Source organism: Gymnogyps californianus, chromosome 14 (genome assembly GCF_018139145.2).
Source record: "Gymnogyps californianus isolate 813 chromosome 14, ASM1813914v2, whole genome shotgun sequence".
Lineage (NCBI taxonomy): Eukaryota > Metazoa > Chordata > Aves > Accipitriformes > Cathartidae > Gymnogyps > Gymnogyps californianus.
In genome coordinates, this window is record NC_059484.1 from 8,455,328 (window position 1) to 8,599,506 (window position 144,179).

General features: G+C 41.4%; 1 protein-coding gene across 1 annotated transcript; it reads left to right on the forward strand.

The window, feature by feature from the left end:
• Positions 1 to 22,111: 22,111 nt before the first annotated feature.
• ATP10B (ATPase phospholipid transporting 10B (putative)) lies at positions 22,112 to 87,244 on the forward strand. The gene is made up of 24 exons (XM_050905602.1): positions 22,112 to 22,159; positions 26,410 to 26,553; positions 31,429 to 31,722; positions 32,785 to 32,979; positions 45,602 to 45,806; positions 49,297 to 49,382; positions 52,135 to 52,241; positions 55,879 to 56,010; positions 58,722 to 58,849; positions 59,993 to 60,245; positions 61,163 to 61,398; positions 68,763 to 68,942; positions 69,496 to 70,081; positions 70,612 to 70,718; positions 71,458 to 71,584; positions 73,082 to 73,266; positions 76,624 to 76,936; positions 78,138 to 78,214; positions 78,747 to 78,872; positions 80,234 to 80,434; positions 82,257 to 82,337; positions 82,447 to 82,551; positions 83,002 to 83,189; positions 86,737 to 87,244. The coding sequence occupies exons 3-24, from the start codon at positions 31,448 to 31,450 to the stop codon at positions 87,242 to 87,244; spliced, it is 4,401 nt and encodes a 1,466-aa protein (XP_050761559.1). The 5' UTR covers positions 22,112 to 22,159; positions 26,410 to 26,553; positions 31,429 to 31,447.
• Positions 87,245 to 144,179: the final 56,935 nt, after the last annotated feature.

The following is a 144,179-nucleotide window of genomic DNA, read 5'->3' on the forward strand; positions in this document are numbered from 1 at the left end:
GTAAAACACCATACTTGTCCTTATTTTTGGGCCATCCAAAAATAGTCTTGATAGCTTTCAATGTTGCTGTCTTTCAAGCCTCATCTAAAGAATCATAGAATCATAGAATGGTCTGGATTGGAAGGAACCTTAAAGATCATCTAGTTCCAAGCCCCCTGCCCATGGGCAGGGACACCTTCCACTAGACCAGGTTGCTCAAAGCCCCATCCAACCTGGCCTTCAACACTTCCAGGAGGGGGCAGCCACAACCTCTCTGGGCAACCTGTTCCAGTGCCTCACCACCCTCACAGTGAAGAACTTCTTCCTTACATCTCATCTAAATCTACCCTCTTTCAGTTTAAAGCCATTCCCCCTTGTCCTATCGCTACATGCCCTTGTAAAAAGTCCCTCTCCAGCTTTCTTGTAGGCCCCTTTAGGTACTGGAAGGCTGCTATAAGGTCTCCCCGGAGCCTTCTCCTCTCCAGGCTGAACAACCCCAACTCTCTCAGCCTGTCTTCACAGGAGAGGTGCTCCAGGCCCCCGATCATCTTTGTGGCCCTCCTCTGGACTCGCTCCAACAGGTCCATGTCTTTCTTATGCTGGAGGCCCCAGAGCTGAACGCAGTACTCTAGGTGGGGTCTCATGAGAGCGGAGTAGAGGGGAGAATCACCTCCCTGGACCTGCTGGTCACGCTTCTTTTGATGCAGCCCAGGATACGGTTGGCTTTCTGGGCTGGAAGCGCACATTGCCAGGTCATGTTGAGCTTCATGTCAACCAACACCGCCAAGTCCTTCTCCTCCGGGCTGCTCTCAATCCACTCATCACCCAGCCTGTATTTGTGCTTGGGATTGCCCCAACCCATGTGCAGGACCTTGCACTTGGCCTTGTTGAACTTCATGAGGTTCTCATAGGCCTGACTCTCAAGCCTGTCAAGGTCCCTCTGGATGGCATCCCTTCCCTCCAGTGTGTCGACCGCACCACTCAGCCTGGTGTCGTCGGCAAACTTGCTGAGGGTGCCCTCAATCCCACTGTCCATGTCGCCGACAAAGATGTTAAACAGCGCTGGTCCCAATACCAACCCCTGAGGAAGGCCACTCCTCGCTGCTCTCCACTCGGACATCAAGCTGTTGACCACAACTCTTTGAGTGCGACCATCCAGCCAATTCCTTATCCCCCGAGTGGTCCATCGGCCAAATCCACGCCTCTCCAATTTAGAGACAAGGATGTTGTGTGGGACAGCGTCAAAATGCTTTGCACAAGTCCAGGTAGATGACATCTGTTGCTCTTCCCTTATCCACCAACGCTGTAACCCTGTTGTAGAAGGCCACCAATTTTGTCATGCACAATTTGCCCTTAGTGAAGCCATGTTGGCTGCCACCAATCACCTCCTTATTTTCCATGTGTCCTAGCGTAGTTTCCAGGAGGATCAACTCCATGATCTTGCCAGGCACAGAGGTGAGACTGACTGGCCTGTAGGTCCCCAGGTCTTCCTTTTTTCCCTTTTTAAAAATGGGGGTTATATTCCCCTTTTCCAGTCAGCGGGAACTTCCCCACACTGCCGCGACTTCTCAAATATGATGGACAGCGGCTTAGCCACTTCATCCGCCAGTTCCCTCAGGACCGCGGATGCATCTCATCAGGTCCCATGGACTTGTGCACCTTCAGGTTCCTTAGATGGTCTTGAACGTGATCTTCTCCTCCGGTGGGTGGTTCTTCATTCTCCCAGTCCCTGCCTTTGCCTTCTGCCACTTGGGCGGTGTGGCTGGAGCACTTGCCAGTGAAGACTGAGGCAAAAAAAGTCACTGAATACCTCAGCCTTCTCCATGTCCTGGGTAACCAGGTCTCCCATTTCCTTCTGAAGAGAGCTCACATTTTCCCCAGTCTTCCTTTTCTCACCGACATACCTATGGAAGCTTTTCTTGTTGCCCTTGACATCCCTGGCCAGATTTAATTCTATCAGGGCTTTGGCTTTCCTAACCTGATCCCTGGCTGCTCGGACAATTTCTCTGTATTCCTCCCAGGTTACCTGTCCTTGTTTCCACCCTCTGTAGGCTTCCTGTTTGTGTTTGTCCAGCAGCTCCTTGTTCATGCACGCAGGCCTCCTGGCGTTTTTGCCTGACTTCCTCTTAGTTGGGACGCATCGCTCCTGAGCTTGGAGGAGGTGACCCTTGAATACTAACCAGCTTTCTTGGGCCCGTCTTCCCTGCAGGGCTGTATCCCATGGTACTCTACCAAGCAGATCCCTGAAGAGGCCAAAGTCCGCTCTCCTGAAGTCCAGGGTAGCAAGCTTGCTGTGCGCCCTCCTCGCTGCCCTAAGGATCTTGAACTCCACCGTTTCATGGTCACTGCAGCCAAGGCTGCCCTTGAGCTTCACGTTCCCCACCAGCCGCTCCTTGTTGGTGAGAACAAGGTCCAGCATAGCACCTCTCCTCGTTGGCTCCTCCATCACTTGGAGAAGGAAGTTGTCATCAACGCATTCCAGGAACCTCCTGGATTGCTTTTATGCCCTGCTGTGTTGTCCCTCCACAGATATTGGGGTGGTTGAAGTCCCCCATGAGGACCAGGGCTTGTGAACATGAGGCTGCTCCTATCTGTCTATAGAGGGCCTCATCCGCTCGGTCTTCCTGGTCGCGTGGCCTGTAGCCAACCCCCACTGTAATGTCACCTGTCGCTGCCCTCCCTTTAATCCTGACCCATAGGCTCTTGGTCAGCTCCTCATCCATCCCCAGGCGGAGCTCCATGCACTCCAGCTGGTCATGGACACAGAGGGCGACACCCCCTCCTCATCTCCCCTGCCTGTTCTTCCTGAAGATGTCATAGACCTCATTGTGCCTTAATGTTTATTGCTTTTTTTTATGGTAGAGGAACTGAAATGGATTATCAACATCTAACTTTAAAAAACCTTTTCTAATTATTGATATCCATTCTTTTCATAACAGTCTCCTTAAAGTTGTACAAGTAGTCTTCAGCAGTGCATCACTACCATAGTATGGTGCAATAGTGGAGGCTTCTTGTTTGTTTTTTTCACTTGCTGAGATTCTGCATGTGAGGTTATCCAGCCAGGGCAGTAACCTGGAAGTCCGTATGTGTTTTTTCAGAATGCTGGGTTTTCACTGAAATTTATCTGCAGTGTTTGAGCAGCATATATAATGTGGCTTTTTTTCCATCCCTGCCATTAGCAGAGACAAAAAAATGCAAAAAAAAAAAAAAATTCTTGTTAAAGCTAAGTAGTACTGGAATTTAGCAGGGAATTTATAACAGCTAGTCATAGGGGCTAAGCACCTCCTGTAGCCCATGCAAAGAGAGAGAGGATCATCCCGCTTCTGAACAGTATCTAGTCTAGTGCCTAGGTAACCTTGTCTAAGTTAGGTGCTTGCCCTGGATCTTTCTTCATAACTATACCGTAAATCTTTATGAATTTAGCATCCTTACCCTCTAGTGTTCAAAGTAATTAATTTTCAAATGTTACAAGCTGCAGTGCAACTGTTACACTTACTTATATTCAAAGTATAGTTTTTGCCTTTACATTTGGGGCTATTCCTAGCCAATTCCAGGAGATCCGTTACTCTCCTATCTGCATATTACAAAAAGTGTGAGAAAACCTCTTTTAACTGGTTTTCTTCTGAAGTGCCTAAGCAGATCCTTAGAGGCTGAGGGAAAAGCAGGAACACTTGTGGTGCAGTTGAGGTGGATGGGTGAGGATGCCTGAGCCCAGACCCTAAAGGTCCAGAGGGGAACCCCTGAGATGTAAGTGTGATTTATTCCAGTGCTGTTTTGGCCCAGTTCAGACAACGCATACTGAATCTGTCAGTATGACCTAGAGTGCTTTACTTGTCTTACCTCAAACATATTTATAGAAGAAAGAAGAAATTTTTTTGTCTGAACTCAGCACTGCTTCATCTTCACGTAAATACATTAATTGGTTAACCACTACTGAGAAACACCATCCAGTGTGTATTATACATAACAGAAAAGACTTATCGGCTGTTCTGTGCTGAAAGATTCTCTCTCTCATCAACATGATGCCATCTCTCCCGAGAAGATCTGATTCCCACTCTTCTGTATTCTTTGCCATCTTTAAAACGTTCTTTTAGATCTCCACCAGCTCTAGAGAGTGCTTGTAATGGCAGCAGCGTGTTCTCCCGCTTCTCCTTTGAAGTCTTCACTTAGTTACAATCTTAAAAGACATCGTGTATTTTCACTGCTCTGGAAGGCTCCTTCCTTTTTCAGATCCTCAGCAAGGGAGGGACGGGGTGTGCTGTGTGTCAGCGTCTCCAGGTGGCTGAATGGTGTCCTGGGGCTGCAGAGCTGTACAAGTTGCAGCAACTGAGAGATTTCTCACTTGCTGCCGAAAGTATTAGGAAGCTGTGTTAAACATCCAGTCTTATTCTCCCTCGCCTCAAGTTCCAGTCCTACTCGTAGGGGGCTCAGCAGGGCCGTTTGCAGGAGCTGAGCTGTTTTAAACTAAGCCTGGTCAGCTGAGGTCCTGGGTTTGAGTTCCTGCATGGAAGGGCAAGTTGTAGGGGAAAGCAAAGAAGGCAAGTTGCTGAGAGCAGCAAAACACCTTTTCAGCTACGTTGCCAGCGTTTGAACGCCTAAGAAAGCCGCGCTGACTGCTGCTGCTGCTGGGGTGGGGGCCAGGAGCGAAGGTGGCCTGCACTTCGGGGCAGGCAGCCTCCCAGCTGCAGCTGAAATTTATTCTCCCTCTTACCAGAACCGCTCCCTGCACAGCAGCACCAGGATGGGAGGGACGTACCTTCATACGGTCTTCCTAAAAGACAGACTATGAAATCTACTCCAGCTTAAATGTCTCAGGGTCCAGAACAGCAAATGTGTTTTCTATCTGGAAACAGATACTTTTTTTTCCTCACACAGTTAGCGGTATGCCGTGCCTTACGTCCACTGACTGTCCCATTTTACATTTGTAGACTCCTCCTCCTCAAAATGCAGTTCAGATGGGGCTGTCATTTAACTAGTTGTTTAAGCTCTGAAGACATTTGATCCCAGCTCCCAGTGTGGGGTTGCTTACCCCTTCCCCATTGCAATACCAAAAATTTTCTGAGCTTTTGCTGAAGATTTACAGCAGTGTGTTTGCAGAAATGAAGCTCAAAGAAGAGCCCTTTCCATCATAACTCTTCCTGCCTACCTGCCCTCCCTGCCTAGTGCATGCTCCAAACTGTCTTGCTCTTTGTAAAAAGCCTCAGGCGAGTGAGATCCCAGGAGACAGGGCTGCCCAGGTTGAGGTAATACCGACTGCCTAGTTTGCCAAATTAGTCTATAATAATTACATTCTTAAACTGGTCCATTTTCATGGTTAATTTGGCTGGCAGAAAATGAAGGAGCTATTTTTGCAGCATATATGCACCATATGAATATAATTACTTGGAAGCACTGCAGACTCCAGGATTGAATGCTTTTTAAAAAAATTTTCTAATGAGCATGAGCAGGCCGTGCTGTTTGCAGTTGCCTGGGTAACTGAGATCAGACCTTTACCTGGCTCATTCTGTTACAAGTGGAGGAATAGACACTAATTCTGATATTTGGGCTCTGCCCTAAAGTATTTTATGGAGATAGGAAAGGTCAAAAAACATCTTTAAGCCTGCCCCTACTGCATGCATCAGAGAAAATGATCAAGCAATTGATCCCTTGCACAGGAGAGATGTGTGTGACTGGAATAGAAAGGAGCTAGTTCCCTTTGCTTCTGCATCTAATTGCAAATTCTGTCCTGTGATGAGAGGCACAAGTACAGCATCGTGGGTGTCTACACTGAGTCTGATTGGACTTTCAGAAACAGTTCTGAATCCCAAGCATGGAGATTGCAGTTTTTTCTATCCACACAGTCAAGAGGTCTGCAGGACCCCACTGCAGGAACCCAGGCTTTTGTGGCCCCCAGCCTACCTCCCTGAACAGGGCTGACTCTGCAGAGCACTCAGAAACTTCGGTTAATGCAGACAATGTCTATCTGCTTTCACAGTGTTCCTTCCTGCAGGGAACATATCTTCTCTGTGCAATTCAATGAGCTGCTTGAAATTTCTAAATTACTTGTGTCCCAGTAACCTTGGAGACTACATTCTTCCTACTGCTACAATGAAATTGTTGGAACCAAAGTTTAGTGGCCTTTGGAGCATGCTGCAAGGCTGGATTATCTGGATGTTTGAAAAAGGGAGGAGATTTGAAGGTGAAAATGGCACGGTACATCGGTACCTCCTAGATGTGGTAAATAGGAAAGGCAATCCAATCCCTCATGTTGAGATGTGTTATACTGCATAAGGCTTGTACAAACACAGAAGAGAGGTACTAGACCATGCAGAGGAGGGATTATCGAAAAATCCCACTTTTACCAGGAGGTAGAAAAGATGGATAACCATTTTAAGAAATGTTCATTTAAATTTTACTTTAGCTTCTTCCTAACTTGGCAGTTTTGACTGAAATAAAGGCTAGAATATTATTAACTATAAACATGCTGTTTTTTCCTGTGGAATAGTCAAAGAAAATCATTATGCAATAATTATGCCAGAATAGGTTACGCTGCTAGAGCTCTAATGGTAAATCTCCCTGTGTTGACAAGTTCACTGGCTGCCAAATAGACACAGAGACTCTGAAGTTATTGCTGCCTCTTTCTGCTGCAAGATGTCTCACAGAGGGTTTTCATAGATGAGAACTGAGAATATGATGTGGATTTTAAAATACTTAATTTTTTAAATGGTGGGAGGGGTGAACAGAGAGCCTGACATTTTTCTTCTAATTAAGTCCACAAGATTTCAATCTACTACTTAAGAATAAAATCCCTTTTCTCTAAACAAATCAAGAGAACGGTAACTCTGAAACATCCTTATCTGCAGCCTCTCCAAACTGCTTGATCTGTCATTTAACCTGGCATTTTTGTTAAGTGCCATTTTCCAGCTGTATCTGTAAAACTGTGATTGTGTTTTTCAAGTTATTTCAGTCAGAGAGCTTGAGGACAGTCATACTAGATAACATGAAAAAAAGATTTTTTTTTCTTAGGAGAATGAACAGAGTGTCCATATATCACATAAATCCACTGAGACACAAATCTTCATGTCAGAAAATCAAATGGGTGTCACTGCTGTCATCTTCCTTTTTACCCAGGCATGTGCAATGGAATTTTTGCTTAAAAGGGCCGTTACTGAGCCTTGTGTTAACACATTCCAGAGCACAAGAAGTTCTGTGTAGCAGAGTAGCACAGATGAATACATTGACGGATGCCCAGGAAAATGAAGTGGCAGCAGCTCATAAGATTAGCCTGCTTGCAAGTTCACTTTCATTGCTCAGAAGCACCTTCTTCTTCTGGTCTTCTGCATCTGGAGAGCTTGAGAACTAAAAGGACTATTAGGGACCACAGGTTTCATAGAGAAAACAGGAAAAGGTCAGGAAAGCTGCTGTTGCCATTCTGTATCTTAGTTTCTCATATCTATTCAGTTTTCTGATCTCTTTGGAGAAAACAGAAGGGAATGTATTCTGAATAATCCCTAACAGGTCATCAGTTTTCTGCAACATGTTACCTAGAAACATTGCTGAAAACTCAACATCTTTCCTTTAACTTTCTTCTAACCACATTTGGGCTGCTGTCAGGTGAATAATGGTGAGTGACTAAGGTATGACAGATTTCTTCAGAAAATCTGTCTTCCTTGGGAAGGTAGCAGATTGTCAAGAACTTGCCTGAGACTCCGTTCTGGGCTCTGTTGGAAATCTGCCTAGGAGTTTCTCAGCAAGAGCCACACACTGCCAAGAATGCTTGAAAATATGGCTTCAGTTATAGTTTCCTGATCTCCTGAAACGCCTGGCGGTAAACTCTGCTGAAACCTGATTCACCACAACCTGTACAGCAGCCGGAGACAGGCCAACAGATGCCCTGTGAGCTTCCCGTGCAGCTCTCAGGCTGACCTGTAACATCTGGAGCTCATCCCCAGCACAGATTGCCAACCATGCCAAATGCTGCTGCTGTTTTATGACGGAAACTCCTATTCTCTGGGTACTTAAACAAGAGCTCCTGTCCAGTCACGTTCCCTGAGTGACCTAAGCAGGATTTGACCTCTAGGGCTCTAGATGGCAGGTGCTGATGTAGCGCTTCATCCGGGAGTGTTCTCTTGCAGTGCCACTAACAATCTTTTGTTCAAATGTGTTGCTTGGCTACAAGTCCTTCTTTCCATTTGAAAGCCCACATAAAAATCTAAAATGTTTAAACTGACTTCTCTGGCAGTGTTGGCTGCTGAAAGAATATATTGCTGTGCAATCAGGAGCCTGAAAATGAAAATATCCTATAATGCTTTGCTTCCTTGCCACTTAGCCTGTTCAAACACTTGTACCATCCTTTAAATAAAATTTAATAATAAACAGCAGCTGGAATAATTGATGCAGAAAATCACACAGCATAGCATTCTGTATTTATTGTTCGTCTTTTAGTGGCACGGACACTGTTAGTTTTAGTGGACTTGATAGCAGTTCTTCCAAGTAAATGATGTAACATAACTGTGTTATGACTTCTTGCTCTCCTTAACCTAACTCTGCCATCACAGTTTTTAAACATGGGCTCTCTTAAAAAATTGGTTCATTTCCATCAGTGATATGGTGGGCAGTGAGGAGGCAAAGTACAGAATACACTGAGATGGCCACGTCTGGTTTCTGCTTGAGTAGCTGGGGTTGTTCAAGGAGCAGGGGAAAAGATTTCTGCCAGGAAATGACGAGAGTTGTACTGCTGTAGTTTGAATAATTTATCCAGTATGTCTGAGTGTAGCTGTGGTTCTTGTTTGCTTACAATCAAATAACAGCTTAAAAAACCTCAAATGATTTATTTGGCACTTATTGGGGTGGGGGGGTTAGCTTCGCTTTTAATCCTTATCCTTACTACCAATTGTGTCGGAACAGCTCACCGCCCATAACGCAGCTTAGAAACCTTATGTTCTAAGCTCCCTTTGGAGCTTTGGCGTCTCTGTTGTGACACGTACTCTGCTCTCTGCCAAAGGTGGACAGAGTTGGCCTGGCTGGATCTCTCGCAGTCTTCTCTCATCAGGCCTGGGGTCACCAATCCTTACTACAGCACCACAGCAATGTGTTACAATAGAAGATGATTCAACCTCAAAGGTTTCAGACAGAGCTTTCACAAATCTACTATGGTTTTAATGAAAAATTCATAGTCTTGATTTTGCTGACCATTTTTTGTCAGTTTTGTCAGACCTGAAGTCTACGCCAAGCTGATTTGGATCATATCCTGTTCTGAGTATACAATTTCAGATTGGTTGTGTCCATTAACTGAGCTTTCAATTAAACTCATAATTAAAAATTTAGCAGTCTGCTTCAAAAAGGATGTTTTTAGTTAAACATAATGAAAACGTTGTTGTCAAAGGAGTTGCATTAAAGACATTGTTGCAGCTAATTTCTGAATGAAAACAAGTATCATACTTTCCTGAATGTTAAATTTTGATTGAGTAAATCCTTGAATCCAACAAAACTGCACTGAATCATTCTACTATAGCTTAACTGCTTTGTGTTGGAAATAATGTAGGTGTCTCACTTCTAATGCGGTAGCTAATTAAAGACATTCTGTCAAGGTTAACAGCCCTAAAACATGTATTGCACTGATAATTAAAAATAAGGGCACCCTACCCATAACAAACTAGAGTCATATTGCGATCTGGCTGCAGAAAAGTTTGCCCTTTAATCTGTACCTCTCTGGAGCATGAATGGATTTTACAATGCAGAGAGAAGAATACCTGATTTCTTCTCCCATCTTTTTTCTACTACCTTGTCCAATTTCAAGTGGCTCTAGTAAAAGAGTTACTTTAAAAGTTAAGTTACTTGAATAAAAGACTGTAGCTTTCAGGTCATGCCCCCCTCTCCCAAATCACCTGTATTTTGCAGTTTACATTGTGTGTGACTGGCTTGGTTGTTTGAAGCAAGGAGGGCAATATGAAATTGGGGAGATTTCTAGATATGTTTATCAGTGTCATTTCTGGATAACCATAGTGCTACAGTAATAGTGGATGGTGCTGTTTTTCCTAGGTTTTCCTGATATTTAGGAAATTGTTATTTATCCCTTGCTGGATATTTACACCCCCTAAGTGTAGACACTTAAAGTATTGACCTGATAGGTTTATTTCCCTAGACAGTTTACATAATTAGAAGAGACAGGCTCCTTGTATTATCATAGAATCATATCATGGAATCAGAATGGTTTGGGTTGGAAGGGACCTTAAAGATCATCTAGTTCCAAGCCCCCTGCCATGGCCAGGGACACCTGCCACTAGACCAGGTTGCTCAAAGCCCCATCCAACCTGGCCTTCAACACTTCCAGGGAGGGGGCAGCCACAACTTCTCTGGGCAACCTGCTCCAGTGCCTCACCACCCTCACAGTGAAGAACTTCTTCCTTACATCTCATCTAAATCTACCCTCTTTCAGTTTAAAGCCATTCCCCCTTGTCCTATCGCTACATGCCCTTGTAAAAAGTCCCTCTCCAGCTTTCTTGTAGGCCCCCTTCAGGTACTGGAAGGCTGCTATGAGATCTCCCTGGAGCCTTCTCGTCTCTAGATTCTCTCAAATCAGCCTTTGCATGACTGTCACCTTTCCTTTTAGCTAAAGGAAGATTAGAATCTGAATATAGGTATTTTGGCTGTGAGTATCTCCCTAGAACTATTACAATCACAGACAAGAATTGCTGTCCTTACCAGACCTCTGGTCTGCATGTCTCTGAATTTCTTAAGTATCTGTGGTGCTTCTGTCCTTGGAGATATGCAGAACTTGAGCGGACAAAGCCCTGAGCAACCTGATCTAACTCTGAAGTTGGCCCTGCTCTTGTGTGGGGGGTTGGATCTCTTAGAGGTCCTGTTTAATCTAAATTATTCTGTGATTCTGAACTCAACAGCTCAGGGCATAACCTCGCAAGAGTTTCCTTTTAATCTCTCAATTCACAGCAGGTTCATCCTCTGAAGCAGGAAAACGAAGGAGAATCCATAAATCTTATATGTTTATACATGATACAACTGTTATTCTAATCTTGACAGCAAGAAATGTGCTCCCAGTGTATCATACATTTTCCCTTATGAATCTCTGTTTTTTCATACTACTCTTTGAGCTCTAGCCATTCCTTGAAAGATAAGGTGCTGAGAAACCAGCAAAAATCACTTATGCTCTGTCTAGTAAGTCAGTAAGGAAAAGAGTTCAGGATCTGGGAAGGGTTTTACTTGCTCTGCTGTCTACTATGTTGCTCCCTCAAACGGTGCTTGAACAGACTGGATGAAAAGAGCATCATAGACTACAGCACTAACTAGGTGAAGTGATCTGGATGGACTCTGAGGGCTTCTTTCCAACCCGTGTTGCTAACACGGGTAATACGCTTGTCTCCTCAAATGAATAGCACAGTGTGGAGAATCCAGCAGTAGCAGGAAAACAGAATGAGAGCATGTGCCCAGAGGATTGTAGATGGCCTGTCAAGTGCGGAGAACATAGCTTCGAGTGTGTCTTGTTGAAAAGATCTGATTCAGTTGGCACTTGTTTCCAGCTTCAGCAGCATGTCTGGAAACAGAAAACTACTGTGAGCCAAAGCACAGATATAGGCAGAGAGGAACAGAGAGGGGAAAGTACCCGTCTGCTGGAGCTGTCAGAAATGTGTGAGGTTCCCCAGGGGCTACATAAATAAAGGAGCTGTCTGGGCGGGAGGTTTGAAAGCAAGCCAGATGGCTGCAGTTGCTTGCAAGAAGGTTGATATGCCAAATAACTTTTTACATCTCTAATGTGTGAAAAAGGATTTGCCCTTGACTTCAAAGTAACAGGGAGTTTGTCACGCTGCCTGATACTTTTCTGGCTTTTTTCTTCCCAGACAGCAGGGTTTGCTATAACCATCCTGCAAATAGCTCATGAGGTACCTAGTGCTTAATCTGTGATCTGCCTAGCAATCCTGCCGCTGCAAATTGTGGGGAAGCGGTGTTATTTAGATTGGCAGCAAATGCAGAATTCGGGGAGCTGTGTGTATCTGGCTGAATTCCAAATGGATAATTACATTCTGCTTACCTAAAATTCCCCTTATGGCTTTTTGAAATCCCTTGCTCAAAGCTGTTATTATAGTGTCGCTATCTGCTCTTAATTGGTAACTACCTTCCACTCTACAGGCAACCGCATTTCAGTGACAAGTGAGGTGACCTGGTATGTATTGTGGTGTCCCCATCATAAACTGCAAATCCATGTAAAAAAATGTAGTTTTTCACGCATGCCTCACCCCAGCTGCTTTCTCCCCAATGATATATTTCCGCAAAGAGTACTTGTAAAGTAGTTGCCTCTAGTTTACCTAGGAATATCTATTTTTCAGAGTTCTTCTATCATACAGTTACTTTCTGCTGTTTTGGTAATAAGTCTTTGTTACCTTTTTCTTGGGTTTTTTATCATTTTTTCACTATATGCAAGGCGTTACTGGCCTGTGTCCCCTGTGGTTAAAGTGACCTGAAACTCAGTGATGAGAAGAGATTATTCCAGAGCAGGAGACACCCTGCAGAAGCTTCTGGCCATAATGTTGAGTCATAACATCTAATCAGACATAATGAAGTAGTACAGAAGTAGGTAGATCAGTATCAGCACCTTCAGTATTGTAGGGGATTTTGTCAACCCAGTGGTTGGGCCATCCACATTATGCATGAATCCCATTTCCAGGGCCATTTGAAAGCTGATGCTCAGAGCGCTTATCACACAAAGCTCTGAAGTGGGTAGTGCCAGGTGCGGGTATTGAAGGCTGAAATTATACATGTTCTCCTGTATTTAACTGTAATTAAGCAGACACTTGAGTATCCGTTCATCTGTTTCGTGCTTTTTTGGGCTTGCCACCATTCGGTAAACAAATCATTTTAGCTTTATTCCTCACATAAGGTATATGCATGGAAGCGATTAAAAATGTTAAGTTGTGCAAGGTAGACTTCACATTATTCTTGCGGAAAATGTGTTCTGATGCCATTTCCATCCTGTCTCCCACAACCTCCTCTAAAAAAGAAAAAAAAAAAGTCATCACTCAGTTTAGGAGAATATGTTGCTCACTGGCAAAGAAAAGAAAGTGGAACAAAGCCTGTGGAGCACATTGGAGAGTTGCAAACTTGTTCTCAGCTTTTGAAAATAACACCATAATGAGCCTCCCACTTAAAGATCTATAGTAAAAAATGAATCTGTAATGTTGCTGCTAATAACACCATATTTCAGTAACCTGGATAATACCCTTATAGTGTTTATGCTGTGCAGGCTTTGTAAAAACAAACAAGTAGTTGCCTGAGCAGTGCAACTTCTAAAGTCTGGTTTAGGGGAAGAGTAAGTCTCCTGGCTGTATCAGCCACTGCAGAATACCACGACTGCATTTACACCGCAGCCCTTCACTTGGGGGAGGCTGCCTCGGGTGTCTCTCCATAGTCTGGCTGCTTGTTTTCACAAAAGTTGTGGGGTGTTAACGTCTGTGAATTTGAACTTAGTTGATTCAAAATTTCTTGCTGGGGAAGGAAAAGGGGAATGATGAACGAACTGATACCATAACTGCACGTGTTTCCCTTTGCATCCAGGCTAAAAAGAAACATGTTTCCTACAGCATAATGTTGTAAAGCTGAGCAGTAAAGCTGGTTTGGTTCACTCCTATATTTGTTATGGGGAGTCCCTCTGCCCCTGGCCCCTTTACAATGCAGTTTAGTTCAAAGGCACAACTGACTTTGCTTTAACAGTGAAAAATACTGGAAGTCCAGGAAAATGCAGTGTCAGAAGAGATGTGAAATCACTGCTGCATCTACACTTATTTTTGAAAAGCTACTCCGTTATATTTAATATCTCCTGAAATATTTTATGGGCACTTAAGTTGTGCACTTGGCTCATGAATTGGTTCACCTTTGGTTTGAATGTGATATATTCTTCTATTTTCTTTAGACAAACTGCAAAAGACAGTGGCAGTGCTCTCCCTGGCTCCTGACACAGAAGTTTGTGTCAGTCATTTCGTACCCGCAAAACACACATACTAATAACCGCACACAGTCTCCCATAGGCCTGAGGTCTAGCTCTTACAGCTCTACAGTTAGGACTGTGGTACAGCTGCTAAGGGATTTATTAATTTTTAAATGTGGAGGGTTCAGCTAATTCTCCTGGTGATGAAACAGTTGCACTGAAGCCAGTTCAGCTACAGGCAAATAACCACCAGTTTGATCTGCCTGTAGTTCTTGTAATACTTAGAGCATCTGTTTGTTTTAATGTTGGTAGGCTCAAAGCACGTTTGTGGGATGGTAAATGTTGTCACCATGTTACCGACAGGGAAAATTATCCAACAAGAAAGGAACAGTGTATGTTACGGTGCCCATTCAGTCAATATGTATTATTGAGATCTGTATTCTGGTCCAGTGCTCCAACACAGTTGTCATTTAATTGTAGCCCACTCTACTTGAGGTTTCATTCAGGTTTCAGGTTATGTTCAGATTTCTTTTTTTCTTCGCCACTTGTTTATCCTACTGCCCTCCTCAGGGCCACTGGAGTTGTACTTGAGCATGGGGAGAAGCGTTGGTGCTCAATCTCCCACATTACTTATTTGTTCTCGGAGAGCCTATTTCTGCCAGCAAGCAGTCCTGTGAACCAGATTACGTGATTTAATGTTTTACAGGACCTGTAATAACGAGGCAGGTAGAATTGGCCAAAATGGTGCATCTTCCTTTTTGACCAGTAGGTGAAGCTAAGAAGATTTATTGGATAGAAATACTGCCTTCCTGCCATTAATAAAACTAAAGGTTTTGGGTAGTGCTGCGCAGTTATTTCTCCATGTGAATTTATGAGGGCATTCAGGGAGAGTCGTTTTTCTTCTCCTGGTTCCCTTTTCCTCAGAGTGAATGATGGTTGTGCCGCTGCTGGCTGCAAGGCGAGCAGAGAGCAAACAGTTCATAAATGTAACTGCCTCCAGGAGAGCTCTTCATGTGTACAGCAAAGCGCTCTAATAGAGGAAGCAGGCAGGCAGGGTGGGCAGGTTGTAAAATAAATACATTGCTACCTAAAGAGTTGTCTTCACTCTGTTTATACCTCGCTTGCTGCCTGATACAGGCTGAGCGGAGATATTTTCAGCAGAGGTACCTGTGAGCTTTTTCTTAGGCAGTTCTTCTGCCCACCTTCAATGTGCCGTGTCAGTCATCTACTGCCTTTGCGCCTGTTCTGTTAATCTCTCCAGTGCTGCATAATGAAAAAAAATTAAATCTGGGCTGTGAGCAACCAGCAAACTTATAAAAGACATGTATCTAATTCTACTTCTACTCTTACACACTGTATAAAAGGAAAGATTCTTACTATTTTTTGTTTGTTTCTTAACTCCATACAGCTCAGAGAAGAAATTTGTTTAGTTTCTGTGGTTCAGGAAAGGCCCCTTCTAGGTCCATTAAGAAAAAAGGAAAGTTTTTAATAAATTTATGTTCAAAATCTAAGTTAGTAGAGAAGTGTGTTTCTTCTATTAAAATCTGTAGAATTTTTCCCTAGGGGCAACAAGACAAATGGAAATATCTGTTTGCACTAAAATATTAATTTGTTTCTAATAAATGGCACCGACCTACTTCAATGCTGTTACATGTGTAATTGGGGCAAAACAATGTGTTAATCTTTCTTTAAAAATGGGAGTGGCCTGCAAAGCTAAAACATGTAAACATGGAAAAAAATGTATAGGAAATAGAGCCTTGAATCCACATTCTTTGCCTGCTATTTGCCTTTAAAGTATTGTGCCTGTTAAAAATACAGCTGTGAATTTGCCAAGATCTGTGACTTATAAGTTAACCAGCTAATGTGGGTTAACCCAACTTACTCTGCACAATTGTAAATTCGTACCAGCAATTGCTTTGTATCTCTCTGTATGGTGAAATCCTGTTGGGATGGAGTGTAAGGCTGAGACAGTTGTTCCTGACTTTTTGTCCTTGCTGTGACACTAACAGCCATCTTCCTGTTTGCAAAATGGGTGGTTCATTTACATCATCAGATCTTTACAATGGCTGCCTAGTTAATGATTGCAAAACAGACAGAGGGCTTTAAAATAAGTCGTAAACTATTTCTTATCCTGTTCTTATGTTGATCAGAGCCAGAATCCATTGGATATGGCATCATTTCATATTTGAACACTCTGCCTGTTTATTGAAGCTGTCACTAGTTACCAGTTCATTTGTGGACTCTTAGCTCTAATCCAGTAATGGGGTCTGAGGGGCTTCATTTGGACAGAGATAGCCAAAAGCACTTCCCAGCTGCAAGGTTTGAGGGCAAAGCAGACTTGACTGTACATTGTGGTTTCTGTTAGAAGGAAATCTAGTCAAGGGAACGTGGATGGAGCCAAGATGTACTTAGCTGTGTCCAGGGTCTGGGCAACCAAGGAACCACGTCTGCAAAACCCTCTCCCAGGTGTGACAAAGGTAGGTCCTGGGTGATTAGCTACGGTTGTGCAAACCCCTTGTCATGCCTCTCCACTGAAAAATCACTAAAACTCATTTCCTTTTGTAATCTTAGCATCTGTGCTGCTATTCTTTGGGTAACCATCTATATACAGCATAGCATGTGACAGATCTCTTGAGAACTGCCTCATGTTGCACCACTAATCCCAAGAACCACCACCACCAGCTTGCAATGCTCTTCGTTTGCTGTCAGCAAAAGGTGGAACTTCCTATACGATAGTCTTGAAATCGTTTTTGTTCCTTTCAAATTACTGTAGGAAATCACCCTGAATGTGTCTGTATGTGCTATATACCTATATTTTATGAAATTAAGGAAAATATGTTTTAGGAGAGATCCCTACTTTATTTCTTGGTGTTACCAAATCAAGAATTCCATTAGGCACAGACTTATACTCAATACAGGAACAATTTGATAAAAGTCTTGGCCAATGTTGATAGGAAATCAGGCTATGCAATCTCTTGCCCCAGACAGCTACAAAAATAGGAACCCTGACACTTCAGTTTTACAAACAGCTCACTTTTCTCTTACCAATGGAAATACAGCTCCTTGGTAAAGACTGCACTTGTGAACAAGGTTCCTAGGGTGTATATATTGTCTTTCATACTAGTGTTCCCTGAAAAAGGTGCTCAGATAGTATAGATTAGTTAGACTATTGTGTAATGACAAGATTGACCAACGTGACCTATGGTTTTTGTCCAAGGGGAACCTACTCCTGAAAATAATTTCTTTTATGGAATTCACATGATATCATAACAAACCTCGTCTTGAGGTACTGCAGTGCACTGATGAATGAAAAGATGGTATACTAGCTACAGAAACAGATGGTTTTGCCAAAAGAGTTTGTCTTCTAACTGCTAAGGAAAACAGTAAAATTGCTGTGCAGTAGCTTCTAGTTTAGACCAGTGTAATAGTAACTATAGATTGCAGTGGTTATGTTATAACCTTCTCCCACCCCAGCGATGGTGTCAATTAAAGTTATTACAAGCAGCCTATGAATGTCGCACCTTTATTCCAGGGGATGTAACTCCCAGCACCCTATGATATTTATAACTTTATTACATGTTGATGTAATGAGAAGGGACAGCAGGATCAACACCCAGCACAGTCAAGTGAGAGAAAATATTTAAGACACAGAAAAGAAGAAGGAACACAATTTAAGTGTTTGAATCTATCTCTCTGAATTTAGAGGAAAACAAATTCCATTGTTTTCAGCAGGTCACCTGGGCTTACATAAGATAACTACTAAATGAGCAAAATTCCAGGAAGTTTGACTACTTCACAGGCTCATAGCGTTGCCTGCTCAAAACCAAGCTGTTAAACAATTACAGTTTCCATCATCCACTTCAGGGTTACAGCTAAACCTAGCTCAGTTAATAACTGGAGAAGATGACTGAGTCAAGTACCACGTGTAACAGCAGGTTGTAATCAACTTCAGTGTGAAGTGATAAATTACAATCAGGTGCTTTTAAAAGCAAAAAAGTCAGCTTGAAATCACTGTGGTGACACACAAGTAGACTGCTCTGACAAAAACACAGTCTTTGAGTGCAGTGGTAGAGAAGCTCTTTCACACACTCTGCGGGACCAATTGTAACACTTCAGATTTTGTTAGGAAGAGTTGGCTGCAAGTCTCTCTTGTGCCAACAGTATGAGCAAGAAGAGGATGAGAAGAACTTTTTTTCCTTGGACTCAAAAACAGATTCGTGACCCAATACAATTTCAGTGGAAACTATTGTATGTAAAAAGTCAGCCTAGAAGTGAAGTCATTTATACATCAGACTCAAACAGCATTTAAGCTTACTAATACTTTTTGTGGTGTTTGACTTTGAATGTCATCTGCTTGGGTTATAACGGAATGAATGAATAACCAGTCTTTCAATTTGCATCAGAAATCAGCCACTGTCATACTTTAAAGGCAAGCAAAAAATATTTGCTGTTTTTGTTGAAACAAGCCTTGGCTACAAATCATCAGACTGACTGTATACTTCATGTTCTGCTTTTTAATTACATAGTAATTAAAACCTGAATTTTGTGCCAGCGTTTGTGTTAGTATAAAGTTCTCATGTACCACAACCAAACAAATAGCCCTCAGGATGGGTGAACAAAACAGCTTTTCATGTGTTAGAATTTAGGTTCTTAAACAGTTTCTTGGATATTTTAGTAATTAAAACAATAATAGCAGAAAAGTATTTTTTGAGGTAATTTAAGGCAATTCTTCAGAATGTTTTCACAGTCTGATACTTATCATTCTGCTTTAAAGGTACGTTTCAGAGTTAAGCAATCTCCAGCAGAATTAAAATTTCCTCATTTCCATTGGTTAGGTAGTAATTAACAACACAGGTTATGATAATATGGTCTCAGATGTTGCAACTAGTAGCAAGTGAAGCTCAGGTTTGGAATTAGATTTCTTAAATTCCTTTTGGTTTCAGTCTTAACACTTGCTGTTCTGATGTCACTTGTGTTCCATTCTCCCTCTCATTTTTTGGAATCAGTCAACTGATTGCTTATTATCATGATGATTTTGCGTTCATGTAGATGACTGCACAAGATGCAAAGCAACAAAAAAGTAAGCCTAGGGAGTCTTCAAGATGACAGATGCATATGTTTGCTTTTTACCTTAAGGTTTCATATGAGGTTTCAGACCAGAAATAAGAATTTGCCAAAGCTTACTTTTCATTTCCTTATAACAGATTTTGTGTTAAACCTTGCTAGAAACATAGAGCTTGAACATAGATTGGGAGAGGAAGTTTGAACTGTGTGTCTGTGCTCCTGAGAGATTCTGGCAAGGAAGTATCTGTACCCCAGCATGAGGAGATGCTCGGTTAGGATAACTGTCTCTGTTAGGTCCAAAACAGTCATGGCATGGAGCATTACAGCTTTATGCTTCCCATCAGCCCATTTTTCTTGGCAAGTCTTTGCCTTGCCTAGTTTTATAAAAGAATTGCACTAACAAATAACAGAGAGGTGCTTCATCAGGTCTGTCCCAGTTCTGCTTAATAGTGCTGATATTTAAATATAAACACTATTTTCTCTACATGCAGCCTGAGTAAATGGAGTAAAATTCATTTTTCTGAAATTTTTCTAGAGCTCATTTTTTTAATGTATTTTTGAGTCTCTGCTTGTGCTACCACACTGCAGTATATCTGATATTCTGTAAATACATAGTTTCTGAAGTGACTGGGTTAGTCGCTCTTGCTTTGAGTATGTATTTTTCTGTGGGAATAAGATGTGAAGTTTCCCAAGATTACTTAATAATCACTGTTCCCTTGCAAAAGGTCTGGCTTGAGTCACCTCACAGTACAAACTCAATCTCCCTTTGTCTCTGTGGAACATTGCCTGTAGGCTACTGCTCCCTGATTTCTTGCTTTAGAAAGAGCCAGAATAGTTCAACTAGTTTTAGGCACCTGTAATAATTTGCATTGTGAGTGGAGCAGCGCTTACCCCCTACCCCTGTCCTCTCCCATCTTCCCCCTGTCACTGCTGCCCAAGCTGGCTGCCTGTCAAGTGACTCATTTTCTTTGGGACAAGGTGGCATTTCCTAAGGTTAATGTTATATCTCTGTGACCTGACAGATGGAGGAAAGAGAAAGATTGTAGAGGAAATGAGATATAGATAGAATAAGGTGGTTAGATACCTTTCTACGAAAACTAGCCTGACTTGGCATATTGTAAATTTTGGTCTTTTAGATTTTATTAACATGGGGTTGGGGGGAAATACCCTGTCGACAAGTGAACTTTTGTATTATACTTTTTTGTGGTCTTATAAAATGGTTTCTGTTGTATTATCCTATTTTATCTATCTAGTTTAATTAAATGGAAAAATGTGCATCCCAGTTGCATTAGTCTGGGGGAGGATGAAAGAGTATAGGAGGAAAAAAGAGATAGGATTGAAGGGAATCTTACTACTGTTTTTAAAAAGGAATTAGTGCTTCCAAGGAGCATTTCACAAGTACATGTTATTATGCATTTTATGCTCAGATTCTTATATGGAAATTTGTGTTGGTCTTCAAGGCCGAGGAAACCTGTGGCTGAGCAGGAAGGGGAGATCAGTTTCCTGCATCTTAACCTAGCTCCATCCTCCACTAGCTGACATGATCCTCTCAATTCTCCTGATGTTCTCAATGTGGTGCACTACTGCCAGGAGTAACTTTCTGGACTGAAGGCATTTTCATGTCATTCTTTCAAAAAGGCCTGAAAAGCATCGCTCCTGACCAAACCAGAACAACTTTATTCTGTGTACACACCTGGTTCACCAGCCCAGGTGTTACTGGACATTCCTTCAACTATACTGTGTGATTAAATCCTGATTAAGCTTTCCCTTGATCTTTGATTGACATGGAGCTGTGACCTACTGAATTGGCAGTTGTTTTAGCCTCTCTGTTTTTCTTTCTGTTTCATATAAATAAGTAACTATTCTCTTTGAGGCACTTTAGTTTAATATTCAGATTTGGAGAATTGAAATTAGAGTCAGCCCATTCTGACAAAAACATAGTTGCATAAAAGGTTTTTACATATAAAGGAACTTCTGGTCAGTTTCCAGTTTATTTTCAATTTTTCTGCTTCCTTTTGGACTTTTTCAGCATTGCTGAGTTCCCACATGAACATCTGCAACATAATTTTGATCATAAGTGCTTTATAATGATACACGCTATAAATATTAGATTGTCTTTTAAAGGCCACTTCACTTTGATTTTGAATATTAAGTGGAACAAACAAAAAAAATATTATTCAGACAATTGCTTTAATTTTGGTGTCCTCATTTCTGGGCTAAAATGCAACTAAATTCTGCCATTGCCGGAGTTTGAAATACATGGTCTTCTAATTAAGTAGTGTGCAGGACCACTCAGAGAGCTAGAGATAGAGACATACATTGGATTGAAACATATATTAGTCTCTTTTGCAATAGTAAACTCAAAAGATTTCTGAATAGCCCAATGAGAGCACAAGGGAAAATTTCCCCAACCTGTGGCAATGAGAATGCTTCTCATGTGATATATTCAGAAAAACAAGAGACAGCTGTGCAAAAAGCTCCCCTCCCCCCCCGACACAGATACTGGGCTGGATGTGTACATTTGCAGTTTACCAAGTAAACCTTTTCTGATTCAATGAGCTTCCAGTACAGCGGGTCTACAATTTGCCTCACTTTGCCTTACCCTAACCTTGACTTGCCTCCCTGACCTGGCATACGTGTCTCTCTGTGCTTTCTTTTTCTCCAGGATCTGGGTGGAGATGGCTTAGCAAATGGCTATGCTGATTGCCACCTGGGTTGTGTGTGCCATGGAAATTACTTTGCTCAAGCAGAGTTTCGGTAGTCATGTTTAATTTACATTTTGGAGGACTTATTGCAGTCTGTTACTCCACTACTGTTTTTAGACTGATTGTTTTGGGCCCAACAAGAAAATGAATAACTGGGCCCAAAATTCTTTAATACTGTTAAAATCCTTAAAGATGGACTTTTCCCCACCATGGAGAGATGTCACAATTGTAGAACCCTGGTGAGGCAGGTTGCTGCTGCTTTCTCTGATTACTGGTGTCTTAAGTGTTTTTATAGATAAACAAGGCAGAGTCCTCAGATGCAGAACTTGCTGTTTACCAAGAAGTAGAGGTGAGCTGGAGATATATGGCAGGTCAAATGAATGAGTGAGAGGCAGTATAGCATATGCATCTTTTCATTTCCTTATCTGGGGTTTTTTTTCTGATAACCAGGTTACTGAAAGAATGGAGATGTAGTTTTCTAGAGCTCAGGAAGAAGGTAAGTCTGGAACATTTTTAATTTTACTTGTTCTTTATGAACTTTATGAATTACCCTTTTTTCTATGAACAAAGAAAAAATGTAATGTTTGCCTGTGTGTAAGAACTTACATGGAGGCTGTTTCCAAAGGCCAGTGGTATAGGCACATACCTTTGTTTCCATTGTATACAGTTTTGTTTAGGCTAATGTATGTTCATGTGGCATAGAAAAATTTTTAATATTATTTAAAGTGAACTGTAAGTATGAATAAGAGCTCCTATATTATAGCTTTTATATCTCCTGGATAAGAGGAATAAAGGCCTGATTTCAGAAAACATCTGTATTTAGGACAGTACCTTCATCTGCATCCTCAAAACTACATACATGCCAAGATGTGTAGTTCTAACTATTTCTTATAATGACCACTCTCACTTCTGCACTGGCCTGAAGCCTGCAGTCTTGTGTCTGGAACTATGTTTACTTGTTTGAAAAGGTACATGCACGTAAAACATTTTTAGGATATATAGTGGAATTCACTGCCCATGTCTGGGCACTAACTTGTAAAAGAAACCTCAAGACCACCTCACTCAAAGTCATGAAAACTACAGACCTGGCTGCCCTTTCAATCTGATGTCTCCAAGTAACACCTTGCCATTTTGGACTTTGTAAAAGCCCTGTGCAAGTATCTCTTCCCAATGTCTCCTCAGCTGAAGGTGTGAGCGGGGCAAATGTAATTACTGTGTTGGAAGGTGGTAAAGATGCAGAAGCTACCTCTGCCTACACTCGTGAAAAGTGCAGTGGGCCCAAATGTAATAAGAATAGATCACTGCAGTATTTGGGCATGCTGGCAGCAATGATACTCATTGCAGCTAGCCAGATAATTTTAGTCTAACTCTTTATTTAAATGAGCATGTAATATGGGAGACCAGAGTAAGCTCCTAATTCACAGAATGAAGCTAAATACAGCATCCAACATTACTGTTTGCAAGTTGGAAACTTCCTTCTTGAATAATATCTGATAATCATCCTTGTCTGTTTGACCCGTATGTCAGCATATGCTGAGAGCACATCTATTTTGAAACCAGTCTTAATAACACAGCTGCAGCCCTGCAGAAGATTGTGCTGCCTGAACATGTCTCTGCACTGCTCAAGCTAAAGGAAAGTTCTGCATCAGGCACTGAAATCTAGTCTGTCCTCGGGAAAGAGTCTTATAATTAACCTATTATTGCAAGATTTTTGGATTTATTCCCCAAGGAAGGAGAATCTAGTCGAGACATGAAAAATGTGTCGATCTAATATAATAATAGAATAGTGAAGCCCTGTGGTCTAATGACGCATTAGATTTATGAAAAGCTCTTGTCTGCTTCTCCCACACAAACACAAACTCGCACTCAAAAACATTATATAATTGTTAATCCATAATACATTTCTCTTGTCAGTTGAATGACAACAGTCTGCAATGACCAGCTTTTTTTTGAATGAAGCAGTTCTTTGGAGCTCTTTTTTCATTTCTAGCAACTTTCTTTCATACTGCAAGTGTTATTTCTCTAATATAATATGTTACAGCATGATTTTAGGCTGTGGTCTGTATCCTGCTAATCAATGTAATTGCCTTCCTCATTCTTCCCAATCTCCTTCCCCTTTTCCATTAGTCTTAACCACAAAATATTTTCTCTGAACTGATGTGACTGAGGAGGAATTTCTATATAGTATCACCAAAAAATGAAAGAGCTTCCTAGCAGATAATTTCAAAACGGATAAAGAAGTTTGTGGCTGAAATTTCTATAATACTCAGCTCACTTGGTAATGTTTATCTCCCCAGCCAAACCTTCCCTGGAATGGCTCTTTTGAATGGATGCCATGTCGTCCATATAGGGCATCAAGAAGAAAAATTGTTGCTGCTTTCAATTAGGAAATACAATAAAAGTTTTGGAATAATGGAATTAAGTATTAGAGGAGACATATTATTTAATGCCTTCTTGCCTTACAGGCAATGTAGAAATGAAAATACCAGGTGAAAACTTGGAAGGACGTTTTCTTAGTCGTAGTTCTTGATCTGCACACATCTTGATCTGCAGATGCACACATCTGCATTTAAGTGCTACTGCTGCATTTTCTCACAGTACCGATTTTCAAAAATAAGCTCCACCCTGTCTGAAATTTTGCCCTGAAGTCAAATTTTCAGAAATATCCAACCAACTTTTGAAAACAAGGTATAGACCTTGTCTTCCTTTGATAGCTCTGAAAGTTACTGCTTTGTATTGTTAGCTTCTGAAGTTGTTTTTACATATGCCTATGAGCAGGATTATTTTTCTTTTAATGTGGATCTATCATCTCCTTTAATAAACAGCACATGAGGCATGATTGTGCAAAAGTTTTTGTGCATGTGCAGGAGAGGCAGGATTCCTTTCTCCAGCTTCTGAAGTCTGGGATGCAGAGATCTGCAGCTGAGCCTGTCGTTTGGCAGGAATGAGGCAACCTCAAAAGAGAAAAAGTTGTTTTCTTATTGCTGACTTTCTGATGAGCTTTCTCTTGCAGTCAACAATACCTTTTTTGAATACAGGAATCTTCAAAAAAGAGATAGCATTTAAAAAGAATACTTGTAAAGTATGTGTCACAACTAATTCTTCCTTGTTAATAGCATTGGCATGGCTCTCTAATGCAGTCTGTTTCTGTCATATAAAGGGAAAGTTTTCTTTAGTGTTGGATGAGATTAAGCAATCACAGGGAGGCTGCTAATCATATAGGCTATCTATGAAAAATCGAGAAGGGCTCTTCCTGTTGTCAACACAAGGATGCAAGAGGAAAACAGTTCCCATCAGTGGGCGGTTGTAGCATCCTTTTTCCAATAAAGGGAAATATTTCCCAAATACTTTTGCTGGCTTATAATTGCAGTACTCACAAACAGAAGATAAGCTCAAAACATTTGGGGATAAAAATGCCAAATTCTACCAACTGCATGCTGGGTTTTATAGTGCTATCTTCCCTCAAGTTTGTTTCTTGTTTAAGATATGTCTCTTCACAAGTTCACTTTTTGTATAAGAATGCCTACATATTCCCACTATAGTATTATATATATAAAAAATAATACAAAAATAAGCATAGGCCTGCCTGAGAGGGCTTGAGACAGATAAGTATACAGTAGTTCATCTCTGATATGCTGAACCATCCAAACATGCTGAAATCCGCACTTGGAAAGGACTCGGCATCATTCCTTCAGTCTCCGCCGACACAATATGCCTTTCAGCTCTTCTCCCAACAAAAGGAATAAATAATTATCCTGTTTCTCTCTAGTTTCCAAATGTGTTCACGTCCCCTGGATACCTTATGTTATGGATACAGGCAAGGGCTACCTGTGAAAGCTTACCACAGTGTAGGCTAAATCACGAGCACACTTTGACTTCGCAGAAGATGTTTAGGGCAGAAATGTAGCACTAATCTTAACAATGGTGACAGTTTTATTCACTGATTAAATGCAGCAAGAAGAAAATAAATGAGGTTTTCAAAACATGAATGGTGGCCTTACGTTTTATGAGATATAATTAATGGCTGCTTATTGCAATAAATACATTCCCGTTGTGTTTATTGCATATGCAAAATCCTCCTTCTGAGACAGGGTAGTCAATAGCTTGTCACAAACAGTATCTTTTTCAGAGTACCATTACAAAGCTGTTAGGCAAAATATGTATCTTTTCCAAGAACAGTATGATGCACTTTTTTTAGTTAATAGAAGTTGGATATTTTAATCCATATGCAAATGGCAAAGAAAAAATTGTTTAATGACATTGTCCCTTTGAATTGCCTGATGATACAAGTTATCAAATTGCACCCCAGACTCTACAGAAAGAGTATGATGTCAGTCCTCCTTTTGTTGCAAAGAAATTCTGATTTTTCAAGAGCTTCCTGATGAGAGTGTGAATTATACCATTTTAATTTACAGCGTATTGTTCACTTCACTCTTTCATCAAACATCAGAAATCTTGAAAACTTTCTTGGACGTACATTCTTCCATAATTTTATGGGAGAGGTGCAAAGGTTTTCACGCTTTGGTTATTGCTTCACATTTCGGAAATTTTGATGCAGGCTTGTGAAATAATGTGACTACTGCGCCTAACCTCCTGTGCTAACACCAGCTTACATATTTCTCATCTCACATCTTAGCGTAACTGGGTGTCTAGCTGACACATTCTGTATGGCTAAGTTACCTTTGCTATAAATAGATAATAGTTTAATTACCTATATGTTGCTTGTCTTGTTTTTTCCAAATGCAGAAATTCAAGAATTGAGATACCTAGACATGTTTTAGCTTTTTACCTGTCTCTTGAGACTATAGTAGCTCCACTGGAAGGTCAGAGAAGTGTCAAAACTTTGGACTGTGGGAAGGAGTGCCTTTCCTAAAAGGAAGAATAAGATAGGTAATGATTCATTATAATTTCATATAATGAATATATGCTGTGGTTGTGGGAACCTTGAGGGGCATCTACACAAGGAGGGGGAGGACTTGTCCTAGGCTAGATTGCCTGACGTTTTCTCCCTGGAAAACCATGTGGGAGTTACAGATGGGAAAAACTTGTCTGCCCTGTTGAGAGCTGCCCACAGTACATCTATCAAAAATGGAAGAGAAAGAAAGAGGGAAAATAGTTTCTTGAGACTGAGGCTTTTTAGGCTGTTGAGTAGGACTCCCTGGGAATGATGGTAATAGCATTAATTGACTGCAACTTCACAAAAGACTGGATGATGAGACACTAAAAGCTTATGCTGCCATGATTATACAGCAACAGAGCGAAATTGTCATGGATATTCTTCTGTATGACTTACCTGAATAATTTCTCCAGGCTCCCTCCCACTTATTAAGTTTTGTGGTTTTAAGGACATAGAAGGGTTCTTTTTGTCCCCTAGTTTCCAAGTCTGACAAGTGCTGAGCTGAAGCACAGCCACATGCTTTCCTTGTATTTCTCGTCATGTTGCACCTTGAGCACTTACAGGTTAACTGAGCATAATGCAACTTTCTGCAGCCATGGCTGGTGCTTCTCTAGCATTTCTGACCTCATCCTGTGGAAAGTCTCAAAATCCCAATCAGAAATAAAGCAGACCACTGGAACTTGCTGATTCCTTTTAAAGGCAAGTATTTCTGAAGTGGCTGACAAAGGGGAGCTTAGGCAAAACAGCAACAGCTCTAATGTGTCAGCACTGGAATTAGCATTTGTTGTAATCTCTACACTGAAGTGGAATAGATAGCAAATCCCGAACATAATGGTGTTGGAAATGTCTGCACCACCTTGATCTTTCCCTTTCAGGATATGTATTGCGGTACTGAAGCTTCACTAGCTAGATGGAAGAAAACCAGTCACTTGGGTAAATGTATGCTGAAAAAAATCCACACTTCAAGGGTTCTTTCAATGATATCTCTGTAAAAAACATAAATCAAATTGGTGTGCACATGTAAAATATTCTAGAATTGCAGAAAAGGGATTTTATGAAGCTCTTTTAGAAAGAGTTGGGACAGACGCGTTAGATATATTGCCAGAAGAATGCAATATTTTTTATTGATTTCCTACCATACAGAAAGTAACTGGCATAACACATCAAAATGCCAGTGTTGGAAGATTCTTGTAAGCAGTTGGCTGAATTATAGAAAATTGTCATCTTACAGAAGGACATATTTTGAGTTCTTTCTTCTTTCCTGCTAGGTCATCTCCTAACGTTGATGGCAAGTTTAGGCTCCTTTTTATTCTTACTGATCTGAAAGAATATGTATTATGTTTGCTTCTGCTATCTTTTCATTGCCAGCACTGAAATTCATATGTCAAGAAAGCCATTAGCTTGCTGCTTTGCTTATGCATCCAGCTACATAATTTACCCCCCATATAACGGTTGCTTAGTTTTGCATGGTTTATGTTATGAAGTCTCTACATCTCCTGCGACATATTTAATTGCATGGTGGCACCAACTGGCCTCTCTCTTCATGGATATGGCACTGTTTATGACCACTGCCTTTCAAAGAAAGCCATGAGGAGAGGGTTCATTTCCAAACTGAATAAAAATAAGTAATTCTTTCACTGATTTATACACTAAGTAAATAGTTAAAGATGGAGTGGGGAGACACCCTATCTTGAATGTCAAGCAGACTTGCCTAATTGTGATTTGTGAAGCCATAGAAAAAGTTTCCCAGGGGAAGTTGTGGAAGACATGCTACTATTTATGTGTAATGCTGCCTTAATTAATCTTGTCTGCTTTTATTTTTAGTAATATGCCTGAAACTATTGCTTTTTTTCATTTGTAATTTCTAAGGAATTTGAACTTACCTTGATGTATCTCAGATACAGAAAGAATCTGGTGCTCTGGTAGGTTGTGTGTAATTCATATATGTAGCTCTGTCACGTGCAACTTATATATATGTATAAAAAATGTGGTTAAAGACATGTGTAGTACAGTGTGTATCTGAGCCACTAAAGACTGCCACTCTTCCGTCCACTGTTCAGATCTTAATTTATGATGTAGCTGAAATCTGAGCTTACTGCTCAGAACAAGGTGGCAAAAGTGTCCAGCCTTTAACTAGCAAACACGAGCTGCACCATTTCACTGTAGCATTTTCACTGAGCGATGGCTGTGCCTTTTTTGGTAACTACCAACAATTGAATTTCTGCCTTTTCATTGTAAAATCTTCCAACACCACAGATTAAAAATTATACTGTAAGGAAGTGCTGGCTCTAAGTTAGTTTATGTTGAATATCATTTTGATTTCAGTCAAAGTACTCATTCATCTGGGCATTGGCAGAGTAGTTAACATGAATTACAGGAGATCCTGTCTATGGATTAAACTACAAGCTTATTCAGTTCTACATGAAGCCATTCAGAGCTTTAGGTTGTGTGTGTTAATGTAACACTTTCAAATGACTGATTTTCCTCAGTAAACAAGCACCAAGTGCGCTAAAATCCAGACACAAAGAAGTCTGTCATCATGTCTGCTGTGCTTCCAGTCCTCCCTCATGTTAGTAGTTTAAATCTGGTATCTTATGGAGGAAAGGTTGCTGAGATCCAAGTCTTGTAAAAACGTTGGCTGTTATAGCTTGGAAGCTATAGAAGGCTTTCCTTCAGTTCTCCAAGCCAGTACTCCATACTTCTTACTGTGTCTAGGTGTCTTTTTTTCTTCTCTTCACACACAGTAAAACAGAATAAACTAAATGCCACTACATCGTGGTAAGAGACAGCTGCTTGTTGGTGTCTTGTCCCAAGGTTCTCACTAGTCCTAAATGAAGCCTTAATTTTCCTCTCCTGCCTATCAACACAACACTCCCATGGGTGCTTGAGGACCGCCCAGGAACACGGCACAAAAGCAGAGTAAAGGAGAATCTGATGCTCAGGTTTAGGTTCAGCACACATTCATCAAATCACTGTCCCTCTCCCATGCAGACCATCTCTGACTTACTACATGTTGCCTACAGTTCATCTGTGGCCTGGGATCCTGCAGGCGTGCTGCTTTTATTGACACTCAGCAAGATCTGGAGATCATTTTTTAAGTACACATGAACCTGTTACCACAATGGCAGCTGCTTTATCTTGCAGTGGCTCATCTTTCAACAGGTGAATAAAGTTATTGCAAACCCAGTGAAGGCATCAAAAATCAAGGGATAAATGTTGGAATTCCAGTCTGTGGAGCACAGCACAAGTAACGGCAAGTTTTGTTAAAAACTCCTTTCACTTGCTTGTTGTGATATTTACCTTCCCTTGCATCTTCCAAGCTTCAACATAGTTTCAACATTCCCTATCAGGGTAACATGACATTAAGTTTAGATTCATTAGGTATTGGGACTTAAGTTTGTGTCAACCGAGCCAGTATTTCTAAGTTTCTGATAGGCATAAATTAGCCATTCTCAACATTGTAGAGGGTCCCCAGGCACTGCTGAGCAACCTGAACTCTGAATTAAAGTTTTTTGAGCAGCTAGTGAGTAATAGTGCATAAACGATACTTGTTGTTTGCTGATGAAGCAACACACTTCAAATGTGTTAGTGAAATTCAGTACAGTGTTTTTTTTTCCCCTTGCAAGACTCAAACATGTACATATTTTTAAATGTGATTTTTTTTTTCCAAAGGAAGTCACATATTGCATACAGTAAAAGGTAGGCTTTTTGGAAGAGGAAGCTGAAAAGCAAAGAGAAACAAAGGACTCACTGGTAATAAAGGTATAAATAATTTCAAGGTTTTAATGTATTTGAAATGTGTTTATTTAGACTTGTACAAACACGTACAGATATTCTCAATCTGCTTCAAATACAGCTGCTATTGAATAAAGTTTAAACCAATTCTTCAATGAATTAATGTAAATGACCATTGTCCAAGTTTAAATAAATCTTTTTTCTCTGTATTTCCCACAGTCTAAGTGAGGTGAGTTCAGTTCACATGTTTTATTTAGTGGAACCTTGAAGTTGCACAAGGCCAGTGCCTTTTTTTTGTTTGCTTTTTCATATTTAGTGCCTCATCGTTGTAAGGCAGCTTCCAGTCCTCAAAATCCTCCTGTTGGATTGAGATTTTAGTGTGTTTAGATTGAGCATAACAGCATATACACCGGCGCTGCTGGAGCCCGAGCGTCCTGCACGCTGGATTGCAATTGTAGTTGCGGATGTGTGAACAAGTCAGAAGACAAGTGTTCAATGATAATAGGATTAGTATCGGGAGATTTAATTCCTTTATCTCTCCAAAAAATAAAACATCCATTGTTTTAGTGCTGGCTGGCATTTTCCATTCAAATCAGATTTCTATGGAGACTCTGGAAAACTGTTACATGAGTGTAAATGAGATTAAGCTGATGCTGCAGTTCTTTATTATCTGAGCTATTAAGATTCAACACCTGAACCGGTCCCTTTGTAAGTAAGTGTGAATAGAAAAAGTGTTGTAAGAAAGTCAGACATTTGAAAAAAAATGCCTGAATAGATTTGGCGGCAGTTTATGACTGAGGAAAATGATACAGAATTTGTGATGGAAAAGCCATTGTTCACCTCTGTTAAATTGGCTTTGTCTATGTTAGTTTGCTGTTATAACACACAGAAAATAGATTTGGGATTTTTTTTTTCCCCCCAGAGATAGAAATAGATTTTTCCATATTGAAGATGTTGTTGTATCTTTTATTCTGTACATTCTCTGCAGAAAGTACTGAGCTCGAAGACTGAACATGAAATGCACTGAACAGGAGTATTGTTTGCTGCTTTAAACCTCTGCTAGCAAGACACGAAGTGAATTTTCTACCAGAATGGAATTGGTTTTCAGTCCTTGTCATGCACTTGTCTTTCAGCCTGACATCCCTGCTGTGAATGGCTTTGTCTGTGGACTCTGCTTTGTACCGTTGGCAGCGACGAGGAGATGAAAGTCCCTCCCAGCCTCTATCAGAATCAACACCACTGCTGTTTTCTGTCAGAGACAAACCAAAACTCAACTTAAACAAATGGAGGATTGTGTTTCCTGACAATGGGAGACAGTGGAAAGACAGGAAACAAGCTTCTACGTTTTATTCTGGAAACAGGATACAGACCGCAAAATACACGTGGTTCACATTTTTGCCCCAAAATCTTTTAGCGCAGTTTCACAGGTAAAAAAATTCATTCAAAGATACATGAGATTTAAGAACTCTCTCTGAAACAGTGCTATTTGAGGGTGATGGAGAAGGGCTGCTTTTGTAGTTGCCACATTACTAAAATTTAGGTGATGATTATTTGTAACTAAATGTCACTTGATTCACACTGAAACGCAGGTTTGAAGCAAGTAAACTCTAGGTGTGCTTAACTGATGCTGTGGCCAGCTTTCTTGTTTGAATGCTGGAACAGTTTTCTATGTAAAAATTTCAAGTTTTTATCTAAAGATCCCTTTGTTTCTGTGTTGAATAAACCTCTAATTTTTAAGAACATGAAAAGACATTCATTGGGTGTCTTGAGACACCTATGAAATTCTGTAGTTTTCAGAGGCTCATAGATTAATTTTGGTACATTTTTAATGGCATGCAAGTGACTTTGTCTGCCAGCTTATAAACACTATACGTGTATATGTAAGTGCTAGATCAGGTTTCTTTCCAAGTGCTGGTTTGAAATTATGTACCCCTCTAGCATAATGAATCATGTTGATAAGATGCCCAGAGAAATATCATTATGATAAAGATAAATGAAAGTTGTATATCCATTTCTAGTTTTGAAATTTTTATTCTGTATATTAGATTTACACTTTCATAATTTGACCTTCCACCTGTGGAATCCTTCATGGATTCTTGATGGGGACATTTCCATAATTCTGAACATATGGGTTTTTACACCCATTCTGTTACATTGGTTTGGTCTTTTAAGGTTATTTGGGCTTTTGTTTGATTTTGTGCTTATTTTCAAGACTAGACAATGAGGGACCATTAAAGAAGTTTTAGCTCCTAGAGATAAAAAGTGTTTGTAATATGTGGAAAAATGGAGGTAGCTATAATATTATGAAAATGTGTCTCACAGGCTCTTCTAAAGAAAAAATTAGCATCTCAGTTAAGCAACTGATTAATTCATTCTGGGAAAGGAAGAGGAGGGTAGAGGAGTCAAATGATTAATGTTCCTTTGACACAAAATGGGGGATGACACATTATAATTTCTGACTGCTTTTGATTTATTTTATACCTTTTCAGGCCTGGTAATCTTTATTTCTTCTTTCTGGCGGTTCTGAACTGGTTCCCACAAGTGGAAGTCTTCCACAGGGAGATTACTATGCTGCCTCTGGTTGTGGTGCTGCTTGCCAGTATGATTAAGGATGCTATTGAAGACTATAGAAAATACCGATTTGATAAGATGATAAACTTCTCTAAAACTAGGGTATATGACAAGTAAGTAAACTAAACCAATTATTTTTCCTTGCGTTTGATGTGGTGGAAACTACTCATCTGATTTGGCAGTAATTCCTTCACTGACCCTTTGGAGTACATTAAGTTTGGAAAAGCTGTTATAAAAGACTTTTGTTCTGCCTTTAAAAATGCCTCATTTATCTCACTTAAGTCACTCTGATATCATTGAAGTTTTGTTTCATATCACAGCGGTGTGTGCTGCTATACAAGTTTTCATTCCAAGTTTCCAAACCAGCTTGCCAACACACACAACATCCTCTCCCGGTACCAGAAGGATCTGGAGGAAAAATGAAACGTATCCAAGTCTGGAAAGGATTACTGGGGCTGTTTAACAAATTGGAGCAATGTCTTTCAGACCTTTCACACTAAAATTATTAATACAAAAATTAATCATCAACTACATTCAAGGTGAACCATAACCAGGAACTGAAAAAAAATTTATAGGACTTCCAGTAAACACAGGTAATCAATACAGCACAGTTTCACTTTGGAGATGGTACAACACCCGCAGTAAGCTGCGATGTTTGCTCAATACTGACTCGGAAGAAATATTTTCATGTGCAATTCTTATTGCAACATTTCAATTTCATCAGAGTTTCTTGTCCAAGTACTAACTTGACTTGAGACTACTTAGCTTGTCACTACATAATGCAATAGATAGGAGTTTTCATTTAAAAGAAGTTTAAATGTTTGGGTCTCTTCCTTTTTTCCCTCCTCCTTAAGCCCAGGCCATAGAGAAAAAATTACTATGGTTTGTACACATCTCATTAGCTCTCTTGGAAATTAGCCCTCATCTGTGCTGACATACTTATGTGTCAGAGGCACAAGGACCAATGGGGAAGAAGAAACGAGAGGCTGGAAAGGGTTACTGGGTGAGAGAGGGACGCTTCGGGTGTCCAGAAGTAGGAGGTCTATCAGAGGAGAAGGATCAGGCTGAGGGGCAATCTAGGTAAACTGCCCTTCAATTGCCCATGTCTATGTATAATTCTCTCAACTACCAAATCCTAGGTTTGCTTGGTTTGGGGTGAGGGGGGTTGTTTGCTTGTTTAATAATCCATGTTATGGTCATGAAAATAAAGAGTAGATAGAGGAAGTAAAAGAGAAATACCGTCTGTACTGAGGTTTATAGCGATCTTCTGTTGACTTCTGGGACAAAGAGCTCTGCCCATTACCTTTGAACTTCCTGGAAACTCCCAGGCTTATAAAGTGATTCCAAAACTCATGGAGAGAACCGTGAAGATTGTGTGTACGTTCTTAGCTTTGTCACTGCTCTGTGTTAAAACAGAGACACTTCATGTGAGCAGATAGTTGATGCTAGGGTAATGCCCTGAACGGAGCCTCCAGGCGTATGCTAACAGGAATAACAAAACATTCAGGATGCTTTTGTCATATGTGAGGTGCAGCCTCCCCAGCAGGCTCTAGGACCCGGTGCAGCTGAGTCAGGATGATACCTGTCCCTAGGCAGCTGGAGGTTGGAGTCGAAGGAGAGGCAGCCCTGGGCTTCGGACATCTTGACTCTTCTCCCCACCACTTGTGAGTTTATTTGGATTATTGAACTCTTCTAATTTTGTTGGCTTTCAATGTGAGGCTATTTTTTGAGAGGAAAACAAGATGTCAAGGAAAAGTCTTCCAGGCTGCTTCTCTAGAATGATATGGAAAAAACATTTTTTCAAGGAAACCTGCTGCCGATGTGGTGCTCCAGACACTGAAACCCAAAATGAAGAGCTGGAGAAGAGAGGAAAAGTAAAGAAAAAAAAGAAGAAAAATGAAAATAAACGAGTCATCATCTCTAATTTACCCTTTGGAAGTAAGAAGTGGAAGGAAAATCCAAACAGATACTATGACTCCAATAAAATTAAGACCACAAAATATACCATCTTGACTTTCCTCCCCAAAAATATCTATGAGCAGTTTCACCGCTTTGCCAATATTTATTTTGTGGTCATTGCGCTGCTGAACTTTGTGCCAGTGGTGAATGCTTTCCAACCAGAAGTTTCTGTGATCCCAATTTGTGTTATAATGGCCATTACAGCCATTAAAGATGCTTGGGAGGACTTTCGGCGGTATAAATTAGACAAAGAAATCAATCATATGGGATGCTACATTTACAGCAGGTGAGTTTCATACAGCTTTTATTACAAAAAAGGTTGGCTTGAGATCTTTTATCAATAGTGAGGCTTTTTGTTTAAAAAAATTAATAGATAACTGCTGGAAAATCAGTGATTAAGTGAAACAGGGAAAAGTCATAGTGACTATATATCAGCTGGTATTTGTTCTGATACAGGGAAAGATATTTCTTTTTTTGTTTAAACCTCATTTTCAGACTGGGAAAGTAAGTTTGAGTTTCATGGTATCGGTGTGGCTATTGGCCTCTTAAACATGGAGTGCAGTGAAAACAGGTGCTTAAATAGCTATGAGCATCTGGATTTCTAAGGAATTTTCAAGAGGGCTTAATGCTATCAATATAAGGTAGCACAGAACAAGATCTATCATGGGACCTATTTGCATTCTTAGGTGCCAAGGAACCTCTTAAAAACATAGCCCTTTGAACTACATTTAATTTTATACTCTACACTGTAGACTAGCTTTCAGTTGTGTTTCTTTTACTAGGTTGTATGTAAAATAAAACTGTAAAAATGCAGTTTAAAAATGGGAGCTAGTAATATATGCCTCTGTTCAGTCATCTCCAAATGAATTAACTACATGTGTTTGTGCTCACTTCTTCAAAATGTTTCATGACCTCTTGCTTTTGGACTTTCAGAAGTTTTAAAATTATGTTTTATTGTATCAAAACTGTTCTCTCAGCAAAGTAGAAAATAACTTCTGCCTGTTACAATATCACATCTGGGAGTCAGAAGAGCAAAACTTTCCATCTCCATGAACGTTGCCTGTCATCCCTCAAATTAATCAACAGTGCTTTATATCATGTATTCTTTCACAAGCAAGATCTTGCAGAACTCTGGCTTTTATCACAGAGTGCTGTCATTTCTGTTTGTTTCTCTTGCATGTGTTTGTCAGATTTTTATTTTTATATCCTGCTGGTTAAACACGAAAACAATGGATTTGCTTGTTTGGAGGCTAAACTTATCCCCACGTATAGATAACTTGTCAGAAACAAAATCGCACTGCTCTCCTTGCCAACTTGTCCGAAAAAGCAGACATTTTACAAGTTTCTAAATATTGTTCATTTAAGATTTCTTCCCTCCCACCATGAAGACCGTCAATAACTGTAGCTCTTTGGGTAGGGTGGCAAAATTGCCTCTTCTGCCTATCTTTGAGATTGCAATATAGTTGGATTTTTTAATCTTTTCAAAGTTGCATTAACCCATGAGGCAATGCATTATTAGTTAATACTTGTTAAAACCAGTATGAAAGAGAATAGGTGGTGCAGTAGGTACTAATGAGTGAATCTGCATAGGAATCTTATTTATTTCCTCTTTACATAAAGTAACCATGTTAATTTATATCGGAAAGCTTTTTACCATGGAAACATGAGAAGTGGGGAATACAATAAAACTTTTTTTGTATAAGAGAAAAATGTCCATCATGGAATTATAACACACGTACAGATCCAGATTCAAGTTATAGCCATGAGTACTTTCGTATGCAGAAACTTGACATGGGCCTGTCTAAAAAATCGTTATCCGATTCCATAAAAGAGACTTTGATCTATGAATAAATCTTGTCTAGAATCTTGTCTTTCACCAAAGTTTTATGGCCCAAAAAGGTGATGTAAGGGAAAGGAAAATGAAGAGGGCTTCAGCCTATAGCATTCATCCTGTCTGGAAAAATCGTAGGTAATTACAATTGCCATCAGATCAGTAGCTACAGCTTATTATATCATGAATAATTTTAATCAAGCTTCTATAGCGCTTTGGGAAGCTGATATTTCTTGTTCTTCTTGCTAGCTGTAAAGTCATGGAAGAGCATGATGTCTTCTAATTTTCTTCCTTATGAATCATCTGCTGTAGGTAATTTTTTAACATAGGTGAAAGTCTTTTTTAAGACACTGCAAATTTTGTTAATCGTGTGGCAACAAAAAAATCTTTCTGAAGAGCAACTGATCTTCCATCTTAAGATGAAAGATTACTTAGATTTTAAGAGTTAATCTTGGAGAGTATATTGTCTTTATTTCAGATTTCAATAACAAGAACTCCGGTTCCTGTTCCAAAAGAAATACGGAGGCAGAACAATCTTTTCCAAGTGCTGAATGTTCTCCAAAACTTTCTTGAAGACTAGGGGAAATGCAGTAACTTGTCTTCTTTCAACATAGAGCAAGGGAAATTGAATTTAAATAGGCTGCCCTGTAAACACATTTCTTCTAATTTTCTTTTCACAGAGATCAGCTGGAATGGGAAATTTAATCTGTTAGTCAAATGAAGGAAAAGACACTTCAAGTAGTGTATTTAAAGAACGTTTAATTGAGAAAATGGGAGACAATTAATAGGCATTAAGGTGTCTTGGGGAGATGCAATAACTTAGATCTAATGTTTGATTGTGGAGATTTTAATTTCTGAACCAAAAATTTTGGAATCATAATAATTGTATACAAACTGTTGTGCTGTCAGAACAAATCACACAACACCAAAAGAAGAGAACAAAGAATTCAATTGCAGATGGTACAGACCTATGTTTAAATGCTTCCTTTCTCCTGGTATCCTTTAAAATATACTTTGTCTGCTTTTACATTTTCCAGGCAAAAGGGCTTCCATTACTACAAAATATGATTGTCAAAGCATTTTCTATGATACTATGCTTTTATTACCCCTCTTTAACTGCATTTAAATTCCTCAAGTCACCTCGTTTCATGTAACCCTAATTAGTTATTCTTCATCCATAACATTTAATTTTAATCTTCAAATATGTGTGATTTTTATCATGTTCATTTTGCTATGCCCAGACACCTTTTCGTCAAGATCTGCATATAGATCACTTTTTTCATCTTTCTTGTCAGTCAGTCCCTCCAAACCTACTGTGGTTACTTTTCTCTGAACTCTCTCCAGTTTGTTATTAACTTACTAACAACAGGGGCCGGCACTGAATGTAGTATACAAACCTGTAAGTGAATGTCAACCCAACAGTTGTTAAAAGCTATCATTTAATTTTCTTGAAGTTCTATAATGTTCAGGGAACTACTTGATATGTAATTAATGTATGGCCTGGATCTGATATACCCCTAGGATTAAGCCATAACAGTCTGTAAATACTCCATAGCATCCAGACAGGTTTTTACATCAATTTCACACTTCTGGAAGATTTAACCTAATTTTTTCTCAGTGTTTCAATAGACACGCAGATACAAATGCAAGGACTATGCACAGTTCAAGGTAGCACAGCAACACACTTGACTCAATACATGCACGTCAGACAGCAGCAGCCATAAAAACATTAACATTAAGCTATTCACATTGCTTAATTTTAAGCACCTAAACTCAGATATCTGAGCCAGTGACTCAGAGAAGCCTGGTTTATATGCTTTGAATCATCCTGTGGAGTTGTCAGATAACTAGGTAAGTCAACAGGCAGCCTAAATGAGATAGCCTGATTACTCTTTCAATAGAAACTTCCTCTGTGATGCTTTCAGGCCCTGTGGTTTTCAAGTAGTTCCAACAAGCATCAATCTCCTCTTCCTCTATAGGTCCACTGATGTCTGTAATACAAAAAATTCAGGCTGGCCTTCTCTGTGACTCTTTATCTGCTTAGTGTGAGGTTTTAGAACATTTAAAGATTTCTGCATCAGCACTAACTCTGGGTTAGTCCTAGAGCAGTGATGGGGAAATAACGAAAAAACAAAGAACTCCTCTCTGTGTTGCACAAAGTCAGAACTGCCAACAGCTGAAAAGCTGGAAGTGGCTTAAGCTAGATTCACTGGTTTGAAAGAGAATTAAAATATTTCAGCCGATTGAAGTTTTGTCATTCAGTGTTGTAATTATCTCTCTGACAGCAATGGAGATCTGCTTGCCTACAGTTTACCATATATATAGTATACTTTACACTTTCTTAAAATTAGGCAAGCTAGGTAGTGAAGACAAAGGCTGCCTTTGTGTTTCAACCTCCTTCATATGCTCTGATCAGCTAGACCTTCTGAAGGGAGGAGAGATTACACCTTCCCTGGATGCTCCCCATGTCTGGGAGAGCAACTGGGATTGGCCAGGGATGCAATGAACAACAGAGGTCTGCAGCACCTGGAATAGAGTGGAGAAGGGTAGGGAGCATGGTTGAAAACAGGAACTGACCTACTGTCAAATCTCAGAGCTAAAAGAAAAAAGACAACTTTTCTCTGGACCCCGGAAACATCATATGCAGCTCATTCAACCCAGGGTGAACCTGAAAGTTTGTGGAGTAGAAAGCAAGATGAGAGGAAAATACCATCCTGCCAAGGGCACAGTAAGCAAAAAGAGATTTCTTGCCAATGTTTCCATGTAAAGTCTTGTTCAGCAGCACTGAGTTTTCATTTGTTAAAGAACCTTTTCTTTCTGCTTTATTATTTTTGTTTTCTAACAAAGCATAACTTTAAAGACTAGGAGCCTGCTGGAGGCTTTAGTGGGTTCATTTCATACACCAAAAAAAAGAGAGAGTCTAAAGCCTGTGGCCCACTTGAAGTCCCATCACATTCCCTCAGGCAAAATTGCAGTCAATTTTCTTGGGCATAGCAATATCAAGACTTCTTTGCCTCAGTGGTGCCTTCTCTGAACAGTGCATGAATTTCATCAGTTGGAGGCTGAAGGTCTCCTGAAGATCTCCAGCTCTTGCATGGCTGAAGGTGCATTCCTATGACAGCCACAAAGCATGAACTTTGATCAATTGAAACATCAATTATTTCATATAAAAGTAGCAGTATGAATAAGTTACAATGACTGCAGGATTATTATGTGCTATGATATTATTGCAACTCACTGTCCATCAGGAAAGATCTAATGCCACTCCCTTGCCTAATGTGAAACATGACTATATTGTTCTCTGTGTGGGACTATCACTGGCAGTGGGCGTCCTCTGCTCTGTCTGCTCTGTCATCCATATAACTTTTGTATGTACTTCAGGTACTATGGAATTTTTGTACCTAGTTTATCTGTGGATACCTGAATTAACAGTGGGGTTTACTGAAGGCACAAACAGTGCCTCCTGTTTGTGCAAGCTGAGGCATTCTTCAGACTTCCAGCGAGCCGAGAAAATGGCCTTAACCAACAGTACACTCAGGTTTGTTATGTCACCATGCAACTGCTTGAAACCAGTGGTACCAAAATAGAGAAGAAATAATTAAAACGTAAATTCATCTTATGGTGAGCATGCTGATTGCGTGGTGAAGAAAAATGTGACATGCTGAACTGACTAAATGTAAAAGAAAAATGTCAAGCTTTCAACACTCAGCTGGTCCAGGCAGCAGCACTTGAAAGTCAAAGAGCAGCAAGCTAGCAGTTCTTGTCAGTCAGTGTGTATTGCTACAGTGAGGATCCTTGTTCTCTGTGGAAGACAATCCATAAATACATTACTAATGCTACCACTGGTTTGTGTATTGCTCTATCAGAGCTTTCGTCAAGATCTATTACCTGCCAAGGCATTTAAAGCTGCTTCACAGAAAAGGTGCAATGGTTTAGCAGACAGCAGCAGAAGCTAACGACTAAAGACAACGGGCAAATAAATGAGAACCTATGGTTTTGGCTCAGAGACCTACAAAATCATGACTTCATAACATTAAGTTCCATCCTAAGTGTCCGAATTTTTAAAACACCATTAAAACCCAGAGAGAAGCAGGTTTCTACCATGTGACGTCAAGAGCTACATGGTCATGTAAGATGACTGTAGCAAAAAAGCTGATCTAGGCTGTGGATTCCAGAAACTTGATAAGTTAATGGGAGTCCTTAGAAACCAATGCTAATGATTAGCAGTCAATAAGTAAGTGACCTTGGAGTTACCTGTTCATTCCAGCTGGTGCCAGGCAGAATCGTACCAATAATATTTTGTTCAAGGCAGTATTAAAAACAAAAATTAGATTTTCCTAAATACAATAATCCATAACTTACAAAATGAATCTAGTGAAGTCTAAGCAAATGCGTTCTCAAAATCCTTTTAACTTATATTTTATTTCATTTCTTCATTTGGTACAGGTCATTATAAAATCGAGTCGGAGATTTAAAAAGGCGAGTTAAAAGAAATCCAAAACCTTGCATATGGACATATAATACCTTTATAAAGTTCTGGTACTTAGTTAAAGTTCACATGAACTTGAATTGATTACAGAAGTTGAATACAGGCTTCTTTTGTCATTGAAAGAATAACTTCCTTGTTAGGATGCTATAGACAGTTTTAGCACATAAAAAGATAGGATCTGTTGCTAGCATTAAGGAATTTGGAATGCCAAAATGGTATAATTAAAGATGTATTTTATTAGACTTTAGAAAAATTTCACTTCCGTTATCTTTAAAAGATGCTCATTGCTGTCCTAAAGTTGTATTCAAATCCTGAGAGAGAGTTTGGGGCTATGGGGAAAGGCTATAGCTGCTTGCTAATGAGGGCTTGTTACACGACCAGCCACTGCTAAATGACATCATTGATGCTGCTGGGCTGATGTCCACGTCACAAAAACAACTTTCCCAGCTACTGTAATGGTAACGTAGCAGAAGCCGGTGATGAATTGGCACGGACGATACGGTACCTTCTCGTGCTCAGATAACATCTCTAGCTCAGGAATATTATCAGCCAAGTTGTGCTTTACTCTGACCTACGGACAGGTTTCAGAATCCATTCCTTTGCCGTCTAGTGCCTTCCTCAAGTCCTAAATCTACTCCTTTGTTGTCAGTTTTTCAAAGTTTTATGGCAGTAGCTCCTAACCATGAGGTCATGGCCATAAAGTGGTCTTTGAAAACATTTTGTGAGGTTTTCCCATACAAAAGCTGGTGTAATCTTTGATAGCATAAAAATGTGTGGGATTTCTACTTGCAAAAATAGACTGTAAAGGGTAAGTAGCCATGTGATTCTACCTGTTGTCTGTGTAGAACTGAGAATCTCAGAACATTAGCATTTTTTATAAAGTAGATGATGCTTGAGGGGGGCCATTTTCAGATATAACATTCTAGCAAATTTACATATGATAAAGTAAAAACATTTGGTTTTGTCTATTCATGACACTGATATTATTTTTTTCTAAGTGTTATAACCTAGTGGCAGTTTAGGGGGTGAAAGGTAGAGCAAACAGTGCCTTTACTTCAAGCTGCAAAGGATCCTGAGATGGAGCTTGCAGTAATTCAAGGAAATAAGATTCACTGAACTAATCGGTTGATACAATACTTCTAGGTGATAAAGATTTCTGAAGATCTTTCTCTAAGACAATCTAGGACTCACAGACATGCTGTGGAGCGCACATGAGAAATGACTTTTATTTAATCTCCTCTGGGGAGCAGAACAATAATTTTTATTTGCTCCCATTCACCATCCATTTTGACCCAGTTTTTGTTTGAGATTTATCTTTATTGAAGCCAAGAATGTACAATGAAATTGTTGACACAAAGTCAATAATTTATTCATGTTCCCCCACAATCTCCAACCACAGCAGGATCTTTTTATGATCCTTTCTTCCCAGAAATGACTTCATAAAGTCTATTTAGTTCAGGCCTTCTGGTCAGATATGATGAGTCCAATAACAAATTCTGGCAGACTTCACTTCAACTGTTCCAGGCTAACTGCCTCTTTTTGTCGGCACTATCCTCTGATGGGCATTGTCATGCTACCCATTATCCCAGGACAGCAAGGGAACACTTTTTAAGTGTGCTGTTGATAAATTGGCTGGTAAAGGAGAGAAGGTACTGAGAAACTTTTATCTTAGATGATGTCTTTGACATGCCACAGCCCAGATATGTCTTTGACGTGCCACAGCCCAGATGCCACATGCGATAAGAATCAGATTTCCAGCTTTCCACCTATTGAAAGTCACCACATCTTGTTTATTTTATTGGATAAATGCTTTTGCCCTTTTGGTATGTTTCTCGTCAAACCATCTTAGATTTATGAAGCTCCTCTGTTTATTTAGCAACCGGAGCTTGTGCTATGAACTTTAATCACTGAACAGAAAATGGGCAGTGTTCCCAGTTACGGGAATTGCTAAAAGGAAACTGCTTCATTTGAAAAGTCTTGTTAGGCAACTGGGCCAGTGCTGCTGTGGGGTGCACCAGGTTCCTTGTGAAGTCCTTTTCTTCCTTTCATCCATCGGTAATTCTCTACTAAGCTGTAGAAAACCTTTGTACTGTAGGAAATTGTTAATCTTACAGCTCCAGCTGAATAGTTCTTTCAGGAAAAAAAAATGTGTTTCTTTACCAAATTCAATGCTCGTTGGGAGAGAGGGGCAGTCTGTTCACCTGAATGCAGGTTTGGGATTCTAGCAATTCCTGAACTCTAGTCCCTGTGCTAAGTAAGGCTTTTCCTCTGATCTGAAAGAGGTCATTTGGCTTTTCTGACTCACTGTCTCCTCTGTAATTAGTGAATGGGCAGAACCTGAAGCTTTATGTGTAATGTATGTTTCATAGGGAATTACTGAAAAAATATTACAAATCTGTGATTTCTGTGGATTATTTTTGCTAACCTGGTTTCCTTAGGCTGATGTGGATGACAGCCAGCTGGGCAAGGCCCTTCTATAGCATTTTATGAGCAGAAAAAATCAGAAGTGTGTTCTATAGACTTCAGAATTGTCCAAGAGTTGACGAACAGAGAGGTAGGATTGCCCTGCAGAAGTCATAGCAAACATTATATGCAAACTATACGTGGCATCCAAATGTCTAGGATAGCAAGTCAAGCCATCTACTTGCTCTAAACTGCTTCTGTACTCTCATTTTTATGTTTTAAACAAACAAATTAAGAAGTTCTACCCAGAAAGTGTTTGACATGGGAAGGATTCATAGTTACTTAGTTGATTTGCTATATTAACATTAGTATCTACTTTGTGGAGCAATAAATACTCAACATGCACCTGCTTAAATACTTTTCAAATAGAAATTGACCTCGATTTTTTTTGAAATGCACAGCAACATCAAATTAACTTACAACAAACCTCTGTTCTTCAGTGTGGTCTTTTATGTCTGTTGTTGAGCAAAAGAAAAAAGGACATGCAGATAAGTAGAGTCAGACAAAAGAAGAAAGAAGAATCAAGAATGAAAAATTAACTTAAGAAGGAAAAATTATTGCTACAATACCATTATTTAGTAAGCACCTCACATCTAGCATTAAAGGGATTTAAATAGTTAGGTTGTGGGGGGGTTGGGGGTTCTTTTTTTGAATAAAAAGTGGATACCACTGGGAAATGCACAGAATTTAACTGTGTGCATAACCTTTGCAGGAAGCTGTTATTTCATGTTGTTTTACAGATAAGGATATCAGCCAAGTGCAAGGGTTTGCCTGACAGCATCATGGCTGGCTCTCCTTTACAGAAGGCCAGGCAAGTAGGTTAGCAGGAAGTAGCCTTTGGCCTGACTCTGAAGCAATGCTTGGATGTGTGCTTTGAACTGTAGCAAAACACTTTATCTACTGTATCACTGCTCCCCTTCTCATGATACAAACATTTAATTGAAAGACAGTATTCTTCAGGCAATAGATGAGGATGATTAAAAACTTAAGCAAAAATGAGACTCTGAGTCATTACAAAAAGCCTTTTACTGTCTGTCGGGTAAAGTGTCACGAGCATTTTCCCTCTTACAGAGCACGGCATAAGATGATTCAATTATTCATCTTGAAAAAATAATTTCCTCTCAAAGAGTTAGAGGAACTGGGCCATTGTTGCCCGTGCAGTTTTCCCGTTAACTAATTTTAAAGCTTATTGTGCAGTTTTCAGTTTGGTTAGATGATTAAGAGCAGTTGAAGGATCAATTATTGAAAATGTAATGGCAAAAAAAGTTTGCTATTTCCTGAACTATTAAGCACTGATTCGTTGATGAAATAGTAATTTCTTTTACTTGAATCCTATAGGCTCTTTTTCCTTTTTTTTTTTTTTTTTTTAATTTAGAAGCTCTTTGTTTCTTACCTTAAGTTTTCCGTTAAACTTGGGCTCTAGTTGCATTTTTTTTGCTTAATATTAAGGGGTCATTTGTCTGCTGTTCTACATTTTGAAGTTGTTTCTGTGCGCTAAGCTCAAGATTTGTAATTACTTTTTGAGAGTTACAAACTGGAAAGACCTGAAGCAAGCGTAGCTGAGATATCACTTTGCTTCTTTCAGGATCTAGATGCTGTTGTTGGAAAGTATCTGAGAAATAGCCACGTAGTCAAAAACAATTAATGTTTTTTAGTGAAATGTCTAAATTTCTTGAATAAGATACTTTAAAACACCTCTGTTAGTCCCAACAACTTTCTGTCTTTTGCTGTGGAGATTATAGGGCTAATGCTAGAATGAAAGAGAACTTTTGTGTAGTTTCTTTTTATTCCATGTGAAGATTTTATTTGAATGTGAAGTGATACTGTGAGAGTATCTAAATCATTAATTTCTAGTTGTTGTGCTATGTCTTTTAAAAAAAAATACAGCAATGTGCCACCACCACCCCTATTTTCTTTTTTTGAAGCCCCACTAACCAGGAGGCCTGCCTTCCTAATGTCACTATTCACCCATGACATGTTTTTAATGCAACAGGGAAGAAGGTGCTTATGTTGAGAAATGCTGGAAAGATGTCCGAGTGGGGGATTTTGTTCAGCTGCAGTGTAACGAGACCGTCCCAGCTGATATCCTCCTGCTGTACTCCTCTGATCAGAACGGGATCTGTCACTTGGAAACTGCCAACCTCGATGGGGAGACCAACCTTAAACAACGACAAGTGGTGACGGGGTTCTCCAGCCAGGTAAGCCTGCTGAAAACGCAGCCCGTGCAGTGCAGGGTTGGTCTGGGCCCATTTGCACGCCAGCTCCAGCCATGAAGTGCACCAGTTCTAATGGCTGGTTGCGCTGATACAGCTACGAAAGCATTTTGCTGTTGGAGCTAACACCCTGTATGGAAAGCAGCAGTCTGTCCTAAAAGATTTTTGTTATTCTGGCACAGGGATGGCTGTATAAAAAAGAAGATTAGCTCAGACAGTGGTTGTTTGCAGCAAACTGCATCAGCAGAAGCTTAAGCAACAACACCAAGTACAACCATTCGGGACAGCAGCAGGTCTTTCCTATGTATAAGCCATCCATACCCCACAGGCTGTCACAGCGCACAGCACATCCCACAGCAAAGCCACTACAACTGGGTGAATTATTTCTGCATAGAAACTGGAAGAGAGCTCATGGCCCCCCTTCCAAAGTGGCCAGGGGCTTCCTTACGGATTTTGCTTCTCTTGCAGCTGACGTACCATTGCTCATTTGCTAGGCAGGTAGATGTATGGCAGTTCAACTAGGAACTGCTCTAAGGCACGCTAAGTTGTAATGAAATAATGGAATCTCTTATAGGAGTATAATAAGCAATTGAACAGGAACTCAAGGTAAATTAAAATGCGAAAAGTTAAATAAAAGTTATATGTTTGACATCAGTTTGATTGTTAGCAGAGATTCAGTTTGAATGCTTAAAATCATCATTTTTTTTTCCATAGGCCGTATAATTTCCTTTTTACGAACACTTTACTGGTATATTCTTTTCACTCATGTTTAATAAACCTGAAGTAAACAAGAAAATACCACTTAGGGAAAGTTGTTCTTTTTACATTTTTAAGTATCTTTTCAAACATAGCAAGACAGTTTTTCAAATAACACAGAACAAGTTTAAGGAGTTGTAGCATGTGAAGAGGAATATTTTGTTCCATTGGAATCACTTCAGCAGACAGGAAATCCAAAAACCTGGCAGGTAATTCTAGGCATTACGTCCATTTATTTAGCCATCAGTAGCAGTGCCATTAGGAAGATCTTTTGGGGTTATCGGTGGGTGGGACACAGCTGCCAGTGAGCAACCAGATTAATTAAACAAAAGTACACCATTTCCATGGCCAGTTCTGGTCAGGTACTGTACTGCAGTGTTGCTTGCTCTTTGTTCAAATGGAAATCACTTTGCAAGCACAATTAAGGACTTTCTCGGGTTGTGGATGCCATAGTATAAAGCATACCTTTTCCAGTGCTTTCCAGTGATGATTAGGGAGAGGTTTTTTTCTTGAGAAACACTGAACATTTTTAATATGTAGAGATTTAGCAAAAAAACAATAAACTGGCTACTTAAATAGAAAAAATAAAAATACTGCATTTGTGTCACATAGTCATAGTTTACACGTTAGGTTTTGTATTTTTGCTTTTAGAGGAAAGCAGACTGCTCTACTATCACACAAAATGCAAACTTTTGCCTCGGTCATTTATAATAAGAGGAAGTCTTTCTTTAAATCAGAAAATCCCCGCATGCCAAATTATGGTTCAGACTGCCTATTCATGGTTATTTTCTTTAGACTTCAAGGTTTTGAGCTAAAAAACCCCAGTGCACTACACATCGTATGTACAGGGTTTAGTGTGCCAAATTCTTCCGTGTTCTTTGAGCTTTGTTTAGTCCTGTGATTTATCTGCTGCATAAAACTTACTCAGATTTAATTGTGTCTATAAAGTGTGACTCTTTAAGGAGGGAGGAAATACATATGAACTATGTACTGGGGTTAGTTCTTTGGTTTAGGATATGCTTAGGAATATTGAATTCACCTACCTGTAAAAGACTGAGAGGAAGGTTTATTATTTTTTTTCCATTTTATACCATTTTCTAATCTGAATTTTCAAATGTAAAATTCTTGTCATCTAAAGAGAAAAATTTGAGAGAAGAATCATCCTTCTCTACCCCTTTTCTAGCGAGAAGCCTGTTAGTTTTCTTCATTAGTAATGAGCTCTCCAGGTGCCTTTTGCATCTTCCTGTTCTCCTGTTGTACAAACATTTCTAGCGCAACCAAATATGTACCGATTTTTCTGTTGAGTTTAGTGAGTTGAACAAGATTCAGCAGAGATGAACAATATCTCTTAAAAGAGATTCTAAAAATATTCAACCACGTGAGTCAGAAGGTATACAAAATGCCCTTATAGTCATCAAGCTTTCATATTTCCTCCAACTTTTTTTTTTTAGATCAGATTCTCTACTTGCTTGTACTTAGGGGTTTTTTTTGTTTTGTTTTTTTTAAAGAATATGTGTATTGTTCAGGAAAAAAAAGAACAGGAGAGAGAAAATAATGTAAAAATTAAAGCACAGTGAAGAAAAAATTGAGACTTGAGGACTGGCAGCGTAAGGAAGTCCTTTTGCAGTCTGGCAAAATTTTTGTGCATTCCAATGAAGGATTCCCAGGATTTGCAGTTTCTGAAGGAGTCTAATCTCTAGAAGTCTCTCTTCCTGTAGAAAAAAGTAGGGAGGCCCAGCAGCAGACTTGATTTCCAGCTTTCCTAATAGGAGGAGTTTGGATTACAGTGAGTTTCAGTTCTTTTAAAGATTTTATGGCACAGCAATGATGATTCTCTTTCACATTTCTCACATCCCATTTTTATTATATTTTCTTAATCTAAAATCAAAGTTTCGTATATTTTTTCAGTTAAGAAAAGAACACCACTTATGGCAGTCAAGTACCTCTCATGCTGTCTGCTTTCTGGACTGCTTCATGCAGTCCAAAACCCAAGCCTGTTTCCTTGAACACAGGGGAAATCAAGCAAAATTGTGTGTCTCAGTTCAGCTCCAAGCTCTTTTTGAGCACTTAGCCTGAAAATCTCTGTCTTGTTTTGTCTCTCCCAGTGGTTTAAACTTATTCTACTGCCTTCCCTCTTGTGGTTTTGTTTGTTTGTTTGTTTGTTCATTTTGGTGTGGGGTTTTTTGGGTTGGGTTTGTTTTTTTTTTCTGTTAGTCTTGCTTTTAGTTTTATTTGAATGTGGTACATTGAGTCAAATGTGTGGGCTCTTATTTTATGATTATACCATCCTGGCCAGTACCGTAACTCTTCTAACATATTTCAAAATCCTAATAAATCCTGAAATTATTTTCATTTGAGCCTGCTTTTGGTTGAAGGCTGTTTTTCTTTCATAAATAATCTGAACTATATTTACATTCACTTTAAATGAAGACAGATGTTTTCACTAATTGGCATCTGTGATGTCTTGTCCAATACACAGCTTTTTCTTCATTTAATTCAACCAGTTATTAATCCAAGAGAGGAAAATCTCAGATCTTTACTCAGCCCCTCTGAAGCTTTCCTTCAGGCTGAACAAGCTAAACTCCCTCTGCCTCTCCTCGTAGGGCAAGTGCTCCAGCCCCCAACTATCCTGGTGGCCTATATTTACCTGCTCTTAGTGTTTAACGTTTCAAGTACTCATTGGATTTGACACTCATTCTCAGTGTGTTTCCTCTTGCAGAATACTTTGTTCGAACCCGAATTTTTCCAAAACACTATCATCTGTGAAATGCCTAACAATGATCTCAATAAATTCAAAGGGTACATGTAAGTATTTGTTATCCATAAATGCATTTTGTATCTGAACTTCAATATTTCTCTTGGAGGAACTGGATGGAAGGAATATATTTTGCAGAAATTGATGGATGTGACTATTATCTATTCCTGGATTCAGAAGTCAATATAAAATGTAGACCGGAATCTGTGTTTTGAGGCAAGGCAGAACCAAGGCTTGACATTGAATTTGCGGTTGTTTCATACAAACTGTTCTCACAAGGTTTCAGCTCTTTTCAGAATTCAGACGTAAGCTCATTTATGTTTGACCTGAGGGTTAGGCTAGGCTAGATTTTAAGTCTAAATCCTTCCTAATGTTTAAAGATATTCAGCTGCATGGCTCTAGTTTCTTCATATTTATGGCCACAGGGAAAAGGTATCCAGGATCTAACAAACAAATCAGATTTTCTTCTTACAGCTAGAAAAAGCAAGCAAGCAAGAAAAATCCTATTGAACCAATGTGTTAGAGTAGTATTACAAAGTGCTTTTTTTTTTTTGTGTGTAAACCAATGTATGTGAGGAAAAAGCCACATCCTCTGTTCCTTATGCCCTTTCTTCATTAAATAATTCTGGCACAGACATAACAGGGAAATCTATACTAGCAAATTTAGCAGATTTAAATCCATTCCCTGGCTATAAGGCCAATTTGAATGGCATGACTCATGTCCTACAATTCTCTTACCCTCCAATACAGGGCAGCTGTTTCCCAAGGCCCTCTTCAGAGCAGTCGTTGGTCCATGCTGATTCCCACACCACACCAGGAATTGTCAAAAATACCTGCTGCCGCAGACCAAATGCATGCCCCACATTATGCAAATAATTTAACTGTATGAATGTGTATGCGCCCCTATCCATGCCCTGGCTTTGTTCAGTTTACTAGTAGCTAAACTAGGAGTTAATGTCTCTGCAAGAATGCAGTGAGAGTGATGCACCTGGAGTAGCTGCAAATGGCCAGATCCTCTGACATGAGTAAACCAGAGGGTTCTCGCCCATTAGCACTGACCGTGTTTAATCTGGTCTTGAGAATTTATGCCCTGTAAGAATGATGCCTCTAATAGCAATGCCATTTCCCCTCTACTGTGATATCTTAAAAGGGAAAAAGAGTTCAAGTTTGTATTGATCACTGGCTGTGGTTGCTGGCTTTGACGACCACTGGGTATAATCTAAATTGAAGCAATCCTTCCAATTAGCCTGCTGTAATATGGCGCAAGAGCACTGAGATTATAGAAATGTAGGTGATATGTCACAAGAAAACAGACACAAATACACACCCTTAGGACCCAGGACTAGCTTCACAATCTTCAAATCTCTATTGAAAGTCTGTAACAGAAATCTCTTTAGGAAATGCCTATTATCTCACCTGCTTGGTGGAATATGGAGTTAGCTGCCTTTCTCTCCCCGCTTCTGGGGTAGATGAAAGAATTTGCCAGTGAAAATTACTTACTAACAGTTAGTGGAGTTTCTGTCTTTGGTCTCCTGTTATTTGAGCTATTGAGCTAAATTACTTGGAGCAGATTACTTTTTTCTCCAAGAACCCTTAATAAATTATTGAGGCTCTATTGCCTTGCTATAAAACGGTAGCAGTACTCTCTCTGCTAAAAACGATAAGAAAGAACTTAGTGACATCCATCTGACATACCTGACCACAGCAAATTCTGCTCAAGGGGATGCAAGAAGGCTTCTATTAAATGAGTTCACCAAGGCTGAATCTAGACACCCAGAAAAACAGATTTCTGTCATTATTTTTTACTATTCTACCAGCTGTAGGTTGTTGGCACCTAAACCTTTTCACTTGTCTAGTTTGATGTCATGTAATCATGTGCAGCTGCACGTAGACATAGGACTTTACTTAGCCCTAAGATAGCACCTAACCTTGCCCTCCATTTAAGTGATGCTGCAGGTTACTGGTAAATGCAATGCCAAATTTCAGATAGAAAGTAGCAAAACATACATATTCTAGAAAAAAATCTTTTCTGATGCTGATATTTACATAACAAAAGCAGGTGGAGTGACTGAAGTGAAAAATCTCAGCTTTGGTAAAGATCTCAGGAGGAGCCTACCAGAGTGTATAATAAAATCTGTGAGCAAAAGTAGGTTTATGCTTTCATTTTCAAAGGCAAGTAACAAATTGCCTGCCTGATGGAGCACTGACCTTATAATTTCCATTAAGTTTTCATTGGTCTGTTCTGCTAGCAGAAGGATCTGGTGTGTGATGGGACATCTTCAGCCAGGATGAAGTGTCTTCCATCCAGTGTGAGAGTGAGGAAGAGAGCCTCAGCCTAGAGACTGTTCAAGTGAACTAAGGTTCACAAAGATGAGAAGCCATTTGTGGCTGACAGAGAGACAGAGGCTCTTGCAGGGTGCAGGTATATTCATCTGAACCTCTACTAGCAGGCAAACCCTGCTCAGCTTTCTAAAAGAATTTCATCTGAATGAAGTTTCATAATGTATCTTGGCTTCATTTATGAGATACAGAATCTGCCTGGTAAGGTACCGAGTGAAAGCCAAATTTGCTTCTTATTGACATCATGATACACACACCATACAAGCTGTCTTTAAAAGAGATGCTTGGACTTCTCTGTAACTTCTTACTGGAGTCTTTATTGAAGCTGAGTGAAATACAAGCAAAGTAGGGCCTTCACAGTTCCTTGATTTCAACCTGAAACAGACTTGCACACAATAATTTTGTTTAATACTATATTAGAACAGAAAAAGTCATTGCTTTATTTTATGTTCTTTCTTCTAGGGAGCAGCCAAATCATGAACGGATTGGTTTTAACATTGAAAGCCTCTTGCTTCGTGGATGTACAATCAGAAATACTGAGGCTGCAATAGGAATTGTTATATATGCAGGTAAGATGTACTTTCTATCTAGGTAAGCATAGAATTTCCCTGTAAATATCCCTGAGTAAATATGTGTAGTCTAATATTGCACCACAATTTGACATTTTGTTTTAAGAACTGGTAGTGCATGGGAAAATTACATAACTTTTTGAAGTAAAGGTATTATTCATCCATCTCCAAAGCCAGCAAGTCCTGCACTGGGTCTCTGGCAAGTGACAGTATCTTTGTGTATGTCAAATATCTTGCTATCTTTGCAATATCTTGCAAAAATATCCAGACAAGTAAAAAATTGCTAAGGTGAGTTTAACTCTCAGCTCTGCAGCTCTGATTATAACGGTAAATCCATCTGGCATAAAATCTACATGGCTGCCCTGAGGGAGGTCTCACTGGCTCCTCAGGGTAGAAATTGATGTAGCTGAAGATCTATCCAGAAAAAAAAAAAAATCATCACAAAGCCAAGCTGTGCCAGTGCCAGCACACAGGAGGCAGTGAGAACAGCAGCTGGAGGTGACAGAAGAGGCGACGGCAGCACACATTTGTGCTGACATAGACATAGTGTGTCCATGCAACCATGAATTTCATGCAGTAGAGACATGAACCAAGCAAGATAGTGTCAGTGCCCAGATCAAATGCAGTGGTGCCAGGTTCAGCAGTGGGTCAGTTCATCTTTTTCTCAGCATCTTTTACCTTTGGAGTGTTACCACTGCTTTTAGTCAGTGAGCATGATTTATCATTGGCTTTGTCAGCTGTGCTCTTTTCTGCTTCAGATAGAGTGCATCAGCTACCCTCTTTATTTGTAGATTAAATAAAAGTCAATTTAAACACAACAATTAATCCCATTATTGGTTATTTTCATCTTTCCAGTAGAGTCATGTCACCTGTTTTATGTCTAATCAGCAGCAAGGGGTTCAAGGCTGAGCCACCTAAGAGAAAAAAGAGGTCACCATCTTTGCAAGAGTCATTTAGCTTAGATTGATCTCCACAGTCCGGATTATTTTACCTGACAACTGACCATATTTTTTTCACTACTGCAGAAGTGGATTCTAAATGACTGTAGCTCCTATATGTTTCCAAAGTAGCCTTCACTTTGTGGGTCTTTCATTGCCTGTCTCTCTGAATGCCCCATGTAAGGATGATGCCTACCAGACAGAGGAGAGCCAGAGCCAAACTCATCACTCATTTTTTTGGAAGTAACTACTATATAAAAATCTCTGTAGGGATCATTCCCTATAGAATTGGAGTAACTTGTCTTTTCTTCTCCTGTTAGGATTCCTATTTTTCTTCTCTTTAGTCAAGATTTCCCAGTATGTTCCTTTGACCACCAGCATAGATCCTAATGTGGATCTCTGTTAATGTTGCTTAAGCTGCTAGTAGCAAAGGTTGGAGTTTTAAAGTCATTCTCAAGATACGGTGTCTTTGATCTGAGTAAGTCTTCAACTCAATTTCCAACTGACATCTTATTGTTAATGTCAGTATAAAAGTTTATTCTTTTTCTTCTAAAATTAGACTCACTTGAGCCAGTACCAGCTTAATTTCTAGGGTTCTTTGACATTGATTATACTCTGGCTTTTAATCACGGTCTGTGACCTTTTCTGAACAATCAAGATCAGTCACATAATAAGATGGCACATTCTCTATTTTTATAACTCTATTACTCCTCAAACTTACTTTCTAATGGAAGCCTTTGTGAAAAGTACAGCCATCACTTAATGTGATTGTTTAGCCTGTGCAGTTCTCATCTGACCCCAATATGGTTATACTTTTCATGGCTACCCAAATGGTTCTACACAAAGCAATAGCGCTAATGCACAAAAACCTCATTACAGAGCGACAGCCAATGTAGTTTTCTCATTGTGATAGGGACAGCAGCAAGAATTGTATGCTTTTCAAATAATAAAGTACCAGAACGAAGTTTTAGATAAGCCCATCAGCATCCAGAAATAGAGAGACAATGTACTAGTGGGGTGGCAGGTGAGGTGCTGTGTTGCACAGCATGTGAAACTGTGAGTATTAGAGGAGAACAAAGGAGTTTATTCCTCTTATTTCTGATATTCTGTTTCTTGCAAGGTGATATCTGTATTACAGATGTGTCCTTTTCCTGTTGGTCAGCTGAAGTGGAAGGGAATGATAGAGCTGACATTTGGAAAGAAATGTCTTCCCATTTTCTTCCTGAAATAAATCCATCAGCATTTCCTTGAGGGTTTTCTGGGAGAGATTAAATGTTTTTGTCTTGTTTTGTTTTCAACACAAAACATTCCATTAAGCCTGACATAAAAGAAAAGTGAGGAACAAGGTTCACACAGCTGCTGGAGGAACAGAAGTGCAGGCAGCAGTACCCTCCTCTTCTGTGTAGCTTGGTGGTTAGAGCATTTGTTCACCGAAGGGAAGACCTAGGTTTTCTTCTCAGTTCTGCCTGTATGGGAGTGAACATACATCTCCTGCTTCACAAGTTGTACCCTGAATACCTGACCGTGCGGAACGAGTGGGTACGTACGTAGACATGAGTTGGAAAGGAAGGAGCATTGGTAGCATAAGCTGGTCCCACTGACATAGCTCCAGGTTGTGTAAATAATTACATATTCATTGGAATAGGAAGCCAGGAGTCCCAGCTCTTGGGTGAATGTCCTGAACATAAGGCTGGAGAGTAATTTTCTCTCTTGCTCTCTGCCTCAATTAATAACCTTTGATGTAAACCTGGAATGAATCCAACAGGCATGATTGAATCGCACCTAACTTCCAGCTTTTTGGTTCAAATCACTTCCCTAGAGAAAGCCAAAAGGTAGCTTGGAAAACAGTCCCTCTCACACACATCACGCACATACAAATGAAAACTAAATACAAGTCTGCAGGGTCTGTATTTTCAGGGAAAAGGACTGTAGAAATAAACTTAAAAGCTACCATTTAGTATAGCAACAGATGGTATCCACATATCCCAATTGTGGAGTCACAGTTTAGATAATATTAATAAAATAGAAAAAGCAATTTCTGCTTCTTGGCTTCTTACAGCACTCCTCTTTTTCCATTACAAATATACCAGCTCAATTCTAATTCAGTAAGTTTTAAGGATTGGGGTTTTTTTTACTTCTTGTCCTACTGTTTTGTTAGCACTTTACAACCACATAGCGAAAAACTAAATAACATTAGTGTCTTTCACTGCTGGATCTGACATGTTGGATTTTATTTAAGTTAATACATGAAATGTGTCTAGTGGCTTCTGAATAGCTGCTGAAAAATATTCAAATGTAGGTTTCAGGAATCTGTATAGCACCTAATGAAGTTGTTTGTAAAATACAAAAATACAATATTATTGTTCTTTTTCCCTTTATTCTCAAGGAGACTAGGCTTTTGAATATTTATATAAACCTTGTGATCCTACTGAATCTGCTGTCTTTGGGAAAGTAAAATGTATATGACAGCTGAAATCTGTAATGTAATGGAGGTCTTTTGTAAACCTCTAGATTTAGTCTCTGATATATTCTGCTATTCAGTCAAACGAGAAGATGGGCAATAAAATTACTGAATGAAACTAGAGTCAAATTAACATTAGTCATGAGCATCCTGCTCTTATTTTGTGAGAGAAATACTTCAAAAAAAAAAAATTACAAAATATTAAATAAATATGATGATATTCATTTGTGTTTTGAAGGTCATGAAACTAAGGCCATGCTAAATAACAATGGTCCTCGTTACAAGCGCAGCAAGATAGAGCGACGGATGAATATGGATATTTTCTTATGTGTGGGACTTCTGTTCGTCATGTGTCTTGTTGGAGCTGTAGGTATGAAGCACTGACAAAAATCTTCTATTTCATTGCTTTTTTCTAAATGGTGGTTAAAATTGATCTTATAGACATGAGTGAGATCAGATCTAGAGCTGAATGCTCTTGGGGTCTTTAGGCTCCTTGGTCTTTCCAGCAGACAAGTTAAAATGGCAAATCTGAATAACTCGGAAGAAAACTCATCCATGGCTATAAATATTTCAGATAAGACTCATCTTCACTGTGGTAAAATATGTGTAAAGCAAGCAAGTGAAAGCCATTGGGTTAATGCATTATAGGAATCGGTACTTGCCAGCTGAGATCTGCTTCCTGAGTGGAAGTTTGTTCCTTGTGTATGACAACAAAAGTAAAATGATGTAGCTTTACCTTCATTTCGGTAACTTCTTCCTCTAATATGTTCAGGAGTCACGTTAGCCAGAGCTACCGAATTTACAACCCATGAGCTGCACATGACTAATTCATCCAGTTTACAGTCTCCACAGCTACCTTCCTTCTCAAAAGCCCCTTTACAGCAGGCTGTGAGAAGGATTAATTGTTTAGGCAGGAATAGCCTGCATTTTTCTGGGGTCCTTGCAAGTGAGCACACTTGAATATAGTAACTGGGGTTAGCTGACTAGAGTTTACTAGATTGCTAATCTCAAAAACATCATCTTCACTGCATGTAAGCACCCGCTTGCCTTCCAGCTCTGATTGCAATCTGTCCCAGGCAGTTCAGGAGTAATAGGATCTCATAATCCTGAGGAAAGGGCCAAATTTTAAGCCTACTGAATTTTGAATGGGTCACTGCTTTAAAGAGATAACAGAGGCTCCCATGGGCGCTTTGTGTTCAAAGCCCCTTTTCTTTTTAATCGATTCCATCTCAGTGATAACTTGCTTCTTCACTATGAGCCTAGTGAGCCACTGGAGCAGGTTGCTCAGAGAGGTTGTGGCTGCCCCCTCCCTGGAAGTGTTGAAGGCCAGGTTGGATGGGGCTTTGAGCAACCTGGTCTAGTGGAAGGTGTCCCTGCCCATGGCAGGGGGCTTGGAACTAGATGATCTTTAAGATCCCTTCCAACCCAAACCATTCTTTGATTCTATGATTCTATGATTAGTGCTACTGCTCTCATTTAGTTTTGTAGCGACAAAGTCAAATCATGTGGCCCTGTCAAGTTTTGCTGAACCTGCCCTGGAGGCATGTGATGTGACATACCAGCCAGTCATCAGTGTAATACCATTAGAAGTAAGGGCCATCCAAAAAAGATGAACAATTGAACTGACTTAATTGCTTTTTTAATTTTACTGCTTCATGCTGCAGTGGGCTTTTTTGGCACAGAAATGGGATTTCAGTTTGACAACTGAGCTCTGTGTGAGGGAGAGAGAGACTTTATTTTCAACGTTCCCTGGCTGCTGTCATGTAGATTTAGAGACTTGTCTTTGTCTGGTGTGTAGGGGCCCTTGAGTAATAAAGTCCTTTAATTGAAGGTTTAAAGCGGTCCCAGATGAAAAAATCAGCATTTAAAGAACATTTTATCTGCTCAGGTTTAAAAAACAGAAAGAATATAAAACGTTCATAGTCTAAGTGAAACATGTAAAACAATAACAAGTCCATTAGCTTTTATCCATTCAAAATGTCCTGTAGCTCTACCATGAGTTCTTGCTTTGCAACCTTCTCTGAATGTTGGGTTCTAGGAAGAAATATCACTGGTGGATCGGTTATCAGGATTTTTCTTGCCCGCAGTGAAAAATTGGGGTAAGAAGTGGCTTGTAGATCCTAGTTGTCCTTGCTCAGATGTGATTGTAGTCTCTAGCAGCCAGAAAGTATTGCTGAAATAATTTGAATTCCTTTGGCAGCATTTTAGTAGGCAGATGCTGCCAAACAACTGCTTGCTTAACTGGTGCTAATAGAAGTTTTATCAGAGCTGGATATGCGAAGTGGACTAACAGAGGTTTGTGGCATCTGGAGCAATGATGCAATGAGGGAAACTGAGTTGTTTGTCCTAGCTCTGTATGAAGTTTCTGATGCTGTAAATTTAACAATGTAACATCCTTGAGCGAAGTTTATTTCGGTAAGGGCAATATGAAAGGTGGTAAACTCATCGAGATGGGATGTTGTTAAGTCCTGAAACGGAGGCTTTGTTGTAGCAGTGCAATGATATCTACTGATATTTAAGACACAGGGGAAGCAGCACTTTCGGGGTATGACTTAATTGAAGGGAATGTAAAAACAAGCTGCCTAGACTGAATTATAGGGGGTCTGTCAACTCTAACAAAGACAGATTGAAATCAAGAATGGTAAGGAAGGATAAGAAAGATTTCAGTTTTTCTATATAAAGGTTATAAGGTTTCTTTCTGTTAGAAAGAGGAATGGGAGTCTTCAGTGCTGAGGATTTTTAAAGATAGGTTGTAGAGATGGTGTCCTCCAGCAGCAAGACATAGAATGAGGAAACATCTGTGCAGAGCTAAGAGCCCTGGGGGATACCTGCTGAAGGAGAGGTGAATAAAAATACCCATGACTGCTCATTTTTTACTAGCATATCAATTCTATGCATGTGCTACAGAGCTCTGCATATACTTTGCATTCTCCAATAGATTTACAGCATTGCTCGGGGACTGTTGCTTTGGAAATGTTCTTTCTTTTTAATTATCACAGCAGTCCATATCTGCAAACTTCAGAAGCTTTGTCAATCACCTTACTGCTCAGCACATTTCAATATTGTATATCATTCCTGCAGGGCATGGCATTTGGACTGGAAACTTCTCAGAGCATCCGCCTTATGATGTCCCAGATGAGAATGGCAATTTTCTGTCTCCAGTTCTTGCTGGTTTCTACATGTTCTTGACAATGATAATTCTGTTGCAGGTAAAAGACAAAAACCTCTCTGTTACCTCTAAGGAAGAAGCTATTCAAAACTGAGTATAATCACTAATGAACAATTAATATCAACTAATAGCTGTGCAGTACCTTCTTAATCCTATTTGACAATATTGCTAGGAGTGTTTCAAATCATCCAAGAGTGAAATATAATGTATCTTCTTTTCTTTTTTTTTCTTTCTAACTGCAGATTTTTTTTCTTGCTGTTGAAACCCCACAAGGATATAGATAAGAAGGAAGCATATTATATCTTTAAATAAATCCAGGATCTCTAGCATATGCAACAAAGAGGATGTTTACATCCAGATGTCAGCTTTTTTTTTTTTCTGCCTATGTCCAGAATTCCAAAATAAGAATGCCACTTAATATCTCACGAAAACAGTGAAACAAAAATTGTCATTTTTGCCAGTGGGGTATAATAACTAGGTATGGTTCAGCTGGTTTACGAAAGAAACTAACTTAGAAGTAGGATGCTTGTATTTCTGAGCCTGATTAAGACTAATTGGGAGAGAATATTTTATGGGATAGGGGAAAAAAAATCACGTTTACTTTTCAGATTTCTTGATGTAACTGCTGAGATTTAAGTGGACAGAATTTCTTTAATATGAATGAAATGTGAAGATAACTTTCCGAGCTGCTCAGAGATTCCTTGGGGGATTATTCTTCATTACTGAAACAGAATATTTGTACATCTTAAGAATTCGTTATTATTTCAGAGCAGGGAAGCTAGTGGGTGGGAAGTGTTGTGTGCAAAGTAATTGCTTGTGAAACTTTTTTACATTAAGAGTTAGTCTGTGCTAGTGCATCCTTTCAGAGTTTCAGGAGGGTAAGAGCAAGCATGCTCCTCAGTCCAGAAAATGTGTTTTGTAAGATCATCCTCTGAAAGACCCATCTTTGCATTTGGTATTCTAGGAATTTTGTCTTAAATTTGTCACTTATTGTCCCTGTTTATCCATTGCTGTTGTATGCAGGACTTTTTTTCTCCCCTGAACTGTTATTATTCAGTCCTACAATATGTTTCTAGGAAGAACAATTTCTCTTAAAATTGTTAGTATACCTGTGCCAGGACATTGCTGACAGAAACAATAAGACTTGTCTCACCCCTCACTGAGAATTTAAACTCTCTTTCAGGTTTTAATCCCCATTTCTCTTTATGTGTCCATTGAGTTAGTCAAGTTGGGTCAGGTCTTCTTAATTCACAATGACATTGACCTGTATGATGAAGAAGCAGATTTGCCCATACAGTGCCGTGCCCTAAATATTACTGAAGATCTTGGACAAATCCAGTATATCTTCTCAGACAAAACTGGGACACTAACAGAAAACAAAATGGTATTCCGACGCTGTACTGTTGATGGGATTGAGTTTTCACATCAGGAAAATGGTGAGAGACTTTTTTTTATACTTGCTTTACTCTCTGAGCAACTGGATGTTATTAATTTAAATATTAATATTTAAACCTACTGAGCCCTCTGACTGAACGTAGAGCTTTGTGGATTTGTCTCCATTTCGTGAGGGACTCCTGTTACGGAGATTCACAAAAGTGAAGGTGTTTTAAATGATTCAGAAGTCAGATGGGAAAGGTTTTCCAGTTCCCTTTGTAGGTATCTCAGGCTTTGCCCTGCATTCAATACCCACTCGAGAGTGCAAAGAGAACATTTTCTCTTTCATTTCTAAATGAATGCCAGCCAACCTTTTATAAGCTCACAAACTGAGATTAGGTAGTAATTAAACTCAGTGGGTCCAAAAGCAATTACTATAGTCTTCTGTGTGATATGAAAGGTATAGCTACACATTTTCTTGAGTCAATCATAGCTGCAGTCCATATCCGAAGTCTCTTGGCATTCGGTGCTCTGAATCTGGGGGTTTGACTCAGGCCCATTCTTGGTCGCTACTTTCTCTCTCTACATAGTGCAAAGGATTTTATTAAGCTGGCAAGCAGCTGCCAAGAAGATGTTTGTGCTCTGTGGCTGAAAACATTAGCAAATTTGTGAATTACCGTATTTCACTCTCCTGTTCCAGTTAACTGCAAAATGCAGCTAAAGAGACCAAGCATTAGCAGAAGTCCATAAAAGTGACTGATCACTTTGAAAATGCATTTTTGTTTTCTTGCAATAATAAACATTGGAAAGTGGGAGTTGCCAGAAACTGAAGTGGATAGTGAAGTTTTTCTGGTGCTGGCTTTTGAGGTGTTCTGGCTTTCGTTTAATTTGTTTCAGTTCTTTTAACCAACCAAGGAACTCCTCCTGAGCAATGCAAAAAACACAATAAGAGGTAAGGTTTCATTTTCTCTTTTTACAGCCAGGCGCCTGGAAACCCACAAAGAGTTGGATTTGGATGATGAGGACTTTGCAAAACTTCAACATTTCACTCTTCCTCCCATGAATACTGAGAGACCAGCCACTTACAATCAGAGGACCATGAGACCTTTAAGGAGATGCCAGAGTGCTAGGGCTCATTTTCAGGGGCATACAAGGAACAGGTCACTCGGTCGTCGTGACAGCAACCAGTCTCAAGTGGCGTTCAGCAGTACCATTGTGAGTACGAACAGACTGAGCTAACACACTTTAAGTTCTCCTTTCTGTTGCATTTTGTGATGGGAAGCCAACAGGTGGACAGGAGAAATCCAAGCCCTGGTGGAGCTAAGAGAGGGAAGGGGGAGACAAAGCATTGGGGTCCTTGCCTGGAGTGTGCAGGCTGCAGTCAGCGGGGAGCTAGGTGAGGGTTTGGGAATCTGGGTCCTTGTGTCAAAGACTGCAGCAGACGAGTCGGGGCACACAGGTGAGGTTTTGTGATGGTTGCTTGATGGGAGGAGGAGACATGAATTTGGGGTCCAAGGATTGAGGCTGTGGTTCATAACAGCAAGAGGTACTTTGCACAAAGCGGAATGAGCTTTTTGTACTGTTCTGGTACACTGAAATGCCAGGGAAAATGAGGTGGGGATTCTGGGCTGGGATTGTGCAAGAGGAGCTAGGGACGCGAGTCTGGGGCCTCGCTTTGCAGAAACAGGAGGCACAGGTCCTCCTGGGAGATGATGGTCGGGAAGAGGGTATGGGTTTGAACTCTGAGTTTGAACATAGCTCAGAAAGCCACAAACTACTTCTGCTACTAGCACTGCAACGTCGTCTCTGTTAAACAAAGTTTAGCCACCCCTGCACTGTGCGTGCAAAATGCCCAAGCTGCACTCTCCAGAGCAGTTCTGGGAGTTTGTTAGTGTGTCAAAAGATAAATATTGCATTTTTCAAGGCAAAAATAAAAGTGGCACTTCTCACAAAGATAATAGAAATTAAGCTAAAAAGGCTTATCAGAATAAGGTCTTAAACCCTGCAAGATGTTGAGCTCTGAAAGATGCTGAAGAACCTTGTCCTCCTTCACTAGCTAGGTGGCCTCTGCCTCACCTGGAGTACTGACTTGGAAGTACATATTGTCTTCATTGCAATTCTAGGAAAATCTTAGACTCTGCTGAATTTTAGATCTGAAACTTCCCAAAGTCTAACACAGCCTAATTAAAGTCAGACTGTTCTTTTCTTCTTGAAAGTTTTTTAACAGACATTTCAGACAAGGCTTTTGTGGACTCTGGGAGAAGGTAAAACACTTTCAAGATTAGAATTCCAATTAAAATTAAATGCCTGGAAAACCCTTCCAAATCTTGATTTAAAAAACCAAATCTAATAAATACAGAATTCTCAGAACTTTATTTTCTGCAGTTTTTATTCTTGGCAAAGTTTTTGACTTGGTGACCTTTTTTTTGGAGGATATAAGTTTAAGTTCATGATAAGATCCTACTTGCCTCATTCGGTTCCTCTGTCATGTAGTAGATATCAGTCAGTACTCCTCCTGCTCTTGGAATATGGGAGTTTTGTCAGTTGTTATCCTAGGATTTTCCGGCCCAGTCCTCATGGGACATTGAGAACCTTTCCATGGGTTCTTGAGAACCCATGGGTCATGACTTTTGAGAACCTCTTATGGGTCATGACTTTTGATGATAAAGAATGGTGATAAAAGAATTTCTTGCCAGTATATTTCCCCAATTACGTTTTTTACTGCCAGGCGTCTTCATTTTCTTCTATAAAAAAACTGCCATGTTATTTTTTTCTTCCACTGTAAAAGCAATATCTGAGGAACTAGTATCAAACATCTCCTTTGTAGAGGAAGATTAAGCTGCTGTCACGAAAATAACCAGCCTTAGCTGCTAATAGGTGTCACTCTATCTGGATAAATCATTTAACCTCTATGACAAATATGAACATGTAGTAAAAATGGAGACACTTAGATATTGCCCAGAGGCTGTCCTGTATGTTGATATCCTTTAAATGATGCATAGTAGTATCTTTCTTTACCAGCCAAGCCAATTCCCTATTAACAAAATGGGGATAATAAAATTTTCTGTGTCTCTATGGTTCCCGACCTTTGGAACTTTTATCGCCTTGTCTGATGCATTTATACTTTGCTACAAATCTGGAGCATCTTGAGTACTCCAGATAAACAAACAGTATTGTGGACCTGAACGCATCTCAGTAGTCAAAGTTTCTTAAGAAAAATCCATCTTTGAACGATGTGTGAGTGAAGACAGAGAGACTGCTATTTAACTTGATTAATTTAAGGCTTGCAGAGCCCTTCTGGATGAATGGCTCTGCTAAAATAAAAGCATTGAAGTATTCAGTAGCAGTCAATGATTGTCAAACACAATCCTTACTATGAAATTGTGAGGCTCAGCTTCTTCAGATCAACAAAATGCAAGAGAAAAAAAACTGATTTACGTAATAAACAACGTACAGTCCAAAGGCCAGTAGTTGGCATTGTACAATTTGTTGTTGTTGGCTTTTTTCTTAATAAATGTCAAGTTTCCAAGGGTTGATGTGCCAGCTGCACAAAAACTATTAATGAAAACTGGTAGCCTCAGGTAATAGTAAAATTGAATAACTTTGCACTGCTGAGAAGGCACAGTGGTTTTTGGGTAAGGGTTAGCACAGCATCTGCCATGAGCACCTGCATGTCAGAACTGTTGCCAAGAAAAGCATTTTAAAGCAAGAGGGGTTAACATAATAGTATCCTACAAAATGTAAAGAGTTTAATTGGAAAGTAACTGTGCCAAACAAAAGACAATCATTTACAAATGTCAAATTTATATGTGAACAGTTTTTAAAGGAAAATTATCTATGCAGTGATCACAAAATTTACTTACTCTCAATCAGCCTTACATGAATCGATGATAAGCAGGTTGCATATGGTATTTGGAGTGCATTTGTACAGTGGTAACTGATTGTGCCTGCAAATCAGTATGTTTGAACTTTGTTTCAGTATTCTGAGCAGTTCTGCAATTAGGAAGCTCTGCAGCTACAGAATGTATTTCAGCCTGCCTGTTTGTGAGAGTGTTCTCTGCTTGACAAGTTTTGATGTTTTGTTGAAATCTGAGAAGCTCTTATCAGTTAACATGTTCATTTCAGTGTGTCTCTGAGATAGAGATGAGGATGATGGGTTTTTCATGGCATTTGATAAAGTTAATTAAACTGGAGCCTGCAGATCCTAGAAGAATAACTAAATAACATTGCTTGTCTTTTCTGGAGTAAAAGTAACACAGGTATGATGCAGAGCCTGACTCCTAGGGCTTACCCTCTCGCTTTGCTCCTTCCAATATTTTTGTCCATAGTCTTCATGATCCATGGCAGTTTGTGGAGTCTCCTTACATACGATTTATGCAGTTCGTCAGAAATGATGAATCCTATGTCCAGTTACGGCTTCCAAAAATTCAATGACAGTCTATTCAGTGGGAAGGAGCTTGACCAGGTCTTAGGCAATTGAAAAGAAAATTCCTAGCTTATTGTCAGCAATCGTATGTCTTGCTACTCTTACTAAACATAAATACAAAGAGACAGAGATCTACCTATTAACAGTCACACTTGGAAAATTAGAGACTGGGCTGAACAGATCTGTCTGAACACCAATTCAAGCTATTCCAAAAACTTACAGTTGAGAATTTCTGCTAAGTCTATAGTGTTTATATTGATACCATAAAAATGTGCAATGTCTGTGTACATCTTAGGTTTTATGAGGAAAGGAAAGGAAAGAAGAATGGCGTAGTCTTTACTTCAGAAATCTCCTAGGGTGTCTGAGAGAGAGAAATATAGTAACTGATTTATTCATTTCATAAACGTTTATGAGAAATCTGGAGGGAGACAGACATCACAAAATCACAGAATGGTTGAGGGGGGAAGGGACCTCCAGAGGTCATCTGGTCCAACCCCCCTGCTCACCTACAGCCAGTTGCCTAGGATCATGTCCAGATGACTTTTTAGTATCTCCAAGGATGGAGGCTTCACAGCCTCTCTGGGCAACCTGTGCCAGTGCTCGGTCACCCTCACAGTAAAAAAGCGTTTCCTGATGTTCAGATGGAACCTCCAGTGCTTCAGTTTGTGTCCATTGATTCTTGTCCTGTCACTGGGCACCACCGAAAGACCCTGGCTCCGTCCTTTTTGCACCTCCCTTCAGGTATTTATATACATTAATAAGATCCTCCCTCAGCCTTCTCTGAGCTAAACAGTTGTGGCTCTCTCAACCTTTCCTCATACAAGAGATGCTCCAGTACCTTAATCTTATTTGTGGCCCTTCGTTGGACTCTCTCCAGTATGTCCATGTCTCTCTTGTACTGGGGAGCCCAGAACTGGATGCAGTACTCCAGTGCTGAGTAGAGGGGTCAGATGACCTCCCTTGACCTGCTGACAATACTTCATCTACTGCAGCCCAGGATACCATCAGCCCTCTTTGCTGCAGGGGCACACTGCTGGCTCATGTTCAACTCGGTGTCCACCAGGACCCCCAGGTCTTTTTCTACCGAGCTGCTTCCAAGCTGGGTGGCCCCCAGCATATATTGGTGCCTGGGCTTGTTCCTTACGAGGTGCAGGACTTTGTACTTCTCCTTGTTAAACTTCATAAGGTTCCTGTTAGCCCATTTCTCCAGCCTGTTGAGGTGCCTCTGGATGGCAGCACGACCCTGTGATGTATCAGCCACCCCTCCCATGTTAAACAGGACTGGACCCAGTATTGATCCCTGGGGTACACCGCTTGTCACTGGCCTCCAACTAGACTGCGTTGCTGATCACCACCCTCTGGGGCTGGCCATTCAGCCAGTTTTCAGTCCACCTCACTGCCTGCTTATCCAACCCATACATCAACAGCTTGTCTGTGAGGATCTTACAGGGGACAATGTCAAAGGCCTTACTGGAGTCCAGGTAGAAAATATCCACTGCTCATGGACATGTCCATATCTAAAGTATCTAATGCAGTTGGAAAAAGAGCAGAGTTACCTGTTCTGTCATACCTCCTGCGAAAAGAGAAACTGATTTTCATCCTGCCTGTCTAGCCCTCTGGAGAGACAGCCTTCAGCCCAACTAGAGGACACCATCTCATTTTAGAACGTAGAAGGTGGCATTGGCCAACTTAGTGGTTTCTTTGGGTACCTCAAAAGGAGACAATGCCAGTACATTTTGTTAATGTGCTTCCTTGTGGCTGCTGAAACGTCTCAGAGGGAAAAATAAAATAATGTATTATAAAACAACAGAGTTATGGTTGACAGAGGGACTTAAGGGAACTTTAAAAGAGTAGGAAAAACATAAAATGATAAGCAAATTTGGAACAAGATAGAGAATTAACACTTACTCTGTCTACCTTTAGGTGTTCTTATGAATTAAGATCATGACAGCACATTTCCTTCTAGATTTAATAATTCCAATAAATAGTGCCTTGCTATTAGAAGCATTTCATGAAGATTTCAATTGTCCTATTGTCATCAGGTTTTAGCGCCATCAAGTACAAGAAATGCTATCAAATTAATGAGGAAATTTTAAAAACTGAATGGCACTAGTCATTTTATAACATCAGCATTTTCACTAACAAAATTGCTAACATTGAGAAGGTAGTAAATTTAACTGATCATCATCATTAGTGCTGTTTTATTGAATTGTTTGTTTGTTTGTTTGTTTTTATATATGTTCAGGCTGGTCAATGAACAGACTTGTTTGTCTGAATTTTTTTTACCTCCTGAAGTTCCATAAAGCTGGAAATTCAGGTCAGCCCTGTTTTCACTGAATGTGAAAAAGAAAATGAGAAAAACTTTTCTGATAAATATTGATTTCTGTATTATTTTGTTTGTAAAACCTGTCTCTGAGGCCACAATTAACATGACAATTTTCTATTTTCCCAGAGGAAAATTTTGAGTTCAGAAAGTTTCTGCTGAAGTGGAATATCCTCTAGTGCATTGTCATTTTTGGCATGAACTAGAGGTAGATATTGAGGACATGGATGCAAAAGAAATTGGGTGGGATGATGATGGATAGGATAGGCTGAGATCCATGTGTAATAATTTGTGGTTCGTGAGGTTCGTTCTAGTTGTGGCAATGCATGAGGAAATTATATGAGTAGCTGGGGAAACTGTCAGTGAGTTTCTAATCTTTCATGTTTTTAATTTAATATGATTCCTTTTAATGTGTTTTGACAGTTGTGTCTGCACATATGTGTTCTTCATCAGAATTGTCCAGTTAAGCTATTTGGGATTGCTATACGTACAAAGCACAGTATTGGCAACAGACACAGTTACCCACAGTAACTGTCTGCTGCAGTGCAATATTGTGAAAGGGTTTCTAAAGAATGACAGCTTTAACTTTTCAGCCTCTGATTCCTTTTAAGACACCTGAGAAGATAACTAAAAAATCAGGCTTATCCTCAGTATGTATCACTTTGCTAGAGAAAGAACTGCATCTATACTTAAAACATTTCCCCATATGTGAAACAAAAAAGCATGAAAACACTGAGCCAGAGGAACCAGAGCCTCCTGCAGCAGAGAAAGTGCAAAACCTTGTTTCATCTTTGGATTTCAATTGAGCTCTGTGCTGCAAAATGAGCAGTAGATTTATTTGCAATTATTAGGATGATTTAAGAACTGCTATTCACTTTAGCAAGCAGGAGTTACAATGCAACATGTTCAGCTCAGCACAACACAGCTGTGAAGGCGGTTGGTTGACTTTTGTTGCATATCTAGGGGACTTAGGAAAACTGTGCCAGATTGAAGGAAGAGAGGGTAATAGCTGAGATGAACTAGAAAGCAGTAAAATCACTTTGGTAGTTCCTTAAAGAAGGCATCCAAAAGTGTTGGCTCACAGGAAGGTGTCTTTTAAATTTGGAAGCTCTTGTTAAATATGGCCCTGAATTAAATCCAAACCAGACCCTGCTAACATGAAATTTCCATTAAAAGTAATACTCCCATAGCCCTACATCAAACTAAATTGTAGGTAAGTAACATTGTTAAGTAGTTTGGCTTGCAAATTTAGGTTTGATTAGAAAGAGTGTGGTAGTAAAATTACAGTAACATTTCAGGAACAAATAAAGTATGTATGTATTTATTTATTTATTGTAAAAACTGAGGAAGAACAGTTTGAGACAGGTTCTCTTTCTGGGTGCAAAGCAAAATGACTCTGGAAACAAAAAGTGATACTGCTGTAACCAAGCCATAAGCACAATGTATTCTCTGTTGAAATAATAATCAGCTCCCACACTGAAATGGGAGATCCCAAGTCCACTTCCATCTGGAATGCCTTTTAATTCAGTAGTCAGCAATTTCAAAGTTGGGGGATACAGTATAGATTATTCTTGATTTCTAGTAGATCTCAAAAGAAATAAAATTCTGAAATAATCTTCTATTTCAAGATGCATTTCCTTCTAATTATCTAATTATGCAGCTTTTAGAAATGTATCTTTTTTCCATAGAAGTTAAGTACAAAAGGCATTTACCTTACATAATTCTAGGTGTAAATTCAATAAGAGGCAAGAAGAAGCTATCAAGTTAATAGTTCTTCCTCGAGGACCAGGGTAAATGGGAATAATCCTCATTAAGTAATTTCTCTTCCAGGAAAAGGATGTGACTCCCGATAGCAGGCTGCTGAGGCGAGTGAGAGAAGCTGCACTCCAGACTGAAAATCTTTCTCCTTTTATACATATGAAGACTTCCACATCCCTTACTGACTTTTTTCTTGCTCTTGCCATCTGCAATACAGTCCTTGTCTCCACAGCTACCGAGCCAAGACAAAGGGTAATCTAACTTTAAGTATATGAGGAAAATTGATTATGCTTCCGTTTAACAACATAGAGCGGTGTTCAGTGAAAAGTGAAATGGTGAAAACTAGTTTGTTTGGGAGTTCTCCTCTAGTTCTTTTACCTTTTGTGTAATATCTACTGTTTTCCTGACTATGTATATCCCTTCCTAACATGGCTTTTTATGTTTGATGAATAGCTATGGCTACCACAGTATCTGCACTTTTTCTTTTAGATTTTATATCATACATATTGTAAGAAGTATGTTGAACATACTGGGTTTTCTCTGATTTCCTAGGCCATTGACAGAACTACAAGGGGCTTGATTCCATCTCTGCTTCAGAGGTAGAGATACAAATTACCATCAAATTTGGATGCCAACTCACCTATGACTCCTCTACTGAATTCCCCCACCACAGTTAAATAGGAAAAAAAAAAGTTGCTTTTCTAATTATTGTCATTTAGATATAGAAAAATACATTGAGGTTTTGAAAAGTATCTTGTAGCTCACATTTATTTATTTTTAACCATAGATTTTCTCATATTTCTAGGTCACAGTCCCACCACCTATAAAACCTTCAGGAATCACCCTGGAGAAGATTCATCAGATATTTCAGCGGCTAAAATTAGCAAGCCTTAGTCAGTCTTTTTCATCATCTCAGTCTAGTTCAGACCTAGGCACTAGCTTCAGCGCAAAGAACACCGAGGCGCATCTTGCTGCGTTGGATTGCTGTGACAATGATAGCGACTGCTGTGCCAGCAGCAGAGGCGATGAGCTCCAGGGCAAGGGCAGCACAGATATTGGTAGTGCTTCCTTGGATGAGGTTTTTAAATCCGTGACTAACAGTTCTTTGCCAACAGACTTTTGCTATGAGGCTGAGAGCCCAGATGAGGCAGCGCTAGTCTATGCTGCCCAGGCATACAGTTTTACTTTAGTGTCCCGAACTCCTGAACAGGTGACTGTACGATTGCCACAAGGCACGCTCCTGACTTTCGATATTCTCTACACTTTGGGATTTGACTCAGTAAGGAAAAGGATGTCTGTAGTGGTGAGACACCCTCTAACCAAGGAGATTGTTGTCTACACAAAAGGAGCTGACTCTGTTATAATGGACTTGCTGGAAGACTCTGCCAAAGGTAATTAGCCAATGAGCTCTTTCTGTTGTGTCTTCTGTAAAGAAGCACAAGAAGTTTGCAGTACTCTTTTCTGCATGAAATATTACATCTAGGCATTAGAAGTATAAAAAAAGAGTAAGCTTTCTCTAGTGTTATCCTTGCAGATCAGAACTGAGGTATTTATTTAACCTAAGTAGTGCTTAGAATTTGGAATGGGCTAATTAAAATTCACTGACAGCGCTAACCCATGTGGATTGTGTACTCTGCAATAATACTGTCATAAGGGCCTGACCATTGTATTTCAGCTTGTCAGCAAGAGTGCTATAACATAAACAAACAGGCAAAAAACCCCAAGTAATGTTATCTTAAAGGAAACAAGGATCTTTAGCAAGCTTTCAGCTCATGCACAGCCAACACTTTTATGCTTTTAAAGGAATTGCTATTATAGTGGAATCTAGTTTTCTCCAATGCCCACTCTTTTTTAATCTTAGGCCATTAGGTCTGAAATGATCTGTGCTTAAAATACGGAATCTTTTCCCTGTATTTCACAGCTGACATTAGTGCGGAGAAGAGAATGAAAAGAATAAAAGAAAAAACACAGAAGCATCTGGACTACTATGCCCGTGATGGCCTGCGAACTCTGTGCATAGCTAAGAAGGTAGGAGTGCATTAGCCTAATATTGTTTACAGCTTTGCTCTGTACATGCCAATAGATTTATCAGAAAAATGGAATGGTTATAACTCTTTCTGCTTCAGAGAACAAGCCAGATACAGCCCATCTTTTTGTCCCTCTATTTGATTGCTCTGCAGTCTTTTTTTCCTCTTTTTCCTCAGTGTGAGCAGATGATGGATTTTTGGTCAGCCTCAAAACATTAATTTCTCTTTCTCTTATGGTAACTCTAGCTGACCTTCTCTACAGTGATTCCAAGCAAGAAATAAAAAGTCTGCAGAGGAGCCAACCTTTTTCTGTTTTGCTTGGCATTCAGCTTTCAAAAACCTTGCCCTCAGCCTGGGTTAGTACATCTCAGCCTGATATTTAATACAGAAGTTGTCCGTAGGCAACAAATAGGTCATATTCAAGCTCTGGAGAAATGTAGAGCAACCTTCAGAAACTGTGTTCCAGTTCAGAGTGCCAACCAAGGGCTGTGTGATCAAGAGTTTCTCTAGGTCATGTGTTTAAGTCTCAGCTGTAGGCCATTTATACAAACAGGAAGGCAGGTCTATTTTTCTCATTACTACTAGTTCTTGTAGGCTTCTCTTGGAAAAGTTTGTGTTATTTTAAAGACGACACAGTACTTTACCAGCCTGGATAGGAGTTAAGGCTCTGTGATCCAGAATGCTGGTATTCTTCTCTTATTTAAATTTAAAATGAGCTCTGTTTAAATTGTGTTATGCAGGTCTTGAATGAAGATGACTTTCAAAAATGGGCCAATTTTCGTCGGGAGGCAGAAGCTGCAATTGACGACAGAGATCAGCTGTTAATGGAGACAGCGCAGCATCTGGAGACCAAACTCACCTTGCTGGGTAGCTAAAAATAAGAATTGTCATTGCATGAAGTATCACTTGCTCTCCTGTGATATTCTTGGCAATCAGACAGACAACAGCTTATACTAATTTATATCAAAAAGTCTTCCTCTGAGGTTTGGAAATCTCAGGGCTAGGGTATACAGTCCAATGACAGTGTCTAAACAGGTTCTTGTGCATTTTGAGCAGCAGTAACTTTGAAAAAGTGTACTGGAACTATCATGTCAGGAGCAAAGAACATGTACATCAGCTCTTACTGTGGCTCAGCTGACACAGTAGATAATGAAGTTCCCATAATTCAACCATGTGTCTGTGTCCTTAGATGAACCTATAAAATACTATAAATTTACTTCAGTTTTGAGCACAAATTCCAAAGGAATTTTGGTAATTAAACTGTATTATAAAAAACGGTAACTTAAACACATAGGCTTTATTGCTAGTGAATTCCTGCTGTTGTTGCATTGTCATGTTTGCTTTCTGCACTTTGTAAAAGGATATTTCATGTTAAAACTTACATTCATTGGCACTTGTGCATCATCCATCACCGTTGTATCTAACAACACTATTCTGTTAAATTATGGACCACTTCAGTGCTTTGTTTTCTATTTTGTTTCCAAATATTTTGTTCTTTAGGACTTTGATTTTTGTAGTTGTCTCAGTCTCATCTTTCTGTGAATACAATCTGTGTCCATATTTTGTTATCCTGAATTTCTGTGATTGCAAGCTATTAGCATTATGGCTTCTCATAATCTCTGCAGTGATTTAAAAAATTAGAGTAATAACAGTAAATGCCATAAGCAGAATCGCATAAGAGGTAATGTAGATCTTGTCAGAATCTGTTACCTTTGCCAACTCTTAAGGCTCTGTGTGCTTTAATACTTTATTTCACAAAAAGCGTTCTTTTAGCTTAAATCTATCTTTAATGTATCACAGTTACAGCATCTTCAAACTGACCTCTAGTGGAAGAGATAAGAAGAGGAGTATTGTAACATTCAGATGGTGATTTATGGTCAGGATGAGTGTTGGCATCTGCTTCTAAGTTTGCGCATTTTCAAAAAGAAAACTTACTGTACCGTTTCTTCTCCCTTTGACGAGTGAAGCATCTAACTTGACAATAGGGATAGCATTCATTTAAATAGTCAAAGTTCATCTTCTCTGGTTGCTTTGATGGGACTTAATGCAGTACTTTAAAAATGCATATGGTGTAATTCCTCTGCCAGTACATTGTCATTTTGGTTTATTAAGAAGAAATGAAATGCATTATTCTAGCAACGAGTAAAATGAAGAGCCAGAACTTGATTGCTGACACATTCAGATCTTAATCCAAATGCAGATCTTGTGCCTGTGTGTTTATTTGCTGGACAATACCTTGGGTCAGCTCTTGATAAGTTCAGGATCACGACTGGAAGTCAAAGACCTTTTATTAAAAAAGAAAATAGCAACATGATTTCCAAATGAAAGAAAACTAGTTCACTACTACTTTTTCTGTTTGCCCAGGAGCAACAGGAATTGAAGATCGGCTGCAAGATGGAGTGCCCGACACTATTGAGGCTCTTCGAGAAGCTGGGATACAAATCTGGGTTTTGACAGGAGACAAACAGGAAACAGCAGTTAACATTGCATATTCCTGTAAACTCCTGAACCAGAGAGACACTGTCTTCACCATTAACACTGAAAATAAGGTAAGTACGGAGAGACGCACAGAATTTGCTATCTTTCCCTTCCTTTGTGTCTTGCAGCTTGGCACTATTTTTCTTTAGGGTGCATTCAACACAAAACAACCAACCAAAAACCCACATAGCAGCATTAGGCCAGAAACTCTTTAGACCACATATAACAGGATGAATTGAAACACAAGACAGTTATGTGGGGTTTTATTCAATTAAAATACAATGATTTTTCCAAATGAAAATATTCTTTAAAAAATGTACCTGAATAGTGAGCTTTAGAAAGAAGGTAATATGCAGTTTAAGTGCCTGATTCCTTAATAATATTGATATCTGGCTTTTCATCTTGCAATAGAAATTTCAGTTACAATGGTATTTTAACCCTAGGTGATATCTGTAGGAAGACATTTGGAAAGTACCGTATGAGTCAGTCTGGAAAAAGTATTCAGGTGTAGATTTAATTAAATTCAGAACTTTCTAGTTGCATGTTCCCTAATAGGATTAGGCTTAATCAGAAATTTGTTAGTGAACAATTTAATCCAGTATCTTTTTGTGTAAGCAGCATTTCACCTTCTTGGAAACCTAAATATAATTCTTGTGGGCCAGTTAAAAACACAGTCACTTTCATGACATTCCATGGTGGCGCACGTAGTTGTTGATGTGCACAGATATTCCCTGAATTTCCATGGGCAATAAGAAGGTCAGGCAGTAGGCAAAGCAAACATACTCCAAAATGAGGATAATCACTTCAAGGGCGCGTCTGTCAGCTCCTGTGACTCACTAAAATACAGTGAACAATCTGTGGTGCAGTCTATGGCTATTCCTGAAACCGTCTGAATGGAAGAGAGAAAAGAGAGTCCTAACTTTCGAAGAGGGTAAATGCCATTAAGGATGGTGAAAGCAAAAGGCTTTAGAAAAGCAACCTTGGCTTTCGCAGGTTGTGAAGCAACATATGTAGGGTACCAGGAAAAGCATGCCTTGCTTTCGGAAAGCAGAATGGCCACCACTGTGCGCAGCCTAGCATCTCAGCCTCCTGGGCATCCTGGCGGGACAGATGGCTTTGTGAGACGGATTTAGGGGAGAGCGCGATCAGGCATTATGGTTAAACCAGACCTATTTGCTAAGGAGAGGTCAGCCCTGATCATTTCTAAAGCCTAAAAGCAGGGTCCAAAATACCAGCTGTGATGCCCTGTTTTATTTTCTTGCTAGTGACCTCTTACTTCCCGTACAGCCCTGGATGCCCCCGAGGTGCCCAGGCAGCAGCCGCTGCGCTTTTCCCGGTGTGCTGCTCTGTCCTTTTTCTGCGCCGTACACTTGCGGCCCATGCTCAGCAGTAACAGGAGTTACCGTGAGACGAGCCTTTCCGTGGGTAGACAGGAGGTTGAAGAGGGAAGGCAGGGCTTCCTCCTGCAACTAGGCAAGTCACTGGTCTCAGTTGCCTCAGTTTTTCTCCCCACCAAAGGAGGGTTACTGATACAAGCTTGCCTTTCTCTATGAAGCTATTGTGAGGATTAATTAAATATAGTTAAAATACTGACTGTTTTTCTTGTGATAGGCAATTGTACAGAGCAGTTAGATGGCCTACTTTCTAACTGCTGTTGTCTGCAGTTAGTAGCTCTCCAAACAAGAATAAAATCCTATGCAAATGTCTCTCTCTTTTAATGTCATGGAAATAGGAAACACACAAAGATGATATGGAATTTGGCACGGAATACATTCCTTGCTTCAATGTGTAATTTCATTTGACATGCATATCTGCTTTAACGGAAAGCAGAATGAATATATTTAGGATGGAAATTAGAAGATGGTTCCTGTCAGAGAAGTGATGCTGCAGGCAGGACCATGCTGGCTCCAGGAAACACAGGCGCGTGCACTTACCCGTAGCACTCTATATGGCCCTCGATCCAGGCTCAGCTGCAAGCTGTGCGCATATGGGTGCTTGTGCAAATACGTGTGGTTCGGTGGACACTGGAGTTGCTCCACAATAAGATTTAGTTCCCTCCCTTTCCATATGAAGCCAAGGACACTGGTTCTGAGAGTCTCCCAATGGCAGCAGCAAGGGAAAACAAATAATACATACAAAGCGTTTAACCCATTAATTTTGCCAAAGTTTACCCTTGAACTGGCTTCAGTGGGAAGGCACTTTCTTTACCCCCTGAGCCCAGCAGCTTATTCAAACACTGAAAATTAAATATCTTCCAGGAAGAAGCAACACAAGCAGGTAGTTTGGGGGATTCATTTAAAAAGGCAAGCCAAGGCAAACCACTACAATTTTTGTTTTGTTCACAGAAAGATGATGCTGCTTCTTTGACATTTTTTAGAGGTTTTAAGTGTGCAAGCTAGATGCAGTTTTTTATTAGATGTCAGAGGTACATTTGATTCCAGAACCTCCTACTTAAGTGTAATTTAAATCTTGCAAACATCCTACACATGTACCTTATGCAACATAAAGTGAAAATAACATTTTAGAACTGAATCATCACTCAATAAAGCTGACAGAAAAGGTAGAAAAGGGAGTGATTAGCTCCTCAGGTATTCAGTGCCGTGCCACAGAAAGAGGACTTTTAGTACTAACAGGCAGCAAAATAACTTTTAGATCATTCTGTGTTTTCTCTGATAGTGGTGTGCCAATTTAGGAGATCTATATGGGAGAGGTAGAAGTGTTCCCCTTAAATCTGTTTGTATTTGATACTAAGTCAATTCCGGTTCTTTGCATGTAAAAGGGGACTCCGGTCCAAAATGAGGCAGATTTGCTAAGAGGGAAAGACTTAGTTTGTGTTTGAGGCACAGTGCTCGGTAATATGAAGCTTTATTTCTGTCCCTAATTGTGACACACACCTGATTTGTGACCTAGAAAAGGTCAAACTGTCAAAGTTACTGGATAATTTTGAAAATCTGAACCTCTTGTTTCTCTTCCGCGGTTTATTTCTGAGGGAAGCAAATGCTGTAATATCTCACATCATTCATATCAGAACTAGATTTTTTTAAATCTCCTTTGGAAAAAAAGGAATTTTTTTTAAATTTGCAAATACAAATATGTCCTCCTGATGTGAAGATTATTTTATTTTCTTTTAATTTCTTTTAATTTCTTTTAATTCTTTATTTTTTTTCTTCTTTATTTCTTTTAAAATAATTCCTTACTACAGATAACTAGCTGATAGGATGTGCAGTGTTTTCACTGAAGGATTTGACGATGTCATTGAAATAATCTCCGATCTGATGAATCAGTGAGTTTCTCAGTCAGTTTTCCCTAATGTTTATCTGATAGGCTTAAACCCACTGGCATGATTATACAAACATACTTTGTAAGGTGCTGTGCTGTAAAGGGAGATGGAGATAACTGTTTCTAGAACCACTTCTGTTTTCTCACAGGAAACTTGTGAATCTCTCTTGAATTTAACCTTGGAAGAGGTGAGGAAGAATTATGAGGTTGAAAAACCACGAAGGAAATTTCTTGGCATTATCCCAACATCTTTCTCAGCCTCTGAGGCCCCCAGTCCCGAGTTCGGACTGGTGATTGACGGACGGACGCTGAACGTCATCTTCCAGGGGGGCCTGGAGGAGAAGTTCCTGGCGCTGACAAAGCACTGCCGCTCGGTGCTGTGCTGCCGTTCCACTCCTCTTCAGAAGAGCATGGTGGTCAAGCTCGTCCAGAGGCAGCTTAAAGTGATGACCCTGTCGATAGGTACCTTCGTTCTGAATCTCACAGGAGAAAGGGGGAAGCAGGTTCTTTCTTTATGAGTTATGGAAATGTGTGGAATATATTGCATAAGCTATTTCTTGTGCCTCAGATAGATACAGTGGGAAAATAGCATTGAATAGTCTTGCCTGATCAAAAACCATATGAAAGTCCTTCTTCAGCTTTCACTGAGCAAATCTGACCCCCATTTAAATATGATGAAGGCACTCCAAATTCAGAATCTCACGCAGTCCCTTTCATGCGCACCAGTACAAACATATGTACACATTCCCTCCAGAATGCCCTCGCTTTGGGCATGGAAAGCAGTCAATAGTAGTCACTGTTTTGTCTTTTCATAAAGCCCTTTTCCTGTCAGATTTTCCCAACTGGTGAAAACAGAGTTATCCCCAGAGTCGTATTAAGCACTGACTCATTTGCTTTTTACCTCCAAATAATGTGAAATGCTTTGAGCTTCCTGCTCCACTTTTGGCAAGTTATCCCACTAAAATCCTTGCAGAATTGATTTTTATGACTTAAAACTAAAAAATACACCTCTGTGGACCAAACAGAAAAGGAAGAGTCTGATGTATTTTAAAATATCTTGCTTTGCCTTAGAGTTCAAAATACAAGCTTTCAGCCTTCCACTTCATTTATTTTGCTTTACCAGCTAACCTAATTCACAATCTCCACATTGCAGGCAACAACCATGGCTGTTCTTTCCATGGAAATTTGGTTATGTATTTAACATATTGCTGCAAATTGAAATGAGCAGAATAACTCCTGAAACTGGCTTGTTACATTGTCAACTGCAATCAAATTTATCATATAATTTGGAGAATTCAGTGAAGTAGGGTGCTGCAAAGCATGTTGCTGAGCATATGGAGTTCACCAAGCAGAAACATACAAAACAATGCAGATGTAGATGGTGTGGGGGTGTCCATGCCACCGTCCAGCTGGTCCCAATGTCGGGCTTAGCTCTGGTGGATCCAGGTCTCCTGGGAAGGAGGATGTTCCAACCAAGATCAGAGCCTAGAGGTCATGATTGCTTGGTGCTGAGTATCAGTTACTCTAATTAAGATGCATGGTAGTACAGAATAGCCTTTGTTTATCAGCATAGCTAGGGCTTTTTTCTTGATCTGATATAGGCATTTTGTATTAAGCACCCTTTCTTGCAACTTTATTGTTCCCTCTTGTCTTCCCATTCTAGGTGATGGTGCAAATGATGTAAGTATGATTCAAGCAGCTGATGTTGGAATTGGAATATCTGGCCAAGAAGGCATGCAGGTATCCCTTCAATTCATTTCCTTTCCTCTTTTGTCATGTGGTCTCTTGCTGCCTAATAAGGTTCACAGCAGCCCTATACGCGAGTGTCATCTTAAAAATGCAAGTTGGCATCATTACTGTCGTAAATTAATATGCAGTTCGTAATTGTGGGTCCAGCCAAAAAAGAGGGTTTTGAGCCAACAATTAGCATGCATGGACAAATGCGTGTTTGCTCATAAGCCTGGAAAATTAACAGATGCCTGTCCAGTGTTAGGTTAGCATCTGGTTTCTGAATCATCTCTGCTATAACATTTCCAGGTTTTGTTGATTCTCTTTCAAGTGTTTTTTGCCCCAAATTCTTTCCCACATATCCCCCTTCCTCATTCTCCTAAGATGGAGAGTTCTGCAGAGAAAGTTCCAATATTTTCTCAAGGGTTTTTTTTTCTACAGTATTCAATAAGAGGAAATCATTTCAATGTCCATGTTCAAATTTCATCACGTTGAGTGGGGAAAAAGATATATTGTAAAATAACTTCTATTCTTTTTACCAAAGGCTGTGATGGCTAGTGACTTTGCAATATCCCGCTTTAAGCATCTCAAAAAACTGCTTCTTGTCCACGGACATTGGTGTTACGCTCGCCTGGCAAAGATGGTGATTTATTTTTTCTACAAAAATGTGGTAAGTTTATTAAAATTCTGGAATTTTTCATCCTAGCAAGGGTTAAGTCCAGGGCCAGGGATTTTTTTTGTTTTGTTTTTGTTTTTTGCAGGTTATCCTCTCTTACTTTTTATGAAGCTACAGTTTCTGTTTCTTCACTTTGCAAGTTTATAGTATGCTACCTCCTTCTTAGTCATGTGCTGCATAAAGCACTGAGGAAAATATGGGTTCTAAATATATTTTAAAATAGCATTATTCCAGAGGGAAAAAGGACTCAAGGCTTAGTAACTTTTATATGGTAGTTCAAGAAACTTTATTAATAATACTCATGAGCCTCAAAATAAAATTTGCATAAGGAAGAGCAGATTATTAGTGCTAGAATATAGAAGATGACTCTGCACTAAGAATTGGTTGCCTGTGAAACCTCTGAATTTTTGCATTTAATTTGATAGGAACCACTTGCAAATAATGATGCAGTCATATCTGGCATTTTTATTAAAAATTTAATGTATATGCAAATGAGGTCTGCATTGAAGAATAATGTAAAGTGGAAAAACCTGATAGTAATACAGTTTCTACAAGACTGTGCAAACAAGCCCATTTGACATGAAATACACTCTGAGCATGAAAGACTATTTACTCAGAATTCAAAGTATCTGTTGGGTTTTTTTAATAATTTTGAATAAGGATTACTTCTTGTCACTGTTAAAATTTGTAGTGGAAATAGAAACTTTTTTTTCTTGATTGGACATCCTTTTAGAGTTCAAAGGATATTTATTTGCAATGCAAAATAGCTCTCCAGACTGGGATGCTGTTGTTCTATTATCTCCCCAGTACCATTAGGGAGCAGGAGGCCTTTGATTCCCCACGGACAACCAGTTTGTAAAAGGATTTTAAAATCTGGTGCTCAGAGCTGTGAACAGTTTACTTAATTATTCTCTGATATTTTCTTAAAGAAACCTAATGGCTTTTTAAAAGCTGTATCACAGTGGATCGGTGTGAAGTAGACCCTTAAGATATACTGCTTTATGGAATAAACTGCAGAGCTGTCTACTGACAGTACCTTTAACCAAAATAATGTATTCTTGGGAGACTCTGTTAATAACCAATGTGCTACATAAACCTCGTAGGTGGAACTATGAGAGACATAGACCATCTATGCATTGCAAACTAAAGGGTCCAGATCAGCTCTACTAGTAGGGAACAGCATGGGGAAAGGAAGAGGACGTAAAGGAGAGGCCACAGGAAAGGTGCAGCTTCACGACTCCCACAACCCAAAGAGAAATGAAATCACATCAGCGTGAAGGATGTGCTTCTGCGCATGTGGGGAGCCACAGTTCAGCTTGTAACAGGATGTTGTGTTTGTATTTGCTTCTCCACAGAGCTACGTCAACCTGCTCTTCTGGTACCAGTTCTTCTGTGGGTTCTCAGGCAGCACAATGATAGATTATTGGCAGATGATTTTTTTCAATCTCTTCTTCACCTCGATGCCCCCTCTTCTCTTTGGAGTCCTGGATAGAGATGTTTCTGCAGAAACACTTCTAGGTTTGCCCGAGTTGTACAAGAATGGACAAAATTCAGAGGTATGTCTTGATTGCTGAAATACTGCTTGATAAGCCAAAGGACCGCAGGTTTTTTGGTTTTGTGAGGAGGGAAGGAAGAGAAGAGTTTAGACTTACTTGGAACCAAATGATCCATTTATGGTTTCTAGTTTACTGATGTCCACTGAAAGAAAGAATAATTGTAGCTGTCAGAAGAACTGGTAAGGAACATACAATTGAAGTTGCTTCCTGGAAGTGAGGCCGGGTGCTTGGTCATAGTTGGAAGATGTAAATGGGAAGGTTTATTCTGCCATTAAATATGTGGAGCAATCCAGTTTGGTACCAGCATGCTGCATTATAAGAAGTAAAGTCATGTGCTAGTGAATCAGCCCTGTGTTTGATGTTCCTGATCTGAAGAAGAGATGATGGAGCAAATATGCGTGTGTGTATGTATATATGTACACACCATATATATAGAAAATTTCTCAGTGAATGCATAGGGAGAAATAAATAAAACAGGATGAGATATGTAACAAATGAGGGTAAAATAGTTTAGCTGGTCCCTGATTAAACTCTGCTCAGATTTGGTGCTTCGAACAGTCTCGACCTACTGAAGAAGAAAAGCTTGTTAAAAAGATTACAGCAAAAAGTGACAAGAAAATGTAAACACTTAAATCAATAAACAACTCTTCTTTTTTTTTTTTTTTTCCCTACTGTCAGGTTCAGAAATACACCTGTTAATACATAAAGGATTTTGTCACAGTTTGGTGTCTAGGCCGTTCCAGGCATGAACTGTTTCATTTATTTACTTCTTTTACTTTCAATAGTCAGTATTGGTAACCCTCAGAAAATATGCATGAAATATGTTATGTTTTTACCTCAGTTTGCTTGTCAGGTTTAGAGAACCGGTCTGATCTCGGGATGTTTGCCAGGAGCACACATATACAGACATACATACCAGGTTTTGCATATACATACAGTACAGTAGCACTTATTCCCAAATTGTCTTACTTTTTTAATAGGAATTATGAAAATATTAATGAGCAAAATTTGAAGTGGTCTTAGTTTTAAATCACAAAATTGCAGGGTACTTAGGAATTATTCTCTGTCCTTCTTTTTTTCCTAATACCTACTTTCATTATCCTGGACTACGATTTTTAACACTGATGAACACTGGTGGTTCACATCGTGTTTAATGATGTTTTGAAAAACCTAGGCAAGGGAGTGCAGAATTTGACGATTCTCTGCAGGACTTTCCATCCCTTTTCTTTGGAGCTCTTGGACCTCACATATATGCGAAATATATGTTCTTTACCATTTTGAAGAGGTCATTGTTGTTGCTTTGGCATTTTGTCTGCATTGAAACAACAGGAGCCCAGCCTTCTGTCACTCCAGTAATGCATCCCACTCCACAGGAGCTGTGGCCACAGGTCACTAGATAAGTTTAAATATGACAAGTAGTCAGATTAAAATGGCACAAAATAGATGTTTCAATGGAAGGAACCTTAACAGAAAGGATTTTTGACCAATTGTATAGCTCTAGGAAGAGCTTTGTTTGAAAAAGAATTTAAGGAATGAAGTCCTTTGGGGAGGGATGGGGCATTCATGACATGCAGCTTTTAAGACCCTTAGGTGACTGGCTAATCTTCCTAAGGTCTGTCTTTAGTTAACTCAGAGAAAATGCCTGTTCAGAGATAAGCCTTTGGTCCAAATCAGCTGCTCAGGAGGCATTTACTCATGAAGGGAGACCAGTTAGCTATAGTCAGTAGTCTGAATGGAAGAAAAACAGACAGCAATTATGTCTGCAGGACAGACTAGAGATGTGTGTCCCATCATAATGACTGTTATCTATAAACTCCTGCAGATATACAAGCTGTCAACTTTTATTATTACAATGTTGGATGCCTTCTATCAGAGCCTCATTTGCTTCTTTGTCCCCTATTTGGTAAGTACCGGGGTCATTAATATTCTCATTATCCTGTCCTCCTTAAAAAATAGAAAAATTCACTTCTGAATAGTCAAGGTTCATCACAGTCTATCTGCCTGTTTTCTAGACGTACGAGGACTCTGACATAGATGTATTTTCCTTTGGAAACCCCATCAATACCATCTCCCTCCTGACCATTCTCTTGCACCAGGCTCTAGAAATGAAAACATGGGTATGTGGTTGACCTGTCCTGTTCACGTGATAATTTTTCTTTTGTGAACATAGCATACTATGTAGATATGGCATTGTCTTTCAGAGTCATTTACCTGAATTCTGGGTCACAAAAAGTAAGTAACAGATGCACTGAGATTTCACAATGTGCCAGAATTTATTATTAGCCGCAGGATAATACCTTCATGTGCACAGCGACAGAATTTGCTTCTACTGTGCCTTTGGACAGGACAGTACGCAATTTTTACATACTTCAACATATGAGGATGTGTTTCTTAAAGAACTGTATTCACTGTCACTGTTGTTTTGTAAGTTAATTTCCAGGTATTTCTCCTACTGCACTTTTCAGTAGCATGGACTATTGGATACGTTCTTTCCAATCTGTCTTTGTATCCACCCAGAGCCAGGGTCTCACAGGCATCACTGTCACTCCGTGCAATTCTGCTTACAGACCCTGTTCCACCTGGTAACGATGATGGGCAGCGTGGTGTTTTACCTCACCTTCTCTCTGATCTACAACGCCGCCTGCGTGCTCTGCAACCCTCCCACCAACCCCTACTGGATTATGGAGAAACAGCTTTCAGACCCCACCTTCTATTTACTGTGTCTTATTACCCCAGTCATCGCACTCTTGCCAAGGTTTGAATGATGCACTGTTTTCCTCTCAATTTTCATTTTGTGGATTTGTAGGCATTTGAGTGAAATAACAATAACAATGTGTATAGATATGTGATATGTCAGGCACACGTGTTGCACAGGGATAAGTGATTAGTGTGGAAGTCAGATGCCTGGGTTCAACTTTCCAGTTCATGAACCATTAATTTATTCTATAACCCTAGATAAGTCACTATATATCTACTGCTTTTGTTTTCCCATCACGAAAACCTTTCTTTCTGGGGTGCTTCAAAGTTTACCAGTACAAATCTGCTACATAATTGTTCATTATCGTAAACACAATGTTGTTGAGCTGACCAAGACTAGAAAGCAAGTTTTTGAAATATTCCTATATGCTTTGAGAGTTACAAAATGTATTCTGTTTCTTAAGTACATTACAGTGCATTACTAAGCCAAATTTAAGAACATGTTTCTATATGAAATAATTTTCTGCATCCAGAACTTTAGTTTTACTCTGTGCGACAAATCAGGTATGTTAAAGATAGCTTTAACTGAGGCTGAATAATATTTGGAGAGGGATAATTATTTTGATAGGTTGCTGAAAAAAACTGGTTTGAAAAACATGATTCTGTTCCCATATATGTATATGGTAACCTTATTACTTTTGGTGCTTAATACCTTAGTCATTCTTTAAGCAGATATGCTTTGTCTGAGTTGCACCACTTATTTAAAATCTTTATTTGTGCTTGGACAATGAAAGAAATGGGTTTGTTTGGCTATCTTGCTAGTCTCCTCATCCTAATTGTCATGAAGTAGTGCAGCACACCGGTATTGCAAGAATCAGGAAAATATTTTTAGTATCTGATTTTTTAAGTGCTTTAAGGCATTAGAATCTAGGCCTTAACTTTGTCTAAAAAGGAACCTTTCAAGACCAGATAGTATTTTTCTTCAAATTATTATTATTATTTCCCCATTTGAGTTGAGATACTCTTGTGATTTCATGTTACATTATACAACTTCAGGTCAGGATAAATAACACATAGTTCAGTAAGGTCTCATGTCTTCTAGGCAGGGCATCCTTTTCCAGTCTGTTTTGCTCCTGTGTGATTTTTGGTTTCCTATCAGCCCTCATTCACAGTGTCATTTTTGACCCTGAGCTTTCTACTGGGAGCTGCATCAAACACATGGTTAGAGAACTCGTATCTCCATCTTGGGAATTCAGCAAGGTTAAGATCGTTGCTGCTCAGCAGGATACTGAGCTTAAAGATTTCTATCTTGATATCTTCAAAGTTGGAGAACTGCTGTTCCTTCATGTAGGTACCCCAGATTATTTTCTGCAGAGTCCTCAGTTCATAGAATATCCAGCCCCCAGTTTCTGCTACAACTTAGCTGTGTCAGCATATCACCGCAGTGGTGAAACCACCCTTTGTTAAAATGCACTTAATTTTAAGTTTGGGTTGGTTCATCTCACCACGCTGCCTGCTCCCTATCTCCTTCAGAAACCAGTTGGAGCCTTGAGATTCTGGTTTCTTTCTAAGAGGTTTTGTTAAAATCCTTGCTCTCCTTGGTTCTTCCTTTTGCTACTGCCTTCTGTGCCAGCTGACATTTCTGAGACACTGCAGGCACTCGGGGGGGCTTGCCTGTGCCCTGCTTTCGTGCAGGCTTTTCCTGGAGCACTGTCTGGCAGTACTTTGCAGTGCATCCTCTGTGCATCTGCATCTCAAAACTGCCTCTGAACTTTGTTTTGGGACACAAACTGCACAGTATTAGGTACTAAAACCCTCGAGTCTGAGAAGAAGAAAGGGATCTGAATTTCATGTTCATTCATTGGCAAGGGAAGGCACTGTGTCTCTTGGAAGATTTCAACATATGAACCATATATATTTATCCAGCTGTGGAAGACAGACTGCGGTCTGCCAGGAAGCCCTGCAGAGGCCCAACAGGTCTTGCACCCTGCAGGGCTGTGGGAAGGGCAGGAGCAAGTGAAAGCAGTTCACAGGATGGAAGACACAGTTCTCCCCTTCTCTCTCCTCCTGTCTGGTCCACCTGCAACTTGCACAGAAGATACAGAGGACAAGTTGACGGGAAAGACAGAGGACAATACGATCCACACCAGATCTACACAGATGGACCTGGGATCTCTGTAGCTGTGCTCTTAGCTGCCCAACCGTAATTAGCAACTGCACAGTTCCCAGACCTGAGATCTATGGGACTGACCAGCCTGAGCACAGGCACAGCAAATATGTGTTTATCCACTCCTACTTGTGCAGATAGGCCTGAGAAATCCATTGTCTTAAAGGCTCTTTCTGTACTTAGTCTAGCCTGTTGGGCTTTTTAATCTTGTTATACTTATTTATGCATACATTTAGCAGCAGGATGTGAAGACGGCAGCTTTCTTAATGCAATTTCAGAGAGTCCCCATGTTTTTTTTTAAATGCATATTGAGGCCATCTGTGTAAAGGTCAAATCCTATCAGAAAGATGCATTGAAAGAGACTTTGGTTTTCAGACAAAACTGACATGACGCAGTGTCGTGGTTTAACGCCAGCGAGCAGCTAAGCACAACGCAGCCGCTCACGCCTCCCCCGTCCCAGTGGGATGGGGAGGCGGATCAGAAGAAAAAGTAAAACTCGTGGGTCAAGATAAGAACAGTTTAATAACTAAAATAAAATATAATACTAAGTAATAATAATAAAATAATAATGATGATGATGATGAAAAGGAATTGCTCACCACCCGCTGACCGATGCCCCAGCAGAGATCTGCGCCTCCCAGCCAACTCCCCCCAGTTTATATACTGAGCATGACGTTCTATGGTATGGAATACCCTTTGGCTAGTTCGGGTCAGCTGCCCGGCTCTGCTCCCTCCCAGCTTCTTGCACACCTGCTTGCTAGCAGAGCATGGGAAACTGAAAAATTCCTTAACTTAGGATAAGCGCTACTTAGCAACAGCTAAAACATCAGTGTGTTATCAACGGTATTCTCACACTCAATCCAAAACACAGCACTGTACCAGCTACTAAGAAGAAAATTAACTCTATCCCAGCTGAAACCAGGACACACGGAGAGAGAATGTGTCCCTTTCACTGCACACAATATATAATTATGTAAGTTCTCTGTCCTGCAAAGGGCAGGTAGGACACAGGGTTTTTTACTGTTTCCTGAGCAAATCCACAAGCTGAGGTTTTTAAATTTCTGGTTTTATGTTATCTACCAAATTAAGATCCCTTCTTTATCCTGTTTTAGCAGTATAAATATAATCTCAGTCTCCTCAAATACTGCATCTCTTGGTGAGCTTCTATGTATCTTTCTTGCACTGTTCAGCAATCAAGTGGTTCTACTACCATTTATTTAGTATTTATATACAGGTAGTTGACTCTATACAGGTCAAGATAAGCGTATGGTTACATGTTGCATTAAGATCCAGGAGTCAACTTTCATCTACCAGGTATAAGGTGTCTACCAGATGCCTGTAGAGCAATGGAAAATTAGCAACTGGATTTGTGTTATGTGATGCAGATTATGGAAGGAACCCACTGGTAAAACAATCTGTTCTCTTCTTCTTTCATCAGGTTCTTTATTTTTGCTCTACAAGGAACCTTTGGAACATCTCTGATTCTGAAAGCACAGCAACTAGATAAACTTCCTAAAGGGCAACAGGATCTTGAAATCCAGAAATTGAGATCAAGAAAACAAACTACTTCTAGTGCACCTGTAGCATCACCTGCATCTAATGATGACCTTGACCAAAACATCAGCCACTTATGTGTGTCACCATTTTTACATCCAGCAGCAACAGCTGTGTCTCATGGGGACACAGAAAGCCAGGGACTTTCCGCCTCTGAAGTGAATCCTTTCAGGAAATGGACACCTGAAGAAGGCTACTATTTCTTTAATAGGTGGGCAGAGGAAGAATCTACTGCCACAGACTCTTCAGCAGGACCTTTCTCTGGCCATTACCCCCTTGTACCCAGCAGGGTAACAAATCCTGGACAGGTCGGTGGCAAACTGACTAAAGATAATGCTAACAATTTTAACCATGGAAGCCATCGGCGATCTGTGAGTGCAGTGACACTCTGAAGAAACATTCAGAAATGGGATCCACAGCCCATGTGGAGAAGGATACCATAGGGAAAATAAAAAGTCTATTTATACTTAACCATTATGCTCACTACAAAAGGAGAGAGGGGTGTGTGGAGTAGTGCAATAACACCTCTAATATGCAACATTTCCTAAGTGTTCCTATAGTTTGGGTTTGTCATTACACGATTTCTTGATCTTCCTGGTTTTGTCTCATTAGAGGAATGTTACATGAGCATCACACAGTTGCTGAGAAATGTACAATTACTTTCTTTCATCAAGGAATATTTTTATTTCACAGTAATAGGAAGTAATTGTACTAGTGATGTTTCAATGTTATTATGCTATTGAGGTAATAGAAAGAGAATCCATTCTATATTAAGCCAAGTCTTAGAGCAACACATCCCACTCTAGCTTTTACTATCAAAGTCTTAAAAAGACCTTATTAATTTAAAAATTACAGTTCTGCCTGGAAAAAAATGTTACCTCCTGGTACTAAAGGTATTTGCAGAATAACAGCATCAGAAAGAGACTAGAGAATGTTCTGGGTTTCAATATATGGACTTTATACATATAACAGTACCAGGTCTATAGTCTGTTTTCCTGGAACAGCAAGCTCAGTATTTTTACGCAGGCAGTGGTTTGACCTGATACTGCTAAGAAAAGGACAAATGAGTTTATGAAGTAGAAGAATGCAAATACTGAGCTACAAGATCTGATAGGATAACTCAGGGATAAGTAGAGTCTACTTCTTCATATCTACAAAAGTAGACAGATATAACAAGTCAAATTCAAGGATTTATGTTCTAGAATTCTAAAGTTGTCCCTGCTTTTTCATCTAGAAATTCAGTTTCTTCCTTCCATTCTCTATATTATTATATAGTGTTGCCGTATTCAATCAAGCATAAATCATGCTCCTCCCCACAGTTGCTTACATTCAGTAGTTGATGGAGATCTCAATAATGGAGATTTTGACAAGCAATATATGAAGGTCACTAATCACATTGCAGTAAGTACATGGTGTAGAATGACCAAAATATGCATAATATGTTCATCCTTTTCAGTATCTCAGGGCAACCAGATGCAGGGAAAAAAACCATAAAATGTCACCATCATCACTACCTATTGCAATGCAATGAAAGGTGACTTTGGTATTTCTTATAGAAATGTTGACTAGAAAGACCATTTCCCAAGTTTTTCTTCACAATGTGGGGTGAAATCTTAACTATGTTTTAAATTCAAGCCATCTGTACTTTTGTGAATCTACCACTGGTTCTGATTTAAGTAGGTTTTTAGCCTTTTTTTATACACGCTATATTAATTTAGCTATTTACTACCTATCACAATGTGTGATCTGTTTAATAACCTATTTAGCAAATACTAATTTAAATTCCATGTGTTATAATAATTACTGTAACTAGAGTCTTCAAGATGTTACTTTAAAACAACACAGGCAAAATTGAGTAGCATATCTGCCACTGGGATTTCTGGTAGCCAGAGCAAGAGCACACATAGAACTGTAATTGTTAAAGTATTAATTGTCAGCTGTAAAACAATTCAGAAAGAGATTTTTTGCATGATGTACAAAATAAAGGGAATTAGGCATAGCTGAGATTATTGTTAATGGAGTGTGAGATTGCTCAAATGTTTGCTCACTAGCTGGGAATGGACCTTGGGTGACAAGACTTAAGATCAAGCCTTTACGATTCACAGCCATGTTTTTCCATTAAATGGTCCATTTCCTTTGAACTTAAAGAAGATGCCAATTTCTTATACATTTTATTACAAAATGTGAAGTGTTTTTATAGTAATAAATGTAATATGGTCATGACTTGGTGTGTTGTTGAGAGGACAAAAACAGAGGCAGAGGAGTGGTTTTCTCATTGTCATCCATGAGTGGCAAACTCATGTTTTCAGCGGCCACTCGTCTATCTAGTAGGCCACGCTATAGCAATGCTTATCGTAAAAACTAGATAACAAATTTATCTGAATGTGCAAAGGGACTGAGCATATATGAAAAAGGGCCAGACAGGTTATGTTTAAGCAAATCTGGAAGACCTGTAGACGTTCCTGAATTCAAAGCCGAGAATTAAATTCATGTTTTCTCATCACAGCTTCTGCAAAACCATTCTACCATGCATTTTGCCCTGACAGCTGGTCTTAGGTTCAGAAATGGCATATAGTTAAGGGAGGGTTCTGTTAAGAAGGGGAATGAAGGAAGGATTGCTTACGATCTCCAGCAAAATAGCCCCTAAAACTCTACAGTGATGGAGTCCCTGCTATGTCAGGGGATGAAAGAAGTGGAAGACAGTCCTTCTCTAAGTAGCTTCTAGGCTGTAACCAAAAATAGTTACTTCAGTTAAAAGAAAGAAAGAATCCAAACTTGCATGGCTGCCTTAAATAATTCTGCAGCTAGACCTACAATCTGTTAATTCTGTGGCGTGGCAGATGATAACAAAACAGTCCAATAGATTCATTTACCTGGAGAGTTTGCAACATAGAGGAAAACCATCCCTGATCCTCGAGGAGAGAGAAAGCTGAAACAACCAGAAACAAAAGGCAGCATCAGGCAAGACCTGGCCTCTGCCTCCCAGCTGCCTCCACAGCTTTATAAAGCTCTCCCTTGATACCCCTCCTCCTGGGTGACAATGTTACTGTCCCTCCTCCAAAGCAGATGCTGCCATAGTTCAGGACCTATATTCACTGCTAAACAGTGTGATCTTTCCTATGCCCCTGGGTAAGCAGTGATCATGAACTATCTCATGTTAAAAAGATGGTGAACAGGCACTTCCCTTTGATCATGAAGTAAATTAGCTAAGACTATCACTCTCTTTGGGAAGTAGTATCTAGAGTTAAAAAACATTATTTTTTTCCAATGAAAGCAAGCCTACAGTAAGAAAGCAAACCTTCCAATGAATTTATTTGCAAAAGGGGAAGTGTATTTACTAAATGGGTTATTTACACCTAACTGGATTTCCAAGATAGCTTTTTTTTATTTCAAGACACAATTAATAATACTGTCAAGATACATGTTCCATTAGTTCTAATGTGAATGCTTCACAACAGAACACGTGTCTCACTTTTTAATGTATCCTCTGGTGATATTCAACATTTCATACATCTGGACTAGAAAACACTAAAATTAATGGTTTTTTGTGAAATTACTGCATGCTTTTTATTTTGGTCTATGATATCATTATAGTAATGATACTGCATATGCAACAGTGCTTTGAGCTATGCAGAGCTATACCTACATGACAAACTGAAGGTTGCATCTCATATAAAGGTGAACAGGAGCTGACTTACCAGGTCTATTGGCTGAGTAACAGATGCGATCCCAGGCTGCTTGCAATGGTCAGTGACGAGCCATCCGTCATGTTCTCAACAGAGGCAAGTTGTTCAGGTTTTTTTGAATACGAGGTGCGGGAAATGCATACACGTCTACTCTTTGTTCGTGTCTGTCTTAGCACAGCAAGTTGGAGATGTGGTCTTTGACAGTTATAGCTGATTATCTGCTTGATATCAGCAATAACTGTTCAGTCTAAAATCCAGAATTATTCAGGTGGCATAGAGGGAGGAATCCAGTTTGTTCTCTTTTCTTATATATCTCAGAAATACAAAACCAGGTTTTAAACTATGTAGAGATAAGTGTACATCGTGCTCCAGCACAGAAACCACTTTTCCAAGGGTGAATTGCATATATTTTGCCACTTTGTTGGCTGATGCTGCAATGTTTAATTCATTTGTTTGATTGCAGTTTGAGGTGGTGTGCAAGTGCAGAGCTATTTGCTTTAGGGGTAAGGTGACTGCAGGCAGGATGTGGCATGATTAGGCACTTGTAAGCAGCACTGATGAGAAAAAATATAAACGCGGAGACAAGAGACTCTTGAAGATAATGATCACAGAGGGTGGGATTTAGAGAGCTGACCAAATAACACTGAAGATCTATAAAGTACTTTTGACATTGCCGGTGATTGGAATTTGCTGCAATTATCAGTACATGAGACAACTGTGAACAGAACTTGCTGCCCGGCTCTTTAATATAACACCTGATTATTCTCAGCTACATAAACAAGACTGAGATTGAATAGAGTCAGAATCATTATTTTTCCAAAACTATCAGAGGGGTAGCTGTCTGTTGTCTGAAGTCGTTGAAGGCAATGGTTATTTATCCACCATACCCAATGCAGCTACTGAAGTATGTTCCCACCTCCAGGCATACTTCCATGTTAGTGCCCAAAGACTTGTGTGGTTATTGTGTTCTTCAACAGGAGAGCAGAGCTCTATAAATGATCATCGCTATAACTAAAAAAAGATCAAGTTTTGGCTCCACAGAAACTGAATTTTGACCTTGACTTCACAGAAACCAAGTCATTAGCTGCTGCTTTGTTGTTGCCACCGGTTCAACCCCACAAAGCTGAGTCAAGATCTTTATGGGATTGGGGAGGGGGAACAGTTTAACACATCACTGCTGCCAGCCCTCTGGGCTATTTCTCTGCCACAGTTTATTGCCATCATCAGGAGGGTGGCACAACAGCCACAGATAATCTCTTCAACTGCTTCAGATAACCCTGACAAGAAACTCCTCAGAGGTCTCAGTTATGCTTTCAGTTGTTCAGGTTTTGTTCTCCATTTTGCCTGCAGTCCCTGTAAGAGTTTGCAGCCAGGCAGAAAGCAAAGCTGGGCTCTAAAGTTGAATGCATTGGTTCGATAGCTGCTATGCTTAATAGTACCATGGGCTGTTCCAGTGGGTCAGCAGATACTTTAGTCTTCCTGGGCATTGTACTTTGCGTGAGATGGTGGGCATCCAAAGAACCTCAAATGGAAAGAATGTATTATTCCCAAACACTGAAAAATATTTACAATAAGTAGCCAATACATTGGAAGATGAGTCCCAACACAGCTGGGGCCTTCCTTTCGTATGCTGGTATTCCTCCCTGGTTTACTAACATTGTTCTATTTAACTCAAACAGCTCATTTAGGGAACTCCTGTACATTTATTGGTTTTATTCCAAAAAGGACAAATGTAAACCAGTAGGCTGCAGGCAGGTCAACAGAGCTCATTTAAAGTCAGGATTCAACTGAAATTTTATTAGAGCCTATCTTGTTTTGTTAATACTTTAATTCTAAAGACTTTTGCCAAGAAGAACAAACATCTATATCTGCTCGATCTGACTGGTTTCTCTTTCACAATGTTTAGGCAGCTCGTGGCTAGTAATGTCATAGTCTAAATCAAGATTTGAAGAGGAGAGCAGGTTCTTCATTCTGTTACTGTGTACATGGGATAGAGCGGGAGATGGACTAGTAAGTACCAAGACTGGGAGTGCACCATAATGATAAAGGAAGGACATGAACATGTCCAAGGCCTTCCGGAGATTTCCAAAAAAAATTCTTAAACTACTTTCAAGTATTGTTCAGGGGTCACTCAGGGCTTGAAGTGTCTATCTATCTAACATGTTTTATGAGTAAAACGAGTAAAGTATGCATCCATGTATGTTCTCCGTTAAGTGTGGAGGACTGTAAGAATGGCCCCGCACTTGTAGTAGGCTAAAATGATTTTGCTTTTAATCTTGTTTTGAGAGGAGCTAATGCTGTAAAGATTCAAATACTAATCTTCAAAAATTTTGAACGTATATAAATTATGGGAATCTGTTCTTAAGATCCTTTGCTCTTTTTCATAATCTTCAGTTTCACAGTAAGGAGGGAATATAGTCCAGAGACATCAAAGAGCCAGAATTGTGCTTGCAGCTATTAGTTCTCAGATGAAAAAACCCCAAAGCTAAAATTTACAGCCCAAAGGAATCTAACTCTCCAGCACTTTTCAATAAGGGAGTCCAAGCACACACCGAATAAATATTTTAAATCCTAATACTGATTTGGAAGGCAGCTTATTTAAAAAGAATATTCTAGCACCACATGCGCATTTGACTTGCATTCATTTAAAATTTAGACTGATTTGCAGTTCTTAAGATTACTCCACATGACTGGTTATTTGTGATTTATCATAGTTTCACAGAAATGTAAGACAGTAGAGCATCTCAAGAGAGAATCTGATCTCTTCGCAGTAAGGAGTTACAGACGATCCACATCAGCCATTTGTCTACGCAAGTCTTTATTAACAAAGAAAAAAAACCAAAAAACAACCCTGCAAGAAATGAGATTAGGACTACAGTGGGGCTTGCTTGAAGAGAACCTGCTTACTGGACTTTTGAAGATTCTTCCACTATCCATCTTTACTTCTGTACAGAAATATATCACAATAATGGTAGGGATCCAGAGCAAGCTCATATGCTGTGATAAATTACAAGACTTCCATGATGTTCAAAGCATTATCAGAATCCATTTCATACCTCATCTGTTATTATAAGCATAAAATGTGCAAATGTTCTCCACTGCTGTAAATGTCAGCATGCTGGGGGCAAATGCTTTGATTTTCTATCAGCAAATAATGTTAAATTATATAGTGTTTAATCACACTTAGTGAGAGTGATGAACTTGAAAGAGTTTCTTTCAAATCACTCCATCTTCAGTTCTCCTGGAAATGGACATCATCATTTATAAAACCCTGAAGATAACTGCCCCAGCCTGGAGGCTTCATGATGGTTCAAGGCTGATGGTAGAGCACTAAAATACAAAACCATTTAGACATCAAAATTATTTTGATTGAGGCAATTAGGTATTTGAGTATAGAATTTGAAAGTTAACTTTGAAAATCAGAACTCTCATATAACATAATTCTGGCATCTTTTAGGACAGTGAAGTTATTTGCATTTATAGAAGAGTCTACATTACCTGGTGTGACACAACCTCAAAACTGTCAATCTCTAAATAAAGCAGTTGCATTTACCAGGACAGATTGTAAGTGGTTGGAAGGTAGGAGTGCTCCACTGGAGTAACTGGAGGTCTGTGGCTTTATATGTGTGGAGAATCTCACCTACACTCTTCACTTGCTCTTTCTGAAAGGAAAGGTGCAGGTAAAGGTACAGATGCAATACATGGAGGAGAGTTTTACAGTGGGTAAGAGAATATAAATCTTCAAATCCCAAAGACATAGTGAAAGGTAATATTCTAGTATCTTAGCAACCAGAGAAGCTAAAAGACAAGCTCTACAGGGAAATCAGCTATAGACTATCTTTAAGAGCTCTCTCAGTTTATATTTATTATGTGTTTCTGAAACTGGATTTTTAATCACTGCATTTGAAAATGCAGAATTTTTTGTTGGAGGGCTTCATCATTTTTGGTTTCTGCTGAGGGGAGCTACATTTTTATATTTGGATCAGTAATCACTAATTTATTAGAGCAATTTCATTAGCACATACTAGACTTGAAGGGCAGGTTGGAAGAGAGAGAATTCTCTTGTGAAAGGAGGAGTGGGTGCTGTGCTGGACGGAGCGTCCCGCCGCCCTCTGGGGTCAACGACAAAGCCTCTGCTGCATTCAATGGCACGGAGGTAGATCCTGCATATACTAAGAAATGGGAAAGTCTTTGACATTTTCACTTTTTTTCTAATTAAATTGGCTTCATCACTTTCACTACAGTCTAGATTTTCTGGATTTCTATATCACCCCAAGTATATAGAAATTGATTTTTTTTTTCTAAATCAACTGAAATAGAAACATATATTTCATAGCAGTCATGCGGCTTATGGCAAAAGTTTTATCATGATGCAGAATTAATATGAGACCAGTCCATTTTCAAAACATCAGCTTTGCAGAAATCTTGAAGCAAAATGGAATTTGTGGAGTTAGTCAAATACTAAGATAATAGATGCATATAAATGTCAGTACATTAGAGCTTCTTATTCACTTTGTTTCTCTTTTATTGTAAGAGTTTCAGTACCTATTGCTTGCTATTATTCCTATCATCATTAACCTTCATGATAATGACCACAAACATCAAAAGTTTGAAAACTATTTTGTTGAAAGTATGTCCTTAGATATGCTCTGTTTGTTACATATAATAATGTTTTACTCCCATACTGGAAATTTGCAATCACCTAAAAAAAAAGCAGGAAATAAGTTAAAGTGCAAATTAGTTGTGTTTGATAAAAAGCAGATAGTCAAAGTCAACGGTTTACAGACAAACCTCTGTTTTGCAATTTATTTAGGTATGCTGTTCAGTGATAAATGAAAATCCTTTTAAAGATTGATACGGACAGGAAATTATTCAGAATCCCCTAAATGCTCACAATCAAGAAATACTTTATCTGCTTAATACTGTTTATCTAGCTCTAATCAATTGTCTGTCAGCACCAAAAAGATTGTCAGCTCACAAAAGGCAAAGCAGAGAATTTATTGTAAAAATACTGTTATTAGCTTGTGTATAGTTCTTTCTTTATTAAGCCACTAATAGTTCAACTCTGCTAAATAATCAGATATTTGGGAAGAGGAAAGTGAACAATTCGCCCGTAGTTCTGAAAAAGAAACTGTACATAAGTGGTTTTAAACAACTTTCAGTAAGACTTAAGCTCTATGTATTGAAACTATATCTGCCTGTCACCAACAGTAAGGTCTTATAGGTCTTGTTATTTACTGAACATCCATCCCTCTCCGGGCCTTTTGGGGCCTTTTGTTTTGTTACCTGACTTGGAGCTGACTCAAGGGCATTTTTTAATTAGTATCTTGAGGTTTAGAAGTCACTTGCTGGCTACCCGGGCTTTCCGGAGCCAGCCCCTCGGGATGCTCTTCTCTCAGTGCAGAGGTCCGAGGGTGAGAAAGACGCAGGTGCCAGTAGCAAAATGGATAATGTGCTGCTAAAACAGGCAGAAATCAGACTTTGGGAAGTGTCTGTTTTTCTAGACCTAACTGTGCAACAGATGGTTTAATAGTCTCTCCCTCTGCAACGGGATTCTTAAACAAAAACAAAATACATAAATACCCTAAAACAACCAGGGTGAGGCTGCCTTGCCAGCTGACGTCCCCAAGGAGGTCTGGCCCTGGGCATCTCTTGCATAAGAAAATAAACATGCTGCTTCAGGGTTCATCAGTTGCAGGTGCCACTCAGATGCTGGCAGAGCTAAATACCTTCCAGGAGGTGGGGAGCAGTCTCTCTGTGGTTGCCCTCCCAGTCTGTAAGTGGAAATAATAATCCTTTGCCCTATCTGGCACAAGTGACATGAGAATAAGCATGCTTTAAGTTGTCGGTGGCTGGGGTGCTGGCAGAAGCGGGGGAATCGGAAGAGGGCAGGAAATGTTGGTGCCAAACGTAGAGAGAACCCAGATCAGCTTCATCAGGAGAAATCCCTGCTGTTATATGGTGGTTCCTTGCAACCTTATGAGAACTAACAGCAATTATTTCAAAGGGAAATCTGAACAGATCCACAAAGTGCAAGTTTTAAATATTAATTTCAATAGTTAACACCTCAGAAAATAAACTGGAATTAGCCTCTTGTGCAAATACAAATATTTATCGTCACTGTTTCATGTCCTGCCAGTCTAGCAGCTGACATCGATGGCATTCAAATTCCTTTAAGTCTTGCCAGTCAATATTAATGAGACACTAAATACTCAGATTGCACCTGTCCATTAGAGTAAATTGACTAGTTTATTGTCTTCACAGTCTTTTGAAGAGCGATAAGCACCAGCTTTGAACAACTTCTTGGAGAAGATTTCTTGATTATAGCCTTTGAATCCGTTCTGGGAGGCGGCTGACAGCTGTCCTTTCTGGTTTGGAAACAATCAAATTAGACTGACTGCTAACAGATGAGAAAAAGCTTACGCGATGCAATAGCAGATGATGCCTTGATCCCTTTATTCGAACTGTAAGGCAAAGATTGGCAGGAGAAATTAGTAGGAGAGATAAGTGCTGTGTTAATACCTGGAGACCCGTTAATAGCAGAGAGTGAGCTGCTCAGTATTACCTGAGATGTTCTTAATATAGAAGACAGAAGTTTTCATTTTAAATAATTCTCCTGAGTTCCCACTCAGGGCAACAGGCAAGTAAGCAAGGGGTGTAATTCAACCTAGCGTGCTGATTTGGCACTCCTGCAGATGCTCCTCTCTCTTCCAGGGAAACTGTGAAGAGTCCTGTTTTTCAGGTATTAAATAGCAAGCGTTTGGGGTGAGAATCTCAGCCCTGTCATGCAAGGTACTAAAGGTCTTTTTTCTGGGATCAGCTATGAAAGGAGATGCCCAATAATTGAGGGTTTGAACTGTAAAATAATGAGAAATATACCCCATCCTTTTTAGCACTATCCAGGTGCCATTTTATATATTTTTTTTTTCAGCAAGAATGACTTTCTGCAGACTTCTGCTGCACCCGCAAACACAGATTTTTACCTGCTCGCCTACACTGGGAACAATCCCAAGCTTTCCAGAAAGGGAATTCTCATCAGGCAGCCGGATGGGCAGCAGCAGTGTTACAAAGGGTTTCATCTTGGCCAGAAGCTAAGTGCTTATATATATAAAAAAGCATATATATATTTATATATGATGAATGGATAGGAAAAAAATGGCTGCATAAGGAGGTTTGATATCCCCAAACAAACGTGAGATAAGCCGTGCTGAGCCCACAGCACGGTTTCTCTGGACTCACACTCAGCGACGACCTTCTCCGTGAGCACTGCGAGTGCCCTGCTGCTTCCCGAGCCAGGGCCTGCCGGAGGGGAGGGAAAAGGAGGTAGAAACTTCAAAGATGAGCTCGCAGTGGCCATGAACAAGGGATCCTTGTTTGTGAATGTAGAGGCATCTCAGAGGGAAAGAGGCTACCAAGTTTTGCACCTTGCTCTAAATTTTTACAGATTTCTCTTTCTGGGTCACTGTTCCTTGCACAGATGCAGCCCGGCTTTATATAAGCTTTGTGAAACGAGGTCTCTTCTCATTAATTTTTCACTTGCAATCCCCATCCATTTCTTTTCCTTTGCCTTCTGATTCTTCTGCTTGGATGTTTTCCTTCTGCTTCTTATTTCTGAAGAAGGTACCTAGACATGAAAAGCACGAACAGAACAGAGCTGAGCTAATTAGCAGCTGCTTTAAGCTATTGTTTACCCTGCACAGGAACACATCTCGAATCAATGCCAATTTGGATCACAAAAATGTTGCTAGAGAGAGCCAGGCCAAAGCCTTGAAAGCCCGTCGACAGCCCCTTTTCAAACTCACAGTTTTGCTGCAGACGAGCCCCACTGAGAGACATTTCCCAGCTCCATAGGTTCCTGCCTGCAGGGAAATTGTTAGAAACACATTTCTCACCAATTCCATGTAAGTGGAAACACCTTGTGAACACTGTGAGTCAATGCAGTGTTGTTACTATTTCAAAACAGGGAGGAAAGACATCAGGAAATGTTTAAAAAAAAAAACAAAAAAGAAAAGAAGGAAAATTATGTGAAGAAATAAAAAGGTGTTTGCTGTTTTCATCCTTTTCCCTGCCATAAAGCTCTAATTTTAGCTATTATGATTACAACTACTGGGAAGGAGCTGGAAAAAAATATGCTTGTTTTGACTAAGGATCCATATTGCCAGAATTGCCTCCTCTGTCCTGGGTTCACAAGCACATACGTACACACGTATATTTCTGTTTTGTACGCAGGACCTTGGCTCCACTGTATGTGTGGTTTTTTAACCAGTCTTCCTGACTGTGAAGGAGTGTTACAAAGACGATGCACTCTTCAGATCAGCTGTACTCCATTTCAGTGCAGGCAGGAAAACAAGGAATTAGCTGCATCTTCGATAAATGCAATTCAGGTTAGAAGTTGTGAAACCGTTTTTTTCTGGATCAGTCTACGAATATTGTTGCTCATGCAAATATATGAATTTGCTCTGATTTCCACGCAGACAGGATGGAAAGAGTTGCATTGACTTTATGAACTAGTTCAGTTACGAACTAAATCATAACTGGTAAAAAATATAATTTGAGCTTGCTTGCAGTTCATAACAAACCTACAATGATTTGCAAAAAAAAAAAGCCTCTATCAAAATGAAAGCAGGATGTTTCGTTGAAGTCACTGCATCAACATTACGAGCTCTCATTTGTTCATCAGACTGAGCTATGACAGTGTCACCTAGCAACTTTTGAAGGGCATTCAGACTTGACGGTGCTGAATGCTATAGAAAAGCCTATAAATAAATTAATTTACAAATTAATACTTTTTATGAGTGTCAAAAGCATCACATTTGACATTAAAAAATTAACACTGTACAGGAGGAAAGGAACCAAAAAATAATTTTCATCCTGGCAGTTATGTAGTGGGAGGATTTAAACTGAGTAATCATGAAATACTGTAACCCTGGGAAGCAAAGGTGTGCATTTCCAATATCCCTGCTTTGAAATATATACATGCATATCCATAAGATTTATATACATATATGTATGCATGTATCTATATATATTATTTTAGATAAGTTCCATGTTTTTCCAGGTACTTATGTTAACAAAGAAGAACGATTAATCTGTTAAGTTTTGCCCATACTATTTAGTACCTCCTAGTATGTACAATTCTTTATTCTTCAGTAAGTTCACAGCCTCCCCTGCTCTGCCAGCCCACCTGAAGATTGAGGCATGGAGTGCCATAGTGGTCTGTAGTGCTGAAATCCAGTAACTTCCCATTGAATTACTGCTGCCAGGCTGCCTGGATGGAGCAGATAATGCTCTGCATATGGAAGAGCTTAGCCAAAATTAACAGGTATGATGGTCAGCAAAACTTAGGCTGATATTGGCTAATGGATCGGCTGTGGTGAGGATATGTCAACCAGCCAGTCCCTTTGGTCTATGAATTAAAATTAGGAAAAAGCAGAATTAATAAAAGCTCAATTAGGCCTAATAATTTGTAAGGGAGAGTCTTGAGTAGTCCAACACCAGAGAGGCAGGGTCTAGGCCCTCCTCTGCACAGCTGAGAAGATGAAGTGTCCCTTGCGGTGATTTTCTAGGTTGGATTTGAATTATTAAAAGCTTTCACAGAAGAAAAAAAATTTAGACAGGGAATTTTCCTAAGAATTATCAGACATGTAATGCATCAGTGCATTTGCTAACAGTAAGGGAAATAGAAGTTGCAAATATTCTAGAAAAAGAGATGAGTGGGTACATACTGCATTGCATTGTCTGGCTATTTGTGATATTTTCTCTTTACCTACAGGGCCTCTGCGGGTGAATTAGTTGCTCCCTGCATATGTGCTCACCGCCGCAGTGGCTGGTTGTTTCTCAGTTTACACTTCCAGCTGTTCATCACCCTCCAGGTCACGCAAAGGGACTTCACCAAGGTGGGGGAAAGAGTAGGTGCTAATGGGATCTGCCTGCAGGCTTGTCTGAACAAGCTAATCCAAAATAGATCTAAGCAGCCTAACAGCGCTTTAAATCAAATCTGAGCCTGGAAAAGAGGAATCAGTTTGAGTGTCTAAAAAAAAAAAAAGACTTTAATAGCAGTGAGAGTGGAAAAAATATTTTACAGGAATTCTTTAATGGCTCTACCCCAAAACCTTTCCTTTCTGCTTTCCTCCTGTCTCCTGTGACCCTTGGGCTTAACCTACATTAAAACTGAGAATCAGCAGGTTGGATATCTGGCTGCTTGAAAGCAGCACAGCTCTTCTGGGCTCAGCGGGACCCTGTGTAGGCATAAGTGAGACCTTTGCTGCCATTTTTTTTTCCCACAAGCAAATCCCTGATTTGATAGAGGGGCAAACAACTCCTGCATGCTCCCTTCCCTGGCATGGTGCTGGTTAGTCAGTGGAGAGAGGGAAGGTTAGCCAGGCAGGGCAGCCCGCTGCCTACCTACACACCAAAAGCCAGTCAAGCGCCAGAGCTTTATTTCTGTTAGATTTAATTTCTCGATCCTCTTGGATATCTTATTTGTTCATCTAAGGGCCAGGGCGGGTGTCGCTGACTGTTTTGGCACCAGCCAACTTCTTTTCTATACATTGATAAACACAGGTCCCAGTCACACACGTTTTTTCCTTCCCGCCTGAGTGTCAGAGGCAAAGGCTCCCAATTTCCTGGACGAAGTTGCCAGCGGTGGCAGCCAGAAAGTCTGGCCGTGAAGGACACAGGACAAACCATAGAAAAATAACGTGATGAGGCTTTCTTCTGCTTCTGGGGCACTCTGGTTTCTTCAGCCTCCAAGAAAACCGATGGCAGCTGGATGACCTAAAAGCCTGGCTGGCAGTCAGGTCCAAGCTGCTCAGCCGGGGAGTGGATGGGCAGGAACGCGTGGTTGCCTTTGGTGCCTACTGACCCAGGACAAATAGATGTTTTGTTAAACATCATTGGCACAGCTGCCTGAAATAAATTTCAGATTCCATGATTTCTGCTCCAGCATTCAGATGCTCATGGCGCTGGGCTCATCCTGCTCGTGCAGGGATGAGAGCATCTCACCCATGCCCCACTCTGCACAGCCCCAGGGAGCCTCAGGACCAGAAGAAAAAGGAGCAAGAAAAAGAAAGGACAGACTGAGGAGCTGATTCCTCGGCAGGAGAACAACATGCCATGTTTTGCAGTGTAGTCAGTGGGACGTGGTACTCTGATGTGCCCCGGAAGGTAAGCACAGGCTGCGTTGAACGCAGCTGGGAGAGCAAGGCTAAGCTCGCGACAGGACTTTTTCAGAGCAAGCTGCCTCCAGCAGCAGCTTGAAGAATCACAAAAAAAGCCACTGACTCCTCATGCCCAGGCCCGCTGTGCGGGGGCAACGTGGCTTTGTGCATGTTTGTAAACCCACCAGGCTGCCTCGCAGTTCCTCTCCGCCACAGGAAGGGCCAGCAAGATCAGACTTGCAGGGTAGCAGATTTTTCTCCCAGATTCACTCAACAAACATAATTGAGGATACTGATTATTCCTTGAGTGTTATATCATTTTCATTGCTATCTTTGTTAATCTTTCTTACCGCAGCTGAGCGATGAGCAGAGCTGAGATACCACATTCAGCACAGAGCTGCAGGTTTGCAGGGCACACCGGCGTGCGGACACTCCTGCGTGCCAGGCCTGCAAAGTGGGGTAAGGGTAGCAGTGTCTAGGGGGTGTCTAGTACAAGATAAAAGCACTATTACTACCACAGTGGTTAAATATGATTTTTTTTTCCCTTAAGAACATATATGATATGCCACAAGGTCTGACGCCAATGTATACACATTTATTTATGCTGCAAAGTTCCCATAGCTTCACGAAACAAAAATTGTATTGAGCAATTTTTATCTTACACTGGCTATATAACAAACATATATAGCGACTGATGGTAATTAAAAACTATCTAATTCTGGCATTGCTGCAGCCAGTCAGAACATTTCCCACTCCGCAGGCTAGGATGAAGCCAACCAGATCAGAGAGGCAATTCATGCTCATCATGACACTTTCTCCCTGTTCTGTCCTCAGCTCCCTTCCAGACGTGGGATATTTTTCATGAGAGAGAATGAGCAACTCGTTTTGTCCTAAAGTCACCGAGCAATGCAGATTGCAGTGCAAAGAACTGAACAGCAAAAGCCTTGCTGCCTCAAAACAGTGCAATAAAAGGTAAAGCGGTAATCTCCCCCCAGCGACAACTGTTCCCCATAGGCGTTGAGGTTTTTCTGTTATCTTTTCGTGCTCTCTGTACGTGGGAGCAGCCTGGGACTGAGCAGAGGGCACCAGAACAAAGTGGTTTGCAACACACAGCGGCAGAGAGCTCCCCTTGGGATCGGCGAGAGCATAACATGGGATCCAGCAAAAGAAACAGTGAAAAACACAGTTTATTTGACTTCTTTTCTGACAAACTAATTAATCACTGAGGGAATCTATCCGTATGGCATTTGATCTGGCTGTCCAGAGTTTTCAGTTCCACCTTCCATCTGTAACAGAAACTCTCTCTGCCTTTTTTTTTTTAAAGTAAGCTTGCCCTTTCTCACTTCACGCCTCTTTTCACTGACACAATAAAATATAATTTTCTACTTTTTTTATCATTACATTTCTCCACAGCTACTGGAGAAAAGCAGTGTTGAAGCAAAGCTATAACCCCAATGGAAATTTGGCTTTCTTCATCAGAGGGAGGTTCCCATTTAGGAGACAAATGGCTTCATTTTGGAGGAAAAGAGTTAGATTTGTTGTATAAATACTTCACAATCCATAGGCTGATGAGGTGATGAGCTTCAGTTTAATATTTTCTCTCACGGTTATGTCATAGCACCAGCTAGTTGTATTTCATCTCACTGATAGAAGAAAAGTGGCAAGTGTGCAGAGAAAATATGGCATTGACAAAATGATTGCTGGTGGGTGGGAAACAAGCGAGAACACCCGGCAGCGTGCCTAGCTGACTGCACGGCGAGGTACCTCTGTGAGCCGATGTGCACCAGCCGCGCGGTGGGAACGGAGATGTCTGGAAGGCAAAGCAAGCCCCACGTACCTTTGTCTCCTGGCGTTGTGTGCGCAACAGCAACAGAAAATCAGTTTCTGTTCTAAATGGCTAAAAACTCTTTGTATTAATCAAATCAATGCAAATTATGTAATTTAGATGACTGGCAGCTGTAACGGGCTGTACGAAGATACTCTGCCAGCCTAAGCAGAATTGGGAAGGCAATGAACTCCTAGAGCTGAAGAAACAGCTCACAGCTGAGGTTAAAAGCACAGAGATGAGACAAACCCCCATTGAGTATCTCTGGACTAACAGTGGTGGAGGGGTTAAGGGGTCTTTCCAAAAGAGACCTGCTATTGATGTGTCCCCACTTCTGCTCGCTAAAAGCAAGGCCATACTTGTAGGCATCCAGTGGCTCAGATCAATTCACGATCCCTGATAAACTTGGCTGCAGTGGAAAAGGCTGCTCCCTTGTACCCCAGCTAAATCCATCACCTAAGAATAAGCATACGTGGTCTGAAGGACCCTGCCTCCAAGCTTATTCACAGCGTGTCGGCTAACATGCTGACATTGCGTTTCCATCCGGAGTTACTGATGCCAGGCTGGAGTTGCAGTCAGGTAACGCAGCGGCAGAGGAGTCGCCTGTGAAATCCCCGGAGACGGAGTTTCTCCTCACAGCTACTCCTGCTCTTACACGCGCTCCTGTTTGATCCACCTCTGGGCAAAGGCACACAGGCTGATTTAAGCCGCCAATGACGACAATCAAGGTCATCCTTTGGCTTTGACTTTGGCTTGAAAAGGGCTATGTACTCCTTAGGCTATTTATAATCCACACAGAGGTATTCGTCTGCTTAATCAGTCTCCTGAGGGTGTGAGTCACACCGCGGATGGATCGAGCTCCTACCAGACACCAGAGGATGAGCAGCTACTCTGGCTCCCGTGTCTCTCCACCTTCCTGCCTGTGCACCTTGCGGCACGGGACTAAAGGTCTTCTGGAAGCACTGCACCTCCCAGGAGGGTGCAACCACCATCGGGGTTTAATACCAGGACAGATGGAAGTGGAGGGGACTGTTTAAGGCATTGGCGGAGGAGGGAGATGAGGGGAGAGGGAGAGAGGGACTGAATGCAACACCAGCTCAAAAGAAAGATGAACACAGCTGTACACTGTGAGCAATCCTTTTTGTCCTTGCAGAGAGGACTCCCACTGTGTTCTGCGTTAGGTAACTTCTGGGGATGAAAAGCTGTGGGAAAACAGTATTTTATGCCAGAGAGGAATTACTTCTTTAGCCACTGTCCTCACCATGTACCACAAGGTGCAGAGACGAAGTCTGTTCCCTGGGCCACTCAGGACAGTGACCATGCTCCCCTGAAGTCTTGTTTCACTCAAATCTTGTTGATTCAAGGACCATCCACGGGACATTTCTGCAATTCTAACATCCCAATATTGAGTTCAACTGAAGTGTCAGCCTGTGTTTTACAGACCTCATATATGGTGAAAGGACACCTCCCCCAGCTCACCCCACAGCACAGTTTCCCTGGGGTTCTGTAATGGAATAAGAAAAACACTTTAAAGACAAGAAATTATATTGAATTCTCTTACTCCAAATTAGATTAGCATTTTTCATGTTGTTTAATTAGTTAGTTGCAGGGGTTTTTTACACCAGTTTATAATGTTGTGAAAGTGTGTTTTACAACATTGCACGTACAAATAATACATTGTGCAACACAGATGTTGCCACTAATTGTAGTATTTTAAGTGAAGAGGAAAACACTCTGCTTAGCTTTTAATTAGGTTTATTCCAAGCAGACACAAAAATAAAAATTTACTTGTCTTTTAAGTAAATACCATCTGCAATATATTTCTATACCACAATCTATTGCTAAGCATATCTGCAGCCTGCTATGCTCCTCCATTATCTTCTTTATGGTGGAAAGCCTGTTGGTACAGGGAAGGTAAATCGGCGGCAATGATTGCATTGCAGCATGGCTCTGACATGAAGCATGCCCCCAGCCTGTTTCAGTCGACCTCTCAGACATATTTCAGGCTAGAGGTGCCCTTGGCCTGATAGCAGGAGCGCACAGCAAATGTCTGCCTGTAACCCCTGTCTGTATGTTACTCAGCACTGGGCGACAAGCAGAGAGACTGGCACACCGCAGGCCAGAGAGGGAACCAGGTAATGACTTGCTGAGCCACGCACACATGAGTTTTATCATTATTCGAGTGGCATGAAAGCAGTAAACACTGCAGGAAGCAAGCCAAAAGCACCCATTGCCTCTTTACGGCTAGTGTCTCTCAACATGCTGCACAACCAGGGAGTTTCATCCTTTTGTAAAAAAGATAAGTCCAAGTGAAATAACCCCTAATATGGGCTAATTTATTTTCCCATTCCCATTTTGTGTTTCCAAAGCACAAAAGATACCGATGTAAATGCCTAACGCCCGAGGAATCAGGCCACATTTGTCACTGTTTACTGATGTACAATTTGCATATACAAGTTTACTTCCAGCAGCAGGGTTACAACGCATGTAAGGTAAGGGGCTTAGTTCCACATCAGACTGTTGCGAGAGTTATTTATGCCCTGGGACCAGCGGCTGGCAGACGGGCATCACTGTTGGGAGGAGGGTGAGCCAGCTCCCAGGCACTCCTGGCATCAGGTCTTCTCATTACCTCGTTACTGAGCCTTTAAGCTCAGTCCAAGGGCAGAAAAGCAGGACACCGGCCCCTCAGTCAAAGAGGGTGCGACCTTCCCCCTTTCACTGTGGCAGTTTAAGCCTCTCAGAAACATCTAGTCCAAAAGATGTTGCTGCAGTACAACCCACAGCAGCTTTGCAGGCTGAGATTCTGCACTAACACAATTCCCCCTCGCCCTCACCAGCTGGTGGGATGGGCACTGACACTCTCCTCTTTGGGTTAATGTGAGTTGTACTTATCAAAAGTAAAACTGCTGCAAAGGAACTTCCTCAACTCCCCCCGCTCCTTTGCAATGCAACAGGAAACAAAAAAATAATAAAATTACTTACCACTGCTTTTTTTAATGGGGAATTTCACATCTAAACCCTCATATCCACTCTTCCTTCCAGACTGATTTTAAAACGTACCTAAAGCCAAAAAGGCTAAAGCCATGCCTGAAGCCACCTTCAGCTGATGACAGACCGATGGGCTTCGTGTTCCTGCACATGAACATCAGACACTATGGGGAAGGGAGGCGCGTGGCAGTCACAGCTCCTCTTATTGCAGTTGTAGTATTGGTTCATCTCTAAATCAAGCAGAATCAAAATCTAGAAATATAAAAAAAAAAAAAAGTTTATTTCATCTTTTGCTCTCTTTTCTCCTTAGTTCTTGTTCTTGGGGAACGAGAGCGGGGAATGGGAGGAGATTATTAACTAAAGGGCTTGTGCTCTCACACAGTAAATCATTTTAATCTGTTTTAATCAGCTGCCTCTGAAATCTTGGGGGCGGTTGCAATGCTTGGGAGCATTGAGCTTGCACTCAGCGCGGCTGAGGCGCATGTGGACATTTCTCCTCCCCTGGCCCCCCACCTCCAAGACGCGGGCGGCCGTGTGCCCAGCCCAAGCACCCTGACCGGCCCCAGCGCTGGTGCAAGGTCCCGCACGAGGAGCCACTCGCTCTGCTGGCGAGGTCCAGCCTGGGGACCTGGGGACCCAGCCTTCAGTGCCACTCACCCAGCATCAGCTTCTCCTGGAGGTCAGCCCTCCTGCATTGCCATGCAGCAACCTGCACACAAAATAATTAGCCTACAGACGCTTTCTTTTTCTTTTTAAGAAATCTCGTAATATTCCAGGTAGCCCTACTTTTCTCGTCTTATTAATTTTGCTCTGGTTAAATGAAAGCTGATAAAATAGAAACTGCTGTAAGACCCAGAGAAAATTAGGTTATGTAACCTCTTTTTTATTTATTTAGCATGATATCAAAGTTGTTTCTTATCATTCTTCAGGTACATTGTGTTCAGGAATAAATTAAACTGTCTATTCAACAAAGAGGAGCTGCTTTTTCTACTGCTAATTTTCTCTCTCTTTCTCAATTCTCACTCTATTATTAGGGAAAAAAATAACAAGCTTAGCTGAAGCCAGAGGAGCCCTTCCAGCTTTGCGCATTCACACCGTGCGATTACCTCACGTAATCCAAGTGGTCCATCTATCGGTCTCTGGCTGATACGACAAGCATCAAAGTCAAAAGTACAATGATGTTTTTCTTTATATAATTACTTGCTGATGTTGACAAATGGAGTGACAGCTGTGCCCTTTTTAGGGCAAGATTTGTGCAGAAATCAAAGTCACGTAAATAATTTCCCTGGGTGTTGTTTTCCCCTCTCCTGTTCCTCCCTGCTCTGCGCCCACGGTCCCGGCCGTGTGCCGAGCTCCCGGGGAGCAGCCGCGCTGGCTGGAGCCGCAGATGGGCCCCGCTCCCCCGGGTGCCAAATCCTGCTCTTGATGGTTTCTGTCATGTCTTGACTTGCTTCCACTGCAAAGTGGATTTGTTTTTTTATAAATTGTGATGGGAAGAGCCAGCAGAGACCTCTACACCCCCGAAACTGAGAGGGGGCAAGGAAGGAGGAGAAGGGGGAGGGTGGCTGGAGACAAAGCTACTTCTTGGGAAATAGAGCAGGGCCATAGGGCTCGGTGGGTTACAGCCCCTTCCAGATTTACCTCTTGCAGCGCTGAGCCCAGCCGGCACAGCAGAGTGAGCAGCATCCAGCCACCTCTGGCTGTCATTTGCAGGCAAAGCTCAGTGCTCCTGCGGGGCTGGGTCTCTGCTGGAAGCATCCCGCAAGGCAAAACAAGTACTGGCAGGGAGTGGGGTTCAGGGTACGGCCAAGATGTCACCTCACTGCTCTTCCCTGGGCCCACAGGCTGAGCAGTCTGCCCTCCCCGCTCCGCATCCTCCGGTCCTGCTGCACCCCGGAGCCAGTGGTGACTGGTGCATGAGAATGCTGTCGGTCCCCCACCACACGTGAAAAGCACAAAAGTACAAAAAAACCCTAAGAGAATCCACCTCTGCTCCTTAAAGAGTTCATGGTCAGTGGGGCAGGTCTTCCAGAAATCACGTTGTGTTTCTGGGGATGGCAAAGGCATGGGTGAAGGTGACTTGCTCAAGGTCACTAACCCAGCGGTTACTGGTGGTTGCAACCACTACAAATTTAATGTAATGTCTACCTCTTCTGGAGTCATTTTATTGCTCCATTTTACCCAGAGGGCAGCGAGGGCAGCAGCGTCTCGAGTCACCCATGCAGGCACAAGGAGGAGCCAGGGGCTCCTTAGGGGCAGGTTGCTGGGTCATACTGTTGCCTGACCACACAAGGATGTGTGATGCCCACAGTTTCGGCTAACACTGAAGACTATGGCAAAGCACGTAAATCAGAGAGGAGGGGGGGCAGGGTGTGTGCACCCGTGTGTGTGTATGTACACATGTGAGGCGGGGGGGTCCTCTCCCTGTGCACTCTATGAAGGGCAGGACGGCATAAGTAGGTCTATCCCATGACGTTGCACCGCAAAAATGTAAGTGTTAAAATAACTAATTAGAACCTGACCCAGCAAATAGATGAGCAATTCCTGAAAGGCACCAAGGTTCAGCTCCTGTGCTAATACTTTAACTGTCTATGTTAATCTCAATTAGGCAGAAAAGTCTATACTTATTAAAATTGTCAGCTTTCTATTTTATGTGTGTAAGGGCAAGAAAGAAGTCAAGTAAATGTGTGGGTGACACTGCTGAGGGAAAGCACAAAGTACACAGGGACAAATGCCTTTTTGTCTCTTTTTTTTTTTAAATAAGGCTAGTATGACATCAGGGCTCCTGAGTATGACAAGAACCTGTCTGCCATTGCGTGCCATGGTGCTGTTCCAGAAGCACCAGCGACAGCAGAAGGTGCCATGAAGGTCTCACCAACCTGCCACCTCCAGGGCATCATTCCAGCATTAAGTTGGAGAAGAGGTGGTGTCTAACAGTGAGAGCAGGGGAATGAAGAGAAACTGAGGCAGCAGTGGGCCTGGGGCACAAGGCAGATGGCAAAATAAAACTAAGGAAGGCTTAATTAGCAAAATTGCTAAGGAGGAAAAGGAGGAATGGGAGAAGTCAGTTGTTTCTCAGCCCAAGATAAATTATACCTGGAAATTTTACCCAGTGTGTAGCAATGAAACATTATAGGACAGAAACATTTTCTGTGTGTATCTGTGGGTGTTTACATGTGCTTTGGTGCATCAGTGCAGCTAGAAATGGCACTAACAGGTAGTGATTTTTTTCATCTTATTTTCAGTATGACTTTCTTGTCCTGCTTCTACTTCACACCTGCTGGCCTGAAAATGGCAGTTCACCAGTTCAGATTTCACCATCAGCTTTGGTAGTTATCACATTTGTGCTTATATAAAGGCTATGAAAAACTTCAGTTCTTCTGTTTAAATCAAAAATAAAATCAATCTTTTCTTTTCTTCCTTTTTTTTTTTTACAAATGACAACAAAACTGTGAACACAGGTAGGAAAATAATTGATGCATTCTAAGAAACTGTCAGGTGTGAAAAATGTTGAAGGCTCAACAACCCTATTAATGCTATGAGAAGGTGTTAGACAGCAGATTTATGTAGCAGCACCAACACAGCGTAAGATATATATGACAGAAATTAAGACAACAAAACTCTGTGCAACTACTCCAAATCTTTTTTCTTCTAGAAGCAGCGCTGCAACATGTGATCTGAAATGCAGCAGCTGACAGAGGGATATGGGGCAGGTCCACCTAGACAGAGACCCTCATCAGCAATAGGTACCCCCTGGGCGTTCCCACAGGGTTTTGGGAGCATAGCTGCAGGTGGCAATAAAAGGGCAGAGCTGTCTTTTCTCCCTTCCTCCATGTTTCTGTTGCTAGCTCATTTGCCCAGCAAGTAGATGAGATATAGGTTTAAATTGTTTCCCCACTTAAGGAGCTTCCCCTCTCTTGCCTCAAGCACTCTCTTCTGCCCATGAGCTAGTCTAGGTACCCACAACACCAAAGGGACAGTCAATGCCCTTCTCTGCTGTTACCAGCCATGCATATGGTTGGCCAGGTCCATGCCCTCCCTTTGCATCATCCCAAAGACGAGTGGGTCCCTACAGCCATGCTCCTTTGTGAATCTGAACATGAATGCTCCCAGAAAAGCCTGGTCCTATTTGCTTTTCAATATCTGTAACCAGGCTTAAAGAGCTAAGGGCACTTTTCAAAGACTGTCTATGCTGACTTTGGTGCCTGCAGAGGAGCTGGTTTCAGTGATTACCTCTTTCCCTCTCTCCATCCCTCAACACTGTGTCCTTTATCTTAAACTGCATGGTATCCTGCCCTGATCAGGTTCAGGAAAAAGACCTTTTTCCATCCAGCTGTGGATAAGCCCACTGAAGAGTACCTATCATCTGCTGTGTTTGTCTATAGATAAAGGACCACGACAGAAAACCAAACTTTTCTATAATAGCCTGAGTTTTTTTCTTTTAATCAAAACCAAAACAAAACCCCTGAAATTTCCCATTAGAACTGGAAATGTTCTGACATCCTATGATATTACCTTTGCATTTCACTGTTCTGCTGGCATTTCAGAAGTTTAAAATGAAAAATTAGCTTTCAAAAAGTAGGATCTTCTTGATTAGAAAAACTTGTTGAAACTGCAATGGAAAGATCAGAACAACTTCATTAGTCTTCATTAAATAAAATAAATGTTATTTCTATTCCCTTCACATACAATCATATGTTACAACTATTAATATTGCAGAGATGTTTCTTTTGTCCCAGAATTTAATGTATAAAGCTGCAAACATCCTTGCATGAAAAACAACTTATGATCACTAGAATGACGTGCAGTTCATCTTTTTTACGTTCATTAATTTTCTGTAAATAGAGCAGAGTCGCTTGGCATTGTTTGCACTAATGGAGAGCTCCGAGCAGTTTACCATGTTACTACTTATCATTTATTTGAGTGATAATTTTAAAAAGCTTTTAAATTAAAATGATAAAGATGGTTAGGGGGAAAGATACAGCCTTTTAGAAAGTTTCAAGTATGATAGATTATCCCAGCAAAAAAGATGGTTCTCATTTAAGAGACGTGCCAGGGCTGGCTGCACATCTCAAGCAATTTTTCAAGCCCCCCACCTCGTGTTAGGCATCTTGCCCAAAGCCATTTCGGAGCATAATCGGCACCAGCCTCCTGCTCGTCGCCCCCGCCGGGGGCTCAGCCTCATCCAGCCGGGCCCGGGGGCACCTGCCAACATGCCGGAGTGGCTTTACCCTGGTGCCTGGGCTGTGACGAGTGACCCACCATGGCTCGGCTCTGCTCCACGGCTTGGGGGGTCAGGCAGCCACCGCCAGGGAGGGGCTGGTGACGCCTCCAGCTGAACCCACCGCAGCCTTCGGCCTCACCGGGTCCCCGGCCACCGCTCAGAGCAGCAGTCAGGGCAGTAGGAGTTGGCACAAGGTATGGCTCCTGGCGTACTTGGTCCCATAGTTGCGCCCTCTGTGCATGCTGTCCGATATGCACGCTCTCATAGTGAAAAATACCCGTGTTTGTGATGGGGACATTGTAACCAAAGTACTCAGGAAAGGAGGGAGCCCTGGTCCCTTGGCTGCCACCCTTCTGCAGTGTTCAACCAAATAGACACCTTCCAACCCTAGATTTAATATTTTTTTCCCTAGATTGAATAATTAGGAAAAAACAAATAATACTTTTGAAATTCAAGCTCTAGTCACATTCCCATTGCTCCTCGGAGCCCTCCACCACCTGAATCAAAGCGGCATGCAAGCCAGGCTGAGCCCCCCACACCGCCCTGAGCGGGGCACTGGACACTGCTGGTGGGGGCTGTGGCAATGGGTGACACCCAGAAATCTTGGGTTTTGCTCCAAGCTGTTCAAAGGAGACAAATAGCTTCACAGCGAGCAGCACTCTTGAGTAAAGTCAGCCTGGAGAAAGTGACTGCCTCTGGTAGCTGAATAACGATGGCCCGTTATAAGGCAGGAGGTGTGCTCAGCCCCACTGCCCCCGGCAGCATTCCAGGTACTCTCTTGCTGCTGTGGGGCTAACATGGAGCTGAGGGAGCTCACCTATTATACCCAAAATACATTTATTCCCACTGTCAGCCTTTTGAGCTGTGCTTACCAAGTCCTCTGGGGTCTGCGCACTGCTTGCATCAGGTGTCCCGATGCCCGTGGGAGCTTTTCAGCCATGCAGCGTTGTCGGCGTAAGAGCAGCTGTGACACTGGCTGCGTGAGTGCTCCCCCGGGGAACTGCTCCACAGCTGAAGGTTTATAGAGATTTAAAAAAAAAAAAAAAAAGACACTTCTATATTTCTGGCATTAATGGTTAATTTGTGTCGCTGTGTGCCCATCATATCAGCCCAGGCACTTTTTGAAGAGGGAAGCTTGCTTAAAATAGTGGAAGTAGAGATGACACGAGTCTCTTCAGCACACAGCAAGGCAGGTGAGCGTGTTTTGCCATGGGCAGGAGCAAAGCCATTGATCTAACAGGTTGATCTAACCTAGATTAGAAATACTTTTTTGTTTGTTTGTTTGGAGCTGTGTGTGACAGACGGTACCAGCTTGATGTGTTAACTCTCCAACTAGCATCTCCTCTGTTCCTACAAGGGCTTCAGTTGCCTGCCAGAGAGATTTGGGGTGGGTAGGAAAACGTGGCCAGCTCTGGGGAATGATTTAATTTCCTCTCCTAATCTGGTTAGGAGCTCTGAGACAACGAGGATGAGGAAGTCAGGAGCAATGAGAATAGTCGCCCATAGAGGCAGCTTAGCTGTTTCTGCTGACTATGGAGGGAGCCTAAAAGCTGGGCTAACTTAGACACAGGATTTGTGGATCTAAAAAAAAAATAAATAAAAAGCAGCCAATACTCCCATTCTCCCCGTTGATCAGTCCCTTCAAGCCCTCCTCATGTATATGCATCAGAAAACAAGCTGCGTGTGTTAACACATCTTTGCTACTAAAATCAAATCAGGTGCCTCCAGTCAAGATGCAGAAGTGAACACCTTAGCCCTGCAGTCATCTTCAGACTTGCAGCCTCCTCACCTGAGGCTGACCTTGCAGGACTGCGGCGTGTTGATGGCCACCATGCAGAGGAAAGCAGGTCCAAAACATTATTGCATTTAACTTGGCTCTTATGCCTCAATATACTTTACATATTCATTTTTCCAAGCCTTTCCTGCCCATTAACTAGGACACCTTGCTCTTATGGTCAGCCGGATCACTCACCTACATTTAAGTCAGCTATCCATCAGCATTCGTTATCTTATTACCATGCTTATATTATTATTGCAGCTTAGCTTGGCAATTACTTACTAACCAAAAAAAACAATTCCAGCAGACAACCCAAACAAGTCTCATTTAACAAAATATCTTTTGTTTTCCTTTTTTCCCTGCTAATACATGCAAGACTGCTCTAATTTCCTCTGGGTAACAGGCTTGCTTTGACTAAGCTTCTCAGGCCTATACTTCCCTGCTTACATTTTTGCAAAATTTAATAACAAACATCTAAAAAAAATTAATCCAGTCAGTAGCGTGTTCCCTTGTCATCTCTAGATGCTGGGAGGAGAAGAGGTAGGCTCTCGCTAATCTGAAACAACTAACACCAAACACCATGCAGTCAGCTGAGGAAAATCCTTTATACTTACGTTAGCTTCCAAAATCACGGGCCATTCCAGCATCTGGATGCTGAGAATGCTTCCATGCATTATGTAGCCAGTGAGGCACTGCTATAAACTATAAACCTAATGTAAATTTAATATACAGTCATTATGCAAACCAGTATTCTGCGAGCCAGGCAGAGACAGAGGGGTTGGTCGCCATTCCTCATTTTTTTCAGAAAACACCAAGAGTGCCCTCAGACTAAGAGCAAGTCAGAGTTTATTATCCAACATGTCTAAACCCAACCCCTTTCACTCCCCGTTTCAGCAGATTTAATAACGTACTTCCATAGAAAAAATGCAGAAGATACTTCCCAGCAGTAAGACAGTAAGAAAGAATTGAATATTATTTGGTATCAGTTGTAAATTGAGTTCATCATAAAGCACTTAGGAGTGGGTTTTGCTCGCAATATTAGATTTGGGGAATGGCATATGGCATATCAAGTGATTAAGGCTCTAAACTGTACATTTAAGGCCTGCTCATAATGAAGTTCTTGAGAATTTTGCAATTAATGGGAGAATTGGGCCTTTCATAATCTATTTAAGTAGAATATATCATGCGTCACAATAAGCTCCACAGCAAACAAGCTGTCCAGGCATTTGTGTCCCCTCGGAGCCCAGAAGCCCTCTGAAACGCGAGGGGCCCCTTCTCCTGCCCGTGCAGGCAGAGCCGGCGGACGATGGGGCGCAGGCAGGCGGGCGTCCGCACAGATGGCCAAACGCTCTCAGTTAAGGAGCGTGATCTCCCCAGTGCCCACCTTCTGCAGCCTGACAGCCACCCAGCACCATTGTTTGCTTTAGACAACAAGCATTTGTCATTCTGGCTTTGTGTGCTTTTTAAAATTTTGTGCAAATGACTTCATCCCGGGAGCCCCGCTCTCGCAGTCATGGCCTGTTCTCTTTCTTTTCACGGGCAACTTATAAATTCCTGAAAATAAGGAATTTTAATGGGAGTGCTGATTCAGCCTGAACTTTGCTGTACCAGCACAGAGTGTATTGAAAGGATAAAATAAAAGGACTCTACAAACTCCAGCTCTGTGTGCCTGATGATTTTCTCTAGGGAACAACCTGGCAAGTTATCTGACAATACCCATCCAGAGAAGCTTTCAGTTTGCCTGTGTGCTGTGCATGCCAATGAGGTCTGGAATAAACAATCCATGCAGCAAAGTGGTGTATTATTTATGCATCGTCACATCCATCTATATAGAAAATTGGCCCTAAATTAAAAAAGCAGGTATCAATATTGCCTACGTGCTGGCTCCCAGGGAGAAGCTTGAGAGAAGAAGGCAAAATTTCAGTAATAAGGGCTCTTTTCCTCCTATCGATGTAAACAAACAGCCTGTGCCACTGGAGCAATGTTTATGCTAGCAAATACCCTGAGGTGTTTTACAGAAATCAATCTGCGGAGAAAAATTGCCTAAGATAATAAAAATTCAGCAACTCCCCAACTCATGCCCAGGCCTTGCTGCATGTTTGGGGCTGGGGGTGAAGGGTGACGAGAGCAATGCATCACCTCTTTTTATTTTTTCGAGCACAGCTCATGAAACGATATCCTCTGAGCCCTGAATACCATGCTGGTTACAGCTTGGTTCGATCAAATTCAAGGACAAGAGAAATTGCAGGAAGGAAAGCAAGCGGAATTGGCTGCAAGCTGCAGGAATACGTGTTTAGAGAAAAATTCTGCAGCGGAGTGAACTGGGAGGGGACCACTCGTACAGAAATCAAATGACTTGGCAGGTAATTTTCCACCCTCCTCCTATGGTTGCTTATTCTCATTGCAGCGCAGTCAGGCCAGGGCATGGCAGCCTGGAAAGAAATGTCATCCCCGGCTCTGTCACCTCGATGAGCTTTGTGCCCTGCAGTGACCGTGATACAGAGGACAGAATTACGGTTTCACTGTAAAACCAAGCAGGGTAAAACCTTCCTTCACTGTAAAATCAGGCAGTGAATAAAGTAAGGGGTTGTCTGTGATGATGGCAATTTGTGTGGCTATTCTGCACCTCGGCCAGCGTGGCTAGTAAAAGCAAGTAAAGGAGTCAGCTAGCCTTAGTCTTAACATGCAGAAAAATCCAAGCTTTGCTCTAATAATTGCTCCCCGTGTCCCCGCAGCAGTGAGATACTGTCCTTACTCACACTGCCTCCTTTTCTGTTCCCCCACCTTCTGAGCACACAGGCTACAGGCATGCCAGCTCCTGGGGTACGGGACTGGGCTCCGATCACTCTGTAGCTCAGACAAATGCAAATCTCCATATTTTCCTTTAGCTGTCCTTTAACTTTCCTCCCTGCCTCAAAAATCACAGCAAAGTGAAACCTCCACTGTGCTGACAGGTTGGGCAATTCATTAATGGTTGTGAATGACCCCGAGATCACTCTGAGCTGGAGCCGCTGTAGGCTGCCCATGCTTCATGATGCTCGCGGTGCCAGAAAGAGCCATGAAAATCCTAAGACTCCATCCCCCAAGTTCGAACACTCCTGAAATCCCACAGGCCCTTTAAACATTGATCTTACCGCTAGTGATGTCCATGAAACTTCCTGAGCAGGTGGCCTATATATGGTATAAAGCTCAGGTTAGGTATTCCCTGGGGTCTGACGTAACGAAGCCTTGTGCCATTCTGTACAACTGGAAAGATTTGGAAGAGAGCAGAGTGGTATGAAACAGAGCTGAAAAGACTAAGTCTTCTCTGACCAAGAGGTGACAGTGCCTCTAGAGAGCCAGCTCAGATGACTGCTCCAGCTTTTCCGTGGTCATTCAACACTTCCAACTCTGTAAATCTCAGAATGTTTCCGATCACACATATCCTTATGAGGTTTTTGGTTCTGACATGACGAAAGGCAAGGCTGGTGCTGTTTCCAGCGGTGTCAGAAACCCCATGAGAACTCATGCCCACCTGGTCCTTCTTATTACCAAACCTGGGCGGGGGGGGGGGAGGAAGGCGTTGGGTTAAGGAGAAATGATCAAAACTTTCTTTTCAAACTTCAAACTTGTTTTTTGTACCAATTATGAATGAAGATTGAAGTTGGCTTTTGTTCTATTGATTGAAAAAGGGAATGATGGGTGAAACTCATAGTGGAAAGGACATGAGATTTTTACCGAGGTGCTCAGATGTGATTGATTCATATCACTGAGATTTAGAAGGCTAAAGAAAATCCATACAAAGGATAGGGAGGGTTTTTCAGATCTCAGACATCATCAAGGCCACAAATGCACTACTGCTTTTTGAACATCAAAAACCCACACATTGTAAGGAGCCTTTGGACTCCAGCATTTTTAGCTGAACTACTCTTACTACAGATTTTAGATTTCCCTTGCAGTACCTGTCCCTCATTTCATCATCCTTTTCACTATAACTTAAGAAAAGCAAGAAGCAGGAGACTCACAACTTACAGTCCTGCCACTCACTGCTCTTTGTAACATCTTCGGAGTATGGTTATTTAGAAAGAAAGAAAAAGAGACTTTTGATAGTCAGGAAAATCTAGAAAACACAGTCCCTGCAGTTGCATAGTCCTGGTCCTTAGGCCAAGTTTGTGCCAAGGATTGACCAGTTCCTGGCAGTCTATCAGCAGTCAGATACAAATCCCAACCAGATCCAGATCCTGACCAGAACCAGTTTTAAATTCAAATGTCCACAGGCTTACAGCTTTACTTTTTCTTATGTGAGTGCCTTTCACTTTTGACCTAGTATATATATATCAAGAAACCAGAGGTTTTTTTGGGTAGTCATTTCCCCAGCACCCTGTTAGACTCTCATACCCACGTACACCAGGAACCGCTCCAGCAAAACCCACACTGCAGCACTGCAACTGAGTGCAGGCAAAAGCAGTCTTTAACCCTCACTGCCTGCGGATTTGCTATGGCAGGGCTGTGCCACGGCTGCCTTTTCTTTTGATAAAGTTTTGCAGCCAGCTAAGTTTTAGGACCAATTTGATTTTCTGCAAGTCTGCATTTGGCCAATCTTCCTGCCCTTCCCTGTGCCCTCTGAAGGTATGTGCTAAAACCAGTCAACTTTGGAGAGCAAAATCCAGAAGTGTTTCATAATACGTTTCCCTAGGACTGGATTCACAAACTAGTTACACAGTCCCTCAGCAGCTCAAAAGCTATTTGTACCTAAAATGCAGTAATTAAACCCAATTTACAGCACAGTGCAATTTTTGGACGGGTGAGGTTAGCTGGATGGGTCTTGCCCTAGCTATTAGGCTGTAATCTGAAACTATGTCCAAACTGAGCTGAGCAATGGCATTTGTGTCCGCAGGCATCATTTCTAGTGGTGACCCTTGAGTTTACCTTGGCTGAGACACTTGGGATCTGGGCTGGCCACAGGAAGCTGCCAGCTAATCCTTCCATACTCGTTTCTCAGACGGTTCAGTGCTGCCACCTCTGAGGATCCCAAAGCATTTCACTGGCTTTGCTAAGGGGACAGTAATGGCAGAACCCGTTGGCCAACAGGCAATATCACAGGCATTTGCTTGCTACTTTTGAGCCTCTCTCCAAAGCAGTTCCCCTCAGATGATTTCTAACTTTCCTGCTGCTCACTTTTTCTTTAAACTACCGCCCTCAACATCAATAAAAAAGTGTTGACAAATGAGTGTGATAAAGCTAACTAGTCCAGCAAATGCCTGAGAATATGTTGATTTCCTTAGTCTCTAATAATAAAATTAAAACCTGAGGGTTTCATCCTTTCCAGCACATTTAGACTGTATTTCTTTTCCCACTACCTTGGCTAAGATACAAGGCGGATGATATTCGATTTGGGTGATAAGGAACCAAAAGGCGGCTGTTTTTCTGCTGCTGGCAGTCTGGCAATCACCGCAGCCCCATGGGGAGAGCTTTCCTCTTCCCGCATCTCTGGAGAAGTGCCCACGACACGGAGCCTCTGGCAGCCTCTGCTCTCCCGTTCCCAAGCCCGCAGCGCTGCAGGAGCCTTCGGGGGGCACGGCCCCGTTGCAGGCAGGCAGTACGTGCCTGAAACGGAATCACAGCAATCCCCAAAATCGTCTGCAGGATCTGGGGAGGGGCAGCACCCACTCAGGTCCCAGGGGTGCTGCACCCTCCTCATGGCCCAGGGACACCCAGCAGCCTGCCCATGCACTTGTGGCAGTTGTCAGCCTCCCCCAGCAGCTCAGGATCTTTCACTCCAACACTTATCTGCAATATCTACCAGCTCTGACTATTTAAAGCGATCAGAGATTTACATCAGGAGACTTTAAATATAGAAGTAATTTTGTGTAAACTCTTGCCTTTATTGCAGCAAAGAGAAGGGAGGGAAAAGCCTTTCTTTTTTTAGACTTGGCAGGAAACAAGCAGTTAAATAAATGAATACTATAAAATGAAAATCTTAAAGTGATTACAAATATGAAAGGAGCGAATACCAAATTGAAATAGCCGTTTAATCAAGATAAAGTACAGAAATCCAGCAATTGGCCTCTTTCCATGATCCTGTAGAGCTGCGCAAAGGAGGTGGCTTACTGTAGCATTACCAATCTCAGTTGCTCAGCAGTCCAAAGTCTTCCACCCTTTGCAGCTTTTCACATGCAAAATGCCTTCCTTTACAGATCACCCTTGATGTAAAGTGGTTTTAGTTATTCAAGAACTGAAATAAAGATGAAAAAGTAATTGCATTTTAATTGCTTTAATAATGGCAGGAAGCTGCACTGTGACTTAAATACTGAAAGGTGAAGATTAAGACTGTTAAGATGCCTTTCCTTCAAACACAGCTTCTTTGTACTTTGTGCCAGTCTTCCCTCACCCCGTAACCGGTCACACCAGTGTACGCCAGGTTTATTCCTTAACTCCTGAGATGGTTTGGTCTGTTAGACAGTGATATCTACAAATTGGAGCTTTTTACCATAAGCAATTTTAAGGTTGAGGGATTTTCTTGTAATGTACTAATACCAGACTTCTCAGCTTGAGATATTTGCTTACCCCAAACATCTACAGAGTGGGCAATAATGGCCCTTCGGAGATGGGTGATGGCAGTGGGAGGCTGCAGCGATGATGTTATATGGTGGGGAAATTACGTTGTCTAATGGGCAGCTCCCACTGCCTGACAGACAGTATGGCTCTGGTGGCCCCTGCCGTGGGGAAGCTTGAGCTGGTTTTCCTTGTTAAGTGCAATCGGCACACAAAATCCCCAGGATTTTGGAATGGGAGGAGAGGGCATTAAAAGAGGATTTGTTTTCTCCTCGCTGTATTTTGTGTCCGTTATGCTAAAGCATAGGTGGGAACAAATCCTGTCAGCCAGCCACAGCGGTGGGAAGCAACCTCACCAGGCAGCCTTTGGCAAGGAAGCTTCAAGACCTGAACTAGGCTGACATTAACAGCACTTTGGAAATTAGTGTGAAAATCATTGCTCGATACCCATGTATCACCTCTGAATGTCTCAGTTGACTGTTCTTCCTTCTGCACGAGGAAGCTTTCTGCTTTTGTTGCCATCTCTGTCACAACAGGAGCTTTAATTCCTCACACCAGCTTCCCACCACAAACCAGAGCGCTCTCTCCTGCACACAGTTCCTCCTGTGACTACACCACCCGGCAGTATCAAGTCAGACAGAATAAGCTCAGGAAAGGAAAAGATGTGAGTGGAATATAGAGTGAGGCTTTTGACTTGGCGTGCCAGTCACGGGCTGGAGTCGACCCCAGATGTGAGCTGAACAATAACGAAAACCTTATACTTTATCACCTTTTAAGGTACGTGGAGGGATGTCCAATCAATTGCTTTCAGTGAATGATTTCAGGCAGTCATTAGCCTCATACAGAGAGAATAACACACATAAATACACAGGCAAGTCTATCGTGAGCAGAAAAATGTTATCAAAACAATTTTTAAGAAACAATCTAATGTATGGGGGGAAGCGAACTTCATTCTCTCCCCCTCTCCCTCTCCCTCTTGCTATTCCTCTTCTTTCTTGCAATGGTTATGATGCTCAGTACGAGTTCAGTACTGATGGAGGTTATGCAGCATTTTCATAAGCAGTTCAAAGAGAAGCCTTGAGGTTATAAAGATGTTATTATTGGGGTAGTTTATTTTTGCTGGAAGAATCATTAATTCAAATCGCAAATCAAAATGGAAGCAAATTCCCCTATTTATTAATTAACTAATTGCTTATTTAAATCAAAGTGAAAATAAGCCAGCTGTTGGCTATGCCTCAGCAGACCCCTGCTCTGTGAGTATGAGACTGCTGCAGGTTGGACAGACCCAGTTCCCACCAGGAACGACACCAGAAGGGAACTCTAAGTCACAATGTGGTCCCCCCCAGTGCCCAGGAGACTTACGGCCCTGGTGACGCTGTTACCCTGACGGGCTGAGCCGACCCCTCCATGCAAAACTGCAACATGAGGAACAGCACAAAAGGCTGTTGCGGGATGAGATGAAGCTTATTGAGAAAAGATTTTGCTAAGTTAAAAGCAACAGTGAAGCAAGTATTATAGACATTCTTCAGCCCTGTGTAATGGGAATGCCGCCATAGTTAAGGCTGAATTGAAATTTGCTTTCAAAAGTAGGAAGAAATTACTCTAGTTCGCATTTCAGTGAATGAAATTCATCTAATGAATTAGCACATGTTGCTGTGAGACAATTTCCAGTTTCAGAGGAAGCCAAATTTTGTGCGCAAGGCTTTAAAAATAAAATATTTTCTGGTTTTTGCAGAAACACTCTCAAATGTTCCTTCCTTAAAACGTTGCCCGTCTTCCCCGCACCCCATTGGGGAGTCCTGCCGAGGGGAACCCCCAGATCCCTGTTGCAATACGGAAATCTTGTGCAGCCTCTTAACTTTTTTCCGAGCAGAGGAAAGACCAATGAAGGCATTTGTGGGCATGTCAACAGGAACATGCAGTTGCCCTGAGGAAAGGGGCTGGTGTGGGGCCGGCCAGGAAGATAAGGGGCAGCAGCCATGCAGGGCGAGCTGAAGCCCACCACGAGCAGAGGGGCGGACTACCACATCCAGAAATGCCACCGTGCTTCTTCCCCAGAAGCCTAGTGCCCCTGCAAGGCAGTGATGCTTTATGCATAAAGCATCCTGTAATGCTATTTATCACTGGCTGTACCTCCAAACTCCTCAGTAAGGAGCCAACCAGCACAGCACCTTGGCAGCATGGGGTGCTGGGAGCTGCTCCATGCTGCGAGGACCTACAGCTGGTCCCCTCCCTCCCACCCTGCTGCAGCTTCATGCTCTGCTCCTTGCAGGATAATTTTGGGACACTTGGTAGCGTTTCAATCTCACTATTAATTGGACACATCAGACCTGAATAGAGCACTCAATAGACCAGAAGGAAATAAGGGAGATGGTGCCAATGGCCACATGATCTTGAAACCCCATCCCATGCTTGTGCTCCTACGTCAAATTTAGCACCCCCACAAGAAACATCTCTGCCACTGATTTAAAGATGCTTTGAGCACAGGCAAGATTTTCTCCCTCTGCATGCAGCTTAGACCCTATGGCTGGCCAGACCCTCTCTGCTGGGCTGTGAGGATAAAGGTAAAACTCACCCTTCTGCTGCAAGAGCCCCTGAAGTATTTTTCATAGCACCCTTAAATGACAAGTCACCTGTAGTAATTGCAACGTTTTCAGGGTCAGCTCAAAAAAGGGTGCTGGCATGATCCGGCACAGCAGCAAAACTGGATTGAATCTCACAAAAACAAGCGTTCTCACAAGGTACTTGTGCTTCCTGCTCCTCTGCTCCTCCTGCTTCCTCTTCAAATACAAATAAAATAAATACCTTATTGTTACCATTAAAAATTCAGCACCTATATTGTTTAAGCCATCAAAACTATTATGAACAAAGTGCTAACATATTTTAAAGTAATGAACCAAGCACAGTATCTAACAGCGAGGCCATTGCATTATTCTTGGCAAGCACGGTAGAAGGATGAAATTATATTTGTGACAAGGGACATCACTCGATTTGAATATCAGCTCTATTAAACAGAAAATAGCGAAAGCATTAGCTCTACAACACCTCTGATGATAGCATACTGAGGAAAGTATTTGGTAGGGTCAGTAGGTAAAAACTGAGCAGAATAATTCTCCTCATTAGTGCCTTCACGGGAAGCTCCAGAAATGATATGCATTTACAGGGAAATTTCACTGAGTCTATGGAAATTTATTCTGTGAGAATTTTCCTTTCTTCCATGGTAGTTGTTTGTGTTTTCAGTTTCAGATTACGAAAATGATTATTCAGAGGGGAAAATAGCATCGTACAGATGCCACTGTGCAAACAGTAACTTTCAGAGGAGTAAAACATTACCATCAGAGAACATGGCAATTTGATTTACAAGTGAGCAGACAGGAAAATGCGACAGCAAGAGAATAAAGACGAGCTCTCGTGTGGTGAAGCCACCTGTAGCGCTGACGTGGGCTGACTGTGCAGCCACTGCAGAGCCTCCTGCTGTGCTCACCACCTTGTGCGCAGTCTCTGCCATTTGCAGAGGACGCAGTGGTCTCTAGCAGCTTCACCATGGCGGATATGGAGTTAACCCCAATTTCCCCTTGGCTAAAGCTTCCTTGAGGCTCTACAAAGCCTACTCTGCTAAAGGATAGTTCTAAAGGGCTGTATGTTACAGCAATACTCCCTAGATTCAGCTCAACCATCTTAAGAGAAGTTTATGTCTCTTTCTAGAGCCCTCTTCACCTCATCAGGTTTCCACTTCTAAGGCAGAGACCCTTCAAAACCCTGTTCCAATCTCAGCCTCTGCTGGTGACCCTACTCTACAGCTGACATACCAGCCTAAGGCCATATTATAGCCAGTCCACAGACAATTTCAGTGAAGGCATAGGGGAGAACACTTTTACAGAAAGCATCATCAAACTGTCAGTGGTCTCATTAAGGAGAGGGCACCTCGGTCCTCAGATGCACAGGGAGCAGCACGTGGGCCATTAGCAAAATCAGGGCTGCTCAGGACACAGCACAGGCTGCTGCGGGGCTGTCCTGGTTTTGGCTGGGATAGAGTTAATTTTCTTCACAGTAGCTGCTTTAGTGCTGTGTTTTGGATTTAGGATGGGAATAATGTTGATAACGCACTGATGTTTTTAGTTGTTGCTGAGCAGCGCTTACACAGAGTCAAGGCCTTTTCTGCTCCTCACCCCACCCCACCAGCGAGGAGGCTGGGGGGGCACAAGAAGCTGGAGGGGACACAGCCGGGACAGCTGACCCCAGCTGACCAAAGGGATATTCCATACCATATGACATCGTGCTCAGCAATAAAAAGCTGGGGGAAGAAGAAGGAAGGGGGGGACGTTCGGAGTGATGGCGTTCTGTCTTCCCAAGTAACCGTTATGCGTGATGGAGCCCTGTTTGCTGGAGATGGCTGAACACCTGCCTGCCGGTGGGAAGTGCTGAATGGATTCCTTGTTTGGCTTTGCTTGCGCGCGTGGCTTTTGTTTACCTATTAAACTGTCTTTATCTCAACCCATGAGTTTTCTCACTTGTACTCTTTCGGGGGGGAGTGAGCAAGTGGCTGTATGGTGCTTAGTTGCTGGCTGGGGTTAAACCACGACAGGGGCTTACGGCAGGATGAGCCTCACTGCCTTGGCAAAGGAAGAGGCAGAGAGCAGGGAGGTTAATTAGTTCACACTTTTAATTAATTTGCCGTTCCTAATAGATGCTACAGATATAGTCCTGAAGTCTTGCTTATCTGACAGGGTAAATTTATTACATGTCAAATGGGCAGCATATGCTTTCCCAACCAGCTGTGCCCACATGTGCAAAGACAGAGTTCCCGTGAGGTTCCCGTGAGGCTCATCCTCTCCTTTGCAGACCGACCATTAATCCGGTCTCAGACAGGCTCCTCTACACCGGACCTTGACGTGCTCTCTCTGTGTTTGTATGTGCTGCTTTGCCTGCATGTGCGCACACTGCCGCCACAGTTATTGCTGGAAACAGTCATGTTTGAGTCTGCCGCCTTTTCTTCCTTGTTGCTCCCCCTTTTGCAAAGGAGGGAAGGAGTTGTTCACCGCCTGCGGTGAGACCTGACCTCGGGCAGAGCTGCTGGCGGGGACAGGAGCTGATTCCGAGTTCCTCTCGGGTCCTGCCCACATCCCTTCCCGCAGCGGGCTGCCAACGCCAGTGCTGCTCCTGCCACAGTCAGTCCGCAGCTCCACTGTTTCTGCCCTGATTGCCATCCTCCCAAAGCACAGGCACTTGCTTAGTTTAAAGCATGAGAGGTGTCTCACTGAACATAAAGAGATGCACATGGATTTGAAATTAATCCTTTGGACAAATGTCTGCAGGAGTAGGCTTCTGCTCCACAGTCAGCACACAGAGGCAGGCTCTGATACCCCCTAAGCTGTCACACCCCCATCAGAGCTGTACCACAAAAGAGCAGAGTTTAGCCCCAGAAATTAGCAGCTCACCACACTGAAATGTCTGCCACGCTTCACAGCGGCTGAGGTACTGTGGTTGCTTACAGGTAAGCCAGTGGTGCCCTGGATCTGTATTTTAGCACTAGGCAGCTGCCCCCTTCACATCACTGAGAGAGGTTAGAAATCCAATGTCAAGTGAAGAACGGTATTTCTGTTTCTTCCTTGCTGCGTGAGGGGAAAGGAGGGAGACAGAACAGGTGAGAGAATCAGACCTGAATGTTTCCAGCTATAATTAATAGCAAATCTGGGTGGCATACACAGAGGGCTCTGTGGCATCCAGGCAGAGAAGCTTGTTTGAGCCAGAAAGCTGGCTTCCAAGACTGTTGAATCAGCTGGGAATATTGATGTGATTAACAATGATTTGATTTGGAAATCAATGCGAAGGAGATTGTTTGCTTGCTTTGTCCAATTTAGTCCATGAAATACTGGCTTCAATACAGGGAGGAATTCAGCCGAAGCAGGAAGGGGATTTTGAGGAGGGCTAGAGTGGGGTGTGTTTGTTATTTTATCAGAAATCCGTCTGGATTCTAGCTGGTGAAAACTTGAGCATTCAATCAAATGTTTTATGTGTGTCTATAATAATCCGAACAAAGGAACAGCTGACAGCTCATGATCATTTAAAGACAGAGCAATTTCTATTTAGCAATCTTGTGACTGCATTTTCTGTATCTACGTGCAAGGCTTCCTAATCGTTATGTGGGTTTTGTTGCAGTTTGGCTGCAAATGAAACACTATGAATTTACAGGAAACCCAACACAAACACTAAGTCTTTAAGAGGAATATTAAGAAGCCATTCTCCTGGGTCGCAGAGCGAAGAGGCTGCATATGCACAGCTATTAGAGGCTGCCAGGTATAAGTTGTTGGGCTTATATTCTAACCCTAGGAGGAGTGATAATTCATCGCAGTTAATTTGTATTAGAAAGTAGAGAAGCATTTTTTAAACTTTAGTCACATTAAATTGTCTCTTCCGCTTTATCTCCAGGGAGCTGCTTCTGCCAGTAACTCCTGGGAGCACTGCAAGAACCCCTGGGTGAAATTCTTGTGGTGTGGGCTGGGAAGCAAACTAGTAAGTAACTGATAAATGGTCTCTCCTAACACAAATATGTTTTTTGAAATATGTGAAAAGCTCAGTGATGAAATCCCAGACCCCATCTGGGGGTCTCATTCTGCCACACTAAGTCTTCTGAGTAGCCACTTGCTCCACAGAAACCACTAGAAAAAATCAACACAAGGAAGAGCAGTAAATGACACACCAGAGCTGAAAGTTTGTCATCTTAGTATTGTCCTTGGGAAATTTGTCCTCCTTAAAATCAGCAGCTTTGTCAGTTATGATGTAATTATTTCATCACTCCCTGTGCGAAATTGAGGTTTTTGGTCCCCCTCACCATCCAACAGGTTACTCAGATTCCCACTAAATGCTTGGTCTCTCCACTTACTTACTTACTTTGGAGCTGCAAGACTCTCCCTGGCTTGAATCAAGAGTAGATGTCCAACACTCAGCCAATTATGAGCAAGGAAAGTTGATGAAATACGACAGCGAGACAGCCCTGCCTTTTGCACAGGTCCTTCCCACAGCCCACCATCGGCACAGGCTGAGAGGACTGCAGGACGGGGGCTGTACCAGGCAGCTCTGCCTACAGCAGACAGAGCTGGCTGCTGATTCCCTTCCTCCCTCGCAGCTTCCAAGGCAGCACCTCTCTTTGGGTGCCAATGGAGGTGTTGGAGGCTGTCCGCTCTGCTGCTGGAGGCTGTGTGAGTTCTGCCGGGCAGAGAGCTGAGAACTGGCTTACTGAACAGAGCGGGAAGGAGCAGGACTGCTTATATGGCTTATTGGAGTCACTGATATCTTGGATACCCTCTGTTGGGACTGCTCACAGACGTCCCTGGTTAGACCTTATCCCCTTGCCCTTGCCATCCTTAGGACCAGCTTCTCCATAGTAGCTGTTCTCCTTAAAGACTAAAACTTCAACCTCCTCAAAAAGTGCTCACCTTTCTGATCCAGTCCTTGACCTGCTAGGAACAAAGTACCTCCTTTTGACACAGGAAATCACGTCTGCAACGTTACCACCACAAGTTCGGCATGTCTGTGTAGGCCTGGACTCCTTTGACGGACGAGTCCCACCGGCTGAAGATACCTTAGTGCCTTTAAGCAGTGGGACCGCTGCAGCTCTGCTTTCTGTGCCAGGACACGTTTCCCCTTCAAACAGCTCAGGAAAGTTGAAATAGCTACAGTCCAAAGGAGGTGCCAAAATATCAGCTTATAGAAGATTCTCTGCTGCTTAGAACAGATTAACACATTTTACTTACAAAAGCACTGAATGGAAACATTGAGTTACTCTGTATTTGGACACTGGGCAATGCCAACGTAATCCAAAGAAAAGTAGGAGAATAATCTTGCACTGGAAAATGCCATCAGCAGTGAAGCTGAGCCTAGACTGCAGCAGTTAGCAAGTTAAAATGATTACAGCAGTTTGGGCTGTGATCGCCTTAGACCTTGGAGGTTTTTCACTAAACTTTTTTCCGCAACTAAATTCTTCACACAGTAGACAATTTGAGTAGTGATTCAATTCACTGCAGTCTCCTCCGTGAGTCATTACTGAAGCAACTCTTAAACAAAGGTTAAGCATTTTAAACAAATGGCTCTACCTTTTGATATGGGATGCAAACCCCAGTTGGTCACAACTAGACATTCAGACAAAAAAGACTTCAGTTCTCACAGGTGAGGTCCATCGACACCCACTGATGCATTTTTATTTCAGCAGTTCAGTGCTATCCTTCAGCCTCTTTGTGCAACTATTCAGTGAGGCTCTTTTTATCTCTCTGTCACATATTTGTAATATTTATTCACATAAAAAAGACCTAGATGATTTGGACAGCGGCCATAGCTTTTCAGATCCAAAAAATACCCCTACCATTAAAATTATTAACTAATACTGTAGTTCTACAGTACTGGCAGCAGAGGAGACTATTCTCTCTCCTGTGCAGAAGGAGCATTTTTGGTGCTTCTGTGCACTGTGGAAAGGCAGCTCTACCCACGGGAGGGCAGTGCCGGGTGAATTGTTTCTATTTCTGTAATAAGCTCTGCTAGCAAAGCACCTGAAAAGCTGCCTCTTCCTCTTTTATTTTGTCAGTGTGGATGGAGAGTGGCAGACATACAGTACCAGCCCTCACAGCACTCCATACCTCCAAGGCGACAGGGTCTTTCAGCCTCTGTGTCCAGTCTGAGCCAGCTAAAAGCTTTCTTTTGCCGCAACAGTGCCCCCAAAGAGCTGCACCCATGAGGATGCACTGCACTGGGTCTGGGTTCAGACTACCGCCCTGGAGGCAATCGGCTCGGCAGCTCAGTATTAAGCTCAGCAGCTATCTAGGCTTCTACACAGGCCCAGCTGTACTTAATTCCAACACCATTTGAAACTAATGCCACTGCTGCCTGTAATGCAAGAGCTGAGCCATATCCACACTTGGTGTGTGTGTGAGATAAACACTACACGGGCTCTTGGCTTGCCTATTAAGGTGTTTGCCCTGTTGTTCTTACTGACATCAGCACTGCTGACAAAAAGCAAGCAATGCATTTTAATAAATCTGGAGAGCTGTATTTGGCTTCCCAAGTAGCTCTGCAGGCACCTTGACGAAAGGGAGCTACATGCTGCTGCCAACCAGGCTTCTTCGGGGAAGGGGGAAGGAGATGAAGCAAATGTTTCTGAGGTTCAGATGAGCAATCTTCTGTGCAAACAGACAACCCCTGAAGCAAAGGCAACTGCAGAGCTGTTCTGATTAAACAAGCCTGGGATCACTGAATTTCTTCTTCTGCAGAGTCCAGGAAAGGAGTGGGACAAATTCCCAGCGCCAGTCAGTGGGAGTAATGGTTTTGAGAACATCCCCTTAATGACTTTACCCCTTCTTCCAATACCACCTGTAAATTCTTTGCTAAAACTAATATTCTTACAGCAAAACACCTTCTCTTTGACAATTTCTACCTATAGAATTAACTGGCAAAGGTTCATTCTCTGTTTCCCCCCCTAAAATGCTTTGACAGACACTTAGCAACCTATTTCACTAGATGCCCCCCCCTCCAGTTTGCAGCCCTTTCCCTTCCCTGCCCTTTCTGCAACTAAAAGAGCCTTATTTTTCTGAAAAATAGGAGTGCATTAACACGGATCCCAGTCCACAGGGTTCGTGTTCAGCGCCCAGGTTTGCCGGGGCGGTGCGGGGCGGTGCAGAGCGGTGCAGTGCGGTGTGGTGCGGTGCGGAGCGGTGCGGTGCGGGGCGGTGCGGGGCGGTGCAGTGCAGTGCGGTGCGGTGCGGTGCGGAGCGGTGCGGTGTGGGGCGGGCGGGCGGTGCGGAGCGGTGCGGTGTGGGGCGGTGCGGTGCGGAACGGTGCGGTGCGGTGCGGCGCGGCGCGGTGCGGTGCGGTGCGGTGCGGACCGCTGCCGCCGCCCGCCGCCCGGCCGGGGAGCTGGGCGCCGCTTCGCGCTGCGGGCGCTCCCCCACCGCGCTGTGCGCGGTCTTTGCCGTTACATTTCTGCCCTCTAATGGGTAAAAGGAGCTTGGCAACTTTCCTCGCTATTCCGAGGAAAGGGAGGAAAAGCCCCGAAACACGAAATGCATTTAATTCCTCCCAGTCTAGCTGCGGCTCTGCCCCGCTCCCCCCCGCACATGTAGGCGAGGGCCAAACACGCCGGGAAGGCTTCAGTGCCTCTGAAGCAGCAGAGCCAGATGGCAGGAGACAGATCTTAGAAGGCTCCTATAAATATTTGTTCTGCTCAAATAAATATGCACGTTTTCAGTTTCTCAGCCAATTTTGAGGAGTTTGCATCAGAGAGGTAGGCTTTATCACAAGATTTCTTGGACCTCAAAAGGGGTTTATATGAGATGGTCTTATTTAACCAGAAGTTCAGAGCACTTTTTTTTTCCCCCTGAGGATGCAAGCTGCAAGATTAAGGGGAAAGAGAAAAATCCCTGGAAAAAAGTAAAACCAAACAGCAGAAATATGAGGCCAGAGCTTGCCCTGTGTCTAGCCAGGATGGAGTAATGAAACTTTAAAAGCTAACTAAGGAAATTACAGAGACTAATTTCAAAGTTACCTACCCACCAGGTTTAGCTGGAGACCTCCTATGAAATGATGGAGAGTAGTGGGTCTTAAAACTCTTAATCCATTAAATTAGAGCAGGACTAGATATGTTGGAAACATCGCATTGTATCTGAATAAAGCAAGCCAGATGGGTGACATACAGAGTTTTAAAGGCTCCTATAAATATTTGTACATTTGTTTCAATATAAGATATCCTGCAAGAGCTTGTCCTGGCAGCTCCACCAGGCTGTTGGTGCAACGGGTCAGAGCAATGCAAGCAGCCACAAGCTGCTCCGGCAGCAGCAGCACGACCCGGTGAGTGCTGAGGATGTGCAGTGATTCAGTCGTTCCTTCAAACAGTTTTTGAAAATAGCTTTCATAAGTTGTAGCTCATGTATTTACTTGGTTAATTCCTTCCAGTTGTGAGCTGTTGTTAGAATTTGTTTCCGTGTTTTGAGTAGCAGGGGAAAAAACTCCTCCATTTTCAGTGGGAAACTACAGAACAAAACAAACATTGTTGGTTCCTTTCCAAATTGCATCTTTCATTCCGTTGTAGTTTTGCAGCTAAAAGCACTGAATTGCTGAAAAGAGTTAGATCTATCTACATCTTCTCATCATAAAAAGTGACTGAGAAAATTCCCATTAAAATGAAACCTCAGCAAAGGTGGATCGCCAGCTGCAAGTTAACTCATATAGGGCGCAAATCCTACTGAAGCAAATTATCCCAGCATCATTCCCTGTCTTCGGCCTTCTAATTGCGTTCACTTTCTCCAACTGCTGAAAGAAGCCAATTTCACTTTAAAACCAACAAAAAACCCCAGGAAAACATAACAAGGTACGCTATAGCGTCTAACATAGCTTCTTGACTGCTTCTATGCAAACAGAAGATAATACGTTTTTCTTAAGTCAGAAAGATTTGGCTCGTGGTACGACTGCCTCAGCACAATGTCCCAAAGTAGATGGTGTTAATGCTGTTTTAACCCACGGTTTGGCATTGATCCTGCCGTATCCACAGCATAGGGATGGCAGTGCAGTGAGGCCCTGTGAGTCTGCGTGCTGCACGTAGCACTTTCCAAGAAAGGCAGAAGAGCTTTAATCCTTGGAGCTGACCAAGTTGTTCTCTGCATAAGATCCAGTGGAAGAGAGGACAGACATGACTGGATGATGGCTCTGCAGCCCTGTACCTCCAGCCTCTTTCATGCTGCGCTGGTTTATAAAAGACCTCGCTGGTACTCAGCAAAGGATGGGCACACCTCAGCTCTCCTCATTCCTGCGCGTTCACCTCCATGCCGAAGGCATGCAGGGCTGCGCAAATCCTTTGATATATGCTTGTACTGTGATAGGGAAATTTTACAACATAAAACTGCTAAAGCCTAGATCCAGCCCTGAACCCAAGCCCTGCATCTCCTTGATGTCTGTTAATGCCTCTCAGCACATTGCATGGTCTAGACTAGAGGATTCCTTAAGATCCCACCCAGCCTTATTTTCTTTGATCCTTCTAATTTCTTATCGAACCAGAAACTTCCCTTTCCAATACAGGTATAATTCCAGCCCCGTCGGCAGCTTTTCCAGTCTCCATTAGAGCTTCACAACCCTGAATAAAGTGTAGTTGGTTTAGCGCAGTCAATGGACTGCAAAGTTTCATCATTTAATTTAATCTCTTTTGCAGTAGTGCAATTCCCCTTCTAGAGCCCTGCCTATCTAACAGGCATATATTCTTCTGTGTCCTGGTCCTGTCTTGTCTGATCACAGCAACAGACGTGGCATACGGATTAGACACTGGATGTCCATTGTGCCGGGAGGAGGGTGGAGACAATGTCAGTTATCTGAAATGCAGAATGGGAGGGCTAGAGGGTGTTGAATGTTTCACATCCCTTGCATGTTTTCTCTTAGATGTATTGTGAGAAATGTGATGAATTCAACTCTTTTTTCTATAGATTAGAATAAAGAAACACAAAAATCCTCTTTCAACACCTCGATAACACCTCCTCAGCTGGCTTACTATAACCTATTGTGAGGCATTTCCAAAACTGAACATTTCACCACATGGGTCAGGAATAATCCCGTTGGTACGCACAAAAGGTGCCAATGCTCAGTTATACAAACTTGTGCTAGCTGAGGAATGTGCCTGTCCACACCTCAGGCATCTTCCAGTGCAAACCAGTAGCTTCAAACCTGCCCAGGCAAAAAAAAAAAAACAAAACAAGAGTGATGGGGCAGTCGTGCACCTACAGCAGCTGGAAGCCAAAAACCCCATCACTGGGAGCAAACTTCCCCACCGCAGCGCTGGGAGCTTCCTAGCAAAACGCCCTTGCTGTTACAGCTGTAATTACATAAATACCTTCGATGCGTTTGTGTCAAAACCATTGATCAAGAAACAGCATTAATTAGACCTAATCCACACTTCGGAGGCACCAGAACATATCATCACGGCTCGAGGGGGTTTAGGGCAGCAGAGTGTATGTCTCAGCAAGGCTTCCTTAATTTTATCCTCATGATTTTGAAGGTGTGAATGCGCAGAGAAAAAGAAGAGGGAAGAAAACAAAAGAAAAATAGCAGCTTCGCAAATTTAACCCTTCTGAGGTGCAGCTAGCACACCGAGTTGTCTGTGAGGTTAAAACCTACTGTGACTGTACCTAGACAAACTGAGTACACCCTGAAAGTTTGTGCCTTTGAGAAGAAACATTGAAATATCATGGAGGTACTAAGTAATCTAACTGCAAGCACATCTATTTGCTTCTCTCAGAGCAGGCAGACACCTGGCAACTGCATGGGCAAAGGGCTAAACAAACCACCTGGGTTATTTACTGCGGGAAGGCAAAGTCTGAGATCCCTGGCAATGCTCCAGCCCCGCCAGCCTGATCCCAACACAACTGGTTGCCCTGTCCCTCCACCATGCCACTACAAAACCAGCTGTCTGCTAGAGAGAGCAGGAGGCCAGGCGCAGACAGGAAAAGCAGGCATTTGGGAAGTGCCCCAGGTCGTAGGCTCCGAAGAGTTAAAGCAACCAGAGGAATCTTAAACAAAAACAAAAGCAAAAACCACAAAAAAAGAGCTAAGCAGCAGCTCTCACAACAAAAACGCAGTTCCAAAATTAATGAGATTTTGATAACCCCCCTTTAAAAATGGAATATTTCCATTTACAAATGTACAAAGACTAAAATCTTCATAAATATCCTATTAAGAAACTTCTGCTGCTGTTTTAGAGTTTCAATTGAAATACAGTGCATGAAGGTTGCCATAGCTACAAGCAAATTTTTAAATAACTGCTTTTCATCAGAGCAGCTGCAGTATCACGCAGAAACGAGGGTGAAGTGGGGAAGCTGGAAGGAGTCCGGCCAACTTCAAGCTCCTAATCAAATGACTCTGAGATTTTCACAAACACAGCTTAGAAACTTTTAATACGCTTTCTGCTTTTTAAAGAAAATATTGCCTTTTGTTATTTGGCAGCACCCCAGCAAATGCTGTCAGCGCTGCGTGAGATCTCAGTCAAGAGAAGAGCTTTGTTTTCATGCTGAAAAAGATAAAAATTTCCACTGCTAAGCCCCTACCACGGTGCAAGTGCCCAGGCACTGAAGGATGTGCTGTGGCCTCGGGTCCACTCTGAAGGGCTTTCTGCATGAACCGGTTGATTGGCAGCAATGTGCCTAAAAATGCCACAAGAGCCACAGATTTCTGTATCCAGGAAAAACTCTTCCTTGCCTGAGCTTGCAAAGGAAAACACAGAAAGGAGGAAATGTGAAAAACAAGTGAAGCTATAAAATGTTAGCAGGAGGCTTTTGAAGTGGGGCTGTGATTTAGGTGGTCTTGCCTCCGACAGTGTTCGGTGACTCGTGGGCATCGGGAGGCATTTTCCTCTCCTGTAAGATCTCTCCCTGGCAGGAACAGGCAGAGCAACTTTCTGAGCAACAGTGCAAGCAGAAAATGGACACTTCTGCGCTCTGGGCATCTGTTCAGAGGAGGGCTAGGCTACGGACAACACTGAAAACCTCCTTTATACTCAAGCCTTTCAACCAGTGATATTAACTATGGCAAAATTCCTAGAAAACTTCAAATAGATTCATTTTGTGTCCTCAGCCAAGTATGTCCCTGTGTCCCAGTCTATAAAATGAGAATAAATAAAGAATAAAATTTCTCACAGGAATACCAAGAGATTTAACTCCAGCACAATAGTAATTGAATTGCAATCTATAGAAAGTGGCAATGCTTGGCTGGGTTCGTTTTTCTTTCTAAACAACAAATTAATGATCATTATTTATACACTATTATGAATCTGAAAGAATCATCCCACTGATGATTATTTTTATACAAATTGGTTCATTTATCTATGACCTGCTTCTAAGAGGTACCTCCACAGCACAGGGGAAGTGCTGCCTGGTACTTCGGCGGCGATGCATGAAGGCTTGTGGTGCTCTGCCATCACCTGCACAGCAGCGGAGTTTACAGGCAAGCAACAGATATTAATCCATTCAGACAAATCTTCTGGGCAATGTATTTTTATTTCAAATCTGATTTAAAAATTTCCTTCACATCTTGAAATGAAACAGCTTCCTTTCCCAATGACTGTATGTTTGTTTGCTCCAAAATCGATAGTTTTTTCAACAGGTAGTAGACAACAAAATTTTTGCAGGGTAAAAGAGAGAGGAAAACAAAAGGGAGGAAAGTCAGAGAAAACCGTAAAAAAAATCAGAAAAATGAAAGTTAAAAAATCTTATCTTGGCAGATTCTTCTAACAAATAACTTTCTTTGACTAATTCCAAGTATTCAAGGAAGTGTTCAAGGCCAGGTTGGATGGGGTTTTGAGCAACCTGATCTAGTGGTAGGTGTCCCTGCCCATGGCAGGGGGGTTGGAACTAGATGAACTTACATTCCCTTCCAACCCAAACCATTCTATGATTCTATGATTCTATGATCCATAAGTGCTGAGGCAGCGTAAGTCCTATCTTTAGCACAGAAAAGAAAAAAAAAAAGTGGAAAAGCCCTTCATTTTAGAAACTAGATACTTAGCAGCAGCCAGAAACATCTCAGTGCCTCAGCGAGATAATGGCACAGCCTGCTTCAGCTGGCTTTGCCCAACACTCCTCTCCAGGTCGGCACTGAGCGGTCAGAAAATGGAAAATAAGGATGACTACCAGGAAGACAACCTAGCAAATATCTTTCATAATAACTTTAACCTCATGTAAATTTTAAAAGTGTCTCTTTGCCAGTGCAAAAATAGGCTAGTACAGCAGAGCGAGGGAGGGATGCCAGTGAACAGAGATTTCTATACTGGAGTGCATGCATCCTGTCAAAGGGACAGACCTTCCAGGATATCTTTAGGTATTAACTTTTCTGTTTTTTTAAAGGAAAGAAACAGAAGATAAAAAAAGCACAACCTGCTGTATGGTTGGGCTTCCAGAAAAACAGATTGTGAGTCACTGAAAACTAGTGACCCTAGTCAGCATATTGCAACTCCATGGCTTTTAAGCCCTGCTGTTTCTTTTCCAAGGCAGATGAGAGGCTTGTCAAAGCTGTAGTTTCCATATATACACATGCACACTCACGCTCCTATTAAAGTGCTACTTCTCTCAACTGTGCAGACATCGGGATTACTGAACCTGACATAAACTCAGCATTTTCCTGGAAGTAAAAAGGGATGCTAGCCAAAAAGATGAGCCACAGTCGGCAACAGCTATCTTGTCTTGGGGTACCAAAGGGCAGCAAGCGCAGAGCCATCTCCAGAGGAGTGTGCCATGGGCAGCTGCTCATTTGAAAAGGCCTAAGATCATTTGCTGAGAACAAAAACGCCTGTCTGCAGCCTGCACTAACGCCTCTCATCAGCATTCACTGGACAAGGCACACACAGTATAAAGAAGAAATGCAGAGGCTTAAGGAGAAGATGATGAGTGGGAGGCAGCAAAAGGGAGCAGTGCTTAATGCCACAGGGCACTTTTCTCACCTTATCTGTAATGCAAAACAGGCGAACTCCTACAGACCTGTTACTGCTGTGGCAGCTCCTCTCTGTCTGTCTGTCTCTGTCCACTCCCCTCTCTGTCTTGCTTCACCATTTGTTTCCATTCTGCTTTTGAAGTAGTGCACAAGCCCCTCCAGCACTCATGAGGTTTGCTTTTTTTCAGCAGATTCAAGCACTATCTTGAAGCAGGGAGAAAAGAGTCCTGGGGAATAAACTACCAAAAAAAAAAAAAAAAAAAAGGAAAGAAAAAGAAAAAGAAAAAAAAAGAGACAATCCCACAATATACACGGGAGAAAAGCCAAAAAACCACAAGAGAGATGCCCCAAGAGAGGCAGGGAGGGATCAAGGACCAAGAAGTGGGGACAGAACGTCAGCCAAGGGAGGGGGAGGCAGCAAACCGCACAAACAGCGGCAGTGGGTGACACTGGGGCATGCTCATACCAGAAGAAGAAGGGTGTAGGTGTTTGTCCTCATTTGTTTGTTGTGAATAGTAAGCAGAAAGCCCCAAGTGAAGAGCAACAAGCATGCAACAGAATTCAGGGCTGCTTCTCCATTTTAAGTGTTTGGACTCTCAGTTTATTCATCTGCAAAATGTAGGTAGCCTTGCTGGTCTGCCAGAGCTGTGCCAGGGGGATTCAGCCCATTGATTTATTCAGAACAAAATAAACAGAGTAAGAGCTGTGAATGAGCACCAGAAGGTGGCACAGATCAGCTTGAAAAAGATATAGAGAGGGTACATCTTTTTAGCAAATGCTTCACTTGCCTCAAAATCAAGTTTCAAATCTATAGCAGCACTAACAAATATAGCTGAATTCACCTGAATGATTCTGCCAAACGGAAAAAAGTACAATGAAAAATCAGAATTTCACTCCGAAACGAAACATTTAGAGGACCAGATTAAAGAGATCAGTTTCGTAAGTCAGGGAACAGGAGAAGATGAGAAAATCCTTCAGAAGAGATGCAGTCATCAGAGTTGTGATGCTTTCACTTCTGGCGCTTGTGCACAAAGCTGGTGAATTCAGTAAGGACTGGTATCAATTAATACACATAACACGTCGTACATCTGACAGAGCGTCAGGAAATGACTCACTGAGTCGCTTCACCTTCGGCACTGTGACACTGCATTACTTTGGTGCGCTGGGAGGCACGTATCCGCGTGCAGGCTGGCTGGGGTGTGAGCTGCAGGCTGGGGCATCCTGAGGACTGCCCTGGTTACAGTGAAGTAGAATAAACATGTATACTGGAAGGCAGCATAATTAGACAGACAGAAGGTACATTGGTTTGAAACTGCACGCTAAAAATACTTTCTATTCTGCTGGAAAGACACAGCACTGTCAGTAGGACAGTCTGGGACTTGAAAACTTACCTGGTTTAAAGATCCCAAGAATATCCAAAAAGGCGATGCCGTGTCATCCAGGGCAAGCAAGGTTCGAAAGCAACTACAGTAGCCTGTAGCGAAGGAAGAACACACTGAATGGTCGCTCACTGTGGGGCTGAAAGGCAGGCCTGCTTCTGCTTTCAAAACAGCTCTGTGCCTAATCATTTTAATCTGTTCTCTCTCAGCCAGCAGCAATTGTAGAGCACAGAAAACACCTAGGCAGCTTTGAGAGAAAAAAGGCTTGAGAATAACAAACTCTGGGAACAGCTCTTTCCTCCACCATTTTTCACATGATCAGAACATATACTTGCTCAGGACACAAATACCAACTACTTTTACATTATGCATAGGCTGTGCGACTGTTTTCCTACATGCAAGCCCAACATTCATGGAGAGCTGGAGCTCAAGAGCTAGACAGAAGTTTCATGACTTTCACCTAGACACAGGCAGTCCATGGCACTCGGGGAGGTTCAGCGCCGTGCAGACGTAGCTACCAACTATCTGGTAGTGATGTTCCATTTGCAGTTCACTGAAGGTGTGTGAATTTGTAGGGAGTGAGGAACTGCACTCTGGGGGTACACAGCACAGCTCTGGCCCACCACGGGAACCCCCTCGCCCTTCTTGTGAGTACGTTCGCCGGCGCGAGCCATTATGAGAGTAACAACAGCCCTGTATCTGTTCCCTCACTTAAACGATCGTGACTTGTTCACCTCTCCGTGTTTTTTACTACTTAAGCTTAATTTGAGATAACATCAATAGTGCTATTATTAGTTCACGACTTACTGTAGACTTTTGAGAAAAAAAAGCATTACTTACACCACATTTTGAGGACTGCCCTCAAAGAGATGGGACTGCAAAGACTCCTGTACCAAAGACCATCTTGATTTCATCAGTGGCCTTGTGTGGTTACCACCATACACACATCATCTTCTCTGCTGCATCGCTGTCTGGAGGCTGGGCTTCACAGCGAAGGAAGTGGATGAAGTTTTGCGCATTCAGCCATCTAATATCCACCATGCTGCCTGCATCAGACATCCTGTAAAACTGTTCCATCGCTCTCTCTTCTTTTGCAGATTTTGCTAACTCTGACCTCAAATTTAATTTCCTCTTTCTGACAGGGATGATAGAGGAAATGAAAAAAAATGAAACTTCAACGTCGTCCTTTGCTTTGTGTGTTTCTCCCTCTTGTTTAATGGATATTCCCACAGCAGGAGCTAGTGGAACTGGTGAGCTCTTCCAAGAGCTATAATTTCTAGGCTGGTGAGCATGATACATTTCAGACAGCCACAAAGAATCTCTCCAACCCCTAGAATAAAAATTTATATGAAAAGCACATCAGTATGAAGGTACATCTGTATCCACAGGCAACAGTGATTATATCTGATTATTTTTAGTGTAAATACATTTTCAGAATAAAAGGCACATGACAGTTTTAAGCTACTTAGCTGAACATGCTGCTCCTGCACCTGTGGGATTTTAATATTTCTATGCTTTTAAGAGCATTGCACCACAGGGATAAGATCAGTGCACGAACCACTTGACTGAGTTGGAAAAATGTAATTTAGGAAGGTGTTACTATTGCAGGACAGAGGTGGAAAGCTCATTGGTAATAATAACTCTTTACATGCTTAAAGACCACAAATATTATTTTCCTGATGCCTGAATGAAAAATTTGAACATAGATCCTCAAAAAAACCACCACCATCAGCCTGTGACTTGAATGAATCCCCCTATAAGGGGATGCTTGTGCTGCCGAGCCTTCAAACAGCACACACGCTGCCATCACTGATTACCCTAGAAGCTCCCTAATCCAAACACTTTGGGAGCACATTACCATCTTCAGGAAATCAAATCTGTGTTTATGCAAGGGTGCTGGTGGCTGATGCAAATGCATATTCTTTACAGTCACAACTGAGATTTTTTTTTTGCTGAAAATTGGTATTTGCAAAAGAAACAATAACTGTACAGCAGCGGTACCAGACAGAGGAGGTTACAGCAGATTATCTGTTGGCAAACTTGGCGTTCAGACCAGGGAGGTCCAGGGTTTCACCGGTCTAGCGCAGCTCACCATAGCTGCCGTTAGGAGCAGTGCACCACTTTGCAATATTTGGGGACCGTCGTTCAATCAACAATATCTCAGGGATTTATATGTAACCTTGATAAAACCGAGAGGAAAGAACAGAGTGAATTAAACAGTGAGCAGCAACATAGAGCCTATCAGCTAAGAAAAGATTCAATCACTATATAGCTATTTAACATGAGAGAGCCTGGCCTTTGCAATGAAACCTCCCTGTTAAAATGATTCACATCAGTTATTCTTTCTCTCCTACTTGCTGCTATCACCATCCAGAAGAGTCAGCGAATGATCAAGTGCTTCTTTGATCTCCTGTGTATGTGAAGACAGAAATATCCAAGCTGAAGAACTGAGCCCCATGGGTCTGACAGCGGATTCAATTACAACCCATGGAATTCAGTTCTCAAAGCTGAGAATACACGACATTCATTTTAAGGCTCTCCTGACGCACAGTAGTATCTCATGCTCCTGCTTGCTCTCTCCAGTGCCTGGCCTTCTTCCAGGTGCTGTAAAACAGAAGAGTGAAACCTTCACTGCAGCCAAAGTAACTCTACCCAGACTGTAGGTCAGATGCAGAACAATCGCTCGAGGACATATATATTGAAAAATAGGCTATTTTATATTTTCTTTTGGCACCAGAAGTGGCCGCACACATAGACAGAATGTGCCCTAACACGTAGCAGAATTCTTAGTAATAAAAAATGAAATTTATAGCCAAGGAATATAACAGTATAACAATTTGCACTTTTCTGGAAGCCTTTGAGAATTTCAAAGAGGTAAGTTATAAATTTCCTTGTCTTTTTTTTTTAATATGATGACACAGACACAGAGGTAATCTCTTCCAGAGTTGCACAGCAATCTTCATTAACAAAATAATCCATCCAGAAGCTCAAAAGAAGGAAATCTGGCACTAGTGAAGCCCTTCAGAGTCGTCACAGTCTGGGTGGCAAAAAGGCAAGCAGAAGCCTTCAGTATCATAGCTGCACGGTTGTGCCCTGACACAACTTTGAATGATGTGACAACCTCATCCCAGGGTGACAATCTCACCCAAAGGCAGGAGTTTTGAACTACAGATAAATACTGCTCAAATGCACTGAAGATCAAAGCTGACATCTCAGACAGGAAACACCCCGTCAATTCTGACAAACCTAAGAGAAGTCACAAGTTTCATTAAACATCATACTCCAAACTTGGAATTTTTGAGGAAAAATAGATTGGATAAGATGTTGGACGATGCATTCATCTGTAAATTAGATCTTATGTCTGCATAGCACCACGTATAAAGAGCGTTGGTTTAGTTATAAAAAAAATAATTTCAGATTTATTTGGAACATTTTAAACATATTTCTTTATGTTCCAGTGAGATGAGGCATCACAAAAAAATCCCTTTGGGTTCAATGAAAAGAAATATTTGGTCTGTAATAAAATATTTGGAGGTCAAGGGGATGTCAGATTAAATCTTTTGGCCTTAAAAACTAAATTTAAGTAAATTTACTTAACAGAATGGTTTGAAGATAATTAATTATTTTGTATTAGTATTGCTTTTCTTAAATTATAAATAAGTATAATTTTTTTTGAAATAAAAATGTTGAATGAAAATTAAAAAGCATCAAGGAGTTTCTAGCTTTTCCCTGAGAAAGTAATTTGATTCAAAGCTGCAAAATATTTCCAATTTTTTTACTAGAAAAAGCCCAACTTATTGCAACCAAAAATTTGCCCAGCCCTGGCAGGAATTCAAAGCTCCCCCAGTAAAGCTCACTAGTCAAGCTGAAGACAGGGGTACCGGTGACCGTGCAGCCAGCACTGCATGGATATGAAAACCTTATTCTTTGTACAGTCTGTCCTAGAGCAATTACTATCTGGTTTTCTAAATCATTTAATTTAACTAGGAACCCACTTCTAAATTTATTTCTAAAACCTTCATCTCAAATGAACAACAAATGTCTGAGAAAATTGCAGTGAACGATTCTTGATAACACCCAGTGTCGCTTTTTCAGCTAAATTAGCGACACATGCAGCCAAATCAGCAGAGGCTCAGCACACAGCGTGTTGTTTGGCAGGGCATCCAACAGCTCTGCTGCTGTGGTCTCCAGCAGTGTGCCCATGCCTTTATGGCTGTAATTGTTTTCTTAGGCTGTTGAACCAGTCAACCAAACAATAGAAATTAAAAATATGCTTCTTTAACTATTTCTCTTGCTGGGAGGGAAACCTCTGAACAAACATTTTTGCAAAGTAACTGTCTTGTGGTACCCACAGCCCAGTTCAGTCCCACTCTGTAAGACTTCTATTACAGGAAAGAAAAAACAAATTAACAAAAGTAACATCTTGTTAAGGCCCTCAAATAAGATGCAACTTTATCCGCAACCTTGAAATAGGATACCATAGCAATAAATTTTCCTTGTCTGATTTTTCTGATTGGTCACTGGAAGACCATTGCTTGCTAAGAAGATCGTTGTTGACGTTAAGCAAGACATTCGCCAGCAGCCCGGCCCTTCTGTGGTAATCACTCTTCCAATCTCAAGCAGGAAAAAAAATCAATCAATCATCAATGAAAACGTGATATGGTAAAACAGAGGAAGAGTCAGGAAGAATAAAGGATGGAAGTGCCCAGCCCTAGGGACAGTCCCCCCGCCTGTGTTAAGTGCACGGCATTTCTATAGAGTACCCGGGAGGACTAGGTGCTGCCCGGGCACCAGCACGGCCAGCACGCACAGCTGGGGACACAACTTTGGCACTTGTTTGCATTGCACAATCAGGCACACTGATGACAAGGAAAAATATTAAATGTCCCTCCGTGAAACACAGTAAATGGACCTGCGGTAGCTCTAAGCTAGCTAGCTCGGGGGCTGCTGGTGGCCCTACCACGTCAGCCTCCACCCAAGCCAGAAGGGCAGCTGAGCACTGGGGTGCAGCGTGGGGTGCTCCCCAGCCCTGTGCTCACGGGCAGCTACACCCACCTCTCCCACTTCCTGGGCGAGCACCTGCAGAGCTGCCGTGTTCCAGGGAGATGAGTGTGGAGAGCAGACATCCCCAACACAGGGACGCAGATGAATACGCGCTAAGATTACTATCTCAGACTTGGGAACCGGCAGCACCCTCTCGGGCAGGCAGCTCCGCTCCCTCCCAAAGCTCTGCGATGGACCTGTCCCAAAGGTCTCCCTGGGGAGGAGAGCCCAGCTGAGCTCTCTACCAGCACAGCCGGTGTTTTACTGAAATCCCTAAAGGGCAGGTATGGACTGGTGCAGCTATGGACCTCATGACTCCACACTTATTTTCAAGGTAAGTTGGCTTTAGAGGTTTTTTAACTAAGCAGGAGAAAAGGTCAAACTCTCTCTCTCAGTTTGCTTGCTGAGTTTAATATCGTCGCAGTGCATTAGTTCTCTCTGATCTTAAAAAACCACAATGCCAGTTTCAGCCACGTTCTGCTTTGACCCTTTATCAACTTCATGTGTGCCATCCTCTGTCCTTTCAGTGTCATTCCTGGAGTGCACCCCCTCCTTCTGAGAACTCATTTACTCAAGGATTAAATTCATGCATTTGCAAACAAGAAGACAGCCCATAAAATTATATTGTTCTGCCTTTGCAAGAGCAGTGAGGAGGTAAGTCTTTTCAACAGGCCATAAATCTACTTTTTGAAAAAACATTATTTTTTCCTATTCCAGCAAGGTCACTTAGTACCTCATAGCTTGGAGATCTTATTACACCAGAATTAACTATTCCTACAGGACAGATACTTAATAGGCAATCATCATATAAATTTTTACTGCTACACCGAAAGGCAAACCTTTTTAGAGCGATTAAGTAATGTTAAGTGCCTGAAGACTATTCTTCCATAAGTTTCCTTTTGAATTAAATATGTTTTAACAGGAAAAGAACATAAAGATCCTAAAGCCATCAAGTAAATTCTCTGCATTTTCCTTATCATCCCCTAGTTCTATTCTCTATGTTGCCATTACTACCTTTCTTTTTAATACAACATCTACGTTTGTCTGAACATACAACCGAAGAGTGAGCTTTTAATGCTTCTTAACCAGTCAATGATCTACTGCAGCTTCACATGAAATCCAGATACTATTCAAATGAGCTCATCATGGGTGGTAATTAATTAGCACCGATGGGGAACTTGAAATAAAATATGAGTATGGTCACATTTCATTAGGAGCATAATGTATCTTCTTCAGCCTTATTTAGTTAAATACATTTTCCCCACA

Excerpts from the sequence above, each read along its gene's own strand:
- ATP10B (XM_050905602.1), top strand. The coding sequence starts at position 31,448 with ATGGCTTTGTCTGTGGACTCTGCTTTGTACCGTTGGCAGCGACGAGGA. Across the intron at positions 31,723-32,784 it reads CTTTTAGCGCAGTTTCACAG|GCCTGGTAATCTTTATTTCT; the intron begins GTAAAAAAATTC and ends ATACCTTTTCAG. Across the intron at positions 80,435-82,256 it reads AGAATGGACAAAATTCAGAG|ATATACAAGCTGTCAACTTT; the intron begins GTATGTCTTGAT and ends AAACTCCTGCAG.